Here is a 121,896-nt window from a genome sequence, read left to right on the forward strand (position 1 = left end):
CTGGTTCAAAATGTTCAATGACTAGTTTGTAATATGATGTTAGAGATCAGCAGAGAGACTGGAGCTCTCATTTCCAAGCAGCAGATTTAAAATGGTGGGTTTTCTTTCTTTCTTCTCTCCCCCATACCTTCACTAATTACAGTAAACATATCTGTCCTATAAAACCATTTACATTTTAGTTCTATGAGATGAATCTCCCATCAAGTCATCTGGAAGTCTTGAGCAGAGAGATGGTAACTGAGCCAATGGCAGCTGATGACATTACCAAGAAAGAAAACATAAGAGCCTAGAACTGGGGAGTGAGCCTTGTTTTGCACTCAAAGCTAGTGGGTGTGACATGGTTGATGGTCTAGCAAAGGAGACAAAGAAGAAACAATCAGACTGGTAGGAGAACAAGGAGAGAGCAATGTCATGAAAATCCACAAAAGAGAAAGTATTCAGGGGATGGTGGTTAACGATGTCAGATGCTGGGGGCAGCTAGATGGCACAGTGGATAGAGCCCTGGAGTCAGGAGTACCTGAGTTCAAATCTGGCCTTAGACACTTAACACTTACTAGCTGTGTGACCCTGGGCAAGTCACTTAACCCCAATTGCCTCACTAAAACAAAACAAAACAAAACAAAAAACAAAAAAACAAAACAATGTCAGATGCTGCAAAGTAGTCAAGAGGATTAAGAAAAACTTGCTGTATTTGACAATTAAGAGATCACTGATAATTTTGGAGAGAGTAGTTTCATCAGAAAGCCAAATTGCAAGAAGGAAGTAGAAGCTTTTTCTAATAGTTTGGCTGAGAAAGAGAAGAGAGACATAGGACAGTATTAACTATCTCATTAAATATTGAACTACTCATTTTAACAACTTTCCTTGATTATATATGCATATGTATAAATGCTAAAACTTTATTTTTTTAATCATTGATGAAAATATTTTAAATATATTGGACATTTCCCTGATTTACAAAAGCAATATACTAAATATAATTTTATTGAATCTTTCCTTGATGATTATAACTTAATGTTCATATTACTGATAAAATATTGTACCTATAGATAGTATAAGACAAATGGGTACTGATATGCTGCCATATGCATGTGCATACTTAGGATTGATATATAATTATATGACAGAAAAAAGATAACAGAAAGGAATCATAACCCTAATTCCTGACCCTAAGCCCTATGCTTGGTGACTGATTCATGGTACTTAGGCTTATGAAAATATTCTTAGAAGAACCTATAAGGCTCCCCAGATGCCACAATCATATTCAGAAGCTTATTTTCAGATAAAAAGATTATCGTTATAAATTCCATATCTCTTGCTAGTGAGAGAATCTTCACAATAACTGTATGGCACATGGGGCAGCTAGGTGGTACAGTGGATAAAGCACCAGCCCTGGATTCAGGAGGACCTGAGTTCAAATCTGACCTAGGACACTTGACACTTAGTAGTTGCATGACTCTGGGCAAATCACTTAACCCTCATTACCCTACAAAATAATAGTAATAATAATTATATGACACATAGAAACAACTGAAGAAGTAATTCTGGCACAGGTGTAGGAGGGATAAGGTATGAACAGATAAAGGAGTAGGGATTTTAAAGGACTACAGGCTCAACTCGAATAAAAAATATGATATGACAACAACAACAACAAAAACCTGATGCCTTCTTAGGCTAACAGAAACATAGTATCCAGAGTGATTAGGGTGATGAGAGTCCTGCTAGTTGTCCTGGTCACACCACATTTGGAGCATTGTATTCTGTGAACTACATTTTTGGAAGGACATTGACAAGCTGGCTAAAGTGTGTCAATGACCAGATAGTGAAGGTACCTAAAATCAAGGAAGTGGAGATGTTGAAGCTGGAGAAAAGACAGGAGAGAGCTTAAGAACTGACTTCAATTCCTTGAAAAGCTATCACGTGAGAAAAAGATTAGATTTGTTTTGATTTATTACTGGAGGACAGATGTAGGACTGATTTATGGAAGTTAAAGAGTGACAGGTTTTAGTTTGAAATAAAGAAGAACTTCTGAACTATTAGCTCTCTCTACAATAGAATGGACTGCCTCAGGAAGTCCCTTTTCAGAGGCCCTTAACACTAGATAACCACTTGCAGGGTGTGTTCTAGAAGGAGCTTTTTTATCAGGTATGGATTAGACTAAGTGACTCTGAGGTCTCTTGTAAGGCTGGGATTTTATGATGCTAACTCGCCCTGTCCTGGATTTTAAATAATTAGTATTGCTATGTAAAAGAATATTATAAAACAATTAATTTATTGAGATTTTCTAGTCTTGTTCCAACAACCAGTTTTCTTTCTCATCCTACGGTCTTTTTCTTTTACAATAACAACGACAAAAAATAATTTTCTAGTCTAAATTGAAGTCCTGCATAATCAATCAAAAGTTCTAATGGCTATTGTCTGAGTTGAGTTGTCTCTTAGGCCTCTGGATAGAATTTCTCAAAGAGATCACCAATAATGTTTAACCTGGGGCTTTTTCTGGGCTGGAGGGAATAGAGTTGGTAATGATGGATGATATGTCTTGGTTATTAACTGACCTTATAGCTTTTAGGATGATTCATGATGATTCATCGCTCCTGTGGCTAGATATAGCCTCTTGCTCCTTCCCAATGGCACTGACATCTTTTCTAAGTCAGAAATGATCCACACTACTAACCATAAAAGTAGGAAAGCTCCATGCTTGGAGATGATTATGTGAAACAAGGAAAAAAAAGGGGGGGGGGGGAGAAGCCTTTGGAAGATAGAGCAGCCAGTTTTCTGACTGTCAATGCCTAACTAAAATGAGTTGTACTCATTGAATGAAGGTAGGGCCTTTTACAATGTGGATATTTGGGATTAGAGATGTGGGCTGAGCAATTGGCCAGGGCATATCTGAAAATAGTTCCCTTTGATCTCAGATCTACCCCATATTTTTTGTGTAGAAATTTAATATTCATTCAATATACATTTATTAGGCAAATATTCTGATTTTTTAAAAAATAGTGAGATGTCTGCAACTTATAATTCAGTAAGATTGAATTTGATTCCCTTATCCAACTTTCCCAGAAGGGCTTCCAAAGATGAGGAACTTCATAAAGCCATCCCGGCTCTTTGTGATAACTGCCTATTTTTCCAGTTGTTCACAAACCATCACTTTAATAAGCAGTTCTAGAATCTTGGCAGGAATCAAAAGAATCATAGGATCAAATTTGGGTTGAAATACATGATTTCTGAAGGCCCTGCTAAGTTTTGAGATTTTATGACACTGGGCCACCCTGTCCTAGATTTTAAATTATTAATATTGCTCTGTTGAATAAAAGTTATAAATAAAATTACTATAAATTGTTCATTCATTTTGATTTTCTAGTCTTTTACCAGCTAAGTCCATATCAGAATAACTTCATTTTTGTTTTTGACAAATTTACTAGACTGATAGATCAGGTAAATGTAGTAGTTTACCTAGATCTAGCAAAGCATTTGATAATACACTTAATATTCAGACTTGCTTAATGGCAGATACACACAAAAGAGGTAGTTAATAAATTAATGTCAATTTAGGAGATTTCTAACATTATTCAGCCTTGTGCTGTTCAGCATTTTTATCAGTGACTTAAGCATAGTGGTATGCTTATCAAGTGTGCTGATGACACAAACCTGAGGACAGATAACACTTTGGATAACAAGGTCATGATTGAAAAAGACCTTGACTAGAATATTAAGCTGAATATGTGGTTCAGTTCTTTAAAAGTTTATGGAGTTATTAATTTCATAAGTACAAGATGGTAGAGGTATTAGAAATACTTCACTTGAACAAGATGTGGGAGTTTTAATAGGCTTTAAACACAATTCGGGTTAAAATGTTATAGAATAGGGGGCAACTAGGTGGCACAGTGGATAGAGCACCGGCCCTGGATTCAGGGGGACCTTAGTTCAAATTTGGCCTCAGACACTTAACAATTAGTAGCTGTGTGACCCTGGGCAAGTCTCTTAACCCCAATTGCCTCACAAAAAAACCCAACCAAACAAAAAAATAAAATGTTATAGAATAGGGGGCTGCTAGGTGGCGCAGATAGTATATCTATCTATATATAGAAATAGACATAGAAACAGGGAAGTGATAGTCATAGGATCATTGATTTAGAGCTAAAAGAGACCTAGGGAGCCCACATATGGAATATTTGCTTTAGTTCTGGACAACACATTTTTAGGAAGGACATTGAGAAGCTAGAAGACAACATTCAAAGGGAAGTAATGCAAAATAATTGAGAAATCTCAAGATCATGTCATATGAGGACCATTTAAAAGAATTGGGGATATTTAGCCTGGAGAAGAAAAGACTTTGGAGGGTGTGGGTTCTAATCTATCCCCCCAGTTTTGGGGAAAACTGACTAAAATTACTGCTAAATGAATTTAGGTTTTTTAAGGGTTTATTGAAAGATAGTAAAAGAAAGAGAAAGATTGAGAACAGAGTTCCTATAACCTGGTGATCCTAAACTTCCCTAGCTTTCACTTCTGCAGTCCTCTGCCACCTAGCTGATCTCTCGAAGCCAAAGAGGCCGAGCTCTCTCAACAGCCTCCGCCTCCTCCTTCCTCTTCCCCTCCCAGAAATGGGAGATTCTTCAAGTTGATTGGTTCACTGGGCCGAAAGTGGTCAAAGTTCAAAGTTGTTAGCTTCTGAGAACAATTACTTTCTTAAGTATCCTTAAGTACCAGCCAGATGTGTTTACAATCTAATAAGCAGTCAACAGTCAGTCACCTTATCTAATTCAATCAGTTTAAATCTCCAGGTGGGTCCCTGAGTATCTGCTAAATCCATTATCTTAACACAGTCATGATGTAAGGAAAATTTTCCTAACTCTAGAGCTATCCAAAAATGAAATGGGCTATGCTGGCCTACACTAAGGTCTTCAAGGAAAGACTATGATTGTCAGGTATTTTCAAGTATGGGTTGAACTGCATGACCTTTGAGGTCCTTTCCTACCTCAAGATTTTGTGATTCTATCTGGATCAGGGGTGAACCTGAGGCAACACCAGGAAAACCAAGGGAACTGAAGAAGTCATAATGCTAACTTTTTAAATGATCAACTATATAACCGTTTCATTTTCTACATTATTATTTAATAATAAAATTTGATAGGTTTAGCTTTCTAAAAACAAAGAATAAGGAATCACTGACAAGTAGAACAACTCTGAAAGTTACATGTTGTAACTTATTGTAGATTTAGAAAGGTGATGGAATACTCTTGTGCTATTGGAAATGATGAAAGGAATGGTTTCAGGAAAACCTGGGGAACATTTGTATGAACTGATGCAAAGTGAAGTGAGCAGAACCAGGAGAACAATTTATGTAATAACAGCAATATTATAAAGATAATCAACTTTGAAAGAGAAAGTAACTTAGATCAACATAATGACAAGAATTCCAAAGGACATATGATGAAACATGCCATCCACCTCTACATAGAAAGTAGACTGAAGAGTAGGCTGAAGTATATTTTCTTCATTTCTTGCCTTTTATTTTGTACGTGGCTAATGTGGAAATTTGTGGAGAGAGTGTTCTTGGGTAGAAGAGAGGAAGGAGGAAGGAGAAACTTTGGAAAATTAAATTAAATTAAATTTTTTAAATTATAAATTTAAAAAGAAAAGCAAGTTCTACATAATAGAGATTCACAGTTTCATGTGCAACATTCCTTCTATCCTACAATGCGTATGGAAATGCTGATTTTTATCTAATGTTTGTCAAGTTCAGAATTGTTTTTTAAACAGGAAAAAATATGAACAAGGGATTTTGCACAAGAAATTAGTCAACAGATTAAATAAAACATAATGCCACCAATAAAACACAGCAATGTGTGAGAGTATTTAAGGCATAGGGAAGAAGTGGGGGAAGGGAAAAGATGGAAGAGAATAGAAAAAAAAATGAATGAGTATACAGAATAGAGAGGAAAAGAAGATGAGAGAAATTAGGAGTAATAAACCTGCATCAATAATTGAAAGAAAAGGATAGGAAAAAAATCATAGTGAAGAGATTAAAAATGTCAGTGTCAGTGGATAGAGTCAGGAGTACCTGAGTTCAAATCTGGCCTCAGACACTTGACACTTACTAGCTGTGTGACCCTGGGCAAGACACTTAACCCCAATTGCCTCACCAAAAAAAAAAAAAAAAAAGTAAAAAAAAGTCAGTGTCGCTAACAATTAATTACTCTGATTCCAAACATTAAAACAACCTGAGTGAAAAATTGAATAGTAAACATTTTCTCCAAACATCAGCATATAAAACTTTCTTTTCTCATAAATATATCAACACATCACTTTGTAGCTGTGTTATTTCAAAGAAAAAAATCTTTCAGTTGACAGAAATGACAAAAATCATCATTATTTTCCTTGTTTGTTCCTATTCCCCAAAAAAGCCAAATTACATGAAAAGTTTTAAAATGATACTATGGGTATTTAATCTGTCAAATATAAATTTAAAATTTATGTTTTATATGAATTTTTTCTATGAACGTAACATCAACATTTCAGTGTATAAAGAACTGAAGAGAGGGCTGTACATGAAATGATGAACTTCTGGTACTTACAAGTTGTGAGATTTTTTAAGTGTCAGGTAACTATATTGATATTACACATATATCCCTTTTTTTTGTGGGGGGACAGGGTAATGAGGGTTAAGTGACTTGCCCAGGGTCACACAGCTAGTAAGTGTTAAGTGTCTGAGCCCGAATTTGAACTCAGGTCCTCCTGACTCCAGGGTCGGTGCTCTATCCACTGCGCCACCTAGCTGCCCCTCTATATAGCCCTTTCAATGGCTCTCAAATCTTATATGTTTTTGTGTAAAGTGACAAGAGGAAAAGTGGTTGGTTTTTTATAGGATGTAAAAATTGCATTATTTCATTTAATATAGTTCTTCAGAAATCACCTTTTTGAAGCATTTTTGTAGCACAAATAAAATAGGCACACATTACAAATGTCTAGGAGAGAATTATTTGTCAGAACGTAGCTTGACTGAAATAATACTTTAACATAAAAATGGAAAAAATACAATCCTCTATTATAGATACTTCTTGTTCCTTTTTTGTTGAAAATTATCAGAAAATTCTTATCAATGTAAATATAAAATATTTTGTTATTCTTCAAGTATGTTGATTATTGTGCTGATTTTTATTAGTTTTTATTCTCATTAAAACTTTATTTTCACAATTATTATTAACAGCTTTTTATTTTCCCCCTTAATTTAATTCATCTAAGCCCCACACAATAAGTAAAGCTTTCTTTTAACTGTTTCAGACCCCAACAGAGTACCAATTGTTTGTCCAAGATGAGAAAGAAGAATGCTTTGTGTGACATGTGGCATGTCTCTCAGGCAAATGCAAAGATGAGTCACATGCTGGGTCTTCACAACCCAAACCAGCATGTAACAGGCTTTCTTCAAGAAATATGCATCAAAAGTGCTGCAGGCTCCACTGCACATGTGTATCTATATGTGATATGTATCTATGTATTTGTGAATATATATGGAGGAAAAGAGAGAGGGAGGGAGAGGAAGGGGAAGAGGGAGAGGGAGGAGAGGGAGACAGAAGGAGAGGGAGAAGGAGAGGGAGAGGGAGAGGGAAGAGAGAACTTCTCAAAAGAAATTAAAAGGGGGTGTATAAAACTTTTGGCTCCATTTTTATTATCTTTATTGTTTAGAATACTTCTTGTGCAGCTTAAACCAACTATAATTTGCTAAAAGCTATCAGCAATACAGCTTGGCAACAATCCTCATCACATTCACTATGACTTCTCATGTGATGCTTAGTAAATAAATAGCTAAAAGTTAATGTTCTTTACCACTAAAAAGAATGTTTATGATATATTCAATATAACTCAGAGATCTCATTCACCCACTTGCCTTTCACCATCACCTTCAACAGTCTTCCACACAGTAAGCATTTAATATTTGTTGAACTGAATTAATTTTTTTTTAAGTGAGGCAATTGGGGTTAAGTGACTTGCCCAGGGTCACACAGCTAGTAAGTGTTAAGTGTCTGAGGCCAGATTTGAACTCAGGTACTCCTGACTCCAGGGCCGGTGCTCTATCCAATGCGCCATCTAGCTGCCCCGAACTGAATTAAATTTTACACACCTACACACACACACACACACACACACACACACACACACACACACACACAAATACGTCCCAAAAGTCTTAGTGTAGTTTTAAGCTTTCATAGCATCAAGGTGTAATGGGGAAAATGTTAGATTTGGAGCCAGAGGACCCCAATCTATCTGTAGTAACTTTTGTTGTTGTTTGGTTTTTTTGGGGGGAAGGGCAATGAGGGTTAAGTGACTTGCCCAGGGCCACACAGCTAGTAAGTGTCAAGTGTCTGAGACCAGATTTGAACTCTGGTATTCCTGAATCCAGGGCTGGTGCTTTATCCACTGCACCATCTAGCTGCCCCCCTGTAGTAACTTTTGGAAGGGTGCCTTACCACATTTCTTCAAGTTTAACTTTTTCCTTTCTAAATTACCAAATATCATTAACAAAAGAACTCCAAAGTTCTTTATTTTTAACATTTCACCAAATTACATATGAAAACAATTTTAAACATTATTTTAAATTCTGAGTTCCAAATTCTCTCTTCCTCCCTCATTGAAAAGGCAAGGAATTTTATATAGGTTGTACATGTGCAGTCATGCAAAATATATCTCCATATTGGGGAAAGGGGAGGAAGAAGAGGAGTAAGGGGAGGAGGAGGAGGAGGAGGAGGAGGAGGAGGAGGAGGAGGAAAGAAGAAAGTTTTAAAAGTATGCTTTTATCTGCATGCAGACAGAAACCAGTTCTTTCTCAGGAGGTGGATACCATTTTTTATCAAAAGTCCTTCAGAATTGTCTTGGATCATTGTATTGCTGAAAATACCTAAGCCATTCACATTTGATCATTGTAAATATTGCTGTTACTGTGTATAATGTTCTGGTTCTGCTCATTTCACTTTGCCTCAGTTCATGTAAGTCTTTACAGGTTTTTCTAAAATCTGCCTGCTCATCATTTCTTATAGCACAATAGTACTTCATCTCATTCGTATAGCATCCCTTGTTCAGCCATTCTCCCAACTGATGGGCATCCCCATAATTTCCAATTCTTTGACACCACAAAAAGCTGCTATAAATATTTTTATACATATGACCTTCTTTTTATCAGTTTGGTTTACAGACCTAGCAGTGGTATGGCTAGGTCATGGGGCATGCTCAGTTTTATAGCCCTTTGGGCATACATTCCAAATTGTTCTCCAGAATAATAGAAGTGGTTCACAACTCCACCAACAGTGCGTTAGTGTCTCAATTTCCCCACATTCCCTCCAACATGTCATTTTCCTTTTTTGTCATATTAGACCATCTGAAAGGTGTGGGGGTAGTACCTCAGTTATTTTAACTTGCGTTTCTCTAATCATTAGTGATTTAGAGCATCTTTTCATATGAATGTAGGTAGCTTTGATTACTCTGTCTTAAAACTGCCTGTTCACATTGTGGTAAAAAATATGAAAGTTTTTTAACAGTCGGTTAGGATAACTGAAAGACGCCAGTTTTTTTTAAGGACCACCCTTTTGGGGAGGAGACCAACAGTCCGCCTGCTGCACACGTCAGACTGCCTGCTATGCACTGGACTTCCGGGGTGCGAGCTGAAAAGGCAAGGAGAGAACGGAAGTGGGCTTTTTCCTGCTCTGCTGGTCTCCTGACTGCGCTGCACAGGCTGAGGCTGATGAGAGTTTCGACTGGGCCCAGCTCGCGGTTAGCAGCAGCAGTCTCTCTCTCCCTAAAGGTGGCCTTCGGTTTAGGTGAGTTTTTATAAGGAATATAGACTAAGCTTAGACTTAAGACGATTTGTATTGTGTTTCTACTTTCCTATCCTTCTAATCAACATCACCTTGTGACTACCATAACAATAAAAGGTTTATCTAGAAAACCAAAAGCTTCTTCCATTTACTAGTCTGGGAGATAAATTAAGGGAAAGGTTAAGTAGGGGAGATTTATGATCTAATATCCAATTTTAAATCTCACAACATGCTTTGACCATTTATCAATTGAGGAATAACTTGTATTCTTATAAATTTGACTCGGTTCTCTGTTTTTGAGAAATGAAACCTTTATCAGAGAAATTTGCTGTAAAATTTTTTCCCAATTATGATTAATGTGTATTTTTCTCCATTGTATTTCCCTATTAATCCTAGTCTCTCATTTCACCCTGTCAATCCTCAAAAGTGTTTTGTTTCTGATGACTGCCTCCCCCAATCTTCCTTCCCTTCAGTCAGCCTTCCCCATTCCCTTCCTCTCCTACTTTTCTGTAGGATAAGATAAATTTCTCTATCCACTGAATGTGTATGTTATTCCCCCTTTGAACCAATTTCAATGAGAGTAAGGTTCAAGTGCTACCCCATTTCCCCCTCCACTGTAAAAGCTTTCATGCCTCTTTTATAAGAGATCATTTACTCCATTCTACCTTTCCCTTTCCTTTTCTGCCAATGAATTGCTCCCAATTTTTTTAGATACTATTCCAATATATTAAACACACGTTAATTTTCATTTTTAAGATATTATCCCATTATATTCATCTCACATCTATGCCTTCTATGTATACTCCTTCTAACTGCCCTAATAATGAGAAAGTTCTTAGGAGTTATAAGTATCATCTTCCCATGAAAGAATGTAAATAGTTCGATCTTTTTTAATCCCTTAAGATTTCTCTTTCCTGTTTATCTTTTTGTTCTTCACTTGAGTCTTTTATTTGAAAGTCAAAATTTCTATTCAGCTCAGGTCTTTTCATAAAGAATGACTGAAAGTCCTTTATTTCATTGAATACCCAATTTTTCCCCTGAAGGACTATACTCAGTTTTATTGGGCAGGTTGTGACCCTAGCTCCTTTGTGCTATGAATAGCATATTCCAAGCCCTCTGATCCTTTTTGTTTCTTTGTTTGTTTGTTTTGTTTGTGGGACAATGAGGGTTAAGTGACTTGGCCAGGGTCACACAGCTAGTAAGTGTCAAGTGTCTGAGGCTAGATTTGAACTCAGGTCCTCCTGAATCCAGGGCCGGTGTTTTATCCACTGCACCACCTAGCTGCCCTCTCCTTTTCCATTTGGCCAATTCTATTTTTTAAGGAGTTCTCTTCGGTGGATTTTTATGCCTCTTTTACCATTTGGCCTATTCTGTTTTTTTAAGGTGTCATTAGCTTTAGTATTTTTTGTGCCTCCTTTACCAAGTTGTTGACTTTTTTTCATGATTTTCCTGTATCTCATTTCTTTTCCCAACTTTTCCTCTACCTCTCTTATTTGAATTTTAAAATCATCTCCTTCTGAGTTTGTGTTTTGCTATTATAGTTGGGCTTTGCTCTGGAGGGGACACTGTCCCAAGTTTCAGGTTTTTTGTGCAGCTGTTTTCAGAGCTAGCTCTAGGGGGTCTATAAGTTTTCAGTTCTTCCAGGGTGGTATGCTCTAAGGAGAGGTGTGTTTACTGCTCTCCTGGTCGGTGCTCTGGTGACCACAAGCACTCTTTTCCACCGTCGAACTGTAATCAGGGTCCCTGCTCCTCTGTGGCCACAAGCTCTGATATGCTGGTGTTCTTTCTCACCCTTGTACTGCAACTGGGACCTGCATTTTAGCAATGCAACAGAGTCAGAAGGAGATTACAGGAGTCACTTCACACATGGACTACTGAACTATGCTAACTGGTCTTGCTGTCTCCTCTTCACTCTCCCCTGCACTTCATTCTGAAAATGGCTGCCAAATTAATCTTCCTTTGATTATGTCACTATATTCAATGGTTCCCTTTTGCCAAAAGGATAAAACCCAAACTCCTTAACCTACCTAGCTTTCAAGGTCCTACACAGTTAAGGCCCAACCTGCTTTTCTCGTTTTCTTTCTTAATATTCTCCTTCGTAATCTATCTAAATGAGCCAGACAGGCTTACTTATTCTTGCCCAAACATGTTCTGCTCCTCTTTCCGATCTCTAGGCCTTTATTCATGTTGTTTCTCTCTACCTTAACTATCCTTCACTATTCATTGTTCCAAATGCTACACTTAAGTCAAAATCCAGTTCAAAATACACATTCTAGGTTAAGCCTTCCATAACTACCCCAGCTGGAAGTGTTTTGATCTTCCACTCAATCCTATAGTACTTATGTCTATATATCTGTTACTAGTGGACTTTAGAGTCAAAAGACTTAGGTCTGAACCCATTCCTGACACTTATTATCCATGTTACCATGGGAAAGACATTTAGATTATTGGAACTTTCATTTCTTTATTTGTCAAATGGGGATTAATATTATTCATACTATCTACACTATAGGATTGTTCTGAGGAAATTGCTTTGTAAACTGTAATTTTGTTGTTGTTCAGTCATTTCAGTTGTGTCCAAGTCTTCCTGACTCCATCTGGGGTTTTCTTGGCAAAGATAGTGAAGTGGTTTGTCATTTCCTTCTCCAGCCCATTTTACAGATGAGAAAACTGAGGCAAAAAAGGGTGAAGTAATTTGTCCAGAGTCACACAACTATAAGTGTCTGAGGCCACATTTGAATTCAGAAAGATCAGTCTTCCTGACTCTAGGCCCAATACTCTTACCCACTATGCCACCTACTCGCCCTAATTTTACACACACACACACACACACACACACACACACACGTGCTTAAAATGCTTTATAAAGTGCTTATGAGTTTATTATTTATTGCCTAGAATCACTGATTCTATAATCAACCCCTTTGTCTAAACTTCAATTTATCATTATCTACAGGTCCTACATACAATCAGGTCCAAGTCTCCCTCAACTTTAAAATGTCCCCCACTAAACTTCCATTTCTTCAAGCTATCATCCTATAGTTTTTTTCTCAGCCAAGTCCTTTGAAAGAAACATTTTATTCATTGCCTCTACTTACTATCCACTCATTCACAGCTAAATCCATTAGACTATGAGTTACTTTAGAGCACCAATTGTCTTTTGTCTCCTTTTATGTTCCCAGAGTTTAGCACAGTGCCCAGCACATGCTAAGAGCTTAATAAATTTTTACTGACCCATTGCAATATGGCTTCCAACTTCATCACTCAAATGAAACTTTTTTCCAGTTACCAATGATCTCTTAATTACCAAATTCAAGGACTTTTTCTCAATCCTCTTTCTTCTTCACCCATATGTAATATGTCACACTGTTAACTACTCTTTCCTCCATGGAAATGATCCTTTATGAATCTATGGGAGGTGATTAAATCACCAAGTGAAATAATATAAAGGGAAATCTTTGTGACAATGATCTCTCTTGATTTTCCTACCCACCTGAATATTTCTTTTCATTTTCCTTTACTGAATCATCATCCATATCACACACCCCCTCCACGACTATGGGTATACTATAATGTGCTGTTTGGGCCCTCTTTCCTTTCTATACTCTCTCAATTGGCAAGTTCATCGGTTCCCATGGGTTATCTCTATGAAAATAACCCCTTGCTGGATATTTCAAACTGGATGTCCTACAGATACCTCAAAATCAACTTGTTCAAAACTGAACCCATTATCTTCCAAACTTCCCTATTTTTGCTGAAGAGGCCACCATCCTCTAAATCATCTGAGTTTGCAATCTTGGAGTCATTCTTGACTCTTCACTCTCTTTCATCCCCTATTTTCAATCAATTGAGTTTCAAATCTTGTCCACTCTACCTCTACAACATCTCTTGCATCAGTTCCCTTCTCTCTACTCCCACAGCCACTCCCTCTAGTTCAGGCTTTCATGCCTTCTCATTTTGACTACTTCAAGAGTTTCCTAATTAGTCACCCTGGCTCAAGTCTCTTCCCACTCTAATCCATCCTCCACTTAGCTGCCAAAATGATTTTCCTAAAGTACAGATCTGATTGTGTCACTCCACTAATCAATAAATTCCAACGGCACCTTAATTATTTCTAGCATTAGACTTAAACTCCTGTTTGGAATTTAAAGCCCTTTATAACCTAACTTTTTCTGGGCCCTCTTTTCCTTCTATATTTCACTTGGCGATCCAATCACCTTTCATAAACCCAACTATCATTTCTATGTAAATGATTCTCAGGTTTATTTGTCCAGCCACAATCTCTCCCCTGACCTCTAGCCTTACTTCTCTAACGGCCTATTGGACATTTCAACTTGGATGTCTAATAGACATCTTAAGCTTAGCATGTCTCAAATTGAACTCATTCTTTCTCCTCAAAACTCTCCCCTCTTCCTAACTTCCCTAATACTGTTGAGGGTACCACCAACATCCCAGTTACCCAGGCTCAGAACCTTGGTATTTTCCTCAATTTCTCACTCTCACACTCCATAGCCAATCAGTTGTCAAGGCCTATCATTTCTACCTTTGTAACATCTCTTACATATAGCCCCCTTTCTCTACTCTGACACTGCCACCACCCTGGCACAGGTCCTCTTCACTTCATAATATCTGGACTATTGTAATAGCCTACTGGTTTATCTCCCCATACCAGTCCATGTTACACTGAGATGTTAAACTGATCTTCCTAAAGTACAGGTCTGACCATGTCACTCTCCCCCCAGTCAATCAACTTCAGTGACTTCCTGTCGCCTCTAGGATCAAATACAAAATCCAGTTTGGCTCATAAAACCCTCTATAATCTGTTCCCTTCCTACTTCTCCAGTTTTATTACACCTTATTCCCTTCCACCTACTCTATAATCCAGGGACACTGGCCTCCTTGAACATGATACTCCATCTCCCAATTCCAAATGGTTTTATTGACTGTTCCCCCATGCCTAAAATTCTCTTCCTCCTCAACTCTACCTCCTATCTTCCCTGCCTTCTTTTATGTTGCAACTAAAGTACCACCTTCTACAAGAAGGCTTTAATGCTAGTGCCTTCCCTCTGTTAATTATCTGCAATTTATCTTGTATATAACTTGCATATATCCTGCACATAGTTGCTTTCATGTTGTCTTTCCTATTAGACTGAGCTTCTTGAGTAGAGACTGTCTTTTGCCTAAACTCTTCCTTCAATTTTCAAGATGTCATCAAAGAACTTAGACTTCCTGTGAAGAGGGTGGAAGATAGTATACTTCCCTGACTCTGGTTGCATGGCAACCACTCTCATTTCAGTCAGAATAAGGGAACTCAAGTAATAAATCTTATGCCTGGGATCCTGCTTGACTTTTCCTTTTTGTGTGCTTTTTTTTTTTCAAAAGGAGGTGACATCAATCTTCTTAATTACATTTTTTTCAATCAGTAAAAATCTACTATCACTCCATCAACCCCCCCCACACACACACACACAACTGAGAAAGAAAAACAAAACCCCTATTACAAATATGTATAGTTAAGCAAAACAAATTTCCACACTGGCCATATCCAAAATTAAACCCACTCCACTCCGCCCCCCAAAATGACCAATTCATTTTGCACTCTCAATCTTTCACCTACCAGAAGGTAGACAGTATGTTTAATCATTAGTCCTCTGGAATCATGATTAGGCATTACTGATCAGACTTCAAATCAGTTCATACAAGTCTTCCCAGGTTTCTCTGAAACTATTCTTTCATCATTTCTTACAACACAACAGTATTCCATAACATTTATAAACCCTCAGTTTCTGATTCTTTGTCACCACAGAAAGAGCTATACTTATGTACTCCTTTAGTTAAAAAGATGCTTAGAACTAATCCCTCCCTTAATCTGCCCTTTAATTCCCCTTAAACTCCTACTTTCCTTTTGAGTAAAATATATTTCTGTACCCAACTGTATACATTCTTCTTTCTTTTAACCTGTTCAGATGAGTGATGTTCAAGTGTCAGAAATCCCCCCCACCCTTTCTTCCTCATTCATATAGCTTTGTTCTTGCATACCCCAATTATTTGAGATAAATCTTCCCTAACCTTCCTCTCCCCCACCTCCCCCCAATGTATATTTCTTCTACTTCTCCATTCTTCTTTTAAGGTTAAGCCATGAGAGAACCACTCCCAGGTTTTCTAATTGGATGCCTTCTATGACTCCTCATAATAGGGTTCTGAGAGGACATGTGTGTACCATCTCCCATATTGGAACACAAGTGATTTATGCTAGCTTAGTCCCTCTTGATTGACTGAACATCTATCTTGAATAGACATGTTCAGGCTGGGAAGTGAGTTAAAGAGGTCCAGAAGTCCTGAGTCTGGAAGTCTGGGTAGAGCTGACTGGCATTCAAGAATTCCTGTTTCAGTAAAGATAATAGCAGAGGAAGGAGCTCAATCCCAGGCCTGACTTACCAGAAGACATGATCTTTGAGGAAGATAGCAAGCACCTGAGGTGAAATATGCAATCTCCAATCAGCAGTCCTGAAAACTGCTTCATGTTTAGGTGGTTTTAAGCATCAACCACCCAGCAGAAAAGAACATTAGTTAGTACTGTCACTTATTTAAGTTTATTTTTGCCAATTACATGCTTGTCAGTGTTCTCTTTATAGCACTTCTACATGCAGGAAATAAATATGTGACTCACACTGGATTCTTACTGTACAAGGAGTACCTTTCTATACCTCTCTTTTGGTGAGATCCTAGACATGAGCCAGAACCTAATTTTTAAGCTATTTTTCTATGGATCACAAGGGAGGGGGGCTTAATGAGTCAATGAGTGAGAAAGGGAAGTCTAATCCCTCTCACTAGATGCCATGCTCCCACAGGATTGAATCCTTTCTGGACCACAGACCTGACAGGGCATTCAGTGAAGGAGGGAGAAGGCAAATGTCCCTTCCCATTGCCCCAGGTGTGGTTCTTAATGCAACAATTTCATATGGTACAAAATAGCTAAGAGATGATTTTCAGTATTCAGATTTCACTGGAACTCCTGAACAGATAGATTGCTAGTATTTATGACACAAAGTCTGTGGAAAAGCAACTCTTTTCTCTGGAGTAAGGGTCCTCTATTCGGAGAAGACAGACAGAACATGTGCTTTACTTACTCTTTTATTGTGTATTCAATGATTTATAATGCAATGAACATTACACTGCTCAGCTGCAATTCTGTTCAACTTAGCAAACAGAGAGCACCGACTAGTACTAAGCTCAAGTTCTATTCTTGGTATACAAAGACAAAACAAAACTCCCTGGCATCAAGGAGCTTTTACCTTTCTACTGATATCCCCACAAAGGAAAACTATATAACCTGATGAAGAAGGGGGTGCTAACATCTCTGGGGTATAAGGAAGGGCTGAATATAGACTGTACCTGACCTAAGCCTTACAGGACACTAGAGGTTCAAAGAGGCAGTGGTGCAGGGAGTCCATCCTAGGCAAAGGGCACACCTTGTGAAAATACACAGGGTTTAGAGCTATACTGCCAAGTCTACAGTTCAGCTAAAAAACCTGTTTAATTGGGACACAAGATATGAAAGGAATGCATCAATCAAGCATCATGGTAGGCATTAAGAATATAAGTACAGGGGCAGCTAGGTGGCATAGTGGATAAAGCACCAGTCTTGGATTCAGGAGTGCCCGGGTTCAAATCCGGCCTCAGACACTTGACACTTACTAGCTGTGTGACCCTGGGCAAGTCACTTAACCCCCATTGCCCTGCAAAAAAAAAAAAAAGAATATAAGTACAAAGAACCAAACAATTCCTACTCTTAAGGAATTTACAATGTAAATGGAGTCAAGTACATATGAAAATATATACAATGTAAATATAAAGCTAAAAAATACAAATATGAACAAAATATAACCAAGTATAACCATTTTGTTACAAGGTAACAACCCAAGGTAGTTTAGGAGGGAGAAACTAGCCAGAGGAAAGAATCAAGAAAGGCTTCAGCTTATGATGTATATTAAAGGAAAGACAGTCTAAATGAGTCAGGCACATGGGAAGGCTAAAGCAAAGACACAGATGGGAATGTTATAATTAGGTAAGAGAGAAGACTAGGCCAGATCAAAACATGGGAAGGGGAGTAATGTTTAATGTGAATGGAAAGATAGTTTGGGGCCAAGTTGTATAGAGAGCAATTTCCTTTGAGTTCTATGGTTGAGTTCTAAGTTGGCAAATTGCAAACAACTGAGGAGTGTGAGGAGAGGAAGTGAAAGTGAAAGTGGTGAATAATAGACCGCTATTTCAAGAAGTCTATCTGAGAAAGAGAGGAGGGGGCAGCTAGGTAGCGCAGTGGATAAAGCACCGGCCCTGGATTCAGGAGTACCTGAGTTCAAATCCAGCCTCAGACACTTGCCACTTACCAGCTGTGTGACCCTGGGCAACTCACTTAACCCCCATTGCCCAGCAAAAAAAAAAGAAAAAGAAAGAGAGGAGAGCTATAGGATGATGGTTTGAGGGTATGTAGAGTCTAGTGAAGTTTTTATTAAGAACGAGAGTCATGGGGGCAGCTGGGTGGCACAGTGGATCAAGTACCAGCCCTGGATTCAGGAGGACCTGAGTTCAAATCCAGCCTCAGACACTTGCCACTTACCAGCTGTGTGACCCTGGGCAACTCACTTAACCCCCATTGCCCAGCAAAAAAAAAAAGAAAAAGAAAGAGAGGAGAGCTATAGGATGATGGTTTGAGGGTATGTAGAGTCTAGTGAAGTTTTTATTAAGAACGAGAGTCATGGGGGCAGCTGGGTGGCGCAGTGGATCAAGCACCAGCCCTGGATTCAGGAGGACCTGAGTTCAAATCCGGCCTCCGACACTTACTAGCTGTGTGACCCTGGGCAAGTCACGTAACCCCAATAGCCTCACCAAAAAAAAAAAAAAAAAAAGAATGGGAGTCACTTGGGAATGTATGAAGTCAGCAGGTAAGGAACCAGTTGGGAGGGAGATGATTGAAGATGCAATCTGATGGAGACAGGAATGAAGAGGATCAAATGTAGAGGGGTTAGAATTGGCAAGAAGGGCTACCTCTTTGTCAGAGAATGGGAGAAAGGAGAGTGGAAGACATCAAGGGGCTTTGGGATAAAGAGAATGGAAGAAAAGGGAGCTCACATTGAATCTTCTCAATTTTCCTAGTAAAAGAAGAGACAAAGTACTTAAATTTGGAGGCAGGGAAGGGAGAGGTGTGATGGGATAGGAGGCTTAAGAAGATAAGAAAAGGTTTGGAATAAGCAATCCATTAGAAAGCAGGGAAGGCCCATTTGAGACTGGATAACATAACTTGTACTGTACCAAATGACACTGAGATTCTCTCCAGCTCTGTTTAGCAAAAGTTGAATAGGATCACAAGAGGAAGAGGGTGAGAATAATCCAGGTCTGAGGTTTGGCAAGAGAAAAGCAGTGATAAGACAAAGGGGCAAGGGATTCAAGAGCTGAAGAAAGGCTAGAAGTGACTACTGAATTGCAGTTGGAGAAGTAGGAAAGTGAAGTCAGAGCAAAGGTAACAGCTTCAGAAGAACCTGAGGGGTAGAGGGACTGAAGGTCTCAATAAGAGTTAAGAACTGGTTCATGAGTGGTAAAGTATAGGGAAAGGTGGATATGTCCAAATAAGGGAATGTTAAAGTTTCTAATTAGGGAATCAGAACATTTATGGGTAATGGCAAGATCTAGTATATAATCATTCCTATGTATGGCTGAGGTGAACTTAAGATGTAGGTCATTGGATTTAAGGAGGCTTAAGAATTAGGTGGTTAAGGGTTTGGAAGGAGCCTCTAAGTAGACATTAAAGTCCTTGTATATAAGGACAGGAGTTAGGGGGAAAAGGAAGATACTAATTCTACAGGAAAATGTTTCCATCTATAATGAAAAAATTGCAGAGGGCTTTATCTGTCAGCTTGAGGTAGAGCAGATATGGTTCTAAACACAAAAGAGAAACCTGGGTTTGAATCCTGCTTCTGGCATTGGGGGAAAGTCACTTAATCTCCCTTATTTTCGATTTTTTTCTTTGTAAAATGGGGATAATAATACTTATAATACGTGAGGGGCTGTTGTGAGGATTAAATGAGAAAATGTATGGAAAATGTTTTGTAACTTAAAGCACTACATAAATTACTTGCCCAGGGTCACACAGCTAGTGTCAAGTGTCTGCGGTGGGATTTGAACTCAGGTCCTCCTGAATCCAGGGCCTGTGCTTTATCCATTGCGCCACCTAGCTGCCCCCAGTTGTATTATCTTAAAGGAAATAAAGAAGACACTTAGCAGAGATATGGCATGGTCAGATCTGTGTTTTAGCAATATTCCTTTGGCAGTTATATACAGGATAGATTAAAAAGAAGGTAAATATAAGTATCTACAAATACATGTTGCATTAAATGTTGCACTAAAAACTCATTGCTCTCTACTTATGTCTTTATCCAGAAATGATTTATCAAGTAACCTAACATAATCTCAAAAGAACACAAACCAAATCCTAAGGAAGACAATTTCTTGCCATTCTTCCAGTGTAAATAAAACAGTATTAAAGTATTAAATTTCTCAGGGAGTTGGAGATGTTTACTGGAGGCAAGGAGGAATTGTATAGGAAAAAAACAGTTGAGTTTCTAGGGCACATATAAAAAAAAGTCAATAATCATCACATTATTGCCTTACCAAATTATATTTCTAGCTAATCTAATAGAGTGGTATAGTGAAAAGGACAATAAATCCAGCTAGAAAATCTGAGTTTGAGTCATAAATCAGAGTTTTAATAGGGTCAAAGGATTTAGAACTGCAAGGGACCTTCCAGATTACATGCTCATAATCCTATGAAATTTAGAACAAAATTTAGTCACAGCTTTATAAAGGAGAAAACTGGTACACAGAGATGTTAAGCAACCTGTCCCTTGTTACAAAAGGAATGACAGAGCCTGGACACATACCCAAGCCTTGTAACTCCAAATTCACTCCTCTTTCTATATTGGGAAAATCTATTCCCCTGTTTAGGATTCAGTTTCTGCATCTATAAAATAGGCATAATATTCCTGTTGCCTCCCATACAAGAATGAAAAACACACTTCAGAGTGCTTTGTGATCAAACAGATTGGTAAATATGAAGAGGATCTGAAATCACAGAAAATGGGTTCAAACTCTGACCTTTCTACTTATTGCCTATCCATATCCTGCTCCTTTAACTGTGGGCATCCTCTGAGGTACTGTCCTCAGTACTCTCTCAGTTCTCTACACACTTCTCTCTTTTTAAAAAAGTTGCAGGGCAGCTAGGTAGTGCAGTGGATAAAGCACTGGCCCTGGATTCAGGAGTACCTGAGTTCAAATCCAACCTCAGACACTTGACATTTACTAGATGTGTGACCCTGGGCAAGTCACTTAACCCTCATTGCCCAGCCCCCCCCAAAAAAGAAAATAAAAGTTGCATTGCTATCTGTTGTTTTTGTAACACAGTCATTTCCAAATATACTTCTCTAAAAGATTTTCTTGTAATATAAACAAACTAATATGATACAGCAATATTTCACATCCATTGTGCCCCACCTTTTGGTGGAGACAAGGGAAGAGTGTTTTATCAATTAGAGCCAAGATTGATCATTACAATTTAGCAAAATTTCCCTGACTTTAAGTAGTATTCTCCTTTACATTACTGTTCTCATTGTTTATACCTACTCTTTTAGTGATCTCACCAGCTTTCATGGGTTCAATCATCAATCTCTCTGCTAATGGTTTACAAATCTAGCTGCCTGGTCCTAATCTCCCACCTGAGCTCCAGTCCCATGTCACCAACAGCTGGAAATCTCAAACTCAATGTCTAAAATTGAACTTATTACCTTCTACCCTGTATTTGTCCATCCTTAAAATTTCCCCATTTCTGTTGTATCACTAACCTTCCAGTTGCCCTTGTTCTCAGCATCAGAACCACCTTCAACCAATCCCTACCTCTACCTTCTTTGCCAATTCATTGCCAAGTCTTGATGATTACATCTTAATCTCTCTACTTCTCTTCACTTACATGACCCCCACCCTAAGTCAGGCCCTCATTTCACTGTTTCTTGCTGGGACTACTTTAATACCTTCTTCTCCTATCCAGTCTCCATACAACTACAATTGAATTCCAACAGCTGTGTGATCTCATTCAAGTAGATGTTACTTCTAATAATGTCCATTGCAAACCAACCATGCTTGCCCACTGTGGGTGACTCTGATCCTTGTACTCTCATAAGTTTACAACAGAGGGTGCACTCTATGTCCTGGAAATCCTTCTTGTGTATGAGGATACCAATGGGGCATACTAGTTGTCCATGATTTACATTTGCCACATGACCAGCTTATCTTTTTATAGTCATACAGTTCTTCGATGTCATCTTTTACACAGCTTCTCCTTCATCATTCCTTGTTTTAATGTGCTCCAACCTGCTCATAATCACCATATACCTCTTCATCGCCCTTTCGGTGATTCTCAACTTAAAAATATGTGGAGACTACAATGTCTTACAGTTTAATGACCACCAAAAGAATAGTGATATTTTTAAAATAAGCCTTTGTTTCAGGGAGAAGCTTGGGGTCACAACAGCACTGGACAATATCCCACACAAACCCAATCTCCTGCTCTTGTTCAATTCACAAGCTATTTTCCCATTTACAGTGTCTGCTTCTGATTGTTAAGGGCTAAAATTCTAGCTAAACTGTCTAAAAAATCTAATGAGTGGTCACCAATAAATTATAAGCTTTAGCAAGAGTTAGACTTTTAAGCATTTATTAAGGAGAATAAGAGTTTGGTAAAGAGAGAGAAAAAGGCCTAGATTCCTATCTATTAAAGGGAGAGCACATTTCTAGCTCCGCTCTCCACCAGAGTCCAAAGGGAAGAGAGAGCGAGACTGATCGCCAGTCTCTTCCTTCCTCCTCCCACTAGCCCGCGTCACTTCCTGACACCAAAGAAAAGACTCCTGGTCTTGCCCTCAAAGACCTTCGCTTCATGGGAGGAACTCTTCTACAGTAAGTCTCCAGAAGGTGGCATCATTCCAATCGTTACATGATATACATATATACTGATAGACAAGCTCTATAGGTTGTCCATCCAAACGAACATCACATCTGAGTAAAAGGCTCCACTGAGCTATTCTTAAGTGAATAGGCCAATCTTTTTTTTTTTTTAATGGATGTCATTTAAGAGACTTTGCAATGTTCTGGAACTCATATAGTCAGCACGATGTCATTTAAAACTGGACATCTGGAGTACATCACTATCTCCAGATATTCCAGAACAGGGCTTCTTAAGCTTTTTCTACTAGCAACCCCTTTTTGCCCAAGAAATTTTTACGGGAACCCAGGTACATAGGTATATAAAACAGGTATACATAACCTTTTACTGTCGTCAAATTTTTCACAATACCTTCATCCAGTTATGCAACCCCCTGCAGGGTCACAAACCACAGTTTAAGAAGCTTTGCTCTAAAAAAAAAGAAGCAGCAGCAGCTTTGCTCTAGAGAATCCTTTTCTAACTTGGATCTCTCACCATAACAGTGTTGAACACCTTTGGCAAGCAAATATCTGTTTTATACGTTACTTAATATTTGCAATGAGAGCTCTCAAACAATATTCTAATGTAAAAAAATCTTGTATAATTTTGACATATGGATATGAGAAATTGTTGGAGGAGAAACTTTAAGGTTGAATTTTGCTCTACCAAATTAAATCAATATACATTTGTTCATCACCTAATATGTGGCAGCTACTAGGGTGATGCTACTAGAGAAATAGGGAAATTTTTAGGATAGACAGATATATGCTAGTTCCATTTTAGATGTTAAGTTTGAGATGACAACTCTACACAGAGACAAAAATTAATAGTCCCTGCCCTCTAAGAGCTTAGATTCTTTCAGTAGAAATATATACAAATATAACTATATAGAAAATAAGCAGAAGGTAATTTAGGAAAGGAAACAATAGCAGCTTGGGGAATTAGGAAAGGCCTCATGCTAAAATAGTTCTTGAGTTTGATACAAAGACAAAAATAAAAAGCTAGAAAAATAAAAACTAGCAAAAAAAAAAGATGATATGCAACTAACCAATGAGAATCTGATATATTTAAACTAGTTATTGATGCTTAAGAATGGGAAATGGACAGAGGAAATCCATACTGATAACATTTTTCAAAAATTTAACTACTGATAAAAATCAATTGCCAAGGACAGAAAGTTGGCCTTAGGATACATACTGGCTGTGACAGAGGGCAAGTAATGGACCTCTCAGCTCTCCAGGCAGCTCTAAGAACTGCAGAAGAGATGCTGATGTGCATTAGTAGAGCTTCCTCACTTAGGGCTTTTACCAATTTACCAATGAAATCACAAATAAGGATAAATTAATTAGTTGTCATAAAGAGAAGACCAACAGTTAATCTACTTGCCAGGAGAAATGACAGCACACTACAACCATAGTTTAGAATAAAAACTCCTTTATAAAATCTCACAGAAAAGGATGGTAGATTATGTGTAATGACTCATAAAAGGAGACTTAGGGAAAGAAAAAGGAGTCTAAAGAAAACAAATGAGAGACTGAACCAAACTGATGGTCCACATAACTGCCAAAATAGTTTTCTTAAAACACAAGTCTGGTTATGTCACTGTTCTGCTCAAGTGTATTCTCAAGCTTCCTAATGCCTCAAGGATAAAATACACTGTTAGTTTGACAGTTTAAGCCCTCCATGATTTGGTTCCAGACTACCTTTCTGGATTTATTCCATACTACTCCACTTTAATTCCTTATGTTTCTGGCAAATCGATCAATTTGCTTTTCCCCACTTTGGTAGAGTGTGTGCCTTTGCAATGATTGTCTCCCCATTCCCATGTTTTGTAGTACATTCCCTCATCTCAACCTCTTACAATCTTTAGCTTTCTTCAAGCTTCAACCCGCGTTCTATCACCTATGGAGAACCTTCCTGATCCCTCTAGTTGTTAGTGATCCCAACCTTCCCCAAATAATCATGTATATACTTAGACGATTACAGGTTTTTCACCCTAAAAGGACAAAAGCTTCTGGAGGGTAATGCCTGACTGGCAGTCTTTTTTTGTCTCTCCTCAGCCTCCTAGAAGAATGAATGCACTTAGTAGGCATTTACTAAATACCTTAATCAAAATGTCTGTGTGAGCACAGGCAAATTACTTATCTCAAGCCTGTTACTTTTCTCATGCCTAAAATGGAGGTCTCTTCCAGTTCCAAAGCCTATCAATCAGGCCACTCGATGAAACAGGCACTTGAACATTCTACTGGGGAGAAAAGGGCACAACATGTACGTATTTAGTTATACACCAAAACGCACAGTAATTTTTTTTTTTGAGGACAGGACCTGGCAGTTGGGAGAGATCAGGCAATATTTCATGTAGAAGGTTCCATGTGACCCTTTTGAAAGAAAACAAGGGTTTCTAAGAGACTTAGGTTAGGAAAAAGTACATTCCAGGCATTGGGGAACGGCCAGTGCAAAGCAAAAGAGACGAGAAATGAAGAGTGTGAAGAACAACAAGAGAGCCAGCACGGCCGGGCCGTAGACTGCTGCGTTAAGGTGGATGATGCATAACAAGGTGAGAATGCAGGTTGGAGAGCACGTTGTGAAATGTTCTGGTTTCCCCTAGTTAAGGGGCACCGAAACCCAATATTCAAGAATAGCTTTCTCCTATCCTCCCCGAAAAGAGCCTCCGAGCAGCTCCCGGGCAAACGAGAGTCCGTGCCCTGGGGCTTCAGCCAACCTGGCACTCCCGGGAATGTGCTCGCTAGAATCTCAGGTTGCCCAGCGCTACGAAGAGCAGCTGCACGGTGCGGGCCCCGGGGGCTTCATTTACCGTAACGCATTTCCGGGGCCCGGGCTAACACGCTCTGGAGCTCCCCACCGCCGAATCAAGAACTCGAAGAAGGTCGGCTTCTCTTTCACGAACTGGCAGCCGCGACCCCACGCAAAAGAGTCCGACCCGAGGAGATCTCGCGAGACAGAACGGGATAGCTTCCTCCCGGCATTCCCCTCGACTGCCGCCGCTCTCGCCGTCGCCGCCGCTGCCGCCGCCGCGGCTTGTGGGAGGGGGAAGGGAAGGCTACTTGGCTGGTTGAGGGGGGCGGGGGAAGGAGCGAGCGAGCGGAGCGGGGCGAGCGGAGCGGAGCGGAGGGCGGCCATGTTGGAAGAGAGGCGGCTGCAGTAGTCGGCGGAGCAGGCCGGGGCCGAAGCCAGGAGGGCCAGCTCGTAGTGAGACGGATCTGGGGGTGGGTGCGGGAGTGGCGGCAGCGGCGGCAGCGGCAGCGGATCGGCCTCTCTAAAGATCCTGCCCGGGCTCCGGGGGCGGCGGGGGCCGGGGCGGCGCCATGAGCGGAGGGACCCCCTACATCGGCAGCAAGATCAGCCTCATCTCCAAGGCGGAGATCCGCTACGAGGGCATCCTCTACACCATCGACACCGAGAACTCCACTGTGGCCCTCGCCAAAGGTACGGCTGGGGCCACCGGACAGCTGGCGGGCCGGGGTCGGCGTCCCCGCGGGGAGGCGGGAGGGCGGGAGGACTCTGCGCTCCGACCTGGCCCCTCAGGGTCGCGGCCCCGACCTCGGGCCGGGGAGCCAGGGAGCCGGCCTGCCTTCCCTCCCCGCTAGCCGCCGCGGCTTTCTGAGCTTCTGGGGGGATATTGATTGCTCGGGGGCCTCCTCATCAGCGGCCCCATCCACACAATGTGACGCCGACTCGGAGGTTAACACGCGCAGGTTCGAGTCCGCGAAAGCGGCGGGCGCAAGAGTTGCCTTTGAGCTCCCTCCCATCCCCCGAGCCCGGCGAGGCCTAGGCACAAAAGCCACTCTCTGAAACGGTGAAATTACTGGGGGTCAGCGTGGCGGGAGGGCTGCAAGGCACTCCATGTAAGAGAGTCACCAAAAACAGTCAGATGATCTCCAAAGGCCCTTCCAAGCTCAAAAATTCTTCGATACTGTCCCCAGAGATCGCAAAACAAAAGCTAGGACGTTTTAAAATTTTTTTCCTTCCCAATAAATTTGGTCTCTTACAACCTTACTATTAGCTATACTTTCTTGTGTCGTTCCCGTTTAGAAAAGAGTGTATTTTGTATTGCCAATTAGAAATATTTCAACGTCGTGAAATTTTAAGAAAATGTGAACGGTGTACCTTGTAGGTTAAAGAATCTAAAAAGACTATAAATAACACATTAAGCTGCAACTTATTTGAAAAGTAATATTTACCTGCTAGACTAGAATAGTCCAAAAGCTTATGCAGTGACCCATTTTGGGTGTGTATTAACCGTACCACTCTGAATGAGACTGAAGTTCTGCTAGCTCTTGGAGTCCATTTCTGTGTCTTGGAATAGAAAAGACTTGGAAACAGATTGAAAGAGCGTTGAGTCCAAGATGAATGTTGGAAAAGCAAACCTAAATAGACATTGTAGTGATAATGTGGATCTTTGTGGAGTCTTGTGATGAAAAGGAGGAAGTTCTGAGCTGGTATATAGATTTTTTTCTATATGTATGTATGTATGGCTGTATTTATATACACCCATATATACATGTGTATACATACATACATACATATATGAGACTTGTCCTACTGGTAGCCTTTAGCATTGCCACAGGATGTCTGGTTTTTGTTTCACATGTTATTGCTCTTTAGACTGGAAGAAAGAGATGAAGAGAATAGAATAAATCTGTTCAGGCTTTTTGGTTCAGGGGCTTTCATGCTGCTCAAAAGTGACAATATTGCAAACTAAAAAAAATAACATGTTGTCTTCCTCTGGGAGGCAGGTGGTGATCCCTACTTTCTTTCTAAGGTTCTGTCTCAAATGGAGGGGGGGGGGTGAGGGGCATAATTGAGAGTGTGAGGAAAGATAAAAGTGTAAAATTTTTTGTTACTAATTTATTTGGTGTAGTTAGCTTGCGATTGAATGTATACTTTGAGTTGAAGAAGCCAAAGTTTTGAAGTTCAGAAAATACCATTTAGTTAACACTTTACATTTCATGCTGATCAAAAAGTAAAAATATTAATAATAGTTACTGTCCCTTTTCAGACCACTTCCTTGTGACACTGTCTAGAGACAAGGATACATCTGTCAGAGCTTGTCCCTTATTGTGAAATTCATTATATGTCATTTGTGTATAAGAGGCACAATTTGATCCCCAATGTATATTATAACCAAATTCATAGTATGGCAGGGTGCTTTTTATGACAAAGTTTTACTGTTCACTCCTTTAGTTTTAGTAGTCTTGTACTTGTATTCTTAGTTATGTTGGTGTTTTAAAGCCATTTTCTTTTTTAAAAAATAAGCAAATAAATTCCTAGAGCAAAAGTAGTACAAGAAATAGAAAAGTATCATGAAACTATACTTGTCTAGTTAAAAACATTGAATCATTAAAAATAATTAACTTTTTCAAAGGGTCCCCAGGAAAATAATACTTAATTACTGTGAGTAGAGTTTCTGATTAGACAGCAGAATACTAGGAACTCTTTCGGTTTACATGTGATATATTTATTGCAGCTTTGCAGATACTACACATTCATTTTGTTTTTACTCTTTCAATGTTTGGAATCCTAATATATTTACAGGTTTATATTTGTGCAATTTCCATCATCTACTTTTCTACACATTTTTTGGTAATTACAAAAAGCTTATCACAAATACATAATTCAGAGAAATCAGCTGAATAATAATTCCAAATTAGAATATTACTTTGGCTTTATAGCAGCTTTTGAAAAATACCATGTTCACATTATTTCATCTGTCTTGTAGGCTTTGAGGGATAAAAAAGAAATGGTGCAAATTACAAATTTCCCAGTCTTCATTATCAGCAACTTCATCTTTTCTCCATTTTTAGTACCCATAAAAGATGACCAGTGAGAATGTACTTGGTTAAAACTTGGACCTAACTTTTTTTTTTTGATGAGGCAATTGGGGTTAAGTGACTTGCCTAGGGTCACACAGCTAGTAAGTGTCAAGTGTCTGAGGCCGGATTTGAACTCTGGTCCTCCTGAATCCAGGGCTGGTGCTCTATCTTCTGCACTACCTAGCTGCCCCTTTCTTTTCTTTCTTTCTTTTTTTTTTGGTGAGGCAATTGGGGTTAAATGACTTGCCCAGGGTCACACAGCTAGTGTTACGTGTCTGGGGTCGGATTTGAACTCAGGCCCTCCTGACTCCAAGGCTGGTGCTCTATCCACCATGCCACCTAGCTGCCCCCTAACTTTTTTACATTATGCCAAAATTACATTCTGTCATAACCCACATTTTCACTGAACCAGCAGTTGAGAATATTTGACTTCTAAGTAGCCTAAGATAAGGTTCTGTGCACTGTCTAAAGTAAAGATACATTTTATGTTGCTTTGTTAGCAACTTTATGTACTTATATTCCTACTCACACATAACTTGTTCTTTGTATCTTAACTGAGTAAACATCTCAATGCTTGCTGCTGTTCCACAGTTATATTATCATTGTACTGATGGTTCTGTATAAGAACTTTATAATAAAAATTCATCCATTTCACATATATCACTATATGCTTTTTTTTAAGTAAAGGAAATGATTTTGTTATGTGTATCAGAGGTTTTTGCCTTTATGAAAAGAAATAAGCTTTATCAGTTTTTCCAAAAAAAAATTAACTTGTTGCAGCTATTTCATGGAATAATATAGAAATCTAATACAATTTAGCAAAAAAAAAACCCCAACCTTATAGATATCTACATATTTTAAATCTAATGCCTTTTTTGTGTTCCAATTTTAATACATAAAATTTTAATGTATGCCTAGTTTGATCAATTGAAATTTGGAAAACTACATATTTCACAGAATCCCACAGAATTTCAGAGTTGGAAGGTCATATAGTTCAACTGCTGGCAGAACATGAATCCTTTCTCCAACATGCCAGATAAGAGATTATTCAGCATTTGCTTGATGACCTCCAGAGAAGAGAAACATATTATCTCTGAGGCCAGTCCATTCTACCCTTTAGCAACAGATGCTAGGAAATTTTTCCTGAAACCAATCCCAAGTTGGTTTCTTTGCAACTTCCTCCCATTGCATGTCGCTTTGCCCTCCAGAGAACAAATCTAATCCTTCTTACATGTCACCCCTTTGGATATCTGAAAATAGTTTCAAGATAGGAAATTGTGATTATTTTTTTAAAGTAGTCATGTAATAAAATGTTGATGAAATTTTATTAATCATTCTTAAACACTCAATCATTTTAATAATCAAAACATACAATACAGTATTGTTTTAAGTCTTCAGATTTGTTATAAAACTGACTGTTGGCATTCAGTTAGTCAATCAAATCAACAAGCATTTATTAGGACTTTTTTTCCATCTGCTAAACTCTGTGTTTAGTGATCGGGATAAAGCAACAAAAAAGAAATAGTCTCTGCATTTTGAAGAAGTGGAGGAGAGGAAGGAGTACTTTCCTGTTAATGGGGGTTAGCCAATTCAAAGGTCTTCATTAGGAAGCTATGAGTGCTATGTATAAAGAAAAGAAAAGGAGGCCAATTTGCCCACTCCTGAAGGTAAAGGAAGGGGAATAATATATATTATGAGGCTGAAGCTTTTACAGTTAGTTTTTTGTTTGTTTTTTGCGGGGCAGTGGGGGTTAAGTGACTTGCCCAGGGTCACACAGCTGGTAAGTGTCAAGTGTCTGAGGCCCGATTTGAACTCAGGTACTCCTGAATCTAGGGCCGGTGCTTTATCCAGTGCGCCACCTAGCTGCCCCCTACAGTTAGTTTTAATATAGAGCTATGCATCATCAGTACTTGATCCTGTAAGTGGTGACTGTTGGTTAATCACTGAACCAACTGTGGGGTAATCCCCTCTTTGTAACAAGCTAACAATCTTACATATTACTGTTTCTTTAAATGTATTCAGAATCAACTCTCTCGGTATTACAGAGGATAGTTCTATTTAGTTGTAGATGACCTAATTAGATTTTTATTTAGAGTTTTTATTTCGGAATTTCTTTAAAATATGTTTTATTTCTCATGGTACTTCTAAGATAGGTCAACATTGTCCTTCCCATTTTTTACCTCTGTAATGGAATATACTCAGGGTTGGGGTGCTTAGTCCCACATCTAGCAGCACATCTGTAGCAAAAGAAGTAAAGTGATTTTGTTTTTTGTTGTTTTCTCAGCAAGTCCACCTTATAGGAAGAGATTTCTAAGCTCTTAGAAAATAGGAGCATTTTGTTTTGGCAGATTCAAATCTGGGGTTTTTATGCTTTAATACAAAGAGAAGCATTTTGTAATCATTTCCAAGATCCATGATTTCAATGGTAAGGATGCTTTTACTGCCATGGATTGCAACATTCATATATTGGTGGGGAGGGTCGGTTCAGTGTTCGAGGTAGGAATCTTCTATTAGTAGGTAGCCAACTTTCTGCTGACATGTCTCCTGCCCCTCAGATAACAGGAATAAGGCCACCCCTAGGCCTATACTTGAAGCTTTTCCGGCTTGGTAAGTACTTGTGCTCCCTTAGCATACATAGCCTTCGAAAATCCAGGGTCAACTCTTAAACAGTGAGGCATCAGAGGACTTCTTTGACATTTTCTTTTCAGAATACCCACCCCCACATGAACTACCAAGTAAATGATACTTTGTTGCCTGTATATAAGAAATGCCACCCTAGATGTCACATACTAGCTTTAAGTCTGCTTAAAAATCAAAGTGAATGACTTAGAAAAAGATATGTAATATCTCAGTGACAGCCCAGAAAACTTCTAATTGTAGTCAGGTATATATTTTTCATTTGATTTGTATGTTGCAAGACGGTATAAATTGTAGTGTTTTAGTGATGTAAAAGGAGAGAGAGGGGGACATGGTATTGGGTTGTTGTTGTTTTTTAATTAAACTTAAGACATAAATGCCTTTTTAAATGTTTCTTTTTCTGAATTTAACAAATACTAGAAGAAACACATCTCAGTATGAAAAGAATAAGAGAATTATATGTGAAACTGCACATTTATTGCATACCAGCTTGCTTTAAAAAAGTATATACTAAATTTAACATTTTACTTTCAAAGGCTTCCAAATCCCTTTTTTAAAAGTTCATAGGGGCAGCTAGGTGGCGCAGTGGATAGAGCACCGGCCCTGGAGTCAGGAGTACCTGAGTTCAAATCCGGCCTCAGACACTTGACACTTACTAGCTGTGTGACCCTGGGCAAGTCACTTAACCCCAATTGCCTCACTAAAAAAAAAAAAAAGTTCATAGCTTTTGTGACTACGGAAGATATGAGCGGATAAGATAACATTTAGGGGCAGCTAGGTGGCACAGTGGATAAAGCACCGGCCTGGATTCAGGAGTACCTGAGTTCAAATCCGGCCTCAGACACTTAACACTTACTAGTTGTGTGACCCTGGGCAAGTCACTTAACCCCAATTGCCTTACCGGAAAAAAAAAAAGATAACATTTAAAATTGCAAGGATCTGTGATTTTATCCAGGATAGATGATTTTATGAATATGAGTATTCCCTCCTAATGAATATTACAACATCTTTACTTAGTAATAGGAATTCTTTATGAATTGCCGGGGCTGGAAAAAAAATGTTACTTAATAGCCAGCTTGCTCAGTGATAATGGCTTCTCTGAACTTAGATAGGCTGGTCCTTAGACAGGCTTCCAGTCTTTTGGTAGGCATCTCTACTTGAAGTCTGGCTTGTACCCTGGTAGAACCTATCAGACTTTGGCATAGCAAAAGGACTTTAATGGAGGTATAGGAGTAGTAAGACTAGTATCAGTATTACTGGGGTAATCATGAAGCTTATGCTCATATATACAATTTTATGGTTTACAAAGACATGATTTTCATTCAATCCTCAAAACAATACTGTGAGTTTGGTACTAGAAGAATTGTAATTCTCATTATACTGACTGAAACTGAGTTTCTGAGAGGCTAAGTGACTTCTCCATTGTTTCCAAGCTTTGTAAACACCTATGAGATTGAGATCTCTCTAGGCTCCAAGCCCTACACAAATTCCTCTCTATCAGCTGCTGCAGACCTGTGATATTTACTAGCTGTGTGACCATAAGCAAGTCACGACCTCCCTGAGCCTTGGTTTCCCCACCCATAAAACTAGTGATACTATAATACCTACACATAGGGTTGTCATGAGGTTCAAATGAAATGCCTAAATCTTTAAAGCTCTGTATTCAGTTATATTTCACATTTAAATGGCACTTCTGTGGTTCATAAAGCTCTTCTGTGACAACCTTGTGCAAATACTTTTATCCCCATTTTGAAAAGTAAGAAAATTGAGGTTCAGAGAGGTTGTGGCTTCCTTTAGATTCGGATTTGAATTATGTAAGTTCAATTTTAATGACTAAGCTCTTAGAATTTTGTTTAGAAAATTCAAGATAAAATGATAAGACTTAGGTTGTGACTTGTAAAATCAGTCTCATGGTGTTATTACTACTTCTCCTTCAAAGCTATCAATCCTCAAAATTAAGGTACTTGTGAAAGAATTTAAAGAAGTACACTGATGTTGCCTGGAAGGTTTTTTTTTTAAACAGTTACCCCCTTCCCTTCATCAATGATAGAATGTAATTTTAGATCCAAAAAAATACTTTGAAGATCATCTCTTCCAACTATGACAGTATGAGGTTGAGCACACATGGGACAATTATAGTTATTAAATATTCCCAATCATAGAATAATAGCATTGAGAAACACTTTTCTTGTAAAGATTGTAATGGTTTTCTGGGAGGTGGGGGGGGTATACTCATTAGCACCTAAGTCATGTTTAGAGATGAGAACACCCATTCATTTAAAAAAAAACTTCAGATTCTCAAGTAAAGAACCTAGTGCAAAACACAGACTACTAGTTTGAAGTGTTTATATGTAAAGCTGCATCCATTTATTCTTACCCTGGTAAAACACTCCAATGGGTGTTAGGTTGCCATTTCATGGAAAAATAAAGGGTAGAGGTGGCAAGGTTTCACAGTAGATAAAGCACTCAGTTAATTGATCTGAAGTCAGGAAGACCTGAGTTGAAGTCCAGAGTGAGACACTTACTGGCTGTATAACTCTGAGCAAGTCTCTTAACCTCTGTCTACCACAGTTTTCTAATCTGTAAAATACGGGTGGTGGTGACAATGATAATAATAGCTGTCATTTATATAGTGTTTTAAGGTTTGAAAAGTACTTTACAAATACTATCTCATTTTATTCTCACCACAGTCTTGATAAGTGCTATTTCCCTCCCCCATTTTACAGAATAAGAAACTGAGGCCAACAGAGGTAAAGTGACTTGCCCAGGGTCACAGAGCTAGTTAAGTGTCTAAAGCCAAAAGTGAACTGAGGTCTTCCTGACTTCATGTCCAAACCTCTATTCATTTTGACATCTATACCACCTACCTCCCAGGGTTGTTGTAAGAATAAAGTAAGATGAAATTTGAAGAGTTTTTTGCAACCCTTAAAACACTATATAAATGCATGGTCTTATTATTGAAATAAGAATGCTGCTATATCATGGAGAAAACTAATAAAAGCTACCTGGTTTCAAAATTATCAATCCTCAAAATCAAAACATTTTTGACCGTTGAAATAATTACATTGATGTCACCTGTAACATTGCTCAAGCAGTGTCTTCCATTCTCCTTTATTGATAATGATAGAATTTTAAAACTAAAAGGACCCCTTAAAGATCATCTGAGTCACCTGTGGCTTCATTTTACAGATGTGGAAAGGCCCCCTTAAAGAGGAAGATCCTTGCCTGCGGTTACACAGTGAATTAGTGTCAGGGATGGAACTAGAACCCAGATTTCAAAGAAAATCTTTTATTTTTAAAATGTGTACATATTGCTCTTTTGGTTTTTTTATGCCACCTTTATTTCCAAATATATCCCTCTCTCACCCAAAGAGCCATGCTTTGTAACAAAGAAGAAAGACAGTTCAACAAAAGTTAACACAGTAACTACCCTAATTTATGCTGGATTACTTCCCATAGTTTTCTGAAGCCAGTTCCTACCAGCAAGCTGATCGTTAAATTTTCATTGTGAACATTTATACCTTAGAAATTAGTAAATGTTACAAGTCAAGGCTTGATTTTTTTTTTTGTTATTGTTGATTATAACGTGATGGATAAGATTTTAAAGTATATCATGTATGCATTTTTTTTTCCTGGAGAGTCAATCGTTAAGCATTGCCAGCACACCTTTTCTCATAGTCTTAGTTTTGTTCTTCCCATTTATATTGTCCTTGTGTATCTTGTTTTTCTGCATTTTTTGAACTTCACTTTATATAGTTTATGTTTTACTATACTTCTCTGAATTCTTTGCATTCATCATTTCTTATAGCACAGTAATACTCCATTATAGTCATATACCACAATTTATTTAACATTTTTTCCAATCAACAGATATCTACTGTTTGGAGTTCTTTGCTACTCCCCAAAGTGCGACTACAAGTATTGTGGTATATGTGAGACTTTTCTTTTTATCTTTGATCTTCTTGACATATATGTACTTAGCAGGGGGATCTTTGAGTGAAAAAGTGTAGACAGTTTAGGATCTTTGTTAGTATAGTTTGATGTTTATTTCTAGAAAGGTTTGACCAGTTCACAGCTTCTCTACTGTGTATTTTGGCCACTCTTCTAGTGTTGTCCTAAAGGGCCAGAATCTCAAGGAAAATAATGAAAATGGGGGTATTATAGCACTTCTGTCAGAAAAGGAAATCTGCTCTTTACCAGGTATTTGACTCTTAGCAAGTCACTTAATCTTTGTAGGTGTGTTACATGATTTGTGAAATACAAGTAATACCTAATCTGCCTAAACAAATGGATTGGGCCACGTGGCATCTTCCTCCTTAAAATATATGATTCCATGCCAGTACATATACAGAATTGAATTCCTAGTTTAGTCTCTTCTTCAGAATAGACTTTGAACTCTGCTAAAGATAGTCCATTTTCTTTTCTGTTTTTAAAATCGTATTTAAACAAAATTACTAATGTAAAAATAAGTTGACCATTGGCATATATCAAAGGTCACAAGAAACACTCCTAGGAAAAGAAATTAAAATTTCTTTTAAGATAACAATTCCTGTGGCTACTTGACTCAGTGACACTTGCCGTCTGCTCCTTTGTTGTATCTTTATGTTTTATTGAGAGACATCATGGTATAATGAGTCAGACTAGCATAGTGGAAAATGCTGAACTTGAAGTCAGGAGAATCTTGGGTTCATGACCTGCTTCTGTCACTTATTAGCTAGGTGATAATGAGAAAATCAGTCTTTTATCCTGTTTTCTTCTCTGCAGTACCTTTCTTTCTTTCTTTCCTTCTTTCTTTCTTTTTTTGGCCGGGCAGTGAGGGTTAAGTGACTTGCTCAGGGTCACACAGCTAGTAAGTGTCAAGTGTCTGAGGTCATATTTGAACTCAGGTCCTCCTGAATCCAGGGTGAGTGCTTTATCCACTGTGCCACCTAGCTGCCCCCTTGTACCTTTTTTTTTTTTTTTTTTGGTGAGGCAGTTGGGGTTAAGTGACTTGCCCAGGGTCACACAGCTAATCAGTGTTGTGTCTGAGGCTGGATTTGAACTCAGGTCCTCCTGACTCCAGGGCCAGTGCTCTATCCACTCCGCCACCTAGTTGCCCCTCCCTTGTACTTTCTTAAAGGGTCATTATGAACTTTAAATATTGTATACAAAATTATATGCAGGCCTTAAAGCAACATAAATTTCAACAATTATTGGTAGTCCTGAAGTTTCTTAATTCCCCACCATCACCACCGTCCCAGAGAATCAAAACTAGAATTCCATGAGTGCAGATTCATTTACTCTGAAAGACAGTGAGAGAAAGTATCTTTGGCATTAACCTTGAGCTTTAGCAGTATCCTGATACTGTTTTGTTTCTACAGTTCTAGAATTATTATGTTAAAATCACCAAAATAAAACAAGGCAAAATCGTACATAGAGGATAGAGGGCTGACGTCAGAATTTAGGAAGACCTAGGTTCAAGTTCTTTGGAGCATTGCTATAATCTTGGCCCCAGCTGCTTTAGGTAGCTTGGTATGTACATAGATTAGAAAGATGCCCTTGTGGTACTCTATTCTTGCTAACTGATTTGGTAGCCAATATCTTGGAGTATAAGAAACAACTGTAGAAAGCCAGGGCAGCCTCTTGACTATAGCCTCTTCTGTATTTTAATAGCCTACCAGGACTTAGGATACCTTAAGAGGTTTCTTATTGTCAAGTAATTTTATTCATAGAAAACTTTGAACCAGAACTCTCAAAAACTGTTCAATATTCTGTTAGGATAACCTTCAAATAGAACTGAAAGTAAGAAAGAGAAATTTAAGAGATGATTAACACTTTGATGGATGGAGAAAGAGCCCCACAGGACTAAGGTATAAAATACAGCCTTTTATTTGATTCACTTTCAAAGTAACACTGGAATTGAAAGCAACTAATTTGAACTTATCCTGTGGTGGTGTGTGCATGAATATGTTTACCTGACTGTATTTTTTTTCCCAAAAACATGTATAGTTTTAAACAAATTTATTCTCTTTAGCTAAGTGGTCTTTCAGAAGTACATAAACAATGTAAGACAACTTATTTTTGCATACTTAGTGTAAGAGCAATGTGATAAGATACAAAGTAGAGATAAGATTCAATTGCTACTGAAAAGGATCCTCAGAATAATAGAGGAATGAGTTACAAGTACAGATAGCTCTAATACACATAATTACATGGAAAAATTCACTAGAGAGTTACAAAACAAAGTGTTCTATGAGGTCTGAGGGTAAAGTTATTACCAGCCTGGGGGTCAGAAAAATGTTTCATGGAGAAAATTGCATTTGAATTGAGTTTTAAAGTATGGCTACAAATTCAGCACGTAACTAGAAATTTTTGAAACGAGTTGTACACGTGATTTTTTCAGGTTTGAAGTGTTTTATCAGATCGGTGGAATTCCTTGTCACAGTACGTATCAACATTCCCCTGAGCCTTCCATCCCCTCATGTTATCTTCTCTTTCTCTTCAACTTCCTTATTAAACTCTTTCTCAGAAAGTATATAATGGTAGTGGGGGGGGTGGTAGAGTACTGGACTTGAAGTCTGGAAGAACTGTGTTCTAATTCCACCTGAGGCCTCAGATACTAGCTATGCCTGTCCCTAGGCAGAGCACATTCCTCTCTGGGTCTCAGTTTGCTTATCTGGATTGTGGGATTGGACACAATGACCTCTAAAATCCCTTCCAGCTCTTAATCTAAATCTGTCATATATGAATTTAGTCTCTACTTGCTTCCTCCATTTCCCTCCACCCCTTGCAATCTGTTTTATGATTATTGCTTTCCTGAAATTAGTCTCTTACAGGTCACCAGATTTTGTTGTTGTTCTATACTTGACAAATGTCATCAAACATTAGATTTTCCACATGCACAGAAGAAAAAACAGTGACCTCTTAATTGCTTAATTCCTGAATTTTTCTCAGTTATAATTCTTAGTGTTTCTGTTTAATTTGATGGTCAACAGACCACTCTCCTCTACTGGATATTTCTTTCTCTTTTGGAGTCCATGACACTGCCTTCACCTAGCAATACTTTCTAGAGTGATTTATCATCCTCTTTCTTCCCCTTCCACATTGAGTTTTGGAATCACCCTCAAGTTTTGTCCTTAGTTCTGTTTTCTTCTCTCTATAGGCACTTCTTCCTTGGTGTTCTCATCTGTTTCCATGAATCCAGTACCTCTATGCAATTTGCATCCCAAATTTACATATCTTGTCCCATCATCTCCCCTAGAGTTGTACCTCCAGCTAGATGTGTCTCCTTAGATGTACTTGTGGTGTCTTGAACTCAATATGTCCAAAACTGGACTCATCTTCCTTCTTAAACCTGCTGCCCTCCTCCTAACTTCCCTATCACTGTTGATGACACCACAATCCAGCCCTCCCAGGCTATAAACATTGGAGTTGGTTTGACTCTTCCCTTTCCATGACCCTTCCACATCTACGCAATTTCTGCTGTGAGATTTAAAATTGGATATTAGATCATAAATCTCCCCTACTTAACCCTTCCCTTAATTCATCTCCCAGACTAGTAAATGGAAGAAGCTTCTGGTTTTCTAGATAGAGCCTTTATTGTATATAAGGTGTTGTTGATTAGAAGGATAGGAAAACAGAAATACAGTACAAATCGTCTTAAATCTAGGCTTAGTCTATATTCCTTATAAAAACTCACCAAACCGATTTAGGCCACCTTTGGAGTGAGTCAGACCGTCTGTGCCGCGCCGCCCGGAGTCCCGCCAAGCCGGCAAAAAAGGCTACTCCCGTTCTCTCCACCCCGGAAGTCAAAAAACCCGGCAGGCAGTCTGACATGCGCAGCAGGCGGACTGTTCATCTCCTCCCCAAAAGGGTGGTCCTTGAAAAACTGGCGTCTTTCAGTTATCCTAACCGACTGTTAAAAACTTTCATATTTTACCACATTTCCCCCCTTTGCTTCCTCAAGAAATGGAATGTTTCCTTGATGGAACAGTAAAAAGAATATAATAACTTCTGCTGACTAATAATATGCGAACAACAATACAGAAAAGGAAGAGAGGAAAGTTTTGTCCAGAGGGGCGATTTTTTTTCTTTCCTCATGAACCGACGCTTTGACATTAGTCTTGCAAAGGGAGAGCCTCTGCAGAGAGTACATGTTACAGATAGTATATAACAGAAAGGAGATAGTAAAAGCTAATAAAGCAAAACAGTTCATATAAAGTCTCTGAGTTCTCTTGTCTTCTTGAAGTGGTAAGATATCATCAGGAGGAAACTGGATTCTGGTCTGGAAAACTGGATTCTGGACTCTGGTCTGGATTCTGGATTCTGGACTCTGGTCTGGAAAGCTGGATTTCTTCTTTAACTGTTTGAATTGCTGTATTTTTTTTTTTTTTTTACTAAACCTTAGCATAGCATTTTGCAATCAGTAACACTTTTTACCACCATGTGTCTGGATCAAAGTCAAATTTAGTATGTGTTCATGACACCTGAAAATGTTATGGAAAGGTTATCATACCATATCTCATGGTTCCGAGACAGCCAGTGATTGTGCTAGGCCACAGGTGAATTCAACTGAGTGAGATAAAAAGATAAGTAAGTTCAGTTAAATTAGGTTAAATTAGGAGGGAGAGAGGATGAATACTGGACTGTGCCTAGTAATTGTGCTCTACATAGTCACCATCATAAGCAAACCATGGACTTATGTATACCTGTCTCTCCTTTTGTTGCACATATATTCTCTCCAGGGCCTGCATCAGAGTTCACAGCAAGTTAGTCTCTGAAATGATAAGTTTCCATATTTCTGAAATCTCATTAATTTCACCAAAGACAATATGATGGTAAAAATGTGTGCTATGCTGCATAACTGAGAATATATTAGTGATATATACAATAATTCCAAACCATACCCAGAGTATAATGACATATAAATAATAAACGAATGTAAATAGCTGATTATATTAGACATTGTTACATAATCTTCTTTTAGACATTATTACATAATCTTCTTTTAGCAATTAGACCACATCATCTTATACATGAATTCTCTAGTATAACAGTAGCAGATACTTAAAGTGGTGATTAATTCATCAAAAAGAAATAAGACTTCAATAAGCAAGATTCAATATTCAATAGCATATACTTAAAATGCCTTTGAAAAGTCACTTAGTTTACAAAATCGGGTTTTTAAAGAAAAGCAAAAGAAACAAAAGTAAAAAAAAAAAAAAAAAAGCAAAACCAAAAACCAAAAATAAAAGGCAAAAGATTCGCTAAGCACCCTTTTGTGCTCTTAAAGAATTTAAAGGTGTGGTGAATTCCAGGTCTTTTCAGTGCCTTTCAAAAGTCAAAACAAAACAAAAAGCAAAAAGGATAAAAAAAAAAAAATAGGTATAGGGTAGGGAAAAGGGTGGGAGAAATTGAGGTGGGCCAGAAAACTAGGCCATGTGCTTCAGTGCTTTTGCCTGTGGAAGGAAATGCTTGTTAAATTTTAAGGTATTTAAGCTGCTAGAGTTTGGGGTATGCCACATTGTTTTAACTGGTTCCCCAATTCTCTGCATGCCAAAGTGGCAGGGGTTTCTGAATTGTCATTGATCTTCCTAATGCTGTCATAATGTTCTTTATGGTAGAAAATGTGGAGTTCTCTAGCATCAGTTTTGTCTGTGCCACTGATTTTCAATAAAGGCTGATTTAATTGATGAACCACAACATTCAGCTGATGCTGCTTAGCAAATGCTACAATTGTATCATTTCCTCCCCACTTTCCAAATTTCTTTAATTCATCAACATATTCTTCAAAAGGGGAGTCATTTACTATAAAAGACTCAAACTCTTGTCTATGGTTAATCATATAAGAAGCAGCTTCTTGTCTGTGTCTGAGATGATTTCTACAGTGACCTTCTAGCTGGTCTGCTAAAGCCCTAAAAAGGCAATTTCCGTCTCCTGATACTTTACGAAGACTGAGTCCCAAAGCATTTAACTGATCAGTGGGATTATTAAATGGGAACTGCCTTTTTCCTCTGAACTCTCTTTGCTCTTTAACAGTTGCTATCTTTAGGGTTTTTACCTCTTTAGCGTCTACCTCAGGTCTATCTGAAATCTCTTCACCTATGAATGGTGCAGGCTTTATATGAGAGCAATGAATCCATGAGTCTTTTTCACCAATTTTAATGGCAGTAGGAGTTGTCAATAATACCTGAAAAGGTCCTTCCCAGGCAGGTTGAGTTCCACTGGTTTTCTGAAAATTCTTTACATATATTTTATCTCCTGGGTTGAAGTTATGCAATGAAAAGTCTAATGGTCCTGCCTGGACCACAGCTCCTGCCTCATGGAGTTCACGTAGCCTGGTCTGTAATTCCTGTATATAGGAAGCAACAGAAGTATCACCTCCCACCAGTGATGTATAAACTGGGGAAAAAGTTTTAGCTTGGATAGGAGGGTGACCAAAAAGCATTTCATAAGGAGATATATGAAGTTCTCCTCTTGGTCTACTTCGTAGATAGAATAATGCCAATGGTAGAACATCAGGCCATTTCAAATGGGTTTCAGTACATAATTTGCCAATCATACTCTTAAGCTCTTTATTCATACGTTCGACTTGGCCTGAACTTTGTGGATGGTAGGGCGTGTGGAATTTTGGAGTCACTCCCAAGAAAGAGTAGATTTGGGATAAAATCGAATCAGTGAAATGTGTGCCTTTGTCAGAATCGATGCGGGCTGGTGGGCCAAAACGAGGTACTATCTCTTTAAGAAGAATTTTGGCAACAAAGGCAGCTGTGGCTCGGGGGCTGGGAAAGGCCTCCACCCACCGAGTGAGCTGATCAACTATAACAAGGCAAAATTTATAATGTCCTGCTTTTGGCATAGTAATATAATCAATTTGTAAGTGCTCAAAAGGTGTATATGCTAGAGGACGCCCTCCATAAGCTTTGACCTTAAAAGCATACTGATTATAAGACTGACATGTGGAGCAGCCCGAGCAGATTCGAGATGCTGTATTAGTCACACCTGGTGCTATCCAGGTTCTCTTAATAGAGTCTACAATGCCTTGTGTACCAAAATGGCCTTTTCTGTGAACAGAGAGGCATACCTGGTGGTAGAATTTCCGGGGAAGAAATGGCTTACCTTCCGGAGACACCCAGATGCCATTGATCTGTTTCGCCTTAAATTTCTTTTTCCACTTTTCTACTTCAGAATCGTCATAGGTTAGGTTGGAAAGAATATCCTCAGAAGGTGAAAGGTTAAATACATGTTCAGGAGCTTCTAATGCAGCAAGCTTGGCTGCAGAATCGGCTCGTGCATTTCCCTTTGAAACAGGATCACTATTCCCTGTGTGGGCAGGGCAATGTACAACGGCTAGGGAAGAAGGCAGTTTTAGGGCATCTAAGAGGTCCTTGATAAGGTCCCCATTGGCAATAGCCTTGCCCGAGGATGTTAGAAAGCCTCGTTGACGCCAAATCATACCAATAAAGTGGCATATGCCAAAGCCATATTTCGAGTCAGTAAAAATGGTGGCACTCTTATCTTTAGCTATATTACAGGCCTGTGTAAGAGCCACAAGTTCAGCAGCCTGTGCACTAAAATGGGAAGGCAGAGAAGCTGCCCAGAGGGTGTCATAATCAGAAACTACAGCAGCTCCAGTAAAACGGGTTCCCTCTCTCATAAATGAGGAACCATCTGTATAGAGGACAAGATCAGGATTTTCTAAAGGTGTATCAAAAAGATCATCACGGGGTTTTTCAGCCATATCAACTAAAGAAGCACAGTCATGCAACGGTTCCCCCGAGAATGGTAAGTTAGGGAGTAGTGTTGCTGGATTAAGAACTGTGCAGCGTTTTAAAGTGATATTCTCATTACCTAACAGGGTTATTTCATACTTAGCCAGCCTTTGATCTGAAAAGGCTTGTGTCCTGTGACGTAGTAAGAGAGCCTCCACTTCGTGAGGGCATTGCACAGTTAGAGGGTTACCTAGGACCAAATCAGAGGCTTTTTCTACCAAAAGCGCTGTGGCCGCCACTGCTCTAAGGCAAGGTGGCGCTCCAGCCGCTACAGGGTCCAGCTGAATTGAATAGTAGGCTATAGGACGTTGGTTAGGCCCCAGTGACTGAGTCAGGACTCCAGAAGCCACCCCCCTTTGTTCATGCACAAAGAGAGTGAAAGGCTTACTATAATCTGGCAGTCCTAGGGCAGGTGCTGATAACAAGGCCCGTTTTAATTCTTTTATGGCTGAGAGATGCTGGGGATCCAACTGTAAACTGTCTGGAACAGAACTTTTTGTAAGAGCTATGAGGGGTTTAGTAATTTCACCAAAAGAGGGTATCCATTGTCTACAGTACCCAGCTGCTCCCAGAATGGCTCTCAACTGCCTCTTAGTAGTGGGGGCAGAGAGTTGTTGAATGGCCTGGACTCTCTTAGAAGAGACAGAGCGAGTTCCAGCAGCCAAAATAAATCCTAAATATTCTACCTGGGGCAAACACCATTGTACCTTTGTCTTGGAAACCTTGTGTCCTCTCTTGTGCAGCTCCAGCAGTAAGTGACGGCTATCTTCCTGACAAATTTCAGCATTAGGAGAGGCCAAAAGTAAGTCATCAACATATTGTACTAGTGTGGAGCCCTTAAAGGTAATAGAGGCCAGATCCTGCTGTAAAATTTGGGAAAATAATGTGGGACTGTCTACAAATCCCTGTGGGAGTCTAGTCCAGGTCCACTGTCTATTTTTCCAGGTAAAAGCAAATAAATATTGGAAGTCCTCATGTACTGGTATGGAGAAAAAGGCAGAGCAAAGGTCTACCACTGTGAAACATGTAGATTCATAGGGAATCGATGAAATTATCGTAGCCGGGTTTGGAACTATGGAATGTCTAGGAATAACATAATTATTAATCGCTCTAAGGTCTTGCACAAAACGATAAACAGGTTTACCATCTGGCCCAGGCTTGGGTTTTTTAACTGGCAAAATGGGAGTATTGCATGGAGAGTGATGACATGGAATAATAATACCCTGGCTTTTCAAAGCCTCAATTAGAGGGGTGATCCCTTCTATTGCTTCCCTAGACAATGGATACTGTGGAATGGAGGGGGGTGGTCCCCCCTTAACTTTAAAGGTAACAGGCATGGCAGACTTAAGGAGCCCCACCTCATTAGGGGATGAGGCCCATAAAGACTCAGGAATGTCAGAGGGGATTTTGGATACCTCCCCTGCTGTTCCTTGAGCTTCTGTAAGTAAAATTGGTAATAAATGAACAGTATCCTCTGGCAATTGTAAGGAGACAGCCCCATCTGGAGCACAAGATATGGTTGCTCTAAGCTTGCAAAGGAGATCACGACCTAATAAATTTACAGGGGCATCAGGCATGAGTAAAAATGAATGTTCCACTGTTAAGGGCCCCATAGATACCATGCGAGGATTCAATTTTGCCACTCTCTGGCTCTTTCCTGAGACTCCCACTACATTCAAAAATCCTACAGGTCTACACCCAGCATCTGGTTTGCTTACTAATACTGATTTAGAGGCTCCTGTGTCTAGCAGACAATCATAATAAGTCTCCCCCACTTTTAAGGTGACATGTGGTTCATTACTCTGGGGAGGTGAATGGACTGGCACAAGTGCATTCAAAAAATCTGGATCTGGGAATATATGGCTTTCATTATCTATGTTCCATTCCTCCCCAAGACACCATCATTCCTGTGTCCTCTTCTGAGGGGGGTCTTGGTTACCATTATTCTGGTACTGCCTTTCTGTATTCCTCCAAAAAGATCTATTTCTATTTTGATTTCGCCTGTAATTAGAATTAGAATTTCTTCTCCAAGTCCTACATTCTCTCAATTCATGCCCCTCCTTACGACAGTAACAACACACCTTAGTGTCCTTGTTCCGGTGTCCACATGGCTGACTAGGAATCGCTGGTGCCAGAATGCTCTGTTTAGGGTGATCTGGATCTTCCTCACGTGAGTCAAAGACATAATTTGCAAGTTCCTTAATTCTATCTACTGAGAGATTTCTCCAGTCTGGACATTGTTTCAGAAAGTATCTGCGTATTTCTGGCAGTGAATTATAAACAAATGTGTTGAGAATGATACAGGAATCTCTTAAATCTACTGGATCCAATCTGGTGTACTGTCTAGCGGCCTCACAAAGTCTATCATAAAATCTGTTTGGTCTTTCATTAGCCTCCTGAGGTAGGCTTAAAAATTTCTGCCAGTTTTCCGGTTTTCTAGAGCAAGATTCCATTCCCTTCAGAAGTGTTTCTCTAGCATCTTTTAATCTTTGGAAATCCCTATCATCATTATAATTCCACTCTGGATCCTTTAGAGGCCATTCCACATCGGCCTTACCTTTCGCAACAAGGGCATTTCCTGCTGAGATAATATCTGTAATCTCAGTTGGGGACAGTAAAGTTTCCAAAAGGCAAGTAACATCAGCCCAACTGGGTTGATATGCATTAAATATAGTCCTTAACTGTGAAATTACAGTGTTTGGATTTTTCTCAAAACTAGGGATGATTGATTTCCATGCGCTCAAGTCACTTGGTCTAAAGGGGCTATATTTTCTGACTTGAATTGGCACTCCCTTCTTACTATGTTCTATAGCTTCCTGCAGAGGGAGTAGTTTCTGCTGATCTGATTCTGAATTTGGATCATCTCTAGTAGAAACAGCCATTTTGAGGTCTCTCTCCATATGTGAGAGTTTCCCCCACATCATAACAATGATAATAACAAAAACAATGATAATAACAAAAACAACAAAAAAACAACAAAAAAAAATAAAATCCTTAGTCGTATGAACTATGGATGTGGTATTAAAAGGTATTTCAATTGCAGGCATAAAATTTCTACTTATATTAAACGTATTTTCCCAAAGATTCTCACGTATACTATTATACAAAAAACTTTTTGCTGCCTGAATGAGGAAAAAACCAATAATGTTATGAAGGACCATTGAGTAAACTATTCCTCTAAGTCGGGATGTTATGCTGTCCCAATACATTCCGATGAGAAAAATCAAAGGGATGGTAGAATATTCGAGCATCTTGTCCTTTAAACTGGGCTGGCTTTTCTGTTTAAAGCAAGACTTTTAGAGGCTTAAAGTCTTTAAGGGAGACTAGACAAAGGGAAAGTCCGCGGGGGGGGGGGGGTATTTGGAAAATCCACCGAATTAGCCGGCTTATGGCCAAACTAGGGAGGGTGGGAGGGTCCTTAAGGTCCCTTCGGGGTCGCCAAACTGTGAGATTTAAAATTGGATATTAGATCATAAATCTCCCCTACTTAACCCTTCCCTTAATTCATCTCCCAGACTAGTAAATGGAAGAAGCTTCTGGTTTTCTAGATAGAGCCTTTATTGTATATAAGGTGTTGTTGATTAGAAGGATAGGAAAACAGAAATACAGTACAAATCGTCTTAAATCTAGGCTTAGTCTATATTCCTTATAAAAACTCACCAAACCGATTTAGGCCACCTTTGGAGTGAGTCAGACCGTCTGTGCCGCGCCGCCCGGAGTCCCGCCAAGCCGGCAAAAAAGGCTACTCCCGTTCTCTCCACCCCGGAAGTCAAAAAACCCGGCAGGCAGTCTGACATGCGCAGCAGGCGGACTGTTCATCTCCTCCCCAAAAGGGTGGTCCTTGAAAAACTGGCGTCTTTCAGTTATCCTAACCGACTGTTAAAAACTTTCATATTTTACCACACTGCCCTGTTCAGTTTTACCTCTACAACATCTCATTCCATGCATCCCTCCCAACTAGTTACTAACCATTCTTCACACAGCTGCCAAAATAATTTTCCTATTACACAGGTCTAACTGTATCACACTCTACCCCAAAACCCTTAATGATTTCCTCTTTCTTCCTGGATAAACTATAAGCATATGGCACTTAAGGCCCTCCACAGCCTGGCACCAACCTACTTTTCCAATTTCATTTCACATTATTCATTACAAGTGGAAACATGGTATAGTGCAAAGAGCACTAAATTTGGAGTTACAGGATTGGGTCCAAATCCCAGCTCTGTTACATGCTACTTAAATGACCTTGGACAAGTTACTTAAATTTTCTGGGCCTTAGATACTCGTTTATAAAATGAGGGGATTGAACTAGATGACCTCTAAAGTTCTTTTAGATCTAAATCTATGATCCTGCTCCCATTCACCTTGTGTGTTTATATATCATGTTGCATGTGCCACACATACCCTAAAAAGTATAGTGTAAAGTCTTTTAGGTCAGAGGCTGCCATCTTGCATTACTGTGTCTACAGAATCTATCACAGGACTTTTAATCAGTAACCATTTATTAAGTAATAAAAATAATATTAGCTAACCATTAACTAATCTGTTATGTGCCAGATGTTATACTAGATGATAAAGATCCAAAGACAAAAATACAGTAGCCTCTTCCCTCAGGGAATTGTATTCAAGAAACAAGTTGTATACCTATAAACATGTACAAAATGAATGTGGTACAATTTGGGGTGAGGGAGAACTAATAGTTGAGAAGGCCCTTGCATACGATAGGTAAACAAATGTTTGTTAAATTCAGTTGAATTGAGTTCCATTTAAGATGGCAGCATAAATAGGTGCAAAGATACTCCAGTAATGCTATACAGAGGGCTTCAGATCAAGATATCCAAAGAGAAACATTTGTAAGCACCTCCAGCCAAAGGCTGACCCACTATTCCCTCCCGCCCCCCCCCCCCCAAAAAAAAAACATGGCTAAAAGATGCAGCACTACAGGAAAGATCTGGCCAATAAAGCTGGCATAAACTCAGAGGAACAGGCTAGAAGATTAGGGTGATGCCTGACCAGGAAAGCCCAGGAAAGCTGGAAGACTGACACTACTTTGTCCAGAGATAGCCTGCCAGCATTCTAAGCCTAGAATGTATATAGCCTGTGGGATGAAAGCCAGGAGCCAAGAGTTCAGGAAACTGAAGTTAAAACTAAACCAGACCTGACAACCCTATCCAAGAAAGTGTAAAGGAAAGAACAGTGCTTAACCCTAACCCAAAGGGCGAAATCAGGAACAAGACACTAAACACTACGAAACGGTAGTATGGCTTATGAGACACCCAAAAGGAAAAGCCATAAGAAAATAATTTCTCCTTAAGTCAAGCAGCCTCAAGAGAAAAACTAAACTAAACTTAACAGCTTGGCTAGAAAGACTACAAGAGTACCTCAAAGGAAAAAAAAAAACAAACAAGAAATTTTAAATGGTGTGAGTTCTAGAGCACCAATTCTTTACCATTTTAGTCTGGTGAAGCCTATAAATTCCTTCTCAGATAATAGTTTGTTGCTTGTATTCATAACTTAAGAAAATACTAAATTTCAGTTAGAGGTAAGTGAAAATAAAGATGTGATTTTTTTTTTTTCCCTAAGCCAACTGTACAAACCCCCTAAAATCTATTCACAGGCCTCTTGGGGAAGGGAGGTCCCGATTCTAGAGGGGAAAGTTATAATAACCTAGACCAGAAGGTGGAAATCTTTGCCCAAGTAGTAAAATCCCTGCAAATTAGAATAGACCTAGGAGATAAAACATTAGAACTACATGGAAGAAACCGTGAGGGGCGTAGTCATTAAATAAGCCTCACTCTTACATGATGAACTGGACAAAGGAGGATTGAACACAATTTGTTCTAGAAATACAGGAGACTCCACAGGGAACCAGGGGAGGATTTGGGAGGGTGGAGAGCACTTAAGATACTAAAAAAGAAGGAAATTCACAAGCAAAACAAGTTTCCTGAACCTGAAGGGAGAATTAAGAGTGATCATCAAAACAATTTGCTACTGGCTTAAAAAATAGAAAAGTTGATTTGTGGAACAACTTTTGATGTTTAGTCGTGTCCAACTCTTCATTACCCCATTTGGGGGTTTTCTTGGCAAAGCTACTGGAATGATTTGCCATTTTCTTCTCCAGCTCATTTTACAGATGAGGAAACTGAGGCAAACAGGGTTAAGTGACTTGCCCAGATTTACACAGCTAGTAAGTGTCTGTGGCCAGATTTGAACTCAGGAAGATGAGCCTACCTTACTTTAGGCCCAGTGCTCTATCCACTGTGCCACCTAGCAGCCTAATCTGTAAAACAGCATGCAGAAACATAAATGATATTAGCATAATATTTGATAAACCTCCAAACCCGGGCTCTTGGGTAACAATTCACTGTTCTATAAAAACTAGAAAGAATCAGATAGAAATTAGATTTAGATCAGTTTCTCAACATGTAGCACAATAAGCTCTAAATGGATACATGACCATATATAGTCACAAATTAGAGTGGTTGGGGAAGAAGATAGTTCTCACAAGTATAGTTAGGGGAGGAATTCTTGAACAAATAAAGGATGAGAGAACCATGGGAGAAAAGATGGGCAGTTTTGATTACATAAGATTGAAAGGTTTCAGCAAAATATCAGTGCTATTAAAATTAAAAGGAAAACAAAATCTTTGCAGTGTGTTTCTCTGATACCAAATTAATATCTAAGATACGTAGAGTCTGACAGGCAGTTCTCAAGGGAAGAAATCAAAGCTATGAACAACCATGTTTTTTAAAATCCTTCAAAATTATGAACAAAATGCAAATTACACCACTGAGGTTCCACTTCACATCAGATTAGTAAAGATGACAAAGGAAACTGACCATTGTTGCAGAGACTGTGGGACAATGGGTTCACTGATGTACTTTTGATAGAGCTATGAATTAGTCAGTCCAGTGGTTCTGGAAAGCAGTTTGGAACTATGCCCCAAAGGCTACTCAACTTTCCATACTTTTTTGACCAGTGATTAGACTTAAACCCCAAAGAGATTTTAAAAAATGAAGGACCCATCTGTACATATATACATATATAATGCTTATATATGTATATATAAATTTCTATATTCTAGTGGCAAAAAATAAGAAATTAAGGGAGTGACCATCAGTTGAGTAATGGCTAAACAAATAGGGTATATGGGTATAATGGAATATTGTTGTGCCATAAGAAATAACAAAAGGGTAGGATCAGTGGGAAGACTTGTGTGAGCTGATGTAAAGAGGACAGAACCAGGAGAATATATAATTCCAATGTTTTAAAGAAAAATATCTTTGAAAGGCTCAGAAACTCTGATCAGTGCAATGATCACAATTTTATAGGACCTGTGATGAAACATGCTACCCACTTCTTTTAACAGAGGTGAAGATTGAGAATTGTTTTTGGATATGGCCAATTCCAGGATTTCTTTTATTTGACAATGTATATTTCTAGAGTGCTGACCCTGAAGTCTGGAAGACCTAAGTTCAAATACAACCTCAGATACTTAGTAGCTGTGAGACCCTGAACTTCAGGTTAACTTAACCCTGTTTCCCTCAGTTTTCTCATCTGTTAAATGAACTGGGGAAGGAAATGACAAACTGCTCTAGTATCTTTGTAAAGGAAACCTAAACGAGGACAGAGTCAGACCCAACCAACAGACACACATCCCCCCCCAAATGCATATTTTTAATACTTTAGAACTCTGATCAATTTAGTGACAAATAGTCTAGAGAACCAGTGACAGAGCAAACTGCCCACCACCTGTTACAGAAGTTATGGGGTAGAAGAAAAGAAGTTCATTGAATCTTTTGGGGGCCAAGGCAGAGCAGAGGGCAGTCCACAGAAGACACAGGATTTGGAGGGAGGACTTCTTTGAAACGGAATTATTGGATTTATTATATACTTTTTAAAAAGACAAGTTGCACTAATTTATTGCTAAAAAGCAGTAGTAATAACCTGCTTGATGTCTGGTGAAAGTAATCAGCAATTTACATGTGAGCTTAATTTTCTTTTTTTGTTTTTTTGTTTTTGTTTTTTTAGTGAGGCAGTTGGCAGTAAGTGACTTGCCCAGGGTCACACAGCTAGTAAGTGTTAAGTGTCTGAGGCTGGATTTGAACTCAGGTACTCCTGATTCCAGGGCCGGTGCTCTATCCACTGCGCCACCTAGCTGCCCCTGAGCTTAATTTTCTGGTGCCCAGATGGAGCATTCGGTGGCAAGGCTCCAAATGGAGGGCAAAGCATTGAGGGTGATGTGTTTGCTCTCTGAATTATTTGAGCATATATGTAATTTGAAATGTTCATTATAAAATGCAGCAAAGTGTAAGAGCATAAAATATTTCTAAACTTCCAAGAGAAATTAGAGATAGAGTGGAAGAAAGAACGAGAGAAGTAGAGGAGACAGCCTCTAGTTGGATTACATGTTTTCCTTGAGGCATCTTGCTAGTCCAGTGGATAGAGTACTGGTCCTGAAGTCAGAAAGACCTTAGTTTAAATGTGGTTTCATTTTCATTAAAGTCCCATTTTTTTTCCTCTGAAAGATTATGCTGAGTTTTGCTGGGTAGATGATTCTTGGTTGTAATCCCATTTCCTTTGCTCTCTGGAATATCATATTCCATGCCCTCTGGTCCTTTAATGTAGAAGCTGCTAGATCTTGTGCCATCCTGACTGGGGCTCCACAGTACTTGAATTCTTTCTTTTTGGCAGCTTTGCAATATTTTCTTCTTGACCTGAGAGGTTTCACACATGCTTTTTGTGTGACCTTGGGCAAGTCACTTAACCTCTGCCACAGAGTCAAATGGAGGTGATAATAATAGCATCCACCTCTCAGGGTTGTTTTGAAGATCGAATTGAGTTACTATTTGTAAAGCACTTAGCACAGTACCTGACAGATAGTAGGTGCTTAGTTAATGTTTGATTCTTTCCTCTGTCTTATTTAAGGGTAAAGCCATATCTTCTCTGAGTTTCCTTTTGGTTATTCTCTCTTTTTTAAATGTTCTTTTAATTTTAGCTATCTATCTATCAGGGAAGGGAATGAAAATGCAACTTGGGAAACAGGCTGTAAGCTTTCATTAGTGCCTAATACATTTTTGAAAGGAAAGAAAAATGAATTAAACATAATTTTAAAATCAAAAGCAGGGGCAACTAGATGGCACAGTGGATAGAGCACCAGCTCTGGATTCAGGAGTACCTGAGTTCAAATCCGACCTCAGACACTTAACACTTACTAGCTGTGTGACCCTAGGCAAGTCACTTAACCCCAATTGCCTCACCAAAAAAAAAGCAAAAGCAAAAGCAAACACAAAGCAATAAAATAAAATGATGCCACATTCCACACTAAATTCAAAATGGATGTCACCTTAATGTTAAAGCTCATAATATAAAAAAAATTTGAAGAGAAGGAGATCATTTGCTTTTCACAAATATGTGGGTAAGAGATGTAGTCTTAACCAGACAAGGGATAGAGGCAATTACAAAAGATAAAACAGATCATTTGGTTACATGAAATTGAAATGCTTATGCACAAACAAAATTACTCAATCTAGGATAAGAAGAGAAATGTTCAGGTAGGAAATTTTTTTTTGTATCAAATTGTATGGTTTGGTTAAGTCATGTCTTAATGAAGCTAGTCCAAAGTGATGTTGGGCAGTGTTACATAGTGGATGTCTTTATTATGCACAGAGTGAATGCTCAAAGTTCCACAGCTATTTCTGTTGCTGCAACAACCTCCTAATTAGTTTCCCAGCCTCCATCCTCTCCCACCTATCCTCTACATACACAGCTGCCAAAGTGATATTCCTAAAGCATAGGTTTGAAAATATTCTTCTCCTCAATGAGTACAGTGGTTCCCAGTTGCCTCTAAAATAAAATATTTTCTCCTTGTCATTTAAAACCTATTACAATCTGATTCCATCCTACTTTTCCAGATTTATTGCACATTATCATCAGACATTGCAGCCAAACTGGGCTTCAAACACAGTGTTCCACTCCTCCTTTGCACAGGCTCTTGCTCCCATGCCTGGAATGTACCCCCTTATTACCTCCACTAATTAGAATCCCTAGAATTCTTCAAAAGTTAAGTGTTGCTTTAAAAAAAAAAAGTTGTGTTGCTTCCTGCTTGAGTTTTTTTCTGATTTCTCTCAGCTCCTCTCCTATTACTGAGTTTTTAGTTTGTATATATTTTGTTTTTTACTTATATGTATACATGTTATTTGCCCCAGTAGAATGTTGTTGTTTGTCCTCTGACATTAGGGTGATGTCATGACTTGCAGTGAATTGGATTAACTGGCTGTGCAAGGTCACCAACCTCACTCCTCCAGAGCCATCTCAGTCCAGTGGCAAGATATATGTATATCAGGAGAACTGGAAATGGCTCTAAGTGACTTGCCCAGGGTCACACAGCTAGTAAGTGTCTGAGGTGACATTTGAACTCAGGTCCTCTTGACTTCAGGACTAATGGTCTATCCACTGGGGCATCTACCTGCTCCTGCCCCTGCCCCTGCCCCAGTAGAATATAAGCTGCTCATATCCCCAGGGCCTGGCTTAGAGCAAGTATTGTAATATGTGTGCTTTGGGGTTTTTTTTAATGATTAGATTTCTGATCTCTTTGATGTGGAAATTCTCTATTCACTTGGGATGCTCATCCATATGTTCTCCAGTAAATTTTCCTCAGAAGGTACACTGGTGAGTGGGGGCCTTCCCCTCTGTAACACATGCACTATCCATCATTCCCCCTACATGAATGACCCAAACAGTTAACAATCGTATATCACTTTAATATTTTCATTTTGTTGTTTTTTACACAGTTTGTCCTTGGTAATATGATAATTTATGCCCTCTGTGCATCTTTCAATTGCTCTTTAGATAACTGGAGATTTTTATTTTCCAAAGATTGTATTCTGCAAGGTGCAGCCATATAGCATCATTGGGAAAATGTAGGTTTAAGAGGTGCAGTTTTGTTTTAGGAAGAAGCTTGGGGTGTTGAAAATGTTACACAATTTTCCAGTTATATGTGTTATTAAGACACGGAACCTTAAGGACCTGCTTATTATCATCTGCTGTGAGTGATATAGGTACAATATATAGCCTAGTAGATTTACAGTCTAATAGCTCTAAATATGAAAAACACTGATAAAGTAAATTTGTTGAATTGATCAGAAAAAACATCATTAATTGTAGTGTTCTCTGCTGTATATCTTTCTGTGTTCTCTTAAACTTAATGTGATAGCTAATATTTAAACTTTATAGAAATTTAAAGTTTGCAAAGCATTTTACATGTGTTATCTTGTTCTAGCCTTACAACAACCCTGTGAAGTAGATACTCTTATTATCCCTGTTTTACAGATAATGAAACTGAGACAGAGAGAGGGTAAGTGACTTGCCCAAGGTTTCACAGCTAATCTTGGGCAGGATTTGAAATCATGTCTTCTTGACTCCCATGTTTTATCTACCTCACCACCTCATTGCCTCTATTTTTTTTTTTTTTTTTTTGCGGGGCAGTGGGGTTAAGTGACTTCCCCAGGGTCACGCAGCTACTAAGTGTCAAGTATCTGAGGCTGGATTTGAACTCAGGTACTCCTGACTCCAGGGCCGATGCTTTATCCACTGCGCCACCTAGCCGCCCCCTCATTGCCTCTATTTTTAAAAATCTGTAACCACTGTGCTTATTAAGTGATGTTTGTTCTTACACCTTTGTTTGTAACGCCATTTTTCTTATTTTTTTACTGTTCCACTTTTATTATTTACTAGAGCTGGCCTCCCTCCATGGGTCTCATAAAAAGTGAGCTTTATAATGGATTCATTTTGATGGTTAAGTTCCTTGGATGGTAGTTAAATAGAAGCCTATACCAAATTCTGCTGTTTCAGATAGCAATATTAAGTCTTTTGTATTGGATGCCTTGGTGAGATACACTTTTCAAAAATAGTCATGAGAAAAGGTTTTGACATTTGTTTGCTCACTGTTTTTCTTCATCCAGATTAGTTACATAAATGCTTTTTTCCCTTGCTCTTAGTGGAATAATGCCTTTAATTTTCCTACAATTTAATACTAATTTCTTAGTAACTTTCTTTGTTGTTTACAAAATCTTCTCGTTGTAACAATTAAGGCAGATTGTTAGTGGACAGTCAAATCATTCTTTTTATTTGTTTTCTGAATTTGTAGAAATAACCTGCCGCTAATTTCAGCCTGAAGAAACAATGTTTTTGTAATTAGTTCTTTCCCCCACTATAGGATCTGTTCTTAATTGCTAAAGGAGATTATTATTTGAACTGACTTTCTTATTAAGACCAACATGACACATCTATAACACATCCTTTCTTCCTCTAAATCCTTCCTACTTTCCAGTTCTCTAATAGCTTACTTTCATCCTTCAGCTGTCTTTATCAATCTATTTTATCTGATTTTGTTCACAAAGGAGTTGTAACTTTGAAAAAATATTAAATACTAGTGACTTAGATTTTTTTTTTTTTTTGGTGAGGCAATTGGGGTTAAGTGACTTGCCCAGAGTCACATAGCTAGTAAGTGTCAAGGGTCTGAGGTAAAATTTGAATCCAGGGCTGGTGCTCTATCCACTACACCACCTAGCTGCCCCTCAACTTCTTAAAATGTGTCCAGACCTGTGATTTCATTCATATAGGGAACTCCCAGTAAGAAATATTTTTCTACCAATGCCAATCAGCAACTGCTCTACACTTAGAGTTGCCTGGAAACATTGAGGTTAAGTAACTTGCCCATAGTCAAATGACCAATAAGTGACTGAAGCAGAACTTAACTCATCTTCCTGACAATCATTTTTACTTAAACACTTTTATACTTAGTCAATTTTAGCATTTTCGAGCAGGATACAATTGATATCAAGGATGCTTCTCTTTTTCCCACATTCTATAAATATGAGTGGGGTAACAAATATGTTTTTGAGTTTAAGATGGTGTTGTTTGTGTGTAACAGTAGATAAAATTTGGCTGGAATAGCTAGGTGGCACAGTAAGATGGAATGCTGCACCTGGAGGCAGGAAAACTCATCTTTCTGAGTTCAGATCTAGCCTCAGACAATTACTAGTTTTGTGACCCTGGGTAAATCACTTAACTTCATCTGCCTCAGTTTCTTCATCTATAAAATGAGCTGGGGAAGAAAATGAGAAATTGCTCTAGTATCTTAGCCAAGAAAACTCCAAAATGGAGTCAGACATAACTTAAAATGACTGGACAACAAAAAATTTCACCGGCCCTGGATTCAGGAGGACCTGAATTCAAATTCGGCCTCAGACACTTGACACTTATTAGCTGTGTGACCCTAGGCAAGTCACTTAACCCTAATTGCCTCACCCAAAAAAAAAAAAGGAAAAGGAAAATCATCTCAGTATCATAGGTTTAGTTATGTGACAGTCAGAAAAATTGATAAAAACTCATTTCAATCACAGTTTTTCTTTCATTGCATAGCTTGGTTTATGCCATTTTCAGTTCCATTATTCCAAATACTAAGCTGTGTGAACTTGGCACCAGGGATATAAAAAAGAAATGAAAAACAACTCCCGAACTCAAAGAGTTTAAGCCCAGAAGGAGATAAAACCAATGTAGAGGTAATTATAGTATAAAATGGAATATGGTAAATGCAGAAAAAGAAGTACATAGTGCATTGAGAGATAGGAGAGGGGAGAGTTGACATGCAACTGGCTAGAGTGGAAGGAACAGAGAACTAAGATGCAAAATTTCTTGGTTTGAAGCTTGTCTCTACCATTAATAAGCAACTCAACCTGAATAATTCACTTCTCTGAACCTGGATTTCTTCATTTATAAAATTAAGAGTTTGTGTCTATGTGTTCTCGAAGTTTCCTTCAGTAAAAACTATAGATTTATGGAGTCTAGAAGGAGTCTACTTTGAAATATTTACATTTACCTGAAAAATGGATTTGTGGGGCACCTAGGTGGCACAGTGGATAGAGCACTGGCCCTGGATTCAGGAGTACCTGAGTTCAAATCTGGCCTCAGAAACTTGACACTTACTAGCTGTGTGACCCTGGGCAAGTCACTTAACCCCCATTGCCCCACCAAAAAAAAAGAAAGAAAGTAAAAAAATAGGATACTTTAGTTTGTGGTCAATCAATATCAGTTCTTTCCCTGGAGGTGAATTGTTTTGCTGAGAATAGCTAATTCATTCACAGTTCTTCATTAAACAGTATTGCTGTTATTGTACAATAATATTCCATTACAGTCATATGCCATAGCTTCTTTAATCATTCACCAATTGAATGGGCATCCGTCTGGTTTCCTATTCTTAGCCACCACAAAAAGAGCTGCTGTAAATATTTGTGTAGGTGCTTTTTCCTTTTTGGATTTCTTTGGGATATAGACCTAGAGTGGTATTGCTGGATGAAAGGGGATGCGCAATTTTATAGCCCTTTGGGCATAGCTCCAGATTGCTCTCCAGAATGGTTGGATGAGTTCACACCACCACCAACAGTGCATTACTGTCCCAGTTTTTCTATATCCCCTCCTGTCCAACATTTTCCTTTTTTGTCATATTAGCCACTCTAATAAGTCTGAAGTAGTACCTCAGAGTTGTTTTAATTTGCATTAAATAGTGATGAATAGTGAAAATTTTCAAGTTATGCTAAGAACTCCCTAGTACCCCAACTAATAGTTGGGGACCCCTGCTTTACTATATGCTAAAGATGATTAAGAAGGATCTTCTCACTATGGGTTATAAAGACAGTTCTCAATGTAAGGGGTTTCAAGCTTTTTCTTGGTACAAGCATGTGTGGGTTTGTATATGTGTACTTTGACACTAATATCAAAAATTCATTTTTAAAAACATGTCACTGTAAGGCTAATTTTTTCAAATAAATTTAATCCTTTTTTAAAATATCACTGTATTTCCCAGTGTGACAGCTCTCTGCCATCCCCACCCAGAGAGCCATCCTTTATGATAAAGGAAGGAAAACAGTTCATCAGAACTAACCAACACTGGGGGCAGCTAGGTGGCGCAGTGGATAAAGCACTGGCCCTGGATTCAAGAGGACCTGAGTTCAAATCCAACATCAGGCACTTGGCACTTACTAGCTGTGTGACCCTGGGCAAGTCACTTAACCTTCATTGCCCTGCCCCCCCCCCCCAAAAAAAGGAACTAACCAACGCATTGAAAAAGTATAACATTATATACTGTGTGATACACCCGCAAATAAGAGAGCAGAGTACATTCTCATAACTTTTCTTTGGAGCCAAGCTTAGTCATAATTTCACAGCATTCATTTTAAATTTTTTGTTGTTATTGTCCTTTTCATTTGCATTATTATTGTCACTATGTAAAATGTGCTCTTGGTTTATGTATCTCACTTTGCATTAGTTTATCTAAGTCTTCCCAATCTTCTCTGGACTCATATTCATCATTTCTTACAAAGCTTTAATATTTCATTATTTCCCTCTACCACCTTCACTCAGTAGCCTCTTCTCTTTTGAAGTTCATTTAATCCATATTTTTCACCCAGTCAGGAATCTGGTAACTAAAATCGACCCATCCCAGGACATTCTGCCTCCTTCCTCAATGAGTTCAGTACCTGACTTACAGTCTTTTTCTACCCAAACTCCTGCCCTCAGACTAAGGAACTTGCATTCATACTCAAGTATCCAGACTTCCCAGTTCCTCAGTCCACTCAGTTTCCAAGATCTCCTCCTTCACATTACCTTAGCTATAGTCAGAGAAGGTCAGACACTTAATCTTGTTTCTGCCTACAACTGTTAATTTCCATGTTCATGAACTCCATATTGTCTAACCACAGTTTATCTGCCCTGTTAACTTCCATCTAGTCTTTTGTCCTTTTCATCTTCTTTCCCAAGCCCTCATCATTCCACTAGTAACACTTACCTTACCCATCATAGTTTGGTAAATCAGTTCAATTCTATACTCGAGTTCCTTGCCCCTTGGTCCTATCTCCAATTATGTCTTACCAACTCATATCTTTCCCTGCCCTCCAACCTTGGATTTCTCCCACCATCCATCTCCTTTGCTCCTAATCTTGTGATTCTCAACTGAACTGGAGAAAGTCATAAAAACATGCAGATAAGGGTCTGTTACAAATTTATCACATAATCTCAAGAGGGCCATTACTGCAACATGGCCTTTCTTTTGAACCTTCCTAATTGATTCACTCTCCTATTCACAACAGTGGCTATTCCAGACCTTTTCATTTCTTCTCTTCTCATACAACATTCACTTGCTTTTTCCTATTGCCTCACCTAAGAGCCTTTCCTCACACTTCACCAAACAAATTGAGACTGTTGTTCCAAGAGAGCTCATCTAATCATATTGTTCAGAATTTTCCCCATTATCTTTTCCTTTACTACTGTTTCATTAAGAGATGGCCCCCTTCTTCACAGTGCAAATCCTTCCACATGCGTCCTTGATCCCATTCCATTCTGTATTCTCAAAAAGATTGTATGCTCTATCATTGCCAGTCTCTCACTAATCTCTCTATATCTGCCATGTCCTGTCCATTCTACAATGTTTTTCACATCCGTCCCCTTCTCTCATTTTACACAGCTACTACACAAGTCCTCATAACCTCTTGCCTGGTCTGTTGCACCTTGTAATTGGTCTCTGTGCCTCATGTCTCTCCCAGCTCCAATCTGTCCTCCATTCATCTGCCAATGCACATTTCCAAATACACAAGTCTGACCTTGTCACTCCCTATTCAGTCAACTCCAATGGTTTCCTGTTGCTTGCAGGATCAAATATGAAAACCTGTTTGGTTTTTAAAGTACTTCACAGCTGGGCCCCTTCCTACCTTTCCTGTATTCTTATTCTTTGGTCTGCTTCACATACTCTTTGATCCAGTGACACTGGCCTTATTGTTCCTCACACACTTCACTAGTTTCCCAACTCTGACTTTTCACTGGCTGTCCACCTCAGAATACTATTCCTAATGACTTCCCTCCAAGAAAAAGCTCCCATCTAGTCTGAATAATATCTTGTGTGTACATATTCATTGCATGTTTTCTCATACTTCATTAAAATGTGAGCTCCTTGATGTCAGGGACAGTGTTGTTGTCTTTCTTTGTATCTTTAGCGCTTATATAGCACAATGTCTGGCATATAAGTCTTAATAAGTGCTTGTTAACTAATAGCCATTTACCTCAACTTGTTTAGCCATTTTCTAATTGATGGGCACCTACTTTGTTTCTAGTTATTTCCTACAAAAAGTGCTGCTATAAATAGTTTGTCCTTCAAAGAAACATTTTTATAATAAATATTTTGTTCCAGGATTGCACAGAGTATTCAAACAGCTTGGAGGATTCACTGTCAGTGCTGGGAATTTCAGCATTGAGCATAGGACTAGATAACCTCTAAGATACCTTATAGCTTTAAATTCTCCCAAAGGTTAAGAATTAAATACAGTTATAAAGCTTGGGTTTGGCAAACTCTCATTCTCATTTTCAGTATATTCCAAAGGGTTCATACAGTAGGGTAAGCATTTTTTTTTTCTTACAAGGCCCACTGACCTATGGTATAGGGAGATCAATCAATCAATCAAGAGCCAAAATTTGTAAAAAGTATTGTTTTTGTTTTTGCAGGGCAATGAGGGTTACACAGCTAGTAAGTGTCGAGTATCTGAGGCTGGATTTGAACTCAGGTCCTCCTGAATCCAGGGCCTGTGTTTTATCCACTGCTCTACCTAGCTGCCCCTAAAAATTATTTTTTAAATTGAAGAAATAGAAAGCATTCATCTTACCTGCTTTTTAAATTAAGACAAGTCATGTTTAACAAACTCTTTAAAATACACTTATTCATGTTTGCAGTCAATTAAAGGAAATAGACAGGGGGAAAAAGTAAGGAAGAAACAAGGCAACAAGGGGAAGAGAACAAAAGGTGCAAGGAGAAATAGACTTTTAATAAAAAAATATGATGTTTGAAAGTTATTACAGAGATATTTGGGGTTTTATTAAGAATTTCTTAAACTGGGGCAGCTAGGTGGTGCAGTGGATAGAGCACTGGCCCTGGATTCAGGAGGACCTGAGTTCAAATGCGGCCTTAGACACTTGAGCTTACCAGCTGTGTGACCCTGGGCAAGTCACTTAACCCCAATTGCCTCCCAAAAAAAGAGAGAAGAATTTCTTTTTTTTTTTTTTATGTATAAGGTATTTTATTTTTTCCGTTACATGTAAAGATAGTTCTCAACTTTTGTTTATACAAGCTTTACAACTTCAGATTTTTCTCCCTCCCTCCCCTCCCTCCCCCCTCCCCTAGACAGCAGGTAATCTGATATAGGTTATACCTATATATCTCTATACATATATATATATATATATATATATATACACACACATATATATACACATAATAACATTAATCCTATTTCTGCATTAATCCTGTTACAAGAGAAAAAATCAGAGCAGTGATGCAAAACCTCAAAATAGAAAAAAAAAAAAAAACAACAGCACCCAAAACAAAAGAAATAGTATGGTTCAATCAGCATCTATACTCCACAGTTCTTTTTTTTTTTTTTTCTTGGATTTGGAGATCCTCTTCTATCATGAGTTCCCTGGAACTCTTCTGTACCATTGCATTGGTGAGAAGAATATAGTCCATCACAGTAGGTCAAAAACACTCAATGTTGATGATACTGTGTACAATGTTCTTCTGGTTCTGCTCATCTCACTCATCATCAGCTCACGCAAGACCCTCCAGGTTTCTCTGAACTCCTCCTGCTCATCATTTCTTACAGCACAATAGTATTCCATTGTATTCATATACCACAACTTGTCCAGCCATTCCCCAATTGATGGGCACCCCCTCAACTTCCAATTCCTTGCTACCACGTAAAGAGCAGCATAAATATTTTTGTACACGTGGGTCCCTTTCCCCCTTCCATGATTTCTTTGGGCAAAAGACCTAAAAGTGGAATTGCTGGATCAAAGGGTATGCACAGCTTTATCGCCCTTTGGGCATAATTCCAAATTGCTCTCCAGAATGGTTGGATCAGCTCACAGCTCCACCACCAATGCATTAGTGTTCCAATTTTCCCACAGCCTCTCCAACATTTATTATCTTCCTTTTTTGTCATTTTAGCCAATTTGATAGGTGTCAGGTGGTACCTCAGAGTTGTTTTAATTTGCAGAGAGAAGAATTTCTTAAAGCCTAGGGGTTCTTTATAATGGGTGAAATCAATCAAAGGAATGAAAATTACCTTCCTATCTCCCTTTCTGCTAATTGATTCATCAATTTAAGAAAAAATTAATGGCCATATACAATGCACTGTGCCGGGTTTAGAGGGTAGAAAGGAAGATAAAAGTAAATTAAGAGGGGCATCTAGGTGGCACAGTGGATAGAGCACTGATCCTGGAGTCAGGAGAACCTGAGTTCAAATTCAGCCTCAGACACTAATTAGCTGTGTGACCCTGGGCAAGTCACTTACCCCTGATTACACACACACACACACACACACACACACACACACACACACACACACACACACACGATCATCTCTACTATCAGAGTTTGCTAACTAGTAAGAAGAATAAAACTATACACAAATGAAGAAAAGACTTCATTCTCTTACCCAAGAATGAGAGAAGAGAGGTCTCAAAACTTGGAAAGATAAAGTTTGGTCATGGAATTCCATAGACTTGAAGCCCAGAGGACTTCAAGTAAGACTGGGGGGTGGGGGTAGGGGGACGACGTAGAAAACTACTTGGCTTCACAGCCAATTGACATTAGCTGGGGAAACCTGCCACTATTATTTTTGCCCTTTTAAGAATAGTAGTAATAGTAATAATAATTAGAGGTATTGATAATTTACAAAACACTTGATTCATTATCTCATTTGAGCCTCACAGCATCCAGTAAGACAGGTGCTTCAGGTAGTTTTATCCCTATTTTACACTGAGAAAACTGAGACTAAGAAATGATGATTTATGTAGGGCCACAAAGCTAATGAGAATCAGTGGTGGGATTTGATGGGCTTAGAGTCCCAGTCTTTCTGACTCTAAAGACATCATTCTTATCTCTAAGATTCTAATATCACCATATTTTTTCTCATTCAACTTGCTTATCTAGCCTGGGCAAAAAATGGTGGAGCACATCAGCTCATCCCTATCAAATTCCTCTTTGGAAAGAGCAAATCTTTTCTGTTTAGGGGGAAAGCCTGGTCTTTTTTTGAGTTTAGAGTTTGGTTTTATTGAAAACTTATTATCTCCCCTCTCACTCACTTGGCTATATGTTTTATGTATAGTAGAGACATAACCATTTTTTTTAAAATAAACATTTGAAGACCCCATTTAACATGACTTATTTGATAAATTCATCTGACCCTCTAGAGCCAAAGCAGATTTGTTGAGCACAGCATCATCTTAACTTAAGCTGATCCCTTGTCAGTGAGGTAATAAGGATTGTATTGGAAGGGGTGAGTTTCTGCCCTGTGTTTTTAGGGGTTTTTTTTCTTCTGTCTCTTTAAAATATGTTTTATTTGTTTATTTTTGGTGTCTTTTTGTCTTCATTTCAAATTCTTTCCCTCCAGCCCCTCCCCCAGCCATTGAGAAGGCAAGCAATATACCAATTTTACACGTGAAAGCATGCAAAATATTTCCATATTTGCCATGTCACACACAAAAAAGTGAGAAAATTATACTTCAGTTTGCACTCCGAGTTCATCAGTGTTCTCTGGAAGTGGATAATATTTTTCATCACGAGTCCTTTGGAATTGTCTTAATCATGGTAGCAAAGCCTTTTACTGTTGATCATTACATTATTGCACTTACTGTGTACAGTGATCTGGTTTTGCTCACTTTACTTTGCATCAATTCATATAGGTCTTCCCAAGTTTTTCTGAAAGCATCCTACTCATCATTTTCTTATAGCACAGTAGTATTCAGTCACAGTTATACAACTTGTTCAGCCATTCTCCAGTTAATAGACAGCTGCTTAATTTCCAATTCTTTGCAGCCACAAAGAGCTACTATGAATATTTTTCTTAAAGCAGGTCCTTTTCCTTTTCCTTAGATCTCTTTGGAATACAAACCTAGTAGTAGTATTGCTGTGTCAAGAGGTATTCACAGTTTTATAGCCCTTTTGAGCATGGTTCCAAATTGTTCTCCTGAATAGTTAGTACCTTTTTTCCTACATCCCCTCCAGCATTTGTCATTTCTGATAGGTGTGTGTGGTGATAGCTATGTTTTAATTTGCATTTTTCTAACCCATAGTAATTTAGAGCAATTTTTTTCATGTACCTACAGATAGCTTTGCGTTGTTTATATCCTTTAGCTATTAATTAGGGATTAGCCCCTATTTTTAGAAATTTGACTCAGTTCTCTATTACTTGAGAAATGAGGCCTTTATCAGACAAACTGCCTTTAAAATTTTTTGATATTCATTGTATATAATACCTTTTAGCAAAATGTAGTTTCGCAGTTTATCTATTTTAATTAGGCCTGCTTTTACTTTTGCTTTTGTCTGAGATCATGATTGCTATCCCTGCCTTTTTTACTTCAGCTGAAACATTAGATTCTACTCTAGCCCCATATTTAAACTCTGTGTGTCTTTCTGTTTCAAGCATGTCTCATATAACATTGTTGGATTCTGATTTCTAATCCATTTTGCTACTCACTTCTGTTTTAGGGGTAAGCTCATCCTATTCACATTCAGTTATGATTACTGTGTATTTCCCTCCATCCTATTTTCTTCTGTTTATCCTGTCCCTCCTCAAAAGTCTGTTTTGCTTCTGACCACTGCCTCTCTTAATTTGCCTTCCCTTTTATCACAAACTGTTCTACCCCCTTCTCCATCTATTTCCCTGTTGGGTAAGAAAAATTTTTATACTTAAATGAGAGTGTGTGTGTGTGTGTGTGTGTGTGTGTGTGTGCGCGCGCGCACCTATATTTTCCCCTCTCTTTGAACCAATTCTAGTGAGAGTGAGGTTCAAGCATTGCCCACCATCCCCCATTTTACCCGACATTATAAAAACTCTTCCTTGGGCTCTCTTGAGTCTTGAATATCAGATTTTCTATTCAGTTCTGATTATTTCACCAGCAATACTTGAACATTCTCTATTTCATTAAATATCCATTTCCTCCCCTAAAAGCAGGAAAAAGAAACACAGAAACAGAGAACATAGGTACATAATACTACTTAGACATATGGGCCTTCAATAGGGAAGGCTTGAGCCTCTCTTCTTATATTACTGTCTCTCTTCTCTCCACCGGAATGCAGGAAGAAAGGAGTTAGACCAAGAGAACTGGTCCTGGTGAACTAGTACCTTTTGAATGCACCCCAGTTTTGGCTCTACTATCAAAGGCTTATTTTCACAACATGGTTAACAGAATGGAACCACATATCAAATTGTGCATGCTCCATATTTCTCTAAGGAACTTCCATTCTCCATCATGGTGACTCCATAAACAGGCTCTCCAGTCTCTTCTATGTGACGGATTATATCAGCCAAACTTGCTGATATATCTGTTCAACAGCCACCTATTAGATTTTTTTCCCCATTTAAAAAAATTATCATCCTTAGAAAATTGTCCAGGGTGTGTTTTGAATACATTGTCAGTGTCTACAATCCAGAAGAGCCCTCTGGGGTCCCAATGACGCATAAGCATTGCCCTTTCAGTTGCCTCTCCAGTGCCATACAGTAAAGTCTCAAAACAATTAATATGACACAGTCTAATACAGTCCTCCATGTACATGCAAAAACCACTGTTTTCCCAAATACAAAATTATGCAGATACAACAAATAATTATGAAAGGTTATTGCTTGTTTAATACTAAACAAGGCCTACCTTAGGGTTTGAAATTACTTTCTCCAACTCAAATGCAATTAAAAAAAAGAAGAAGAAGAAAATCAGCTTCTTACCTCAAAAGGAAACCTGGTATTTATAGAGCTTCCCAGACTATGTGGCTCTCTCCCTAAAGAGATTTAGGGCCTGGATTTGACTAGAAGTCATCACCCTCACCCTCGTCAAAGCATCCCAGTTTGGCTTGGTGCCTACAAACTGGATCTGAGTCTCAGGGGCCTGGTGCACTTTACCCTCTCCCTCTTCCACTAGCCCCATACATACAGTCACCTACCCCTCGATTTACATAATGGGTTCAATTACTGAGTAACTCTAAAGAAGAAATTGAAGCCTTTCATCTCAGAAGAACTGAGTTCCTACAACTCCAGAGCATGTGGGTCTTTCCACAGAAAGGACCAACTGTCCTGGGTGAAAAACTCTTATGATTCCAGTTACTTGGGGTCTGGTCAAAGTTTTCTAAGTGTCATCTGTAAAATGAGCTGAAGAAGGAAATGCCAAACCACTCTAGTATCTATGCCAAGAAAACCTCAAATGGAGTCCTGAAGAACTGGGCATGATTGAAAAACAACTGAAATTCTGAATCCACTAAAGAAGAATTGGCAATTGTTTCCTTCTTTTAGGTTGTAATTATATTGGGATGGGGGGGAGGAGAATACTGGCTAATTTTCTATATGGGGCACTCCAAAATTTCTATACAGGACCCCCAAAATTTTCTTCAGTGGATCCCTGCCACAGCAAGGATACTTCTGGAATTTTAAACTCATTCAATAACAGGACAAGTAGGCTCTGATCAAATGAGTCTTGAATGAGGGCAAGTTTCCCAAGAAAGAGGATTAAACACTAAGTCTAATCGACTTACTTGAGGTTTCTAGACAAGCAAGCAAACCTTACCCTTTGGATTTAGAGGGCATGTCATAATAAGGCAAGCAATCGAGGTTTATTTAAAATGCAAGCCCAAAAAAAAGACATTTTTTTCTCCTAAGCACCAGCGTTCAATGATGCCAGGTCCATATTTCTTATCTCATTGTAAATACTTATACAAGAGTTGATCATCTTGAAAGGAATTGAATTGCATGAGGCATACAGAGCACAAATTTTTTTCATACAATTACAAAAACAGAAGGGAGAGGGCCACCAATTTTTCTTTAGCAGTTACAGAATTTGCCATTTTTTCAGTTGTATCCAACACTTAATGACTCCATTTGGGGTTTTCACAACACAGGTACTGGAGTGGTTTTCCATTTCCTTCTCCAGCTCATTTTGTTATTGTTCTTGTTATTTTGGTTTGGTTTTTTGGTTTGGGGTTTTTGTTTTGTTTTAGCAGGACAATGTGGGTTAAGTGACTTGCCCAGGGTCACATAGCTAGTAAGTGTCTAGGTTCGGATTTGAACTCAGGTGTTCCTGAATCCAGGGCCCATGTTTTATCCACTGCACCACCTAGCTGCCCCCTCCAACTTATAGATGAGGAAACTGAGACAAACAGGGTTAAGTGATTTGCACAGTTTCAGGAAAATTTCAAAGTCCGACAGAGGAAAAGAAATAGCAAAGTCTCCAAGCCATAGAACATAGGTTTATTGGAAGAGGGCCTATCTTACAATAAAGCTGGTCAGTCAGGGGTTGTACCTGAAAGACCCTGAGTTACAAAATCAATGGGTTTTTATACCCCTGCAGAGCTTGAATGCTTATATACCATACTAATTAAAAGTATCTAAAATTAAAGCATCTTCTTAGGAAATATTGAAATTGCCTACGTGGCAAATGTCAGCATTTTCCAATACTCTTATCAGTCTTCTTGTGGCAGCAGGGTCATAATTCAACTGCATGGCCCCCTTGTGTCAAGCATAACACTCAGGGTTTCTAAAATATAGTATTGCTGACTATTGTATCTTCTGATATTACTTAATGCTTAACATTGGAAAGTATCATCTGACATTATTAAGTAGTAAGAAGAGAGACTTAATCTACTAATAGAATTAAAATAAGATATCTACATATAATCACAATTTTTCAGTTAATATGCTGAATGTTATCATAATTAAATCACTTTAAATCTCTTATAACTAAGGGATAGCAAAAATCTCACTCACACCAGGGTCACATGGCTAGTAATTGTCAAGATTTGAATTCAGGGAGATGAGTCTTGATCATCCAGAGTTCTGACTCTAAGTCTGGCACTCTAATCCCACTGTGCCACCTAACTACCCAGATTCAAAATAAGTCCTGGGTGGAGAACCCAATAGTCCCTGCAAATTCAAAGGACCAAGTTTTATACTGGACAAATCCCCACATGTAGCAATCACTCTCTGGCCTTACTCTCCCCTCTGCCTTCCCCCCCATGATTCTAGGGGAACTCATGAAGGGATGCTTTTTCTTTTTTTTGTTTGTTTTTTGTTTTTTATGTTTAGTGGACAATGGGGTTTAAGTGATTTGCCCAGGGTCACACAGCTAGTAAGTGTCAAGTGTCTGAGGCCGAATTGGAACTCAGGTCCTCCTGAATCCAGAGCTGGTGCTTTATCCACTGCGCCACCTAGTTGTCCCCGGCATCCTTTTTCTAATGCTCTCAGTAGACTCAGACTAAACTTAGTGTCTACATAGCATTGGTCCCACCAAGTTCACATCTAAATGCAGTTTTGCCTATTGGATGAGTCTCTAGATAGTTTAGCTGTAGTTGGGCTGGGTCTCAGAAGCATGCCTCACCATGATGCTGGACTGGTTGGCCAAACAACCTGGTATGGACTCCCCTTCCACTTCCTTAGAGCTCATTGAGACAGGAAGGAGTTAGATCAAGAACTTGCAGATAGCTTTTTAGGAGCTAGAATCCTCCAGCTTATTCTCTTTTCTCTATCCTTGATTGCCTTTTCCTTAATTGATGCCAGGAAAAAGCCATTTTGTTGCTTCTAATCATATCACATATAGAACCAGAGTGCGTGTTTAGGGGAGGGGGGGTTTCAGACAAGTTTTAATCTTCCAGAGTTGTTGTGAGGATCAGATGAGATATTTGTAAAAGTGCTTTCCACATCTTAAAATGCTATGTAATTATTAGCTGTTATTATCATTCATTATTTATTGAACATTTGCTTTGTGCCAGGCATTGTGCTAGGCACTAAGGATACATTGAAAGGTAAAAATATGGTCTGTGAACTCAAGAAGTTCACATTATAATAGGAGAGACACAGCAAATAAATGACTAGATATATAGAAGATATATACAGAGTAGAGGTTAGGTAATCTCAGAGGGTAAGACTAAAGAAACTTGGAAAACTTTTTATGCATGAAGTTGAATTTGAGCTAAGATTTGAAGGAAGCTGAGAAAAGGCAGAGGGGAGAAGAGAGTATTCCATGCATGGGAGACAGCCAATGCAATTGGATTGTCTTCAGTGAACTAGGAAATGGGCCCCTGTAGCTGGATCATTGTAGAGTGTATGGAGGGGAAGTAAAGACTTTTTTTTTTTAAACTGGAAAGATAGAAGGAGACTAGGTTAAGAAGATCTGTATATGCCAAAAAGAAAACTTTATATTTGACTCTGGAGATAATAGAGACACGCCAGAGTTTATTAAGTAGGGAGATGAGATGGTCAGACCCATACTTTAGGAAAGTCACTTTGACAGATATGGGGAAGGTGGATTAATAAATAGATTTAGCTATTTAAAGTGAAACTTTTCTGTTCATATGTGTATTTTTCCAATCATACTTTATAGAATCAAATTATTTTATTTTTATTAATCAGGTACTTTGGGAAAGAGATATTTGGGCTGTGAAATGCAAATGAGGATTCCTTTTGCACTTTACACTGTGAAGAAAAGACAGAATAAAGCTATTGAAAGAGACAACAAACCAATCAAATATCAGGTGAAATAAAGCACTGAACTTGGAACCTAGGGACCTGATTTTAAATCCCATTTCTGCCATTATCTATGCCAAGGCTTCTTAAACGTTTTTTACTTGTCATTCCTTTTCGTCCAAGAAATGTTTATGTGACCCCCAGTTATATAGGCATATAAAATAGGTGTTCATAACCTTTTACTGTTGCCAAAATTTTCATAACCCCGACATTTTTACTTGATCCCATATGGGGTTGCAACCCACAGTTTAAGAAGCTAGAATCTATGTGACCTTGTTTACTTAACTTAAATAGGCCTTAATTTCCTCATCTATCAAATGAGGCACTGGCCTACAAAGTTCTTTCCAGCTATAAATACTATACAAAATACTCCTATAAATAATTATTTAGAGGGGTGGCTAGGTGGCCTAGTGGATAGAGCACTGGCCCTGGAGTCAGGAGTACCTGGGTTCAAATCCGGCCTCAGACACTTGACACTTACTAGCTGTGTGACCCTGGGCAAGTCACTTAACCCCCATTGCCCGTAAAAAAAATAAATAAATAAAATAAAAATAATTATTTAGTACCAACTATGTGCTAGGCACTGAGTATAAGAAGAGGAGGTCATTGGTTTGAGTTATTGCTTGAAGTTCATTTGCACTATAAGTTTTATTTAGCTCTGTTACTCTTTGAAAAACTCACACCTCTTCTACTACTCTAATCCTTAAATCTTCCCCCTACTCTAGAATCAGGCATCCCGAACAGCCTTAGTTGTGAGTAGCTATTTTTGAGCATCAGAGATGGTCAGAACAATATTACTATTTAGTCATGGGAAAACCAAGCAGATTTGATCCATTAAAGTAGAGTTTCTCTAGTCCTATTACACAGCATCAAAGTATTAACTAAGGACAATCAGAAGACCTTGAAGTAGAAAATTGTGGTACAAAAATGAAGAAAAGAGTCAGTAGTAGACTTATAGCTTAGCACTGGGACATCTACCTCATAGTCCAAAGAGAGAGAGAAAAAAAAAACAACAGACAGAATAAAGAGATTAAGGAAGGTGGTAGGAAGAGAAAAGAGACAGAGAACTAAGAAAGAAAAAGAGCTAAAAGGTCAGCTAGGCAGTGGATAAAGCACCAGCCCTGGATTCAGGAGAACCTGAGTTCAAATCAGGCCTCAGACACTTGACACTTACTAGCTGTGTGGCCCTGGGCAAGTCACTTAACCCTCATTGCCCCACAGAACAAAAAAGAAGAAAAAAGAGCTAAAGCCAACCATAGAATTAGTGTTAATTGTACCTAGCTGTGCTTTATCCTCAGCTTACATATTAGGAATCATGTCCATTTCAGAAATACAGCACTTTCCCCTTCTAAACTTTGTTAAATGTTAGCCATTTGTATCTTCTTCAACTGTTGTCTTTTACTCTAGCAACCTGTGAAACTGAGGAATTGGAGGCCAATTGGGTATAAGAGAATGAGCACTGGTTCTGGAGTCAAATCCAGAGCTGACTTCAAATCCCACCTCTGCTTATTATCAGTGTGACCCTAGAGAAATTATTTAACTTCCTTGGGCCTCAGTTTCCTCATCTATAAACAAGGAGGTTATTTTTGATGCCTTCTTAAGATCCCTTCCAACTGCAGAGTCATCTGTGATGCTGATTGTTTTGGCATAGGAAAAAAAAATCAATCAACCTTATTATAAATATAGAATCAAGAAATGTAATTTTTCAAACCCTTACTTTCAAATTCTCTCCTTGGATTTAACAATTGGCTCAGACTGATAAGAAAAACTTAAATGAAATACATTACTCCAATAGAATTTAAATATTCTTAATTATTAGGAGGGAATTGTCTGTTACAGGATGATCATTTCTTATTAATATCTTTCTACAATCTGAAATCCTAATCACAAATCCTGAAGAATAGAAAAGCTCTATGTTTGTTTTGCCCAGATTTGCATGAAAGACATTTCTGCATTACAATTTCAGGGATTTTTTTCGGGCAGCTAACTAAACATTCTCTTTAAAAGTTAAATAAATAAATATGTGAAGGCAGTTTCCCCCTGCTTTTTCTTGAATTTGCAAAGACTAAGATCATTTTACTGCTTTTATAGAAACTGGACTTTTGCTTTTAAAAAACAGCTCTTGAAATGGAAAGCAGATCTGCTGATAGAAGGTGAAAGAAAGCCTGTTGTTTGGCTCAAGTAATTTTTTTCCCTCAGTTGTGTAAAATGTGTATAGTAAATACAAGATAACTAGCAAAAAGGCTTTTTGTTTGGAATCTACATCACCATATGCCCCATATATTTCATATTCTCTCTTTCTCTTTCACCCTCTCTCTCCCTGCCCCCAATATATCAGGAAAATGGAGAATATAAGACAAATTATTTATCACTTAAAATTTTCTTTTTGTTCTAAGCTATCCTTATTTTCTAAATGATTATTAGGTAGTGCAGATATGTAGTTATCTTGCAAGTCCTGAGTGTGTTCTCCACAATGAAACCATAGCATGGGAATGTATCCTTAATTTTTATCTCATTTTTATAAATTGATAACCATTGTGTACTTTGATATCTATCATGTGGTTTGGGGAATACAGTTTTCCTTTTTTTTGTTTGTTACTTTGTTTTGGGGGGAGGGACAGGGCAATGAGGGTTAAGTGATTTGCCATAGGTCACATAGCCAGTAAGTGTCAAGTGTCTGAGGCTGAATTTGAACTCAGGTCCTCCTGACTCCAGGGGTAGTGCTCTATCTACTGTGCCAGGTAGCTGCTCCAGTGTAAAATCTTTAATGGAAAAAAAGGTTGTTTATTATGAACTGGTGGGGTAGGGATTAGGGAATGCTTTCTGAATTAGTCTTGAAGCAGTGTAAAGGATGAATTGGAAGGGTGTAAAGAGTATTGATTATTTCATTATTGTAGGCAGCTTCCTTCAAACCATAAAATGGTAATGCAAATAGAAAGGGGTGGGGCGGGGAGATAGATATGAGACACAGCTGTGACACTTTGACTGAAATAATGAATCTATAGTTACAGAGTGCTAACTAAAACAATTCCCATCTGCTGTATGCTTGGCATTATAAGACCACCTCCATTTAATTCAGTATGGCATTTTTTTCTTTGAGGTGGGGTGTAGATCTGTGATATCACTGACAAAGAGATCTCCCACTGTGGAAATGCCCTTTGGTACATGCAGATCTGCAACTCTTCTGTCTTGTCCCTGGGCTACTGAGAGTAACTTGTCCATGATCACATAGCCATTTACTCAAGGCAGGACTTTCAAAGTCTTTTAATTCTAAGGTCAGCTCTTTGGTCACTATACCATTTATCTCTTAAGTTTTCATATTTTGAACTGTTACGTAGATAGTCATTTCTGTCAAGCTCTTTAAATTTTTAAGAGAACTACATTTTTCTTGTGATCTTACCCAAAGATGATGTTTTATTTCAGGTCATAAACATAATAAAGTTCAACTATGTTCAACTTGTAAAAGCTCCTTGCTAGTAAGGATTGTTTCATTCTTTGTATTTGTATCCTCATTATCTGGCACAACTTCTGCTGAGCACTTAAAAAATTGTTGATTGATTGGAGGACCTAGAACTTGAAAAATAGGCCTAGTATTAGGAACTCATTTTCCTAATTTTGCTACCATTTCCATAACAGGTGAACAGCTATATGCAATTCTGGTGATTAAATGTAAGCTAAATTACATCTTATATTTGTTTTCTTCTCTTGCCAGTTCGTTCCTTTGGTACAGAAGACAGACCAACAGATCGACCAATACCACCTCGTGATGAAGTTTTTGAATACATTATCTTCCGTGGTAGTGACATTAAAGACCTCACCGTTTGTGAACCACCAAAACCACAGTGCTCTTTGCCTCAGGACCCAGCTATTGTTCAGGTAAGACTTGTGACAGTTAAACAGTTAATGATTCATACTGGTGTATAGTTAGTACCTTTGAAATCAGAGGATATTTTAAAGTTAATGGAGTTTTATTTTTAAGTATATACTATAAATTAAGATTAGTGTGGATATTAAATAAAATTATGTAAGGTAATGAAAAAAATCTAGTCCTGGTAAGTTATAATATGTTTATAAAACATCATAAAACATGAAAGTACTTAAGCATACCAAAAATAACACATTTACAATTGTGATGTTTAAAATCTAAATTGTGGTCGCCTTAAATCAGAAGCTTCAGCTCCAGTCTAGCCTAGAGTTCCAGCCTGGTTGGGTTCTTCCTGAAGTCCTCCTCCACGAGCCTGCTTTAATCCAGAACTCCCTTCCAAGCTGTTTGTGGAAGCTTTTTTATAGATCTGGAACAGAGGTGGTCCTTACACACTGCTTCAAGGTGATTGGTTGGCGTCATCCAAATCCATTGTCTTTGAAGGTGTTCTCAAACTGAGTTAACAGTCTAGTTTCTGAGAACAATACCTTCTTAAGGGATAGCCAGGTGTGATTACAATCCAATTAACTTGAAGTAGGGCTTACTTAGCAGTCAATCACTCTCACTTGATTCAATCAGTATAGATTAATCTCCAAGTGGGTCTTTGAGTATCTGCTAAATCCCATTATTTCATCACACAATATAGTTTTTCTCTTCATATGGCCTTACTATAAGTAAGGGGACTCCATTTTAAAATTAGTAACTTTCTCAAACTAAGAACTCAAAGAATTAAGGCTTTTTAAACATATCCTTTATTTTACTGATCCAAAAGTCACATATGTTAAATCTAAATTATCACAAGTTCTAAATGAATACATAATTTATTTTACATTTACATTCTATATGATTGCAAACTAAAAGTTAACCAGAAATATATAAAAAGTTGCTGACATAACACAGCAGCAGAACCAGTTACTTAAACAAGATATTCACTTAGCATAAAAAAGATATTTTGCATCTATCTCTGCAATGCATAACTTTTTTTGTCTTTTAAAATTCACCATTCTATACTATGAACTAACATTTGCCTACTCTATTTGTCATCAGTTTGATAATTTTGCATGATTTATAATAGAAAATCTTTAAGTGGTGGCAAAACATTGGAGACCTGGACACTACATGCTGGAAAATAATAAAATACTTTTATTTAAAAAAAAAAAAGTTCTTTGGGGGTTTTTCCTACCCATTCAGTCATTTTCAAGTGAGAAGAAAATTGCTATAGTTTTAAGAGTCTTATTCTTTTAGGGATATACTGATACTACCACATGAACTGAAGAACATCTCACAAAATAAATGCCTTTACAGGGAAACCATTGCTTAATGGGGAAAGGAAAGGGATGTCCTACTAGAGCTATCCACCATTTCCCCTCAGTAAAACCTATTTGCTCATGCCATCTTTTGTGTATATATTGACCTATAATTTTTTTTTTTGCTTAATCTTATTTAGTGAGGGAATAATCAACCAAGTTGATGTATTATAATTTCATCTTTCAAGAACAAACATTTATTAAATACTTGTTATGTGCCAGGCACTGTGCTAATCTTTCATAATAAAAAGAAATGTAAAATGGTCCCTGCCCTTAAGGAGTTTATATTCTAATGGGGGAGAAAATATTAACTTGCTACCTAAAAGTCTTAATCCTGGATTCGTTAGTGTCTGTCAGCAGTAGGCATACTATAAATAAAGTATGTGAAAATGCTAACTCATTCTTGAATTTTTGTTATGAAATGTTAAAAGTGTTAAGTTCAAGCTCATAATAAGTTTTAATTGCATAATATATTTTGGGGTGGGATACTAAAGAGGTTGACTCAGAAACCCTTTTTCTTTTCAGTAAGATTATTGAAAATCTTGACCTTTGTTGTCTAATTCAGTATAATAAGAATTTAAATTTATCTTTCATCTAATCCCCTAATAGAGGTGCCAGTGCTCTAAAGTAGGTCATTCTAAGGTACAGAAATTTTGCATAAGGTACCTAACTCGATTAAATACTTTTTCCTTAATTCATCGCCCTACAAAGTAGGTATTATTCTACTCACTCAGAATGGATGTTGTTGCACAAAACATCTTTGTAAATCACAGGTGTACCATTTCTGAAATGAGAAAATTGCTTAAGGGTTCACCATTTTTATGTTAAATGTGTATTCTGGCCTTTTTATTGCATTATTAAAATTTTAACAGTTGCCCTTTTTTTTTCATTTTAGAAAACAATTTTCCTTTCTAACAGTGCTAATTATGAAATAAAAGAATAACCTTTTTTTTTTCTTCAGTCTTCACTAGGATCATCTACTTCTTCATTCCAGTCAGTGGGTTCCTATGGTCCTTTTGGTAGGATGCCAGCATATAGTCAGTTCAGCCCAAGTCCATTAGTCGGGCAGCAGTTTGGTGCTGTTGGTGTTGGTATGTGGTGTGTTTTTTGTTTTTGTTTTGTTTTCTTTCCTGTGAAGATTTTTAAAAATACAATTAATTAGATATTTCGTTTTAAATCCACTTTCAGAAACCATTCTCATGCTTGCTTATGTTTATATGTTTTCTTTCCCATCCATTCTTGATACAACAATTATGAAATCATTTAAACCACATTGTACATGATTTCTAAGAGATATTTTATTTTACTTTACATACGTAATAATTTTACTGAAATTAGCTATTTTTTCCTATTCTTATATCAGATATATCTAAACCTCTAAATCTTATTAAATGACTAGAGATTTCTAAACTGTGTAAACCTTAGTACAATTATATAACTTTTATACCCCAGTTCCAGATTTATTTGAGCATCTCTTAAACAGAAAGAAGGTATGGTGACTTGAATATTTTATTTAGGCACTTTTTTGTTTCATGATAACACAGAACAGTTCGACTTGCAGTATAAACTTATGTTATTTTGGAACTCTTGACTTCATAGGAAAATTGAAAAACGTAAATCATTAATAATAATTGGCTCATTGCAAAGCAATGCTAGTCTTCTGATAGTCTTTTTTCCCCCAAAGAATCTTACTTAACATAATTTATTTACATTTTGTTTCGTTTCAAAATAAGACCATAACAATAAAATGGTACCACATGTGCAAACGAGATAGAAAACAAGACTTTTGATTTTCATCCTTTCAACTATATTTTAAGTCAAATTTTATATAAGGGGCAAAAAATTTAGTCTACTAGTTCTAAAGGTTTAACTACCAAAATAGTTTGCATATTTATTTTATACTAGTTTACATTTAGAGAATCCTTTCCCCTGATTTTGCCTTGTTTAAACATTTTATTATGCTTAAATGTGACAGGAAAGAAGGGTTAAATTTTATTTTTTTATTTTTGCTGTTTTAATTTTGGTAGATGAACAAGAATGGTGGCAGGTTATTATCATCCTGTGAAATATTAGGTAACAGATTATATGTTCTGAGAGCAAAGAACTATAAAAAGTCTCAGTTGTTAAATAAGGAGGAGAAAAAACATAGCTTTCTCTGGACTCATGATAGCAGCACTCTTTTTGGAAAGCAAGGTAGGAACTAACTGAAATACTCTTTAATACTGATTGTATTACTCAAATTGGCTAAGCCAGGTTATAAGCCTGGACTCACTTTTTATTTTTGTTCCTTCATGACCCTAGTTTTTTTGTATGAGGCAGAGAACCAGTTAGCCAGGACTGTATATCTATAGAGTTACTATAATAAAAGAAACATTTTCTAATTCTTTAGTTTCATAGGTTATTCTCATAGCTTCAGAATTAAACTGCAGGGACTGTTTTCCAACTTGTCATTGCCTAGTTTGGGACATTTTATTTAAGTTAAAGGACCATTTTGCAGAATAAAAATGGAAAGGAAGGAAGGAATTTTTTTTAAATGTCAGCTATTATTTCCCTAGACATTCCTGTGACAATCACAAGCTAGATATCCAGACATATCCTTAGTAATTTGACTGTCATTACTAAACTGAAAGGATGTTAAAATCACTTTTTCCTTTTTTAAGGATAATGCTATGGAAACACATGTGAGAACTGAATAAGTTCATCCTTGGAATTGAAAATAATATATTTTTTTTTTCTATCTTGTGTTTTTTGTTTGTTTTTTTTTGTTTTTGTGGGGCAGTGAGGGTTAAGTCACTTGCCCAGGGTCACACAGCTAGTGTCAAGTGTCTGAGGCCTGATTTGAACTCATGTCCTCCTGAATCCAGGGCCGGTGTTTTATCCACTGTGCCACCTAGCTGCCCCATAATTTTTTTTTTTAATTGCAGGAAGTTTTTAAACTTTATATGCTCCTTAGGCCTGACAGTTTTCTGAATCTTCTGCATTCCTCACTCAGTGATATGTGTGTACAAGTTGAAGCAATACATTAAAGAGAATTTTCAACACTAAGTAACAAGTTTATGTATTTTGACATTGAGGGCTCTTTGTTTTTAAATTATTTGTAGATTTTTTTTCATATCAGTCAAGGTCGAGTGCTCAGTATGTACCAGGCTTTATGCTAATAAGCACTGGGAATATAGAGAAAGATAACAGTTCCTGCCATGTAAGACCTTATATTCCAATAAATGAGATAATATGCAAGTAACTCTATATATACAGGATATAGAGAAAGAGAGAAAAGATGTTAGGACATATCCAAGGGAAAGCATTAGCAATAGGGGACCCAGGAAAGGCCTCCTTCAGAAAGTAAGGTTTGAACTGAGTCTTGAAGGAAGCCAGCAAAGCCAGGATGCAAAGGTGAAGAAGGTGAGCATTCCAGGTACCAGCCAATGAAAATGCATAAAGTTGAGACATCCAGTGTTGTATTTAAGAAAAGCAAGTAGTATGCCTTGTGTGGAGAATAATGAAGTGTAAGACTAGAAGGGAAGTAGTCTGGTTGTGAAGGGCTTTAAATGCCAAACAAATAGGATTTTATATTTGATCCTGGAGGGAATAGTAGCCACCAGAATTTGAGTGTGGGCCTGACATAATCAGACCTGTGCTTTAGGAAAATCACTATGGCAACTAAGGGAAGGAAGGAGACTAATTAGAAGGCTATTAAAATAATCCAGGTAAGAAATAAAGGCATCTACTAGGGAATTTGGCTGTATGAGTGAAGAGAAAGGGACACGTATGAGAAATGCTGTGAATGTAGAAAAAAATAAGATTTGATAGGGAGTTGGATAAGTTGGTTGAATGTGAGTAAAAAGTTGAGGATGACACCAAAGTTTCAAGCCTGGGTGACTGGGAGATTGTTGGTACACTCAATAGTAATAGGGAAATTGGGATCAAGGAGAGTTTTGGGGGAAAGATAATGAATGAATCATTTGTTTTGAATATGTTGAGTTTGAGGACATCCAATTCAAAATATCTAAAAGACATTTGGTATTTCAGGACTGGAGTTCAGGAGAGAGCGTGTGCGGGTGTGTGTGCGTGCATGTACACACACACACACACACACACACACACACACACACACACACGGATGCATGGAACAACAGAGACAGAGATAGCATCTGTGTAGAGATAGAGCCCTAGAGGGACACCTAGGGTCAGTGTATGTGTCCTAGATGAAGATCCTGCAAAGCATGAGGAGAACTAGGAAAGAGCAGCGTCAAAAAGTTCTAGAGAGATGATAGTCTCCAAGAGAAGAGTAGTCAATAGTAGTGAAAGCAGCAGAGTTCAAGGAAGATAAGAGCTGATAAAAAAGACATTAAATTTGACAATTAAAAGATCTTTTCTAACTGTAGAGAGACCTCAGAAGCAAGATTGCTGAGATTTTAGAAGAAAGTGAGAGGAAAGGCAGAGTTTAACCAAGAAGAAGAGGAAATAGAATGATAGGCAGCAGAGATGTTTGCTAGGAACAATCAAAGGTTGTGAATAGGAATAGGAATAATAACCCAAATTTACTTGAAAATAACCACTTGACATTGTTATACAGTTACATAATATGAGATAAATATTTACAGAATAATGTGCAATGCAAAGAACAATGGACATTAGGAGAGCTGGGTTCTAATTGTCATGTTAATAACTCTCCATGTCATAAACAAGTCAGTAAATGACTACGCTTCCTTTCCTATTAAAAAAGAGAAATTTAGATGACACAATGTCTCTTTGGAGATATAAAATTCTGTACTTTGCATTTCAAATTTTTCTATGTACTAGATTAATACCATGACTTAGTATATTTATGAATTTTTATTGGACATTATCTTCCTAAAATAATTTGCTAATATAATATGGTAATATTATTTTACTTAAATCTGGTCATATTTAGGATTGAATCCTAGTCCTAATTTCTGTGGCAAGGACAAACTAATTTGTCATGTGAATTTTCCAAGACCATTCAGTAATTCACTCAGTTCATTTATCTCTTCAGTTTTAACCAGGTCTCAAGCTGAAATGGGAAAGATGTGTTTCTGTTATCATACTCTTACCTCTTTGTTTAGTACAGGCCTGTGCAATAGTAAGCATTTAATAAATACTTAAAGTAATAATATTGTCATCATTGGTTTTTATTGTATTATTTTTAGCTTTTTCTTTCACTTCTCATCTTTGAATTCCTCATTAAATGTAAGATCTGTAATTACTTGAAACTATATTTCAGATTTTTTTGTCTGTAGAAGAAAATTGAAGCTCCAAATATATCAATTATGGATTAGTCTTTTTTCATGGAACTAAGATTGCTCCCTTACATAAATTGTGAAAATAAACAAACAAATGAATAAATGACCCTATTACAAGTGAAACAGACATCTTAAGAAGTATTTATTCCATTCACAATTGTTGCACTAGAACTTCTGGCTGGTTTACTTATAAAAGTAAAAAATGTTAGTGTGAACTAACTAGCCCTATGAGTTGGAGCCTTCTCAGAGTCCAGTCAAAATGGTTATCTTGTATAAGAGTAAAAGTACATTGACTAATTGGTAACGACCCTGCAGTTCAAATTTACATTTTGCATGCTTTTAACCCATTTAATCCGTCAAATTAAATTTAGAGAAAGGGAAAATTATCATTTCTAATAACAAAGGGTGAATTGGGGAACAGCTAGGTGACATGGTAGATAAAGCAACAACCCTGGATTCAGGAGGACCTGAGTTCAAATTCGGCCTCAGACACTTGACACTAACTAGCTGTGTGACCCTGGGCAAATCACTTAACCCTCATTGCCCTGCAAAAAAATCAAAGGGTGAATTGGTGTTTCCTAGTTATACCAGAAAAAAAAATTAAAGGGAAACAGATTTTGACAGATTTCTCAGAGAAAATCAATATGCTACCTTCAAAGGGTGGTGGTTTTCTATCACTGGAAATGTTCAAGTAAAAAATTGATGACTGCTTATTGGTTGTGGTGTAGTAAGGACTCCTTTATAATAGAAGAAGTTGGACAAGATAACGTTATAGGTCTCTCCCAGTATTATTCTATGATTAAATTATAGCTGCTAAAATTTATATAACACTTAAAGGTGGGGGCAGCTAGATAGCACAGTGGATAAAGCACCGGCCCTGGATTCAGGAATACCTGAGTTCAAATCCGGCCTCAGACACTTGACACTTACTAGCTGTGTGACTATGGGCAAGTCACTTAACTCCCATTGCCCTGCAAAAACAAAACACTTAAAGGTTTGCAAAGCACTTTATATACTTTATCTCATTTGATCCTTATAACAGCCTTCTGATGTGTGTGCTGTTTTTGGTCCCCATTTTACAGATGAGAATTTGGGTCTATAAAGGTTAGTGTCACAGAGCTAGTAGTTGTCAGAGGTGAGTTTCAAATCTAGAACTTTTTGATCATCATACCTAGTACAGTATAATAGGTATGCCAACTTACATATAGACATCTTGAAATGAATGGACTCCTTGTATTTATTCATTTCAATAAAAAATTTTTTAGCACCTTATATGTGGATAGCATTGTAGGATAAAGGTGGTAGAAAAGGCAACGTAAGGCACCACTCCTTTCCTTTAGTAGTTTATAATCTAGTTTAAGAGCCAAGACATAGAAAAGTTCAATAATGATGAAGTGCCATTATAAGTTTAAACACCAAAATGAATGATACAATCAGTGCTATAGAAATTGAGAGAAGTAAAATATTAGCATGACTTGCCAGAGATCCACTGTGAATCTATCTCTAAGACTCCCTATTATTCAAGGCCCCAGAACTACCTACCAAAGTCTCAACACAGACCCTTAGAACATTGTAATAACTGAGGGACAGCATTCATCTCAGAAATTTTCATGTAGAACATTGGTACACAGATTCGTTTAGGTACATATCAAATCCTTATCTAAATAATTACATCAGTAGTGTTTATATTTAATAAACTTATTCTGGGGGGCTTCCCCTTAGTCACTGGCTCTTATTACTTTATTTTGGCCCTTCCCTATCCTCATGATACCCCACCCCCAACACACATTTACACACAGCAAAACAACCCTTTGTCAACTTAATCTCAGCTATTTTTCCAGAAAAGCCAGAAGTGGAAATACTATCTAAATTCTTTTCATAGTAATGGGCATTGATTTTTCCAAATATTTGCACAAAAGAATCATCCTGTAAACTTGAATTGAACAGTTATATAAAAATGGGAAGATTGCTACTAAATTACCCTTAAAAGATGTTTGCTTTGCTCCCTCTTTTAGCTGGTAGCTCCCTGACATCTTTTGGGACAGAAACAACAGCCAGTGCTGCCTTATCACAGAGCAGTGCAGTCGGGTCTGCCTTTACACAGGATTCAAGGTCTTCAAAAACACAGCCATCTCAAGGTATTCTTCTTTATTCCACAAGTGTCTTTTCTTTCTTTTTTAATCTGCAGTGGTTTTTTGCCTTTCTCTGAGAGGTAGGAACCTCTACTTCTAAAATTAAATTTTTCCCATGATTTCAGTACCCAGATTTTGTAACGTGATGAAAATTCTGGATATCCTGAAACATGCCCTATTGAATTTTGCAAAAGCTTTCAGAAGTAGAAATAACTATTCTAATTTTTACAGTACTCAGAAAATGGAAAGAAAAGGAAGCATGAGGTCCCTGATACTGTAAAATTTACTAGATTATTTTACAACACAAGAATCTTAATTTACAGTTTATCAGATTTTTCATAGAAAGAGGAAATATCACTAATGAACGCTGACTTTTATTTACCTCCTTAAGCATACTTAATTAATGTGACCCTACATCACATTTAATTTTTTTGGACCTAAGTTTCCATTCTTTCCCTTTATAGCCCTAAATCTGTAATCAATTGGTAAATAATAATTCCATTGTTGTTTATCATACTGCTTCCTCACAGTTCCTAGAAAAGTACCTTGTATATGTAGGCACTAATATATAATTATTGATTCTCTCTAGCCCTTTAAAAATGGGCATTTTTCCTAGCATATATTTAGTCCTTAAATACTATTTACGGAGGGCAGCTAGGTGGTGCAGTGGATAAAGCACTGGCCTTGGATTCAGGAGGACCTGAGTTCAAATCCGGCCTCAGACACTTGACACTTAACTAGCTGTGTGACCCTAGGCAAGTCACTTAACCATCTCATTGCCCCATCAAAAAAACAAACAAACAAACAAAAATACTATTTACTGTGTACTGAACTTAATGTTCATATTTTATTTTGTAATCCTCCATTACTACCATGCTTTATAATCTGCAGAAAGTATCTTAACATTTTTTGTCTCATTTTCATCCTTTTTATTATGGATTCAGCAAGTGTTTATTCCCTATTATCATGAAAGTATTGATGATTAGCTTTAAAACTAAAATCTGGGGGCAGCTAGGTTGTGCAGTGGATAGAACAGTGGCCCTGGAGTCAGGAGTACCTGAGTTCAAATCCAGCCTCAGACACTTAACACTTACTAGCTGTGTGACCCTGGACAAGTCACTTAACCCCAATTGCCTCATTAAAAAAACAAAACAAACAAAAAACCAACTAAAATCTGTAAATTAAACATGTTGACCTCAGAGAAAGGCACCATATGAATATGATTATAAAATACTGCTTTAAAAATTATTTAAGATATGACAACTCAAGGCAAGAAAAATGAAACTATGGTCTTATTTCCCATTTGGTAATTTTAGAATAGTTGTAATCAATATCATCCATACAAAATCGAATTTTTTCAAAATGGTATCACTGTGGAAGTTGAACTGTTTTAACTATTGAATACAAGTTCTTAAAGCCAGGTAGTTTCAGCTTGACAGCCATCAACGTAAGTGCTTTTAAAGTAAGCCTACTTATTGAATGAAAAGAAGGGTGCAAGTGAATATTCAGCCTATTTTTCCCTTTCATTTTCTGTTAACTGTGAAAAAAGAAATGAAAGCAACTAACAAAGTAGCCTTTTTGGTAGAAGTAGCCTGTGTGTTGTGCTCTGTTACAGATCTCGAATTTCATTGACTTGTGGACTTATAGTGAAGGCATTTTTTTTTAAGCTTTTTAGGTTATTAATTCTTAGTACCATTACACTCCAGCTTGTGGTTCTTTCATACTTTATTGCAATATCCCTTTTTATTAAGGGAAAAGCACTTGATACAAAAGTTTAAAAGTTACTGAAAGTCCTTAAAAGTAGGGGAAATGGGGCAACTAGGTGGTGCAGTGGATAGAGCACCGGCCCTGGATTCAGGAGGACCTGAGTTCAAATCCGACCTCAGACACTTGACACTTACTAGCTGTGTGACCCTGGGCAAGTCACTTAACCCCAGTTGCCTCACCAAAAAAAAAAAAGTAGGAAAAACATTAAGTCCATCTGTAACCATAGCCCCATCACAGTAGTTATATATTAAAGTTATGTTTCAATGAGTTTTTAGTTAGCTTTCCACAAGGGTTTTATGGTTATTAAAATTAAAATGTACTTTCAGAGTTGAAGGTTTTACTTTTCTAGACCCCACATTTGTGTACACTCTTTACTCAAACATCTTTTTAAAGCTTGCCTCAACAAAAATAGGTGAATTGACAGTCAGATTTTGATTTGGGATTGTGGTGAAACATTTTATGTTGATTTTTAATGAACATATATAAGTATCAGTATTGACATCATTCAGGACATTTGGGGGTGGAGGAAATGTAATATGGAAGGAAGAGAACTGGATTTGGAGTCTGGATTTAAATCCAGCTCTTCCATTTACTCTATTAAAATGACCTTGGGCAAGTCATGTGACCTTTCTGGGCCTCAGTTTTTTTGTATGTAAAATAAGGGGGTGGGCTAGACAACCTCATGGTCCTTTCCTGCTATAAATTTATGGGTTTATGGTTGTGTGAGACTTAACTGATAAGAATTCCATTCCAGCCAAAGAAAGGAACTTTTATTAGGCGGTACTATTCCTCATTTTATAAGTCTTAAGTTTTAAACAGTTCTAAAAGACTGTGTAAAACAGTTATTTTTCCAGGTCAGATTTTTACGTAATGTGAAGTCATCCTCACTTGAAATGCACTAATATTCGACAGCTGACCAGTTTTCAGTTTTGGTCTGAGTAAGGCATAACACCCCACCCAACCCTTTCTATAAAAAGAATAATAATATCTCCCTTCGGTCTGGATTAGTGGAGCTGAGAATGCAAATATTTTTCTTTTAGGGTCTGGATTAATTAATTTGAAATCCACAAGGGTAGGGTAGTTTCTTATCTTTTGGTTACATTTTAGGTCGTTCAAGCCCTCAGTTAGACCCTTTGAGAAAAAGCCCAACCATGGAACAAGCAGTACAGACCGCCTCGGCCCACTTACCTGCTCCAGCACCTGTTGGGAGAAGGAGCCCTGTATCAGCCAGACCTTTGCCATCTACCAGCCAAAAAGCAATAGAGAATCAAGAGCACAGGCGAGGTAGAACTTTAGATGTTTATTCCTTTAATTGACTGACCAAACATTTTCCATTAGCCCTCTTTTCATCCAAGGGATTTGTTTTCTGAGTGATCTTAGCAAACTTAAACGTGAACTTTATAATGTTCAGTCTGTCCAGAAAAAACCCTTAAAGTGGGTGGGGGAAATGGAAGATCAATATGAGCATGACCATGATATGAGGGTTTTTTTTTTTCATATTCCTATTCACAAACCAAAGCTTTCAGCTATTTATCATCTAACGGTTGATTTGTTTATCTGCATATTTTTTGTTCTGTAGCTGAAGCACACAAAATTTCCAGACCAGAAAATGAACAAATCAGAAATGAAAACAAGAGACAAGCAGGTAAGTTAAACAGAGCCAACTCTCACTGCCATTATTAAAGGTCATAGAAATTAGAGTAGGATGGGGCCTTAGATATTATCTAATCCAATTCCTGCTTCATTGGCTCAGAGATATAGTTATTAATTGGCAGGACCAATATTTGAACCTGATACTTGGGACAATAAATTTAGTGCTCTTTCTGCTGCAATTTATTATGAGTTCATTTAAAAATTATAGCAAAGTTAGTTTATTTAAGCAGATATATAAAGATGTATAGAAAACTCACTAAGGATAACTGATTAAATAAAATCTGATTTTTATGTGCTATCTTTTCTGGTTTTCCAGAAAATATGTCTAGCTATATGACTATATGTCTTTATATTTTATGTACTTTGACAAAATCCTTGGATATGAGTAATTCACTATACAATATGTTCTTATGAGGGACAGCTAGGTGGCGCAGTGGAGAAAACACCGGCCCTGGATTCAGGAGGACCTGAATTCAAATCTGGCCTCAGACACTTGACACTTACTAGCTGTGTGACCCTGGGCAAGTCACTTAACCCTCATTGCCCCACCAAAAAAGAAAAGAAAAAAAAATTTGTTCTTATGGTGGCTTTTAAATGAATGTATTCTTTTTCTCAACATACAAGCTTTAAGCTACCTCCAAAGATCTGATTTAATCAGTGTGGGGACTCTCCTTCAGTGTAGATCAAGCCCTCCACACAGTAATAGTAAAAGATTGAATGAGTTGCAGTTGCACAAAAATTATATTACCTATTAGCTATCTTTTTGATTTACATGCCTCTCTAAGCTTAGCTGGGCTTAACCTCAGAAAACCGAAGTGTTGGCCCAAACTCAAAACCTTCCCAGCAAGACTAAAAGAGTAATGTACCTTTGGGCAGCTAGGTGAAGCAATGGATAGAGCACCAGCCCTGGAGTCAGGAGTACCTAAGTTCAAATTCGGCCTCAGACACTTGACACTTACTAGCTGCGTGACCCTGGGCAAGTCACTCATTGCCCCACAAAAACAAACACCAAAAAAATAAAAAAGAGTAATGTACCTTATGTACAATAATGTATATTAAATGAATACAGTCTTATCCTCTATTTTCATAGTTCCAGGTGGCCCTTCAGCACCTCGAAGAGGACGGGGTGGTGGTCATAGAGGTGGCAGAGGAAGATTTGGGATTCGGCGGGATGGCCCAATGAAGTTTGAGAAAGATTTTGACTTTGAAAGTGCTAATGCGCAATTCAACAAGGAGGAAATTGACAGGGAATTTCATAATAAACTTAAATTAAAAGGTAAATCTTTCTTCCCCAGAAACCATCTTGTATGACTGGTGAGTTAACAGAGGTTTGCTTGTTTTTTTAATTCAATGTTAAGTTTTGTTCATAGGAATTTATAAATTTTTATTTCTGTGATATATTTTGTGTTTTTTTTTTTTTGGTTGTTCTTTATTAGAAGATAAACTTGAGAAACAGGAGAAGCCCGTAAATGGTGAAGATAAAGGTGATTCAGGGGTAGACACCCAAAACAGTGAAGGAAATGCTGATGAAGAGGATCCACTTGGACCTAATTGCTATTATGATAAAACTAAATCCTTCTTCGATAACATCTCCTGTGATGATAATAGGTATAGCCTTTTAGGTGGATATTGTCATGAAGTTTGTTTAGTTTAAAAAAAAATGTGTGTACTAACACTATTGCATGAAAAAAAACAACCTAGAAGTAACTAGTAAACAGAATTAGCTTTTTAAAATATTTAATTTTGTGGGAGATACATTTAATTAGATTACCTCTAGGTACAGTCTAACTATAAGGGGTATGAGTGTGGTGTGGGGGTGGTGTACATATAAACATGCCTGTGCATATACCAGATATGTGCTATCAAATCTATGTTACTGTGATAATTTTTTGAAATTATTTTTCATATTTATATATTTTGTTTTCAAAATAATTTTATTTTAGTAATATGCCCTATATTTGTCCCAATACAATATAAATTTTCATTTGAAGTTGTATTTACACTTAAAAATTAATATCTATAAATCAGAACTTTTCAGTGGGATCAAAAATTCTTTCTGTTCTTTGGTTTTGTTATCCTTGGTAAATCTCAGTTTTACATTGCAGTCTGAAAATAGGCCATTTTTGTAGTGAAGTTTGTCCACGTTTTTGCATAATTAGACTAATCATGCACATTTAGGAGTGCATTGAATACCATAGTGGCTTTTTAAATTAATTTAGAAATTAACTACTGATTCAGTTTATACTGAGGAATTTTTTTTAAAACCTAACATAACAAAATGTAGACTAGAGCTGAAGGTCTATCATTCTTGTGATAGAGAAAGAAGACCAACTTGGGCAGAGGAAAGAAGACTAAATGCTGAAACATTTGGAATTCCCCTCCGTCCAAATCGTGGCCGTGGAGGTTACCGAGGTAGAGGAGGAATTGGTTTCCGTGGTGGCAGAGGTCGTGGGGGTGGAAGAGGTGGTAGCTTTGCCACTCCTCGAGGATTTCGTGGTGGATTCAGAGGTGGCCGAGGGGGCAGGGAGTTTGCAGATTTTGAATATAGGGTGAGTAGTGTATATGTGGTTTGATTTTTTTTTCTTTTTTGTCTTCTGTTATACCATAAAACAATGAATAGATCTGTTGTGTGTAAGTGCATGTGCATGCACAAATTAGTTGTTACTTTAAAAAGGAGCCTGTTCATATTGTCCTACTTTGTCTCTAAAAGTGAGGGAATTACCTCATAGAATACAATACATTGAAAAGAGCTGTGTGCCTGGTCAAGTCACTTAATCTCCCTGGGTCTCAGATAAGTGTCCTTATCTATAACATGAGGAGGTTAGACTAGATCGCTTCTGAAGTCCCCCTTAAATCTATAACCCAAACATTTGCTATAGGAGAAAAGGGAAAACACCATTTAAAAGGTCTTCTGAACACATTAAAGAAGGTAGCTGAAAGCAAAAATATATTGACAGCAATTCAAAATACTCAATAGTTAAGAACATGGTAGTTTTCATCCCAAGTTTTACCAGAAATCTCTTAAGCATAGTAATCAAGGTTAGCAGCCTTAAGATCTGAAATTTGCCTTCTATCTGAAAACTCTATCAAAATTTCTCCCCTATGAACCATACTCACCAACTCCAATGGCCTTTTCCCAGTCTTGATCATAGTTGACCTCTTTGACACTCTTCCCACCCTCTCTGAAACTTTCTCCTCCCTTCATTTACATGATATTGCACTTTACTTTCTACTTTGATGGCTTATCTTCATTCTTACCCTCTAAACATGTATTGCTAGTGTCTCCCATCTTTTATACTATACTCTCTAAACTCCTTTAGTAACTTCCTCTGTTTCTATTGTTTAATTTACCACCTCTCAGTAAATTACCCACAACTCTAGACCTCCGGATTTGACTTTTCACCTGGAGCCCCATATGTTTGGCTTCCCAAAGTAGAACATTTCTATTTAGATAACCAGCTGTCATCTGGAGAGGCAATTTCATGTAGTAGAAAGAATGCTGGTTAGAGAGACTTTCAAAAGAATTTTAGCTGACACCATAAATGTAACTATTAGCAGCATGTAACCAAACCATTCTGAGCCTCAGTTTCTTCATCTTTAAAATGAGGTACTTGTATTACCAGCCTCACAGAATTGTTTTAAGGCAAGCATATTGTAACCCTTAAAGCTCTTAAGTAAAGGGGCAGCTAGGTAGCGCAGTGGATAAAGCACCGGCCCTGGATTCAGGAGTACCTGAGTTCAAATCCGGCCTCAGACACTTAACATTTACTAGCTGTGTGACCCTGGGCAAGTCACTTAAACCTCATTGCCCTAAAATACAAAAAACAAACAAACAAAAAAAAAAAGCTGTTAAGTAAATATGAATAGTTGTTGTCATATCACATACTGACTTCACATCAATATCACAAACTCAAATCATAATCTCCTACTTCCACTTGACTCTTCTTCCCAATTATGCATTTTTGATGATGATACCATCAGTCCCCCAAATTAAATACCAAGCAATTATCTTAGTGTCTTTCATTACTAAGACCTTTTGTTTCTTCTGAATTATTACTACATTTGGCCACTGCCACCTTCAAGTCCAAGCCCTCCCAATTTCATGCCCAGATTACTATAACAGCCTCAAAAAGTTTGAGAATTGTTGGCATAAAGAAAAGTAGAGTAGGAATCAAAAGACCTGGGTTTGTGTCCTAGCCCTGTGATCTTGGGCAATTTCCTTCACTTCCCTGGGCTTCACTGTCCTCATCTATAAAACAAAGGAGTTATTCTAATTTATCTCAAACATTCCTTCTAGTTTTAAGATATTAAGAATCTTCTGATTTGTACAATCTCTATGCTACATATCCACCCATATCTTCAGTGTTCTCCAGCATTCTTGTTTCACTCTGGCCAGATAGGTTTGCCTATCTGTGCCATACTCTGTTGCCTAGCTTGGAAGGTTGTACCTACTGTCCCTTTCCTCTAGCCCCATCTAAATCCAGTTTATTCTTCAGAGTCCACCTCAAATTCTCTTCTTATGAAGTCTCTTCCTAATATTCCAGCCAAGACTGATACCTCCCTTCTCTAGCCACCTGTTGTGCTGATAACATATAATTGGTCTAAGTGTTTATATTGTCTCTCCAATTAAACTGTAATCTTCTTGAGGGTACCTTGTATACTTTCATACTAGAGCATCTTTCACACTTTTGGGGACATAGTAGGTTATGAGTAAATGGTTGCAGATTGACTATAAGATTAAAGATTACTAGAATTTTTCAGTTATTTCAAAGGCTTGAAGCATGGCATAGCAGATTCTTTGTATCTGCTCCTAAATTTGGGAACCATCCTGACTTATAATGCTATCCTACTTGTAGCAGCATGACATCTTTGAATGTTTGAAATCGTCACCAATGACTACCTTGACTATGCTGATATTCCTTATTGAATAGTTTATAATAGAAACTAATAAGGTATTATATTTTTTCCCAAAAATGAATTGTTGAATTTTCATCTACTGCAGTTGTTCACATCTGAAAAGGGAATTCCTTAGGACCAGGTCCCTAAATTATATGACACAGACATTCATGTCCACTGCAGGACTACTGTCCAAATGTTTTTACCCCTAGTGTATTACAAAATGCATTTAACTAGAAGACTGCTCTCCAACTATTGCTGAATGTAGAAGATACAGAACATTATAATGAAGCCTTAAAACAGAATGGGAAGAGGGGATGGATGTAGGCTACAAGTAAAGAAAATTATACTGCAGCAATAGGTGAAGTAACAAGAAGTTATTCATAAGACTCTTATTTGAAACATAAGGTAACTTTTTTTCCCTCCCCTTTTTAGAAAGACAACAAAGTTGCTGCATAGTCTACGGAAAAGTCTTGGAACTAGGTGAATGTCTATCTAGGTCTTCATGGTCCAGAGAATTAGCTTCAATCCTTGAAAAGAATGAAGAAGTGAATTTGCTGTATACTTGTCACCAGCACTGGGGTTTCACTGCTTAATTTCAAAGGGTATAATGCAGTTTCTTTTTGAAAAAAAAAATGGCCATCTTCAGAAATGTTGAGCATTAAATATATTTGGAATAGCAGAAGGATAAGTAATTTCTTATGTATAGTTAAACACAAACTAAAACAGTACTTGGGTGGAACTTATAAGTATTTTTTCATCACTGAGAGGATTTTTCTTATCACTAAATTGTATTTGATAATTACTGCAAGTTACCTGCAGATGGGGCCGTGATACTGTGAGTGTTTTGAGCCACAGAAAGTTGTTTTTTGGGAAATCCTGTAATATCCCTTTTGAGGTAGCTTATTTCGTCAACTAATTAGGGTGCTGGATGGTAGAGAATTTTCTTTGTCAGTCAACTATGTACACACAGTAAATACTGTTTCTTAGGCAAAGGTACCTTTTTTATATAGTTGTAAAATTCCATTATATCCCATTGCCAAAGAAACATTAAGAACTTTGTATAGCTGTATAAAAAGCAACTAATTTTTTAAAGAATAAACATTTTTAAGTCAGCAAATATACTGTGTTATTGCAAAAGTTGATATGCTGAGGAACAGTTAATAGTTGGTTTTTTTCTTAGCTTTTCAGGCTTTAAATTTGTTTGATTTTTATATTTGGAATATAAATGAAGATTTGGTATGTTCTTCCATTATATAAAAAGAGGATAAATTCTTCATTTTCACTTGCAAGAACTTCATTTTGTAGCTTATGGCATATCACAGGATTTGTCCAAATAAAGAAGATCTTTAAGATATAAGGACATGAATAATCATAGATCAGAATGCACTTAGCTTTACTTGCTGATAAATAATAACTTTTTTAGAAAATACTAGGCATCAGTTAATATGTTCTTTCTGATATGCCTGGGCTTTAAAAAAGTCTGTCAGTTCTTAAAATTGTCTTTGTTGTGATACTTGTAGACCCATTCCATTGGATTGAAAGAACATTCTGAGTGTTCAAAGTTACTGCATTTTGATAGCCCTTAGGACATTACAGTACTAGACCAGGGAACCTCAAGCAACTCAGTATGGAGTTCATTGCCAATTAAAAATTACTAATAAATCTTTTTGATATGTTTAAGTTATAATGGAAAAAATTAAATCTGGCCATTCAGGTGTTTTTATGGAGGCCACAGGAATAAAGGGATCCAAAGATTAAAATGTTTTTATCTAATTTACTGATTTTGTTAACTTTATCCTCAAAATGTTCAGTAGTGATAAAGAAGTGGAGAACTGCACTGTAGGAAAGAGAATGGGAGTATTTAAAGGTGGTTGATATTCTTATCTTAATTTTAATTTTATATCTTTTGTATAGCACTACAAAGGAAGTATTTTGTAATTTGGTTTCCTTATTAAGGTCCAGTATTTGGCAGCCGTAGTTGAGATAATATTGTTTAGTACTGTTTGTTTGCATGTTACCAACACAACCTTTTTGAGGACCCATAAATCATGACACTGAACAACTTTTGGGGGGTTTTGAACATAAAGACAAGTGCTGTACTGTTGCAATAACTATGTAGACTGTCTGAGATGTCCCAGGCTTATTTAAACAAGAGAAATTGTAAATAATACCAGTGATACATGCTGTGAAGGTATGAATTGAGGTGCGTCTCCCTAGCCTTTTGGGTAAATGAATGGGGTATTTTGTACCCTAATAACTGGCAGCATGGCATACCTGCAGTGTACCTTGCAACATTAAAGCAAGGTTTTTAAGGCAGAATAAAACTGTTGAATAAAAAAAAAATGTGAAAGTTGTTTCTCCTTTCAACATTATACTCTGAACAGCAAAATTGTGAAGTGAAACAAGGAAAATTTCAGTATCACTTTGTTGATATTTGTCCTTTCAAATGACTGGATTCTCCCAGATAAGCTTGATTTCCAGCAGTACTGCTTGAATCTTTTTGTTTATCATGTATTTAACCAAGTCCATATAGGTGTGGCCTTAAAAATCAAGGTTTGGGTGGCTTTTTACTTCAATTCCTACAGACATTTCTGAAATCTAATTGGTGCCCTAAATCATAGGTTATAGTCATAAAAGCCTAGGATTTTTGAACTGAAAGATACTAGCTAACATAGCATGTATCTGATCTGCCCCTCCCCTTTGGCAAATTCTAGTGAGTTTCTGTACTATTTTATGGTCCCCTTTCTAATCCCTGTGGCCATATTTGGTGTCCGGGCAAATAGGTGTCTAGAGGTCTTGGAAAGGAAAGCACTAAAAAACAGGGTATGGTCCACACTGTGGTAGCTTTATTAAGAATCCCAAGGAATGAGTGGTTTTAAACTTGACCCCTGGGTATAGCTACCGTCAGTTTCTTGATCTAGTCTGGTCTCTGCTTGATTCCTTAGCTTCCTTTTAACAAATGTGCTGTTTTTAATAGGTCAGTAAATGAAGAAGCCATAGAGATAGAACTGCCTGCCTCTCCAGCCTATGTTTGTCAAGTGTCCTGATAGATTCCTGAAAGGTGATAGCTTGACTGCCACTGCTGTGCCCCAGTAATACAGTTATATATGGTGTTTGTAAAATATGGGTTGTGCTCAGAAGGCTCTTTTGCTTTGTGCAAGATTCATATTCCCATAGTCACTTCATTTTCATATTTGAATTTAGCTTTAGAATTGGATAAGGAAAGCTGGCCTATCACACACATACTGTTGGAAGTTTGATGTTTGTCTCATAGAAAGGGGGGTGGGGACAAGAAAAATGTAAGGGATTTTTAGTCTTTTGGGGATCATTAGTTTAGTGGATAGTATGATTGTGATGTTTTGGTGGTGAACTCTACTCTTATCCTGAAGTAAATTTAGCTATCATTCTCTTTAGTGCTTCCAGCTTATTTAAAATACTGTGGCTATGGGAGTGAACAATCAGAGCAGTTGGGTGAAGTTAGAAAAATCAAATAGCACTAATGGCCTGGAAATATAAACACTTTTAGTATCTACCTGGACTTAAGAATTATCTAGAGTTGAACATCCCATCCTTACATCCATTCATCCATCCATACATGCATAGGCAATACTAAAGCCAATGGAATCACCTTTTATTCTAGAAACATCAAATATTAGCCTACATAGAAACAATAATTCTTACTTAATTCAACCTCACTCAGACTGAAGGAGGGTAGTTGTTATTCTCTGGTACTTCAGTGTGGAAAGTAGGTGAACATTTTTACCTGGACACTGGTTTGTGGTCAGGGCAAATATTTGACTCTTCTATACCCTTAAATACCATTTTTATGTTAGCAACACCCACTGGATTGTGGATAAAAATAGAAGTCCATCAGAATCTCTTTAATTAAATTATTTTGTTTATGCAGGGAAATCCACTTCATTTATGTTTTATTTATTAGTTGTAGATCAGATATTTATTCCTCTGTCCCAACCCCACTAATATAGTACAAGATTTTTAAAATAATGATAAATTTAGCCTAAATTTTTATAGTCTCTAATTAGATGAGTGTTTTCCTGAAGGAGAAACTGGAATCGGGACAGCAAGAACAAAAGTTTCTTAGACTTTTGGGTAAGACAGGTAACTGGTGCTACTAGAGACCTCTCAGCAGAAAGAGCACCACAGTGGGAGTCAGAAAACCTGGATCTGAATACCAGGTCTCTGATTAAACCATATTATTTGACCATAGGCAAGTCTCTTAATGTCTCAGGACCTTAATTTTCTCATCTGTTAAATGACAATGTTAAACTGTTGTCTTCCAGCTAACAGTCCTTTCCTGTTCTTAACAATCTGTCAATAATTGGGTGGTCCACTGATCTCTGATACCATTTTTCCTTTTTGAACATTAAGGTTCTTTGATCCTAATTATGACTCAGATTAAAAATAAATCTTGGAGCAGCTAGGTGGCACAGTGGATAAAGCACCTGCCCTAGATTCAGGAGGACCTGAGTTCAAATCTGGCCTCAGACACTTGACACTTACTAGTTGTGTGACCCTAGGCAAGTCACTTAACCCTCATTGCCCTGCAAAAAAATTAAATTAAAAAAGTAAATCTTGATAACATAATTCCAGTTTGAGGATTCTGGAATTTGAAAGTATCTTGGAATCAACAGGTGAGAGAACATCTGGGATAAGTGATGGTTTTCTTAACAAGCATATGCCAATTTTAAGAAATGATTGATGGCCTAAGAATTATTTGAAGATTATAAATAATATTAGAGACACTTTTGCTTTCTAAAGCACCCATCATGCTTGTTTGTATTTCCCAAAACATGGAACACTGAACTGGACATGAGCATGTGATAAGCATTCAGTTCAAACAATATATTGTAAACATCTACCATATACAATGATTTGTTGTTATTTTTGTTGTTCAGTCACATCCCACTCTTTGTGAACTTGTGGATCATAGCACACCATACTATCCATGGGGTTTTCTCAGCAAAGATAATGGATCAATTTGCTATTTCCTTCTCCAGGGGATTAAGGCAAATTAGAGGTTAGGTGACCTGCCCAGGGACACACAGTTAATGTTTAAATCCATATTTTAACGCAGGTCTTCCTGACTCCAGGCCCAGTGCTCTATCCACTGAGCCACCTAAGCTGCCTCCTAAAGATATTAAAGGTACTCATGTAAAACTTGATTGACTCAGCTTTAGAATTGTAGAGTTAGAAATATAATTCGATCCTACTTATTTTATAGATGAGGAAACTGAAGCCTCAGAAAGGGGAAATGACTTATGAGGACTGGAACCCAGGTCTCCTGACTCCAGTACTGGAGGCTTCTTGAGGGAGAATGTATCAATAAGACTGCATTTACTAAGCACCTGCTATGTGCTAGGCATAGGGATACAAAGATTAACAAAATGAAAGTCTCTGTCCTCAAGGATCTTGTATTATATGGGGTAAGCAACACATACATGTACAAGTAAATACAAAATAAAAACTAAGTAAAAGATCATTGCGGGGTGAGGGTGCTTTTAATTGCTGGGAGGATGACAAAAGACCTCATGTAGGAGGCAGTCCATGAGCTGACCTTTGAAGGAAACCAGAGATTCTCAGAAGAAAGTCAGGAGGGAATGATCTTAGACATGGAGCATGCAGCGGCAGGATATGGAACAAGTACATCAGTGGAGTTGGACTATAGGGTGTGAAGGGGAATGATACCTGATAAATTTTAAAAGGTAAACTTAAAAGAATTAAAATGCCAAATTGAAGCAATTGTGTTTCATTGGAGAAGCACACAGTAGCCGCTGGAGCTTTTAAATGGGAGTGATGCTAACTGACCTGTGCTCTAGGAATAGTACTTGTACAGTGTATATGGGACAGATTGGAGAGGGGAGAGATGTGAGTTAAGAAGACCACTCAGGAAGCTATTGTGTTAGTCCAAGGAATGGATTCCTAGGGCCTATACAAAAGTAGGGACTTGACAGGAGATCAGGGAGAAGAAAGATGTTTTTCTTTTTTTTTTTCTTTTTTTTTTTTTTCAGGGCAATGGGGGTTAAGTGACTTGCCCAGAGTCACACAGCTAATAAGTGTCAAATGTCTGAGGCTGGATTTGAACTCAGGTACTCCTGAATCCAGGGCCGGTGCTTTATCCACTGCGCCACCTAGCCGCCCTGAGAAGAAAGATGTTGACAATTGAGTGGCAGGGAATGAGAGAATAAAGAGTAGTTGTCAGTTTTCCAGAGGTTGTAAACCTCATTGAGGAGTAGAAAAGTGGTACCCTTAGCAGAAATTGGGAATTTCCATTCAGAAGAGAAATGGATTTGCAAGAAAAGATAAATTCTGTTTTGCACATGTTATGTTTGAGATGACTACAGGCCACCCAGTTGGAAATGGCTGATAGGCAGGCAGTGCAGTGGATTGGTAATGCAGGAGAGATTAGGGCCGAATTCATAGATCTGAGAGTCTGCTTCATAGAATTCAGTAAGAACTGATGAAATCACTGAGACAGCCTTGGTAACCCATGAGGGATAGAAAAGAAAAGACAAAAGGGATCAGTCAGAAGTAAGTGGAGACCAGGCTTGCCCCCAAAGAAGACACAAACACTACCTCCCTCCGATTCTCTCTCGGTAGCATTTTTATATATGTTGTTTAATTATTTTTTTCCCTTTTTTATTCAGAAGGGCTGGCTCATGGGAGGGAAAAGGATACAATGGGAAATGTAGGTGGTATAAAGGCAAAATAATTTTTTTAAATTAAAACAAAAAAGTAAATGGAGAACTGGAAGCCAAGGGGAGTCAGTTTCAATATCCACTTATCTGGAGGACCGACAAAAGACCTTTATATTTGTCGATTAAGAACTCTTTAGAAACCTCAGAGAGATCTCCACCTAGGGACAGAAGCCAGATTGCAAATATTGAGGGAAGAGAGTTGGTGGTGTGGAAGTGGAGAATATAAACCATTCTTTCTAGAAGTTGTATTGAATTCTTTTCTGGGCTAAAAAGGACAATTAAAATTAGCATCTGAATCACTGGAATGTTAAAAATCTGTTTTGAAACTACTTAATGTAGCTAGTATTGTAGCTGCCATACTCCTCCATGTCTATACAACTGTGCCTCCCAGTGGGGAAATGAAACTTTCATATAATCTCCCCAATTTGGGGAGTTCCAATAAAGCTGAGTTTAAACATTGCTTCTCCGAGAACAACCGCCTGGTTTGTGACCTGATTGCTGAAAAATGTCATTCTGCCTGTCACTGAGAATTTAAGGAGGAGCTTCCTAAGTTGTTTGGGGTTTTTTCTCCTCCCAACAACTTTTATCACATGATTTTGAAGTCTGTGTCATCTTCTTCTTCTTCTTCTTCCTTTTTCCTTCTTTCTTCTTTCTTCTTTCTTCTCAAACATCCAAGTATATGACCAGTAGAAATGTGAGGTCAGTGAAAACTTTTGGTTTCTAGTTGTAGGACAGGAGGTCAAAGCAAACAATTTAGTGAGTTGATTTTATTGTCATTTATTAATGAAAAGTCATGGGGAAGAGAAAAAATGTTCATCCTGGAAACCTGCCCCCTTTCCACATTAGCCATCAGACTAGGCTTTAGAAATCTCCCAGAGATGAACTCTACCTTGAAGTGTGCTCTAGTAGTCCTACTGTTCCCACCCATCTTTCTGGGGAAATGGGCCCATTAGATAATTTTCCATGGTATATTTCTTTAATAAGAGTTAACATTTATATAGTGACTACTCTGTTCCAAGCACTGTACTAAGTGCTTTACAAATATTAACCCATAGGCTTCTCACAACAAGCTACTATTCTATTATTATCCCCATTTTACGAGGCAAATGGAGGTTAAGTGACTTGCCCAGGGTCACACAGCTAGTAGGTGTCTGGGGCCAGATTGGATCAGCTCTTCCAGACTCCAGGCCCAGGCACTCTATCCACAGGAGGGAATTTTGAAAGGGAAAATTAATGACTGAATCAGTAGGTTGCCAATCTACCCAACAATCACTTTCACTTTATATTTTGTCAGTGTCAGTTACCATCACCTTACAGTTCTCCCATTACCACGCTGTATTCACTAGTTAATTGTTATTAGAATAAAAATAATTCTCAGTTTGGGAATGGAAGATGATCGAGCTCCTATTAATACTTTTTTTTCCCCTGAACTTTGAAGTTAATGTATTTTATTTGTATATTTGTTCCTTGGTGTGTATGTGTTACTGATATATGGTCTTTGCCCAAGAGGTCATCTGATGAGGATTGGTCAAGTCTCAAAAGAGACTTAAATGAGTGACCAGGTACAAAGGGTGGCTGGTGGCTCTGAAAAGGAACTCTTTGGGGAAAGTGGGGGTAGGAATGGGGAAGGGTTGCAGGGTGTGTCAGACTTTACTCTCTTCCTTCTTCTCTCTGTCCTTTGGCTCTACCCCCCTGGGGCCCTGAGAGACCTCTTGGACAAGGTTTGTCCAAAAGGGGGTCTGGGAGATAACACTAGCAAATTAAATTAAATGTGCTGGGCAGAGACTTCTGGGAAATAACACGGATATTTGGATTGGAATGAGTATCAGCCACCATGCATAGAAGAGAACAACTCACTGACAAAGGGAGGTCTAGTGGGTCTTAAAAGGACTTCATTTAAAGGAATTGAATGTCACTGCAGCTTGAGTACCTGATGATTTCTGGTGTCAAAACACATACCTTGAGCACCTACAGTCCTAGTCCTAGTCCCCTATCTTTAAGGCCCCTTCTAAATCTCCCTGGTAATGGGGCTCTCCCTCTCAGAGATTTCTTTGTCCACCAGGTTCCTCCTTGCAGAGAAACCTCTGTATCCACTAGATCAGCTCAGGACCTTCTGTGCCTGATGGGTCCCACCTAAAGACTCAGGGTCCTCTACTCTCAGAGGTCTCTGTACTCTCAGGCATATACAGTGACTACTCCAGGGATCATTTTTTTCCTCCACTCTCAGAGCAATTGCACTTTTCTGTTTGGTGTCTCTGAATCACAGGTCTATAAATAAAAAGCCAATTGTGCAGATCCCCTGGATGAAGACAGTTCAGGCCAGAGGAGCATGGTCAGGGCCCAGCAACAGAGGACTCATGGTCCGAAGATAAATTTACAGTCAGTGCAGTCTGCAATCAAGCTGAGTTCATGATGATGAAGACTGGGCATCTGGGCTCAAGAGCTGTGTTTTCAGGAGCCAGTCCATTCTAGGTTTGCCAAGTTCTTTCTCCAACAGGACAGACACATTAACCACAAGAGGAAGAACTATATGGGCTGGCATTCTCAAACCTTGATTAGAGCCTAATGCTATCCCCTTACTGAACACTTCCCCCTGTCACATTTTGTGTTGATGATGCTGACCTTGTTACTATCAGGCATAAAGCTAAAACCTTTGAGTTTACGTTGGACCTCTTGATTCTCAGACCTGCTCTCATGTTTCCCATCCCTTTAGTTTAATTTCCCTTAAGAACCTTCTACTGGGGGCTGAGGTGGTGTGGGTAGTAAGGGATCGTACCTTACTTCACTTAACCCTCCACTAGAAACCTAATGATGCATCTCACTGGAGAGCTTAGGAGTCTGGGTCCCTTCCCCACCTCAAGACCCGTTTCTTATTTGCAGCCCAGATGGCCATAAAGAGCAAAGGTAGGTTTTCATAGAAAAAAAGTGGGGAGAGGTAAGCTGACAGAATGGAAAGAATGCTGAATTGGGAGTCATAAGACCTGAGTTCAAATCCTATTTTTAACCACTTAGTACTTGTATGACTTTAAGCAAATCACGTAACACCTATGTGCCTCAATTTCATCATTTGTTAAATGAAAGGTTTTAATAAATGACCACCCCACTATGGGTGTCTTTGAAAGGGGGAGAGAAATACCCAAAAGCAGTGCAAGGAAAATTATTTGACCTGTTATCTATCATGGCACACATGTATAGAATGTTGTTGGGTTTTTTTTGGTTTGCATGCAGGTCCTCAGGCTCCCAGTAGTCTTTTTACAAAACAGAAAGGAAGCCAGCCCCTGAGCTGCCCAGTAGAGTTTTCCCAGACTTTTGGGTGGAGGCTCAAACTAAAAGAAGCCTGGATCCCTATAAATAAACCTCATCTTTCATGCTACAGAAGACTCAGACAGGTGCCAGGTCCTAACAAGGGAGATTGCAGCAAGGACTCCTCTCGGATTCCTCTCCCCCTCCATAAGCACATGGAAGCAGCCTTCTCCCTCCACCCCTACCCGCAGCTCAGTATGTGTAGTTTATTGGTGATCAGAGAGGTCATCAGGTCATTAGGAGAATGAAGAGACAAAGAACTGTTTGAATGTCACATTTGCTGCTCTACTGATGTCCCCGGGACCCACTTGTACACAAATGAATAAATGATTGAAGTATTAAGCACTTATTATTTCCAAAAGCACTGTGCTAAGAGCTGGGGATTCAAGTAGAAAAGACAGTCCTTGCTCTTAAAGAGCTCACATTCTAATTGAGGATATAAATATAGTAGATTTCAACTGCCAGTCAGATGGCAAGGTCCCATGGTCTCTTCTTTAATATCATATCCACTAATAAAATCAGTTTCTGATGTTGAACCATTTGGCAGTGCCAAGGACTGGTAGCAGGAACTTTTTTCTGGATCACCAATAAATATGGCTGTAGTACTTGCAGGAACAGATGTCAAGCTTCATCTCTACAGGTGTTCCTTCCCAGGATGATGGCTGAAAGCATTTTTGTTCCAGAGACTCCAGTTCAAGATCCTGGGCAGTCTCCATCAGGGTGCAAAGGGAGATAGATGGTGGTAGTGGTTTTACTTGACTGGCCCATGCTGCCCTATGTCTCCCTCAGGGTGCTTTGCTGCATGTTTTTTGGCAGTGCCCATCCTGACTAGGCAGCCCACCCAACTCCCAGACATCCCTGCCTATCCAGAGAAAGATTGAGTGAGGTTCCATCAAGCTGAGAAAAGCCCACATTTAGTCAACAGGATCATGATTTAGCTCCTCCTACTACTACCTTAGCTACCACTGTATTCAGGTGGGATAAGAGGGTTGGGGTGGGAGGTGGGGGGCGGCAATAATGGAAAGATCTTTCTCCCTCTAGGCCTATGGGATAGAACCAGACTCCCGACAAGTCAGCATTTTTCCCTCTAGGGGCATAATTTTGCAGGGTAGAGTTTGCATCAGGAAGACATGGCACTGGCCTGATAGTGAAGACTCAGGTTCTGGCCAAGAGTAGTCTCTTCAGGATCCTAGATTTATGTTCAGGTCCCACCTGAGAAACAGAATATTAAAACTTGGTTCTATATTTGACATAGATATTTGGAAACATAGGGGCCAATTTGATGGCTTTAGAAGAGAGGAAGCATGCATGGTATAGGAAATAGAAAGCTAGCCTCGGAGCCACAAGAACATGGGTTCAAGTTCCCTCTCTGATGCATACTGGCTGTGTGACCCTGGGCACACCAGTTTCCCATTGCTCTAGTCTTTTTTCCCAATTACATAGTTTTCAACAATCTTTTTTTTTTTTTTGTAGGGCAATGAGGGTTAAATGACTTGCCGAGGGTCACACAGCTAGTAAGTGTCAAGTGTCTGAGGTCAGATTTGAACTCAGGTCCTCCTGAATCCAGGGCTGGTGCTTTATCTACTTCGCCACCTAGCTGCCTCCTCAACATTCATTTTTGTAAAATTTTAGGTTCCAAATTTTTCTCCCTCCCCCCTCCCAAAGCCAGCAAGCAATCTAAGATAGGTTATACGTTACAATCCTGTTAAACATATCTCCACATTAGTCATGCTGTAAGAGAAGAATCAGAACAAAAGGAAAAATACACAAGAGAATAAACAACAAAAAACCAACAAAAGTGAAAATAGTATGCCTCAATCTGCATTCAGATGCCACAGTTCTTTTTCTGCATGTGGAGAGCATTTTCCCTCATGAGTCTTTCGGCATTGTCTTGGACCATTATATTGCTGCCATTGTTCTCGTGAAAAGAACTCTCAAACTTTAATTGCAGAGACGCTGTCATCTTGCATTGGCAGAAAGTTTCATCAAGAGTTTTCCCACATCATTGAAATGACAGGTACAGTCCCTGTCTCCTAATACACGGAACAGAGATGTGCACATGTTATGCCCAGTATCCTGGTCAGCCTCACCTCACTAGCAGTTGTGTTTTACCTTATATTCTATATGCTCTTAATTTTTTGGATGCTTCTTGTTTTTACATTACATGACATTCACTCTCCCTCTAGCCTCCCATCCAAAGTGTCTTTCCTTTTACCAAAGTTTAGAAAAGGTAGAGGGTGTGTAGAACAGTTGAGGAAAACTACCAACATAATAGCTGATTGGATATTTAGTATTCCATACCCAAAGGGCTCCATCACCACCATCTCAGAAGTGAAAGGAGAGAGAGGTGCATTTTTTTAACTCCTTTCTGGAACCAAGTTTGGTCATTATCAATTACATAGTGTTCAGTTTTATCTTAATATTCTTTCCTTTTACCTTGTTAATCTCCCTTGGTTTCTCTGAATTCTTTATATTCCTCATTTCTTATGGGCTTCATTGTTAACAACATGCTCATTTCACAAAAAAGAAAAGAGGCAGACTATGAATGGATGCCTTTTGCTCTTTAGTGTAATGAGAGCTAGTAGTCTATAGTATTGGGCAAAAGAAGGACAAAGCAAAGGTTGGCTTTAGACACTTGATCTTAACTCTAATAGGCCAAGAAGAAAGACCATGATGGCTTTATGCAGACTTTTTGGCTTCCTGATGCCACTGGTTCGCACCCCCTATTGCAGATAGGGCAACATGCTTCATTCAGTTGAACTGTCTCCTGGTACTGGTGGGAAGGCACCCTTTCAGAAGACCCAGGATTTGGGATTACAGGCTTGGGTTGTGGGGGAAGTAAGCGGGAGTTTCACCTCCTGGTGCAGCCAAAGGCTTTGTTTCTATTCCAATAAACCATAAGTTCTCACTGTTAGCCCAACAATGATTCTTTTTTCCATGAAGGTCTCATTTGCTGCCATGGCATAGTTTTAGTATTATTTATTTTATGTGCCCAAGGGCCATTTTAGTTGAGAAAAATGACATTTGGACAGGGAAAGAAGCCAAGGAGTACTTTAGTATTCGATTTTTTTCCTTAATAATTTATCTACATAATGTCCTATAAACTGTATCCAGTTTGATTATAAATGTGAACTGGGGCTAAATTTTTGAACAATAGAACAGAACAGTCAGTTACTGGGAACCATGTTGCTCATAAATTTATTAATGATTACAAAGTCCAGAATTACTTCCCCAAGATCCTCTTTGCAGACCCTGAGTGCCCTTCTCCAGAACTATTATGGGTTTTTCCACAGACACAAACATCCTCGTCTTCCTTACAGATTCCTGAGCACATGATAGGATTTTCTCCTTCCCCCCCCCTTACAGACTCCTATACTCCCTTATAAAGATACCTAAACTTGTACAGACCTTTGAGCCTCCTGCATGCTCCCTTTAAAGATCCCTAGGCCTCTTGTAAAGCCCTACATGGCAATGTGATATTTGAGAAAATTTAACTGGAAATGAAGAAAAAGCTGTATGTGTGTGTGTGTGTACACATACACATACATATATACATATATGTGTATATATATGAAAAAATTGGAAATAATCCACATGCCCCATACTCTAGTATGCACTAAGCAAAGGTGGTGGTTAAATATCCTGGAGCACTTAAGAACCATGGGAAATGATTCATATCTCTCTTTAAAGACGCCATCCTGACATGAAGGATCCAGATACATATCTGGGACCATCAGCTCCTCTGATCTATTATCCCTACAGCAGGTAGATACCTGGGAATGTGAGTTATCTGGTACTCCCTAAGGGAAGGGTATAAAAGGACACAGAAAGGACTCACAACCTAACCCAGAGAGATTTAAGAACTCACACACCTCTGCCTCCACAAGACCATATTTCCCTCCACAAACACCTGTATTGCTATAGTGCCTTAGAGTACCCCAGTAAGGTAGAAGACTGACTGTAACCCCACTATGCTTATGCTCTATACCACATTCCTCTCACTAAGCTACTCCTAGTTGTTGGAACTCTTGGACCTCCACTGCTCTGTCATCAGAAGGCCACCTCACTGCTGTTGCTGTACTCAGCTCTGCTTTGCTGCTCCCTACTCTTTTTTGTTTAATAAACATTTTTATTTAAAGTTTTGAGTTCCAAATTCTATCCCTCTCTCCCTCCTCTCCTCCCTCCCTGAGGCGGTAAGCAATCAGATATAGCTTATACATGTGCAATTATGTAAAACATTACCATATTAGTCATTTTGTATAAGAAAACTCGAATAAAAGAATGAAAGTGAAAAATAGCTTCAGTCTGTATTCAATATCACTTCTTTCTCAGGGGCAGCTAGGTGGCACAGTGGATAGAGCACTGGCCCTGGAGTCAGGAGTAAGTATCTGAGTTCAAATCCGGCCTCAGACACTTAACACTAGCTGTGTGACCCTGGGCAAGTCACTTAACCCCAATTGCCTCACTAAAAAAAATATATATATATATATATCAATCACTTCTTTCTTTGGAGATGGATAGTGTGCTTCATCATTAGTCCTTTGGGATTGTCTTAGAGCATTGCATTGCTGAGAATAGTTAAGTCATTCACAGTTCTTCATCAAATTATCACTGTCACTGTGTACAATGTTGTCCTAGTTCTGCTTACTTCACTATACATCAGTTCATATAAGTCTTTCCAAGTCTTTCTGAAATCATCCTGTTTTGTCATTTCTTAGAGCACAATAGTCTTCTATTACAATCATGTACCACAGCTTGTTCAGCCATTCCCCAATTGAGGGGCATTCCTTTGATTCCTGATTCTTAGCCACCACAAAAAGAGCTGCTATGTTTATCTTTTTTTGGTGAGGCAATTGGGGTTAAATGACTTACCCAGGGTCACACAGCTAGTAAGTGTCAAGTGTCTGAGGCCAGGTTTGAACTCAGGTCCTCCTGACTCCAGGTCCAATGCTTTATCCACTGCGCCATCTAGCTGCCTCAAGAGATACTATAAATATTTTTGTACTGATAGGTCTTTTTGGTGGGATATCTTTTGGCTATAACCCTAGGAGTGGTATTGCTGGATCAAAGGGCATGTACAATTTGATAGCCCTTTGGGCATAGTTCTAAATTGCTCTCCAGAATGGTTGAATCAGCTTACAACTCTACCAACAATAGATTAGCGGCCCAGTTTTCCCACATCCCCTCCAATGCTCCCTCCCTACTCTTGAGCTCACCTCTTCTAGATGGTGTTACTTATCTCCTCTTTAAATACCACCCTCTCTTACCTACTCCCCCATGCACACACCCCCAACATGTTTCTTTTTTGTTGTTGTTGTTTTTGGTTTTGGGGGGGGGGGGTTTGCACCAACATGTTTCTTTAGCTAGCTGTGATAATGCCACTTTCTTCAACATTAAAACAAGCTGTGTTTCAATTCTGTATGTGTTTAAATCCTTTCCCCAGTCCCTGGGTAATATGGCTCCCACTTGTGTTAACACCTTCCCCTGAGTTTTGGGAAATTTGATACACCCTCATTCTCTTTCCCTTTATCTTTCCCTTTCCCAACTTTCATTGTGGCAGTTGGTTAGGTTATGAAAATTAGTCCAGGTCAAGTCTCAGAAATCTCCAAATGGAAGTGGAGAAAAGCAGCTCCTGGCCACTGGAACAACTGTGATTCAGAGGGAGAAGGATAATCTCTTGCTACACATGGAAATGTATCTCAGGACCACACAAAGTCAGTCAACTAGTATTCATTAAGCACCTACTATGTGCCAGGCACTATACTAAGTACTGGTCAGAACTAGAAGGGACCTTGGAAGCTAGTTTAGCCCCTTATTTTGGAGATGAGAAAACTGAAGACCAAAGATAGGAAATAAGTTATAGCCTGCTGACTTGAACTTGGATTTTCTGACTCCAAGTAAAATGAATAGAACATTAAATAGCTAAGTGTACACTGCTCACAAGAACCACACACACACACTGACACAGGTGTCTCACGTAGGTGAGGAAGAGACCTGAAGGTTATAAATAAGTTGAATTCCATGTTTGTTTGGTCTCCTTTTTGTATGGGCAGGAGGCAGTTCAGAAGGAAGAGACACAAATTGTTAGTAATTTTTTTCATGGACAAAACTAATCCTTTCCCATGTCTGAAGATGAGTCTTAGGAGAGACCAATCCTGCTAAGCAGAACAAAGTGGTGTTGCCCATTGGGGAGAATGGTTAGCCCATGGGTATGAAAAGGTGATTTTACTTCTGGCTTTGCTTTGCTAGATAACACTAGGAAACTAGCCTTCAACTAGGTCTGCTATCCTACTGGTTCTTATACTTTTCCGAGGCCACAGTACACCTAGGCTACAGGGGGTTTGTGTTCCTGAGATTTGTGTCTAGTAACTATCTTGCTGTCATAGAGCCCCTCAGAGGAAGGTGAACTGGTTCCAGCAGAGCTAATGAGGAAGAGGACATTTCAAGCCCCTGCTTTTTTTTTTTTTTTGGTGAGGCAGTTGGGGTTAAGTGATTTGCCCAGGGTCACACAGCTAGTAAGTGTTAAGTGTCTGAGGTACTCCTGAATCCAGGGCCTGTGCTTTATCTATTGCGCCATCTAGGCGCCCCCAAGCCCCTGCTTTTAATCTAGGATATAAAGAGGAATAAATAAACTCATCTCAACCACCTGGAGTTTCTTAACCTTTTTTATGTTGTTGGACCCATTTGGTAGTCTGGTAAAGCCTAAGGATCCCTTCTCAGGGGATAAAATATGTAGGATTATAATGGGAACTAATAGAGTTATCAAAATATACTTTTTTAAAAATTAGTTCACAGACCCCAAGTTTAGAACTCCTGTCCTAGTGCCAAAAGAAGTGCTAGAAGAAAAGAAAAACACCACCCAGGCTTTGGAATGAAATTGTTGACTTTTTCTCCCTTCAGAAAAGAAGTACATAACTGGACCTATTCATGTGGTCATATACAGGTATGACCAAACCAGTTATCTTTCTAAAAACTATAGAACTATGGATCAGCAACAAGCCCCTGAAATGCCTCATTAAAAGCTTACAGAGAGGGGGCAGCTAGATGGCGCAGTGGATGGAGCACCAGCCCTAGAGTCAGGAGTACCTGAGTTCAAATCCGGCCTCAGACACTTAACACTTACTAGCTGTGTGACCCTAGGCAAGTCACTTAACCCCAATTGCCTCACTAAAAAAAAAAAAAGCTTACAGAGAGGAGTTCTGGGTCATATAAGCAACAAGATGGAGGACTAGACATGTACTTTAATCCCCATGACCTCTCACATATCTCCAAAAAAGAAATTATGTGCCAAAGATAAAGTAACTTAAGCTCTCTATGGTCTAGGACACCCAGAATCCAAAAGAAAGTTAAAACAACAGCCCATGAACTGACTTTCACTGACTCTGAGTTCATTCAGCATCCATGCTACCAGCAAAAAGTCTAGTAGCAGAACCAAGAACACAGACTTACAACAAAATTCCCCACACCCTGGTTCCCTCCTCCCTCTTTCCAATACCATTGAAATTCTAGCTCCAGGCTACAGAAATCTGCCATGGTCAATGTAGACAGCCAAGTAGCTGTAATCTCTTGGGAGCAAAAGCCTCCTGAGGGCCAGTGCTTTGTGGCACCAGCACTGTAAACCCCAAACTGTCAGTGCAGGGCCAAAGAATTAAGGAACAGAGGGGCAGCTAGATGACGCAGTGGATAGAGCACCGGCCCTGGAGTCAGGAGGACCTGAGTTCAAATCCAGCCTCAGACACTTAACACTTAACTAGCTGTGTGGCCCTAGGCAAGTCACTTAACCCCAATTGCCTCACTTAAAAAAAAGAATTAAGGAACAGAGGGAGCAGAACAAGACACCAAGACAAGACACACAGAGTTGCTGTGTAGCACTCCATTAAGCCTGAGCACACCATCTAACTGGGTCCAATTCTGAGCACGCAAAAGTCAGTTGGGGCAGAGATTAAAGTTGGTGAACTATAACTTGCCCAGCAGAAAGGAGAGTGAGATATTTTCAGATCCATCTCCCAAGGAAACCACAATCAGAGGGGAAAGAGTCAGAAAGCAAGGGAAAGGGGGAAAATAAGAGAAAAAAATAAATTTACCATAGATTTCAGGAAGAAGAAAACTCAAAGATCTTGAACATAAGCAGGTAAGTCAACAGGGGAAAAAAATTAACAGAAGGAAACAACTAAATAAGTTCAGGCATCTATGAATAAATACAGCAAACCAAAGAAAACAACCCAACACTTAACAAGACAGAGGACCCTGGGGCAGCTAAATGGCGCAGTGGATAGAGCACCGGCCCTGGAGTCAGGAGTACCTGAGTTCAAATCCGGCCTCAGATACTTAACACTTACTAGCTGTGTGACCCTAGGCAAGTCACTTAACCCCAATTGCCTCACTAAAAAAAAAGACAGAGGACCCTGTGTAATTTGAAAACATAGAAACATAATACACTGTCTCTGAGTGATTCAAAAGTGAAACGAAGTATGAGAGCAGGATTTTTAGCCTACACAGTAAAAATAATGGGCAGAATAGAAAACTGAAATCTGCAATGGCAAGCTTCACCAAAGAAACAAAAGAAAACAATAGTTTGGGAATGCAAATACACAGGAGTAAAAGACAATCAAGAAGAGAAGCAAAAAACAATAACATCAAAAGAAATAATATGATCACCATGGGGGCAGCTAAGTGGCACAGTGGATAGAGCACCGGCCCTGGATTCAGGAGGACCTGAGTTCAAATCTGGCCTCAGACACTTTACACTTACTAGCTGTGTGACTCTAGGCAAGTCACATAACCCCAATTGCCTCACCCCCCCCAAAAAAGTGATCACTATGCAAGTAAAATATACTGATCTCAAAGGCAGGGTATGTAGATACAACCTAAAGATCATAGATCTTCCAGAAGAACATGACAGGACATAACAAAGGAAATAATGGAAGAGAACTTCCCAGAAATTCTTAGCATAGAAAATGAAATATCAATTGAAAGAATTCATACATCATGTCCAGAAAACAATCCAAGGCTGCAAACTCTAAGAAACATAGTGGTTAAATTTAACAATTCATGCCAGAAACAATAAGTTCTTCAAGTGATCCGGAGAAATACAAAGGAAAGAACATTTGAATAACACATGACTATTCTTGACCCACTAGAAAATCTAGGCTTCTATATGTTCTATAGAGGAATGCAGTTTAGAATACAGGCCAGGGTGGCCTACCCTACAATGTTGAATTTAAACATATATGAAAAAAATAGATATTCAATAATAAGGAGGAGTTTGAAATGTTTTTTGTTTGTTTTTTTAAAGAAAACCACATGTGAACTGACCCAACCATTCTGGAGAGCAATTTGAAAATATGCCCAAAGAGTTATGGGACTGTGTATACCCTTTGACCCAGTAATACCATTACTAAGTCAGTATCCCAAAGAGAGCATAAAAATGGGAAAAGGACCCACATGTACAAAAATATTTATAGAAGCTCTCTTTGTGGTAGCAAAGAATGGGAAATCGAGGGGATGCCCATCAATTGGGGAATGGCTGGACAAGTTGTGGTATATGAATGTAATCAGATACTAAGAAATGATGGACAGGCAGATTTTACAAAAACCTGGAAAGACTTAAGTGGACTGATGCTGAGTGAAGTGAGCAGAACTCGAACACTGTACACAGCAACAGCAACATTGTGCAATGATCAACTGTGATAGACTTAGCTCTTCTCAGCAATACAATGAGCCAAGATAATTCCAAAGGACTCGTGATAAAAAATGCTCTCCACGTCCAGAAAAAAGAACTGTGGAATCTGAATGCAGATTGAACTACATTATTTTTACTTTTTTTTTTCTTTTTTGAGGTTTTCCCCTTTTGTTCTGATTCTTCTTTCAAAACATAACTAATGTGGAAATATGTTTAATGTGATTGTACATATATAACCTTTATCAGATTGCTTGCTGTCTTGCGGAAGGGGGAGGAAAGGGAAGGAGGGAAAAAATTGGAACTCAAAATCTTATAAAAACGAATATTGAAAACTATCTTTACATGTAACTAGAAAAAAATACTATTAAAATTGGGGAAAAAAAACAGAAATTAAGAGATTATTTGTTTCTCAAACACCTCCAAACAACAAAAATGCAAAAGTGAATAAAATGCAACCAGCAAAGATAGCAACAGCAGCAGAGTGACAACAGAGAGGCCAATATGAGGCTTTTTTCTAAATATACTTAAGGAGACAGGAGGAAAGGCAGAAATCTGGTAGAAGTAATAGTGAAGAAGTAGATGGGAGTATTATCATCAGAACCTACAGGTGGTATATCAATGTTTTGGGGAGGTTTTTTGGGGGGAGAGGGATTATATTACAACATGGGAAGGTATGTGAAAGGGAGGAGGAAAGCAGAGGGATGGGGGGTGCCTGGTTCAAATCAAGGTCTAGCAATGAGGGGGAAGGTGACCCTTGTGGTCTCAGAAAAAGAAGGGCCTACAGGGGAGTGGGTAAGAAAGGAGGAAGCAATCCTTTGGTGGTGGGAGGGAATACCACTGATGAATGCTCCTATGAGTGAAGAAAGATAGTCTGTGAAGGGAGATGGGGACCTTCCTGACTGCAGCCTGGGGGATTTGGTGCTTGAACAATCTTCTTATCCTATATTGGGAGAGTGGGCACTTGGAAGTCCCAGGGCCAACTGATACCTGCGGGGATAAGGGGAGCATGGACCCAGGGAAGAGATTTTGACTAGTTGAAGGACAGGAGAGGAAAGGGAAATCTACTTGATGGGGAGCGGGATTATATAAGCAAATACTATACAAGCAGGAGCGGGAAAGGAACTAATAAAACTCCAAAGGGAAAAGGACAAGTGAGAGGAGGGAAATCAGAGATGAGGAGAAGAGAGCCAGTGAGAACAGTGTCACTTTAAAAAATATTTAGTAATTTTACTTTCAAGTAAAAGTAACTGAATTTTTTTAAGTTAAAAAGTTAAATAACTTCTTTAAAGTTGCTTAAAACCTTAAATTGTAAGTAAAGTAACCTTTACTTTTACTTTAAAACTTTAAAGTTTGGGGGCAGCTAGATGGTGCAGTGGTTAAAGCACTGGCCCTGGATTCAGGAGTACCTGAGTTCAAATCCGGCCTCAGACACTTGACACTTACTAGTTGTGTGACCCTGGGCAAGTCACTTAACCCCCATTGCCTAAAAAAACCCAAACAAACAAAACTTTAAAGTTTTAAATAAAGTAACTGAAAGAACATAATACTGTGTTTACAATAAAAGGGAAAAAATCATAACTAAAAAAAATACTATTAGAGACGGAGGAAAATATAAACCTAATTCTTAAAATTTTAAGTTTGGATGGATCAAACAGTACAATAAAATGGGAAAAGAAATGACCAATTGGATCAGAAAACAAAACCCTACAATCTATTATTTATAAAAAGCACATTTTAAAAACAGAGCCATATATGAAATAAAACTGAGGGAATGGAAAAACATATACTATGCAGCAGGAGTCATAATCATGCTATCTGACAAAGCTAAAACAAGCCTTCAGAAAATAAAAAGGGGTGAACAAGGAAACTACGTTATGTTGAAAGGAACCATAGGCAAAAAATCAGTATCAGTAATAAATTTACATGCTTCAAATGCCTTACCATCCAAATTCATGAAAGAAACGTTATTTGAACTACAAGACACAGACAGTACACAATAATGATGAAAGACTTCACTATTCCTCTCTCAGTTTGAGATAAGTAATACAAACATAAACAGAAGAGGAAACATAGATTAATTAATTAATCATTAAAAATCAAACCATCCAGAATCACATGATCACCTCAATAGATACAGAAAAAGTCTTTGGTGTTGTACAGCACTCTTTTGTGCTAAAAACCTTACAAAGAATAGGCATAGAAGGACCCTTTTTAAAAAATCATTAAAGCATGTATCTAAAACCAAAAACAAGCATCAAACACAATGAAGGTACAATAGAATCTTTTCCAATAAATACAGGAGTGAAACAAAGATGCCAAACCCCACCCCCCTCCTTTCATTTGATATCATTCTGGAAATGCTAACAACATCAGTAAGATGAGAAAGAAATTAAAGGAATAAAGATAGGCAATAAGTAGCTAAAACTACCCCTATTTGCTGATGATAGGATGACTTGAAAAATCCTAGAGAATCAGCAAAGATACTAATAATTAAAACAATAGCTTCAGCAAAGTAGCAAGCTATAAAATAAATCCTAAAAAATCAAAAGCATTTCTATATAATAACAAAAAAAGCAATAATAAAAAGGGGATTCCCATTCCAAATAACTACAAAATACATCTGGGTATCAAATTCCCAAAGCACACAAAAAATTTGTGTAGATTCAATTACAAAATCCTCCTTAACGAAATAAATGGGGGCAGCTAGGTGACAAAGCAGATAAAGCACCAGCTCTGGATTCATGAAGACCTGGGTTCAAATTCAGCCTTAGACACCTGACACATACTAACTGTGTGACCTTGGGCAAGATACTTAACCCTCATTGTCCTGCCAAAAAAAAAAAAAAAGAAAAAGAAAAGAAATAAATAACAACCTAAATAGCTGGAAGAATTATTTCAGGGCTCATGGTTGGTTCAGCTGTGCCAATATAATAAAACTGATTATACTTCCAAAATTAATTGTACCTTTAATGTTATAATAACCAAACTACCAAAGGGATACTTTAATGAATTTTATAAAATAACCACAAACTTCATTTGGAAAAATAAAAAGTCTAAAATATCAGGGAAAATAAATGATTAAAAGAAGCAGATTGAAGGGGGAATAGCACTTTCAGATTTAAAACTACATAAGGCAGCAGTCATCAAAACCATGTAGTGTTAGTTAAAGGATAAAGAAACAGCTCAATGGAATAGACTAGACAAGGGAGATTAATTAACAAAAGAACTCAATAATTCAGTGTTTGATAAAGTAGAAAACATAAATCACCCAGGGAAAAGCTCCCTACTTAATAAAAACTGCTGTGAAAACTGGAAAGCAGTCTAGCAGAAATTAAACTTAGACCAACACATTACACTATATTCCATAATACATTCTAAAAAGATATGTAACTGGGGGCAGCTAGGTGGAGCAGTGGATAAAGCACTGGCCCTGGATCCAGGAGGACCTGAGTTCAAATTTGGCCTCAGACACTTGACACCAGCTGTGTGACCCTGGGTAAGTCACTTAACCCTCATTGCCCTGCCCCCCCCCAAAAAAGATAAGTAACCTTAATAGTAAAGATTATTTATAAAAAAAAAAATTAGGGGGCAGCTAGATGGCGCAGTGGATAGAGCACCAGCCCTGGAGTCAGGAGTACCTGAGTTCAAATCCGGCCTCAGACACTTAACACTTACTAGCTGTGTGACCCTAGGCAAGTCACTTAACCCCAATTGCCTCACTAAAAAAAAAAAAATTAGAAGAGAAACTGATCATATACCTTTCACACTTATGAATAGATGTATTTTTTTTAATTTTAATAAACATTTTTATTTAAAGTTTTGAGTTTCAAATTCTATCCCTCTCTCCCCCCTTCCTGAGGTGGTAAGCAATCAGATATATGTTATACATGTGGAATTATATAAAACATTACTATGTTATTTTGTATAAGAAAACTCAAATAAAAGAAAATGAAAGATGAAAGTGAAAAATAGCATGCTTCAGTCTGTTCAAACAATATAACTTCTTTCTTTGGAGGTGGATAGTATGCTTCATCATTAGTCCTTTGGGATTGTTTTGGAGCATTGCATTGCTGAGAATAGTTAAGTCATTCAGAGTTCTTCATCAAACAATATTGCTGTCACTGTGCACAGCATTCTACTGGTTCTGTTCACTTCACTATACATCAGTTCATATAAGTCTTTCCAGAATTTTCTGAAATAATCCCCCTTGTTAATAATCTTTCATTACCATCTTGTACCACAGCTTGTTCAGTCATTCCCCAATTGATGGGCTATCTTTTGATTTCCAATTCTTAGCCACCATAAAAAGAGCTGCTATAAATATTTTTATACTAATCTTTTTCTTTTGGGGGGAATGTCTTTGGGATATAATCCTAGGAGTGGTATTCTTAGATCAAAGGGTATGCATAGTTTGATAGCCTTTTGGGTGTAGTTCCAAATGGTTGGATCTCACCACTCCACCAACAGTGGATTAGCATAGAAGATGTATTCCTTTTTTCTTCTTTCTTTTTTTTGGTGAGGCAATTGGGGTTAAGTGACTTGCCCAGGGTCACACAGCTAGTAAGTGTCAAGTGTCTGAGGCCAAATTTAAACTCAGGTCCTCCTGACTCTAGGGCCAATGCTCTATCCACTGTGCTACCTGGCTGCCCCAGGAGATGTATTCTTAACCAAACAAGAGATAGAGACAATTAGAAAAGATAAAATAGATAGTTTTGATTACTTGAAACTGAAAAGCTTCTGCACAGGCAAAAATAATTCATCTAGATAAGAAGTTAAGTGTTCAAAGGAGAAAACTTTTTTGTAACAAATTTCTCTGTTAAGGATTTGGTACCCAAGATATATAAATAATTAAATGATGCATGTCAGGCTGATAGCCATTCCCCAACAGATAACAGTCAAAAGATGTGAACAAATAGTTCTCTAAAGAACTGCAAAGAATTCACATCTACATGAAAAAAAATGCTTCAAGTTCACAATTAAGAGAAATACAAATCAAAAGAACTCTGAGGTTTCACCTTATCCCCTGCAAATTGGCAAAAATAACCCCAAAATGGCAACAATCAATACTGGACCATTTGTGGAAAAATGAGCATACTACATTGTTGGTGATTGTGAAATGGTACAACATTTTGGAAAGCAATTTGGATTTATGCAAATAAAATGATAGAAATGTCCATACCCCTTGAAGCAGAGATTCTATTAAACTTATACTCCCAGGAAGCCATTGAGAAGAAGAAAGTCCCCTTATACTTCAAAATATTTATAGAGGTATGTCTTGTGATGGCTAAGAACTGAAAACAAAATAGATGCCCATCAAATGAGGAAGGCTAAACAAATCGTGATACATAAATATAATGGAATTATCTGTGTGACTGATAGAGAGAAGTATGGAAAGATCTATATGAAGTATTGTAGTGAAGTAAGAAGAGCCAAGAAAACAATATCCATAGTAACTATAGCCATGTAAATGGAAAGAATAACTATATACCAAAAACATCCAAACTAAATTGTACAAAATTATAAAGATCAAGCAGGGGGGCAGCTAGGTGGTGCAGTGGATAAAGCACCTGCCCTGGATTCAGGAGGACCTGAGTTCAAATCCAGAAATCCAGCCTCAGACACTTGACACTTACTGTGTGACCCTGGGCAAGTCACTTAACCCTCATTGCCCTGCCCTCCCCCCCAAAGATCAAACAGGACTCAAATGAAGAAATATGAAAAGATACACCTAACCTTCACCTTCATGTAGGTAGGAAGTCCACATGTGTTACATGTAGCATTTTTTTTTAAGTGAGGCAATTGGGGTTAAGTGACTTGCCCAGGGTCACACAGCTAGTAAGTGTTAAGTGTCTGAGCCCGGATTTGAACTCAGGTACTCCTGACTTCAGGGCTGGTGCTCTATCCACTGTGCCACCTAGCTGCCCCATACATGTAGCACTTTTTTAAAAAATTTTTCAATGTATTGATCAGTTGTGTTGAAATTTTTTCCTCTCTAAAAAATAAAAAAAAAATAATAATCTGGGATGGCACTCAGAGAGGGAAGAGTAAGGGGAAGGATGCTGAGAATAATTATGTTGATGTAGGAAACAGAAAATATCAAGAAAAACTTTTTTTAAAAAAAGCTTATGGGGGGGGCAGCTAGGTGGCGCAGTGGATAGAGCACCAGCCCTGGAGTCAGGAGTACCTGAGTTCAAATCCAGCCTCAGACACTTGACACTTACTAGCTGTGTGACCCTGGGTAAGTCACTTAACCCCAATTTCCTGACCAAAAAAAAGAGAGAGAGATAAAAAAGCTTACAGACTCCAGAAATATCTCCAAAGTCATATGTAGCAAGGGATGCCCACCACCACCATGAAGCATGGAGGTGTCATAAAGCTCAGAGAGGTAAAATAAACATTTCCAGCCTCTTTCTCCCAACACCACCCACACTTCTCCAAGGGAGACTTTAATTCCTGCCAGGAGGAGATGCAAGAGGTTGGGACCAGAAGTCTGGCCTCTCTGCTCTTTTCAGAGAGAGGTAGTGCCAGGCTAGAATTATATCTATCTGCTCCCTTAAATATTATTAGTCTAGGGGATGTGGTTTTGAAGTTCAAGCCAAACCTCTAACTGCTGTTTCTTAATGGAGAAAGGTCCCAATCTTTATATCCAATGCTTGACTCCCTTCCCCACCAAATACCAGTTCCACAATAAACACACATACTAACCATGTGATTTTGTTAGCCTAAGGGGGAGGAGGGGATCTGAGACCTTTGGCCTACAAACAGGTCAGGGGGAGTATGGTCATTGAGAGGAGACAACTACCCATTTTCTCACAATAACAAAACAGAAATCAAAGAAAGTATACATAGGAAAATATTTATCAGACAATAAAGAGCGACTGATTTCTCCCATTGGGAGCAAAGTAACTCAGCTGAACCAAGATAGTTCTGTATCTCACCCACGGAAAGTCCTGTCAAGTCTCTAGTGTAGCAAGCTGGAGATGGGGAGAAAATGGATACTGTGCTCCTCTCATGTCAGCTTCTTCCCAGAGTCTTTTCCTTCAGCAATCTGAGTGGGGTTGGCATCTTTCACTTCCCTCAAAGCTGGAAGCCAGAATTGCCCAAAGTGACTGCAGAACACAAAGAGACTGAAGACACTTGGAGATTCTGGTGTTCTCTCTTATGTGCTCACAAACTACATTGCTCCTCACAAAGGTACAGGGCAATTATCTCCACCAGTGAGGAGAGAGTTTGGGATTCAGTTTATACATGTAAATGGCTTAATTTTTTCCCCACTCCTGACTTCTTCATGCAAACATGTCTGTTTTCCACCCTAATTTCTTTCTTTATTCCCTTGAAAACAGATCCCAGATTCAAATCACCAGCTGCTGAAATGATCTGATGTACTGTGCAAATCAGTTCCTCTTGGTTGCCTGTGTGTAGGATGAATTTCTACATGATCCTGACTTCCTGAACCATGATAATAAAAGTGTATATCCATGGGGGCAGCTAGGTGGCACAGTGGATAGAGCACCGGCCCTGGAGTCCGGAGTACCTGAGTTCAAATCCGGCCTCAGACGCTTAACACTTACTAGCTGGGTTACCCTGGGCAAGTCACTTAACCCCAATTGCCTCACTAAAATTAAAAATAAATTTTTTTAAAAAGCATATATCCAGTGTTAACTTGGAAATTTAGGAAAAAATCAATATAGGAGAAAATAAGGTCTTTAGTCAGGGCAGAGGAACTATAGCTCATGCTATAGCAAAGCAAGATGCTAGGAATACCCAAAGATGGGGACTAAAGACTGGGTTTTTATGTGGCAACACAACAAAGGGAACTATAGGACTGCTCTAGAGTTAAGTATAGAAGCTACTTAACTCTACTTAATGTAGGTGGACCTTTTTACATAATAATCTAAAGTCCCGGGAGGAAGGTGGGGAATTTTTGGGAGGGGATAGTTTGTTTGGGGAGATCCATAAGTCAATCAAGTGTCTGGAACTGACAAAGATTGGTTAGCCCCAGGCAAGGCATTGGCCTGGGAATGGGGAGTAGATGGGGATCAGTCTGTTCTCAGTAAATTCGTGGTTATTGCCAGATATACCCAGGCCAGAGATATTGGCCCTCAGGATCATAGTTTTATAGCTGGAAGTTACTTTTGGAGATGGGGAGTCCACCCTCTCCATGTTATACATGAGCTAACCAAGGTGAAATTAAGTGACTTGCCCCAGGTCACATAGGTAGTAAGGGACAAAGATGGGATTTAAGCCCATGTACTCTGATTCCAAACCAGTATTCTTCCCACTATACTAACTGTTATGTCTCGAACATTCTTTCCAGGTAAAAGCAGAGCCAGATGAAATGTTTCCTGTCTATCAGTTACTATGGGAATTTGGTCCACAGCAGATCAGAAAAGGGCCCCCATTTAAGGATTCCAGTTGTACTGGAGCTGAAAAATAATAGAATCTAAGTTCCCTATGGGCAGGGATTGTATCATTTTTGTCTTTGTATCAATGGCACCTAACATAGGACCTGGAAAATAGTAGGTACTTAATAAATACTTGTTGACTGATGGGTTGATGATGGTACTGATGTAGGAGGCAAAGAAAGGGTTAACAGACAAACTTAAGACCCTGAGCTCTAATTTAGATCTGAGCTCCAAGAGGGGCTATAACTTACAGACCCCAGCTCCAAAAGGGATTAATGGATAACATATGACTTGGGCCTTCATTAATACAAGTCAGGGCCCAGGCTCTTGTTACCCACATTAATTACTACTCATAACAAGAACATAAAGAGGCAGGTCATAGAGACCTTAATTATAACAAAGACATAGAGACAGGCTATAGAAATCCTAACTGAGAGATGTTAGTATCCAGAAACTAGGCATGGGAATGAACATTCTGACCTTGGCAAGTTGAGGTAACATGTACGGAAAAGGCCAAGTTTGTCCCTAGATTCACCTTTTGAAGTGTAAACCTCAAAAACACACCTCCATGGAAAAAGGTACCTGCCTTGGAGGTTGGCTCCTCCAAATTAGGGTAGGCCCTCCCCTGTACCTCCCTAAGGTGGAGATTATTATAATGAGACTGATAATCAATTTATCCATACTATAAATATAACTGTCTTTCCTTTCCCTATTTGAGAGACACCTCCATAGTTTTCTCCCTGTGGTCACTCACAGTATTGCAATAAAACTTGGGAAACTCAGTCACTGAGTATTGTAATTCTTTTGGGATGCCTCATGATTAATTCCATCCCACCTCAGGGCTTTCTCCATGTAAAGAGAGAGCTTGTGTTTGCTATTGCTCAAGGTCATCACAGCACAGCTTCAGTCCAACTTTTTGTAAAGAGTCTGAGGCTCCCAAATGAGCTGACTCAGCCCCTGGACCTCATACATGGAGTCCTCTAACTCTTTTTCTTCCCATGCTTTAGTGGGGCTAAACTGGCTACTCTTCCTGTGCTGTGTTCATACCTACCTCTGTGAAGAATTCAGGCAGAAGGACTATGGAGAAAAGAGGACTCTAGGATCTTTGAATTATTTGTTATGAAAGCACTGACTCATCCTCCTAGAGTAAATTACAGTCTCTTAGCTCCACCAGAAGTTAGCCCAAGGAAGCACCAACCTGACCAGGGTACTCCCTCCTAAGCCGGTGCTTTGCTCATTTTGATGAGTGGGATGGGAAGTACACCCACTGACCCCTGTAATAGAGACTCGAGGAGAAAGGAGGCCGAAGCATTGATTTTATTTCTTTCGAAAGAAAGGTGTACCACACTCACTGGGACAACCAGGAGGTGTGACACACTGGGATTAGGAATCAAGCAGTTTTTATACTTTTTACACATATCTAATTTGAGCAAAAATGCGATAATTGGGTTCAGCAATAAATCTTTCTCCTGGAATGTTCAGTGATAGTCCCTCTCTCCTGGGTCAGAGTGCCCCAACCTCAGGGGTTCAGCCATAGGTTATTTTGCAAAATTTCATGTTTAATGTCTCGGTGCAGACCCTATGAAGCAATTTTTAAGTTGATATGCCTATATTTAGAAAGGGGGATAGTAGCTTCCCGTTATTGCCTCTCTCTAGAGAAAAAACAGAGAGAGAGAGAAATAGGGGGCTTTAAGGGACTTTAAGACTTTGAGATCAGATCACTAGGCCAAAGGGGGGGCACTTTCCATCTCAGTGGAGGGTCACATCTATATGTCCCTCTCATTGAGGCAGGAAAGTAAGGATTTCGGTGATTCCAATAGGAGTGGAATATCCCAAGACTGCATCATAAAATGTCTGCTTTCTAAATGTGCTCTACTTATTTGAATGTAGGTCATGCTTTCCCCCAAACTCTGGCTTATAAAAGCCTAAGTGCAACCTATAATCATGCTTAGTATCATGGCATAGTAAAGCCAAGACTTAAGATCACCTGTTCTTCTCTTTAGAGATATGGCGCCAGTTGCCTGGTGAGTCATTCATTATGAGATGAGTGTAGAGACTGTCCAAGTGTTTTTTGTTTTTTTTCTATTATAAACAATTTAGATGACTGTTGAAAAAATGCAAACCTCATTATTAGAGGTTGCAACAATTCCAATGAAAATTTAAAACAACTGTTGAAACTACACAATAAAGAAAGAGGAATAATAATAAGTTTATATTTACATAGCACTTTAAGGGTTACAAAGTGCTTTACATATATTATCTCAAGAAGGGGCTGTAGGAACATCAAGTAAGAACAGGGTGGAGCCAAGATAGAATAGTGAAGTTAGGAAGCTTCCTGAGCTCTCCTAAATTTCCCTCAGAAACAATGTTAAATTAAGCCTCTCAATGGATTGTGGAGGTGTAAAACCTACAAAAAGATGGGGTAAAACAAATTTCCAGCTTAAAGATAACCAAGAAGGTCTTCTGGAACGGTCTGTCTCACCTGGGTAAAAGGGGAGCACTGCTCAGTGCATGAGGTATCTGGGCAAGCCAACAAAAGGCTCAACCACAGCACAGACCAGCAGAGGACCCTTGGTCCCAGCTCAGCAAGCTAGTGGCACAGCAAGCCAGTTGTGAGGCCCCCAGTCCCAACACAGAAGGCCATCTGCCAGCTAGGGTATCTGCTAACCAACAGGCCCAACCAGGCTGGGCCACTCCAGTGCAGTGAGTAAACTGCAAACAACTGAGGCCTCAGAGTAGAAGGCCAGTAACTGGGCCCCTGGCCTCCAGCAAAAGAAACTTGGGACAGTGCACAAGAAGCAGAACTCAACTTTAAAAGGCACAAAAGAGACTAAGATATGAATAAGAAACAGAAATGAACCCTCCCCATAAAAAATTACTATAGTGACAGGAAGGGTCAAAACATAAACTCAAGGGGCAGCTAGGTGACACAGTGGATAGAGCACTGGCCCTGGAGTCAGGAGTACCTGAGTTCAAATGCAGCCTCAGACACTTAACACTTACTAGCTATGTGACCCTGTGCAAGTCACTTAATCCCAATTGCCTCACTAAAAAAAAAAAAAAAGAAAGAAGAAAAAAAACCATAAACTCAGAAGAGGACAATAATGTCAAAACACCTACACATGAAGCCTCAAGGGGGTAGAGGAATTGGTCTCAAAACTAAAAAGCTCTCTTGGA

General features: G+C 38.4%; 1 protein-coding gene across 3 annotated transcripts; it reads left to right on the plus strand.

Moving 5' to 3' along the window:
- Positions 1-26,161: 26,161 nt before the first annotated feature.
- Positions 26,162-99,991, plus strand: LSM14A (LSM14A mRNA processing body assembly factor). Of its 3 annotated transcripts, none has more exons than XM_043988857.1 (10): positions 26,162-26,286; positions 73,382-73,545; positions 75,860-75,989; positions 82,178-82,300; positions 85,169-85,345; positions 85,641-85,706; positions 86,805-86,990; positions 87,151-87,322; positions 88,032-88,263; positions 99,596-99,991. In XM_043988857.1, the coding sequence occupies exons 1-10, from the start codon at positions 26,166-26,168 to the stop codon at positions 99,605-99,607; spliced, it is 1,383 nt and encodes a 460-aa protein (XP_043844792.1). In that variant the 5' UTR covers positions 26,162-26,165; the 3' UTR covers positions 99,608-99,991. The 3 variants fall into 3 exon arrangements, with proteins under 3 accessions (XP_043844792.1, XP_043844791.1, XP_043844793.1); XM_043988856.1 differs by lacking the exon at positions 99,596-99,991 and adding an exon at positions 91,046-92,956; XM_043988858.1 differs by lacking the exons at positions 85,169-85,345; positions 99,596-99,991 and adding an exon at positions 91,046-92,956.
- The last annotated feature ends 21,905 nt before the right edge of the window (positions 99,992-121,896 follow it).

This window comes from Dromiciops gliroides, chromosome 2 (assembly GCF_019393635.1).
Source record: "Dromiciops gliroides isolate mDroGli1 chromosome 2, mDroGli1.pri, whole genome shotgun sequence".
Lineage (NCBI taxonomy): Eukaryota > Metazoa > Chordata > Mammalia > Microbiotheria > Microbiotheriidae > Dromiciops > Dromiciops gliroides.

Excerpts from the sequence above, each read along its gene's own strand:
- LSM14A (XM_043988856.1), top strand. The coding sequence starts at position 26,166 with ATGAGCGGAGGGACCCCCTACATCGGCAGCAAGATCAGCCTCATCTCC. Across the intron at positions 73,546-75,859 it reads AGGACCCAGCTATTGTTCAG|TCTTCACTAGGATCATCTAC; the intron begins GTAAGACTTGTG and ends TTTTTTCTTCAG. Across the intron at positions 85,346-85,640 it reads GAATCAAGAGCACAGGCGAG|CTGAAGCACACAAAATTTCC; the intron begins GTAGAACTTTAG and ends TTTGTTCTGTAG.